Raw genomic sequence first — 143,722 nt, forward strand, 5'->3', positions numbered from 1 at the left:
CCCAATCTTGAGCCACCTGAGCCCGAGCCCCCCAACAACTCCCCCCCCCATCTGGACATTTCCTTTAAAATGTAAAAAATTGCCGATAGGCATGTTGGTCCCCAAAAAGAGGACATGTCCAGGTTTTCCCAGACGTATGGCAACCCTAAATTGTGGTGAAAGATGATCCTAAAAATACTGGCAAAGCCTTGTATGGTACAGCATGGAAAGGGGAAGTAGAATAAAGGACTGAAGGGGCTGCATTAGTGAGGTTGTTAGAGCTGTTTGCATAAGCACTTTTAGACATTAAGAGTTAGGGGTCCTCCAAGATGGGTGTTTTATTGTGTGTGTATCCTACATGTTCCTGCTGCAATTTCAGCAACAGTGGATTTATTCTGCTTTATTTGGTGCTGTGATGCTGCCCCAGTGCTATCCTATTGTTGCATGCCAACACAATCTCTGAGCAGGGCTGAGAGCCCTGAGATACCAGGGTCCAAGGCACTTACCCAGGATTCAGTTTCCTTGGAATGAGGCTCAGCGGAGACTGTGGTGTCTTTATGATATATGGTTTATTCACACACATATATATAACCTGAGCCTAAGATGGAGAGGATCACAGCATTAACGCCCCAGAAGGTCTTGCTTCTTCCAGTTACAGCTTTCGAATCAAGAAGAAATCAGGAAGAAGTCTCTCTCTGACTCCTGCCTACTTCTAGCCCAGCTCTCTCACACCTCCATTTGCCCTCTGGCACAGAGCAACCTAAAGGTACATAGGTGGCAACTTTGACCCTTGCTTGGTTAATTCAATAATGGAATCCTCTATTAGATTTTAACCCTTGCAGACTAACTCCCAAACTCACAAGGCTGAGGCAAGACACACTTACCTGCCAGAGCACGGCTAACCTGTGAGCAGCACCTCTGTCTAACTGGGACACAGTTGTTTGTATTCAGGATACTTTAGAATTCACAGGAGAGGAAATGTGCTGAAATATGATCCTGGAGAAACTGACAATGCCTTATATGGTATTGCTTTGAAAGTGAAAGTAGAACCAGGACTGAAGATACTGTAGTTTGCTAGGGCTGCTGTAGAGCCACTTCTAGACAATTTGTTGAGTGCAACCAGGGCCGGCCCTACGGCAACGCTGGGTGGCACAGGCCGCCAGGGGGGGCGCTGTGCTGCTGTGCCCGCCAGACAGCCGTGCTGGGAAATGGGGCGGGGGGGGGGCGCTGGAGGGATCTTTGCGCCAGGGCGCCAGATATGCTTAAAACAGCCCTGAGTGCAACCTAATCTCTCCGTGGTCTGTGCTTCCCTAGGTTCAGTTTCCTTGGAGTGAAGTTCATTGGAGACTGTGAGGTCTTTCAGATAGATGGTTTTATTTATACATTTTTATGCACCTGAGCATAGGCTGAAGGGGCATGCAGCATTTATACTTCAACAGATCTTTTTAGGTTGCCATGCTATGAGTTATGTCCAGCATAGAGCAAGACAAGTCCCTGTGTCTCCAGTCTCCAGCATCAGCCAATCCACTCCCACCCCCATCTGTTGTTCTTCATCCTAGAATGATGCGGCATCCCAACCAGGTTAAGTGGGAAAAGCAACCTCTTCGGTCATGTAAATGGAAGTACTTAACTATGGCCAGCTAAGGCCATTAACTTACAAAGAAGCTTGTAAGAATGGGACGTAGAGCATTGCTGTAGCAGGTGGAAAAGTGAAGATGAGTGATGGATGAGGGAATAGGGACAAGGCAGCTGTTCAGCATTCAGTCTCAGGCTGGTCCTTGGTACCAACATCTCGTTCATCCAGCACTCCCTCCACCCCAGAACAGGATGCTAATGCAACATGGCTGACTTTGTAACAACCTGACCTCACGGAAAGGGAGGAAATGAGAAATGTTGTGGTTAAGGACAGGAAAGGATTTCTCCACCAAGGCTATTTCAAAACCAATTTTTATGTGCATTTAGCTTTGTGTTCTATAGCTTTTAGCCCAATATTGATCAATGGGGGATGGAGGCTTATTTTGGGATGATTTGTGGTGCACAGCCCTGTCTTGTCTTGTCCTCTTCTGAACAAGCAAGAGCTTTTTGCTTGATCATCGGGATCCTTCAAAAGGAAGAGACAAAAGAGTAGTGGCATTTTAGGACCACAAAAATAATAATAATGCAGGCATAGCCTATTCCTTCAGAAGCAGTTGAAGGTGTGGCTTCTGGGGTGTGGCTGCTGCTGCCGCAGGCTGACAGTTTCTAAGAGCCACAGGTGAGAGCTGTAGTGACCAAAAGCGGACAAAAAACCCCAGAAGGAGCATGACGTGCCCCCCACCAGAGGTACTACCCCTCCCCTTGCACCCTTGAGTCATCCATGAAGAACAGAGAGTGGAGAGGTGAATGTGTGTAGAAATCAGTCTCCCTTAGGAAAACAAAGTTTACATTCATCACTCCACCCACCTTCACTTGTGGCCCCTCCCACCACTGGTACATGGTCCCTGGAAGGCTTCCCAGAGGAGAATGTGGCACTTAAGACTGAAAAAGATTTTCCAACTCCAAACTAGTGACTGCCATTGATTGCTCCAGCTGGATGTTGAAATCTCTCTCCAAGCTCCTTCTCAGATCCATGTTCTCTTTCAACAACCGGCTTCCTCCTGCAGGCCAAACAGTTTCTCCATTTGCATTTTCAGCAGCCTCCCATGTGACTGGCAGTGATGTCATTTTCCCCATCCTCAGATTTTGCCCCACCCCCGGCAGCCTAAAATTCTCATCAGATTATATCTTCAAAGGAAATAAGACATCTCCAGCTGAGCAAGACCTGGTATTTTCCCCTCTTAAGAATAGCTCTGAATATTCAGCTGAAGAGGAAAAATATCCACAGCCCTTTCAAAATTTCCAATGTATTCGTAGGAACATCACCTGTCTTGGAAAAAAGGAAGGAACAAATGTCTCAAAAATGTCTCTTTTATCTGGAATTGCTGATCTTAACTCCATGTAATATCATTCATTACCCAGTGTTGTTGCACTGTATTCCTGTGTTTCTCCATGCCATTTGTGGCGTTTTTTCATTTTAGCAACAAAACCCAACTGCCATGTCATCATGCCCAGTGTGGACTGGTAAAATGTGGTTGGGGTGTTCTGGGGCTTCCGTACCTTAAACTACGGTAATAATTTCTTGTTTGCATGTTCTACCCCTGCTGCTGCTCCCTCTTCAGTTCAGCTGGGGGATTACAGTAATTATGGTTTGTCATTTGATTCATCAGGGTCTGTTCCATACTGTACATGCAGGGTGGAGAAAGAAGTGTCAATTACTGTTTTCTTTTGTGAACTGTTGAGGGGGAGGGGGAGGGGGAGGGGAGATAATGAAAAGAAACATATTAAAGCAGCTCTGTGTGCATAGAGAACAGAAACCAAGTAGTTAAGGGGCAGTTCATCAAATAATCCCCCTAGTTGTGCAGAATGAGAAGAACTGGGGCAGCTGCAAGGATAAAATTAATTAATGTTATGTCTAACTGATTTGAGTGAAAGGCTTCTCAGAAGCTAGGGCATGCCATAAAATACATCAATGTACAAAAGCAGGTGGACAGTGGACATTAAAATCAGTAAAAATAAAATGTCTGGGTGCTCGAGAAATGTTTAAATGATAGCACAGAGCTGTTGGCATTAAAAAGGTACTCAAGATGCCTGAAAGTCAGTATTTAATTATAGATCAGCCTTCTCATTGATCTAGATTCTAGATTATTGCTATCACCTCAGACTGCTTGGATCACTATCTCCTAGGCCATCTGTGGAGGGGAGGCGCAGCCAGCGGCAAGAGCTGCCCCACAGCTAGAGAAACCACAGGAATGCATTGCTGAAACTGAGCCAGGAGCATAGCTGCCAAGTCTCCCGTATTCCCCGGGAAACCCCCGTTTTTCCGGCTGTTCCCAGCCAGAAAAAACAGATTTTTTTGTTTCCCCCCGGTTTATTCTGGTGCGGTGGCCATTTTGGAACTGGGCAGAGCATGCTCAGAAGCGACTTTTGATGCTGCTCTGTCCAGTTCCAAAATGGCTGCAGCGCGACTTCTGGTGCGGCGCCATTTTGGAACTGGGCAGAGCAGCATCAAAAGTCACTTCTGAGCATACTCCACCCAGTTCTAAAATGGCAGCAGCGCTACTTCCGGTCTGCTACTTCTGGTCTGATCCCTTCTTTTTCAGGCAGGAACTTGGCAGGTATGGCCGGGAGGTGCAAGACTTGGTGGGTTGGGTAGTAATTCTGGTCACTGAAGTGAGGTGTATGTCTCTCTTTGTGTGTATGTCCTTTAGTACTGCCTGTGTAACCTTCTGCTTCACATGGGTACTGGAATTGAAGAAGCATGCTCCCCCCTCCCCACAAGACCTCTATGAGCAGAGCATCACTGCACAATCTCCTCCTGAGCATGCATCCAGACAACCTGTTTAATGAGCATTAATCTTGATTTGTTTGCAGACAGATCAGATGATGGCTGCACACCACACACCATACATTTAAAGCGCACTCACCCCTCCCCCACCTAAAAAAAGAACCATGGGAACTGTAGCTTGTTAAGGGTGCTGGGATTTCTAGCATTCTTTTGAGGGCAGATGCTTGAAATATATGGTGTGCAAGCAGCTAACAGCATGCATTCTGACTACAGTGATACCTCGGTTTACAACCACAATTGGTTCAGGAAGTCTGTTCATAAACTGAAGCGTTCATAAACTGAAGCAAACTTTCCCATTGAAAGTAATGGAAAATGGATTAATCCGTTCCAGACGATGAAAAACACCCCGTAAAGCAGCAATTTAGCACACATTTCACTGTCTACCAAGACCATTGATACATAAAATGAAGGCAATAATCAATGTACTGTACTATAAAATAATTATGACAAAATTAAAATGTTATTTTTTTCTTAACTGGACTGGTGATAGTCATTGTTTGGATGGAGGCTCAGGGTCCTTTTCGCTCCGATGCCTCTCAGAGGCGGGGCCTTCACTCCAGGAGGGCGCCAGGGAAGAGGTCCGGGGACCACGGGAGAGTTTCTCATTTGGGGCATCTGCCCCAAGGAGGGCATGGAGGGGGATCCAAGGCCGGACCAAAAAACCAAGAGGGAGAGAGATGCCCCCCGAGGAGCCCGGCAGAAGGACCCTCTGCCCCTGCCCAGGGGATGCCTCCCTTACTCGGCAGGGCGTCGGAGGCGCAGGGCTTCATGGCGTCACCAGGGCGAGCGAGGGGCGGTGGGCAAAGGCATCGCCGGGGACTCAGGGAGGCGAGGGCGTGCATAGGTGCGTTGCTAGGGGTGCCCAACGGCCAGCGGCACTCCGTGGCTTCCGGGATGCCTAGACTCGCTCAGGGCACCTAAGCGGAGCATGCGGAAGCCGGGCCTTCGCTCCGGGCCTCCATGAAGGCATCGGAGCACTTCCGTGACTGGGATGCAGCCATGGAAGTGCTCTGATGCCTTCGCTGAAGCCCGGAGCGAAGGCCCGGCCTCCGCAGCTGCAGCCCAGGCCTTGAACACTTCAGTTTACACTTCCGGTTTACGATTGTTCGTAAACCGAAAATTTGTAAACCGAGGTGTTCGTAAACTGAGGTTCCACTGTACTTTGCAAAGAGATTCAGTGACAGCTGCATGCCCACCATACATTTAAAGCCTTTAACCCCCCCCCCAAATCCTGGGAACTGTAGTTTGTTAAGGATGCTGGGATTTGTAGCTCGGGGGGGGGGCAAATTACAGTTCCCACAATTCTTTCATTTTGTAGGGGTTTCTTCAAGTGTGATGGTGTGTACCCAGCTAACAGTGGCTATTTGATGAGCATTCATCTTGATTTGTTTGTGTTATTGCCTTAGAGTGCAATGAAGTCCCCTCCCCCCAACAAACAAATTAGGAACAGCTTAATCGCTCCAACTGGAGCAAAGCTGGTCTGAGAAACATCAAACAGTAGTGTTTTATAAGAATGTTCAGGAGACACATTGTGCATCATGTGAACAAGGATTTACAAAACCCAGCACTGAAAATGAAGTGAGTGCATAACAAGGAGTGTAAACCCCACCTGAGTAGGACTAGCATTAAATGCCACTCCATATCTGAAAGGACTACTGTACTTGCAATATTAAGCCCCTGCCTGGGACCCAAACACATATTTTCATCCATCCCTTTATTTAATGCAGCTGCCAGAGAGCGGCAGACACAGCAGAGGGATGCTGAAAACTGTAAAGGGTTTTTAATTAAAAAAATGACATGGCAGACAGTATTTCCTCCTCCTTAATTTTGTAACTTTGTTTCTCTGAGGGAAGCAGTCTCTCTCTCTCTCTCTCTCTCTCTCTCTCTCTCTCTCTCTCTCTCTCTCTCTCTCTCTCTCACACACACACACACACACACACACACAAACACAAACACACATCAAAACAAGTTCAAATGAACGTGATATTTGACTGCAAGATTTCAGCTGGATTTGATGTAAGAACTTTAGAATATTAGAGTCTTAAAGCGGCTTATGCCAATAAAATATGAAGGTGGGGAAGTTGAATTAAAGTTTAAAATGTCCAAGCCATCATAGATTACTGTTCAAATACCTTCCCTTCAAGTTTTGCAAAATAAAAAATAAAAATGTGACTGTTAACACAACTAAAAGAATGTGGGAGGCAGCATTTACAAGTTTCTCCAGTGGTTTGACTTCACCAGTAGAGGTGCACTCCATTGTCTCTCAAGACAGGCAGATGACAACAACAACAAATTCCATCCAAAATAGATGGAATTTATTTTGTCAATTTATCAGTCCATAGGGCATGAGACTCTTAATCTGAGTGTTGTGAGTTCAAGCCCCACATTGGGCAAAACATTCCTGCATTGCAGGAGGTTGGACTGGATGATCCTTGTGGTCTCTTCCAACTCTAGGATTCTAAGTTCAGGTCAGGCTTTTAACTCTGTATATAGATGAATATGTTTTTGTTCCCCAGCTAGCCGTGTCTGGATATGTCAGTAGCAGATTTCTGGGTTTTAAACTCTGAATTGGTAGGTGAATTCAAATACACAAAATCACATACAGTACATTTTGCTGCAATTCCTGTGCAGCCTTCCTTCCATGCAATGCTGTTTTGTTTCCTTGGCTGGGTGGTAAAGGTGTTGTATTTTTGTGTTTCCATAAATGTGAATGACTATTCGGTTTTTGGCTTGGTATTCTGCAGCATTAAGACTACAAAATTCCTGGAGCAGTGCAACTGCAAAGAAACACAACATTTGTATTGGTGGGCAACCAGCATTTAAAATATGGAAGAGCAAACGGATCCATCAGAAGTAGGGTAAGCATGTGGCTGCTTTACAGAGGAACAGTAATTTATTTGAAAGGCTAACAAAGAATAGACCTCTGTTTGAAGATGTCCTCTGTTTGGCAACAGGAGTCATTACAGTAGGGGCTCCCCTTCCCTCCTGTGTCTTCCAGCAATAGGTCCTCAGAAGCAACTACTGCCTCCAAATGTGGAGCCACAGCATAACCGCCATCGCTGGTAGACAATGGTAGCCCTCTCCTTCATTTTGTCTAATCTTCTTCTAAAGCCATCCACGTTGGTAGTCATCATGGCCTCCTGTGGGAGCGAGTTCCACAGTTCATCAGTGCACTATGTGAAGAAGTCCTTTCTTTTAGCAGTGAGAACTTTATATGCACAGAAGAGGAAAGAGAAAGGATTATCAACTCAGGAGGACTGGTTTATGAAACTGATTGACTATGCTGAAATGGCAAAATTAACTGCCAGATTAAGAGGACATAATGACAAAGTGTTGAAGGATGGAGACCACTGATGGATTATCTATCAAATGAAGTCAGGGGAAGGATTTGAAATATAAGCAGTGGATTACTAAAGATTTAACGGTAGTGGGATTTAGATAATAAAAATATGTGTGTTATAAAACAGCTAGTAAAAAGGAGTAAAAAACAAGCATCAGGAAAGAAGGGGTGAGAAGTCAATAAGAAACTTTGTATGCTTTTTTTTTAAAAAAAGTATATGATGATAAATGCTTTGAAATATTTTTGATCACAAACCCACTTTACTTCAACTCTCCTGAATCTTCCAACATTCACCTCCATATGCTTTTCAGTGTGGTCAGATGTCAGGAGCGGGTCAGGAACAGGTCAGCAATAAATCACACACCATCAGTGAAGTTAACTCTTTATTCAAGAAAACATGGTTGATTCAGGAGGCCAGGCCTAGTGAGCACAGCAGGGGAGACACCTTGATCATGAAGGAGGTTTTCCTAGGGTGGGATAATAGGAGATGCCCTCCTACAGGAAACCCAAATTTCCAGTATGCATGGGCTTAGCTAAGAGGGAGGGGCAGCTGCCCCCCAATCAATAAAAAATCAATACAAATCAAGTTTATGTCCCCCCAACAAAAGCCTCCCCCCCCAACAAAAATCCTGGCTACTCTCATGCCAATATGTGCTTTAATCCCTCTTGCAAAATACTGACAGTCAGAGACACAGATTGCAGCCGGGGCTGCTGGGAATGTTTTTCCAAGACTCCTTGGTCTCATTACAATACAGTACTTGCATCTGTCCCTCCCTGAAACTTACAACTTTTTTTTAAGCAAGAGAACATAAGAACAACTTTGTTGTGTTAAACCAGGGATCCAACTAGTTCAACTTTTTGTTTCTCAGTGAACACAGTGTTCCCTCTCTCTCACTCTCTTCTTGTTAGCCCTACAACTGCAGAGATATGTAAGAGAATATTAAACCAAGAATATCAAGGATAAGAAATAAGGAAGCAGGTCTGAAATATGGAACTAAAACATAGAACTAAGATACTGAGTTCCAATTTTGGTTTTCCACCTCATAGCCAGTTCCTGCCTTGGCCCCCAGCCAAGTCTAAAAATAAGTCTTCCTAGCTTGGCAAAGGCCGCAGACTTCAATGCACAGGGAGAATGGATTTCCGCTTGTGCAGCAGGGCTTCACTTTCCTCTCCCACCCACCCCACCCTGCATGCACAGCCTCTACATCTGCTGGTGTAGGGTGGGCAGCAGGAGAGGAAAGTGAAATTCCATTGCATAAGCAGAAGCCCAGTTGGGCAGCCCTGGATTCTGCCCACTGACTGGGGGACTAAATCAAAACCACCAAATAAACATGCATAGGATCTTCTAAGCTAAGGCACTGCTAGGGCAGAATGCAGCAGCACAGCTGCAACCCTGTGAGGTGTGGTAGGCCGGGGTAAGAGGTTGTAGTTGGCTCAAGGTGACAGGTGTATATATGATGTCTATGTGTTGGAGGATATTATTTTGGACCCAATGCACAGCCCTAGTTTTTATATTTTAAAAGGGGGAAGCAGGCATGTTTCTCAGTTGCTGCCCCCCAGATATTTTGGAGTACAATTCCCATTAGCTAGTACTGGCTGGAGCTAATTGAACTTGCAGTCCAAAATGACATCAAGTGTCGGGACTGATGGAAGTGTTGATCCAAAATGGCTGTGGTATCTGGGGCTGATGGGAGTTGTAGTTCAAAACATCTGGAGGACACAAGGTTGTTCGAGAGGTTTCCAAACTGCGTGTCGCGACACGTTAGCATGTCGGCTGCTGTGTGTAGGTGTGTCGAGCGAATGCTCCCCACGCTTCTCCAGAAGCTTGAAAGGGGTTAGTTTAACCTCCGGTTTGCTAGTAAAACTGAATTACCGTGTCACAAAATGATGCATGTCCAAAAAGTGTGTCACCAAAATGAAAAATATGGAAAGCTCTGATTTTAGAGCTTCTATTTCCCTGTGACTTCCTTTAATCCATGGAGTTACCTGCCAACATCATGCATTAAAGCAAACATTTCCAAGTTTGTCCACAATTGGGCACATCAGTATTCATGGGATTTATTATACATCTCTTGAGAGAAGCAATAAAATGGAGAAGCTTACAGTCTACCCCCAACCCCAGCTGCCTGGGTTAGTTCTCTCTACGCTTGAGGGACTTCCCTGTGAGCTAATATGACTCAACCAACTTCCTTATCATGCCAGGGAAGCTGTGGGTGAGGAGGGGGGACTGTCGAGAAGAATCCTCATTGACAGCTGTTTGGTTATGAATCCAGGGCAGAAAACAGTGTGGTCCCAGTGTAGACATCATTGACAAGAGGTAAAGGAACCATAACATTTCCTGGTTTAGCCTTGGCAAGGTTTGCAAAAAGTCAAGGCAATCCTGAAGATTAATGGCAAGAAGGATGGCTGGAACCCAGCCAGATGGGTGGGGTACTAATAACAGAATTATTTATTATTATTATTATTATTATTATTATTATTATTATTATACAATGAGTAGCTAATTATGTACAATCTCTCTCGTGTGTGCGTGTCCCCCCCTAAAATTACTTCATTTAGATTACGTAAAATAAACACAATGTGGGGTGCAGCATAAAGAAATACTCACAATGTTATAGCAGATTGAAAGCAGCATAAGGTTGAATGCAAACCCTCCAGGTGTCCCTGTTTTCCAGGGACAGCCTTGGATTTACAGAAGTTGTTCCCATTTCTGATTTGATCCTAGAATGTCCTGCTTTTCCTTATGATGTCCCTATTTTCACTGGAGAAATGTTAGAGCAGGGGGAGGCAACCTAAGGCCTGCAGGCGGATGTGGCCCAATCGCCTTCTAAATCCGGCCCACAGACAGTCCGGGAATCAGCATGTTTTTACATTAATAGAATGTGTCCTTTTATTTAAAATGCACCTCTGGTGTATTTGTGGGGCCTGCCTGGTGTTTTTACATGAGTAGAATGTGTGCTTTTATTCAAAATGCACCTCTGGGTTATTTGTGGGGCATAGGAATACATTCTCCCCCCCCCTCCAAAATATAGTCCGGCTCACCACATGGTCTGAGGGACGGTGGACTGGCCCACGGCTGAAAAAGGTTGCTGGCCCTTGTGTTAGAGGGTATGGAGTTATCTGACCCCCCAAACCATCTGAAGGCAGCCCCGTATAGGGAAAAATTAATATTTAATGTTTTATTATCTTTTTATATATGTTGGAAGGTTCCCAGAGTGACTGGGGCAACCCAGTAAAATGGCCGGGGTATAAATAATAACATTAGTAGTAGTAGTAGTATTAATGTCACTATTTTCATCAGAGAAAGGTTGGAGGGTATATTGAATGTGATCATTAAACTTATTGTTCCAAAACATCACTAACCCCCTACCCTGCTCCACATTTTACATTAATCTGTAAAATTATATGTATCCTGGTTTATATGTATTCTTTTGTAATAAGTTAACTTAATCATCGTTAGTATAGACCAGGTTTCCTTAATCCATTTGTCTACAGTAAGAAATATGCTCCACCCCCTCCAAAAGAATTAAAAATGTAAAATATCTCTCTTTTTATTGCTCAGTTACATAGGCTGTGTACACACCAGGGCCGGCCCACCCATAAGGCAAAGTGAGACAACTGGCTCAGGTGGCAGGATCCACAGGGGCGGCAGATCCCAATGTATATCTTTATTCCCTACCCTATTCTCTCTTTTTGGAATAAATTTTATTGGATTTTATAAAGAGAGATACAAAGATGATTATCTTTTTTGTTAAAAGAATTTAAGGAATTATCAGGAAAATTAATAACACCGATACAATATCATCATTTTAATGAAATATTTAAGAAAGAGGATACAAGGGTTTGGGGAACAAATATCACAACAGGAGAGAGACCTGTTGGAATGTAATGTAAAAGTGCTGTCTAAAATGTATAAGATATTATTTGAATGGGAGACAAAGGATGAGCAAGTAAAATCCTCAATGACACACTGGGCTATATATTGGTCATAATATACCGTAGATATGGAGGCATAGGAACAATTGTGGAATATGGATATAAAATTTACAGCATGTTATGGTTTAACAAAAAATTATATGAAAATGATATATCATTGGTATCTAACACCGAGTAAACTGGCAAAAATGTATAAATCTAAATCAAGAAGTGCTGGAAATGCAAAGAGAACGAAGGTTCTTTTTATTGTATGTGGTGGTCTTGCAGTAAGGTTAAAGCTTACTGGGAAATTATAATGAATTGAAAAGGATATTGAAAATAATGTTTGTAAAAAAAAAAAAACAGAAGCTTTTCTGTACCCAGTCTGCACCCAGACTGTACAGAAATTTGTTTATTGAGTATTTACAAACAAACTGCAAAGTGATAGGAACTGTGGGAAGTAAAACAGGAGCAGTCAAGTCACAACATTCTCTAGAGTGACCACATGGAGGGACACCTGACCAGGTCAGCAGCGGACTTCCTGCCACTGATATGGGACGGACTTCCTCTGCATGTAATTGAGATGGGCATAACCTGTCCAGGTAAAATATAAGGACAGGGCAGCGGCCATGTTCTCTATCTTTTTTGACTACACACTCAAACCACATCTTAGTTTGAAGCTTGTTAACACAAGCTAGGATAGGATTTATTAGACAATATCTCCTCATCTGCATTCCTGAACATTCCCACAGGAAGTTTGGCAGGATTATTGTAATAACCTGCAGTTTCACTCCTCACAGGCACTGTTACAAGCTGTGAGGGACAAGGGATACAGGGAAGTCCCTCCCATCTTAAGTTCCAGCCCATCCCCAAGCGCTGGGGAGAGCAGGGAGAGCTCTGCCTCCAGCGGAGAATCAGGAAGTGGTGTCCGAGGCTCAGGCAAGGTTGCGGAGCCCATGACCCAGGTGGGACAGGAAAGGGGGAGCCCGGGGGGAAGGCCAATTCCCCCAACTCCGGAATTGCGCCGAAAACGTAGGGGGAAGAGGCTAGGTCTCCCAAAGCTTCTTTGCTGGAAGAAAACGCGCCAATCTCCATTTGGAGGTTCTGACACCTCACCGTAAGCATGTATATAGATCGCTCTGAGCACTGTAAATAATCAGCACTTAATAAAAGTCTAAAAGGACTATGCTGCGAGGAGTCGTTACTCTAGAGTAGCCACATCAGCACCTCTGACACAAGCAACCCTTAACAAACTGCAGTGCCCAGAATTCTTTGAGGGGAAGAATGTGCTTTAAATATATAGTGTGTGTACAGAGCCATAAATTAGCCATATCTGAAATCTTACAGCCTAGGTCAGCCTTTGCCAACCCAGTTCCTGCATCAACGCTTTCATACACTCCAACATTTCTCCAATGAAAATAGGGACATCCCATTCCGTAATGATAATTTTACTATTTATACCCCACACATCTTACTGGGTTGCCCCAGCCACTCTAGGCGGCTTCCAACATAACTCTGTACCCTCCAACATTTCTTTGATGAAAATCAGGACATCTTAAGGAAAAGTGGGACATTCTGGGAACAAATCAGAAACCGGGACAGCTTCTCTAAATCAGGGACACCCCTGGAAAATAGGGGCACTTGGAGGGTCTGCAGTTTCCTGATATTGAGGTCAAGCTGACCAATTGGAAATTGTCTGGGTCCTATTTCCCCCCTCCTTTTTGGGGACTAAGCTTGACTAATTATCATAAGCCAATGATATGGCAAGGTCCAGCTCATTCCCAGAACAGGTTTCTCCTTCTCCTTTGTTTATCTAGCAAGACCCTTGTGGCTGGAAGTGTGTGTGTGTGTGTGTGTGTGTGTGTGTGTGTGTGTGTGTGTGTGTTTGCTGAAAAGTGCCGTTAATCTTTGTTTTCTTCACAACTCCTTTTCAAGCATCTAAAACTCAGCTTAAGCAATGCTGTCTGAGAGCAGTGCAACCTCAGCTGCAAAAGCCACATCCTGCAGTTTCCTTTCCTCATCTCTAATCACCTTTTAAGTACATTTCTTGAGGCCCTGCAGGAAGGAGGGAGGGAGGGAGAGGCAAGCCGGTGTGTAAGAGTGTGGTCCGACAGTCACCACAGCCTTATCAGCATCTCTTAATCACAAGTCACTCTTATCCAGTGGGAGGGATCAAATGGGTTCAAGGATCACCCATCCACCCTCAGTTCTGGATACAGTGGACGGTCGGGTTGCGAACATGATCCATGTGGGAGGCACGGTCGCAACCCACAGAGTTTGCAACCTGCAGTGCTGCATCTGTGCACGAGCAGGTTGCGATTTGGTGCTTCTGCGCATGCGCAGAGCGTGATTTAGTGTGTCTGCGCATGTGCGAGCGCCGAAACCCAGAAGTATTCCGTTTGGGTACTTCCAGGTTCACGCGGTGCACAACCCGAAAAGATGCAACCTGAAGTGTCTGTAACCTGAGGTATGACTGTACAGCTGCAACAGTCCTATCAACCTCTGCATAGGAAGCATGGCTTTCCCAGGAACAAAAGATGGGGAAAGTGCTCAGCTGAGGACAACCATTAACTGTGATTTCTGAGCAATGCAGCCCGTGCTGTCTTTTCTTTTCTTTTTAAAGTTCAAAACCTGGATGACATGTTTCCTGAGCAGCCAGAGTTTGTTCATTCCCCCCAAAATGCTGAAAAACATTATTACCTGTGCAGTGCTTTCAAGTACTGAAATCACTAATGCAGAAGCAGGGAACCCTTTTCAACTTGAGAGCCATATTCTGTTCCTGGCAACACTCAAGTTTCTACATACATTCTTTCACCTGCTCTCTTATCGTCCCTCCAGGTGAAGCAAGAGGCAACCTCTGAGTTTAAGGACCCAGTCCAGCCAGGCCAAAACACTCAATGAGAGTTCAAAGCAGGGCCAATGAGTAGTGAGGCCTGAGAAGAGTCCTAGGACCAGATGATAAATAAAAATGAGTGTGTATTCAGCCCCTGGATGTGAAGTTCCACAACCCTGCACAAAAGGCACACGCACCATTATTATTATTTATTAAATCTGCATACAGCCCTTCATCCATAGATCCCAGGGCGCTTCACAACACAATAATGCAAGATTACCCCCCCCCCAACACACAGAGAATACATAATAGAAACAGAAACAAACTAAGAACCCCACCTCCCACAACACATTTAAAAGGGTATCAGATGTTAATCAGCCAAAGGCCTGGTTGAAAAGGAACGCTTTGGTCTGGCACCTAAAGGTGTATAATGAAGGCACCAGGTGAGAATCCCTGGGGAGATTCCACAAATGGGAAGTCACTGCAGAAAAGGCCCCTTTCTCCTGTTGCCACCCTTTGGGCCTCTCATGGAAGAAGCACACAAAGAAAGGCCTCAGATGACTATCACAGTGTCCACGTTGGTTCAAAATAAGAGAGGTTGTTGTTGTTTAGTCGTTTAGTCGTGTCACTTTGTGACCCCATGGACCAGAGCACGCCAGGCACTCCTGTCTTCTACTGCCTCCCGCAGTTTGGTCAAACTCATGTTCGTAGCTTCGAGAACACTGTCCAACCATCTCGTCCTCTGTCGTCCCCTTCTCCTTGTGCCCTCAATCTTTCCCAACATCAGGGTCTTTTCCAGGGAGTCTTCTCTTCTCATGAGGTGGCCAAAGTACTGGAGCCTCAGCTTCAGGATCTGTCCTTCCAGTGAGCACTCGGGGCTGATTTCCTTCAGAATGGATAGGTTCGATCTTCTTGCAGTCCATAGGACTCTCAAGAGTCTCCTCCAGCACCATAATTCAAAAGCATCAATTCTTCGGCAATCAGCGTTCTTGATGGTCCAGCTCTCACTTCCATACATCACTACTGGGAAAACCATAGCTTTAACTATTCGGACCTTTGTCGGCAAGGTGATGTCTCTGCTTTTTAAGATGCTCTCTAGGTTTGCCATTGCTTTTCTCCCAAGAAGCAGACATCTTTTAATTTCGTGACTGCTGTCACCATCTGCAGTGATCATGGAACCCAAGAAAGTAAAATCTGTCAGTAGTTAAGTAGTTAACAAGTTTTGTCTTGTTAAGTAGTTAACAAGTTTAATTAATTAGTTCATCAATTAGTTTAATTAATTGGTTCATCATGGTACCATTTGTGGTGGCTGCCCATCAATTGCAGGACTCTTTTCCATTGCAGACATACCAACACACAGTGCTTTTTTTTCTGGGGGGAGGCAGGGATACGCATATACCCCTAAACATTTTGTGAATCTAAGTTTGGCCTCATTGAGGGACAGTATTTCAATATGTATGAGTAGGAAAATGAGAGTACCCCTAAACATTTTTAAGGAAGAAAAGCACTGCCAGCAGATCTTATTTTGCAATGCTTATTTCAGAAAGCCGGGTTCAGAGTTTTTTTTTGAGGGCTCAGTTTTAATATTGTAAGGGTTCCAGCTATTTTACTTTAATTAATTGGTTGCATTTAATTTTATGTGTTTACATATCAGGTTCATTCCAACCCCAAGCAAGCAGTTTCATACATCCTCAGTTTCAGTGGGGAGCTAAGTGCAGGCTTAACTCTTTCCCGTTGAAACCAGTGTGACTTCACAGTGTCACATACAGTGCCTAGATTGTGACCATTTTTACCTGCATCAAAACTTTGGAATGGCAGGTGTACATCAAAGGTACCCATGACTCACTAGCTGAGGACTGAAAATGTTATTTTCTCAGCTTCAGAAACTCTGATGCTTCAATGCAAGGAAATTCAAGACTCTGCTCTGGGCTCATGCAGAGTTTTCAACATCTTACAACTTCCTCCATTTGTTAAATATTTCATTGTTGTTTTGCAAATTGTTCCTTTCACATCCTGTTTCTTAACCAAACACATACTATATATCCTCTCAAAGCAATTGTTACTGGTGTTACTGGTCTGGTAGGGTGGAAGGCAGGGAGGCGGCCTGACATGGCATGCACATGCCCTGCAGTGTGCCCAAGCACCCTCTGCCACAGTTTGTGGGTGCTTAGCCCCTTAATGGGAAAATTTGTGGGTGCTTGAGCACCCAGGGCCCCAGGGAGATGGCACCTATGTATGCTGGCAATATCCTGCACTTGTGAGCAGTTGAGCTGCCAAATTTTGCACCAGCTGCAGCTCTCAGACCAACCTCAAGGGCAGGCCCCTGTAAAGCACATTATAGTAATCCAGCCAGTGGTTACCAGTGCATGCACAACAGTGGTCAGGCTATCCTGATCGAGAAACAGCTGTAGCTGAAGCTGGTAGAAGTTAGTCCCAGCCCCTATGGGCACCTGGGCCTCTGGCGACAAAGATAAAATCCCGACGCACCCCCAGACCAGTTTACCTCTCACAGAGCTAAAATTCCCAGCACACTCAACAAACTAGAGTTCCCAGTATTCTTTTGAGGAATCCATGTGCTCTAAATGCAAGGTGTGTATACAGCCCCATTTATCAACTTGCTATTGCTCTCTGTGTGGGACATCTTCAGGAGAAGAGAAGACCAAGGGGTGAACCCTAAGGCAGTTGGGTGGCGTCTTGTACGCCTCCTTTCTGAAACTCCTGCAGCCAAGCTGGTGCCAAATGTCTTGCTCTGCTTTCCTTTGGACCACACTAGAGAGGCTGAAAGGGAGCTGAAAGGGGGGCGGGTCTTGTCCTCTGGGCAGTCCAGGACCTCCAGACACACTTCCCAAACTTGTTCCCCAGAAAGGTCACTTCGGTGCTGCTAACACAGCAAAGACAATGCAGGAGGCAGAAGTTAGCGGTTCCTGGTCTCTGCAGGCTCAGCAGGCACTGATTTTCCAGCAGTTTGACTTTGCCCCCAGAGGCGCACTCCATTGTTTTGCAAGACAGACGGAGGCCAACAATGGCAGTCCTGTGTGTGTACAAATGTTGCAATGCCATGATAAGATACCTCCCACCCCCCACAAGCTGCAATTGTGTGCTTTTCTGCTACACAGGAATTGAGGACCAATCAAATCCCATCCCACCCAGTTGAGCTGAGTTGTAGACAAGACTCTGCTTTTAGCTCCTTTTTCAAAAATAAAATATTCAGAGGAATTTATGGCAAAACAAGCTTGATCTGCAAAGCAAAGAGAGTTCAGAGGCTGTCACAGGCAGGTTGGGGCTGGGTGATTCATATCATCCCTTTCATAAATACAAAACCTCAGATGCAAATATTCATTCCAGCTCAAGTGTGACTTGTTTCCTTCCTGCCTAACAGTCAATGGCTGCAACATGATTTTTAAGAATTTTGACAGGCAGGCACAATTTTTCTCTGCTGTGACATAAAATAATTGTAACAAATGTATCGGGAGTGGGGGAACATCTTTTATAAAAATTACCCAAATAAAGATCTCTATATAACAGCAGCTAGATTTATGTTAGATCAGAAAAGAAAAGGACCAGTAGCCCCGAACTCTGCTGGCATCCAGCTCCCTCCCTACTTGCTTTCTCCCACCCCATAGCACAGACTTTCCCCTTTCTATTCACCCTTATTTCAGCAAAAACGAAGAAGTGTGCATGCACACGAAAGCTCATACCAATTACAAACTTAGTTGGTCTGTAAGATGCTACTGGAAGGAATTTTTTTATTTTGTTTCAACTACGGCAGATCAACATGGCTACCTACCTGTAACTGGAAAAATTAAAATGCACCTCCATTCAACAATTAGATTGAAGATACATACATGCTCGCTACATGTGAACAAGTTGCATACAAATGTAGACTTGCTAAGGACAAATTCAATGATAGCTGGAATTCATTTTTATAAATACTACTGTATATTAGGATAAGATCTGGTTGACTACAATAACATTTTTTGGTAATGTGTGCCTCCTCCTTGAGAGGTCCAGAGGGTGGCAACACAAAAACAGGACCTTCTCTGCAGTGGCTCCCCGTCTGTGGAATGCTCTTCCCAGGGAAGTTCGCCTGGCACCTTCATTACATACCTTTAGGCGCCAGGCAAAAACTTTCCTTTTTAACCAGGCCTTTGGTTGACCTGATCAACATCCTGTACCCTTTTAAAATGCGGCTCTTTGGGGGAGGTTGTTAATGGATTATTGTTTTTATTTTATATATTGTGATATTTTCTGTTAACTTCCCTGAGATCTCTGGTTATAGAGCGGTATATAAATTCAATTAAATAATAATAACATCTACAATTTTTTGTTGTTCTGACTCCCCCCCCCACATTTTTGTGTTTTCTTTTTGTGTTTTCTTGCTCTGTGCACTTGTAATTAGGTATTTTCAATCTATCATCTATCTATCCACCACCTATCTATATCAGGGTCAGCAAACATTTTCAGCAGGGGGCTGGTCCACTGTCCCACAGACCTTGTGGGGGGCCAGACTATATTTTTTTGGGGGGGGAATGAACGAATTCCTATGCCCTACAAATAACGCAGAGATGCATTTTAAATTAAAGCATACATTCTCCTCATGTAAAAACACCAGGCAGGCCCCACAAATAACCCAGAGATGCATTTTAAATCAAAGGGCATATTCTACTCATGTAAAAAAAGCTGATTCCCGGACCGTCCGCGGGCCAGATTTAGAAGGCAATTGGGCCAGATCCGGCCCCCGGGCCTTAGTTTGCCTACCCATGAATAAACATGGGAAGTTGCTTATACAGTCAGACATTTGGCCCATCTACCTCATAAGAACATAAGAAGAGCTGTTGGATCAGGTCAATGGCCCAACTAGTTCAGTTCTGTGTGAATAAGCACTACCCCCCCCCCCCAATCTGTCCTGAATCTTCCAACATTCAGCTTCATTGGGTGTTCACTAGGTCTAATGTTATGAGAGGAGGAGACAAACCTTTCATGTTCTCCATGCCATGCATAGTTCCATAAACTTCTATCATGTCACCTCAACCTGGTCCAAACTTGGTTCTCCAGCTGTTTTTGGAGTACAACTCCCATCACCCCTAGCTAGCAGGTTCAGTGGTCAGGGATGTTGTGAACTGTAGTCCAAAAACAAGAAGTTTGGAAAGCACTGGTCTACCCTGACTGGCAGCAGATCTACAAGGTTTCAGGCAAGGTTCTCTTCCAGCCCTACCTGGAGATGCCATTGGTGATGGAACCTGGGACCTTCTGCATGCAAGGCAGACCCTCTGCCACTGAGCTGCAGCCCTTCCCCAGCTTCAGCTTATGTGGTGTATAGTTGCAGCCAATCACAATTTTCAGAGGCAGCTTTTCCTTCTCTATGCATCCAGTCCATGTTCCTGCAGAGCCAATGTGCTCACATGAGTGTTTGGACAAAAGTTGCAGAGACTACTTTTGTCAAGATTCAAGAAAGTGCTTAGCAGTGTGTGCTGCTGGGGCAAGTGCTGATGCATTGCGAGAAACATTGCTCCCAGCTGTTGGGGGAGCAAAGTGTTAGAGCGATCTAACTGAAACAGATACAGAACTCCTATGTGACAAAGGTTTGTGGAGGTGGGGGAGGCAGTTGCAGCAGTTATGCTATGTAGCATTGCCCCCCCCCCTGCTTATCTATGCAGTTGGCTCTGTCCCCTACAGTTGCTGCAATGGAGTGGATGTTGCTTTTGGGTGTTTGGAGTGTGTCTGGTGTTCAGTAGTGTGGCAAGGCACCTGTTCAGATTTGAGGTAGAGAAATATTCAGCCATGTGCTAAAGTCCTTCCTGAGTGTTCTGGGAACAAACAGCTTTGTGCAAAGTTTCACTTGTGCCGCAGATATTAGCAGCTGATGATTTTACACAGACCCTCCCAGATGCTGAGAGGAATGAGCTGCCTTGTCAGCAGCTGCTTTGAGAACATAAAACCTTAGCACAGAAATGGCAGAAGGGGAAGGATGCAATTAAGAGGAACAAGTGGCCGCAGCTGATCCCCCCCCAAGTTCCTCCCAGCCTAGGTGCAGAGCAGCAGCTGTCATAGGAACACAGGGAAAGCCCTGTTGGGTCAAGCCAAACTGCCCATCTAGGCCAGCATGCTGCTCTCATGGTGGCCAACTATGCCTTAATCGGGGAAGCCAGCAAGCAGGACCTGAGCCCTGTGGAGGGAAAACGTGGCCATTGTGGCCAGTAACCATCGATCACCTAGTTCTCCTTGAATTTGTCTAAACCTCTTTTAAATTCCTCACACTCCAGCAGCAGCATCTAGCTGTCAAGGAAATATCTGGCAATGCCTCAGAGCCACCAGTCTAGGGCTGGCACTTGGAAAATAAAGCTAGAGATCAAATCTGGCCTTGATCTTTCTCTGCGTGTGTTTTAAAGTCCTGGGGGTGTGGGGAGCTGTATACTGAAGACAGTTGCTGAAGACAGTTTTGGTACTAGTTTTAGTATTTGTTGTGTATTGAGTCAAAGGATTTTATATCTGTATTATTATTGTCTGTATTTGCATTAGGATAAAGTAACTGCCTTTTGGTTCCAGAGGGTACAGCTACTATTGGTTCATTTAAGCTGCTGTATTTGGATCCTCTGTCTTATTGGTTTCCTCCAAAAGGCAGCACTGTGATTGCTTGATATTGTTCCCTCCAAAATGTATCCCTTCCTAGCTAGTCCCCTGTCCCTATAAATGTAGCTTTCCTCTCCTCAGTCTTCAGTCTTGTTCACTTTAATAAAGAGCTGTTACTAGAGAACTGTCTCCAGCATGTTTTGTCAAGAGAGCTGAAATCACAAACCCCACGTCACAACAACTGGCGACGAGGATGGGATCCGGAATGCTGAGGAGCGGTTAAACACAACCCTGCCTCAGAGTCCGGATTGCAGCTGAGAACAAGACTCACTGGCCAGCTGAGAAGACGACCCTGCCCGCTAGGACAATGGAGAGTCCAAGGGTATTGGAGCCCTTCCAGCCATCAGAGCCCCACACCTGGGAAGACTACGTCGAACGCTTCGAGTTCTTTGCAGTGGCTCAAGGGATCACCGATGCCAGCAAAAGAAGGGCCACATTCCTGAGCTACTGTGGGCCCGAGACCTTCAAGCTGGCCAAGGCATTACTTGCTCCAGCGAAGCTGAGTGAGACATCTCTCAAAGATATTCTTGCCTGCCTAACAAGCCACTTGGCGCCTACTGAGACCAAGATGGCCCGGCGGATGGAGTTCCATAAGAGGCAGCAGCATGCTGGGGAGTCTGTATCCACATTTCTGGCTGAACTCCGGAAGCTCGCTCAGCACTGCGGCTTCCAAAATCTGGAAGAGACTCTCCTGGATCGGTTTATTGGTGGTCTGAGCAGCAAGAAAGCCAGAAGACGCATCGTGGCTAAAGAAGAGGTTACCCTTGCTTCAGCCTTGAAAGAGGCCACCGCCACGGAGAATTATGAAAGAGAGGAGCTTGATGCCAGTCACAAGGCCACTAAGCCACAGATAGAAGTTGTGCATGCCATGGACGAGCTAGAGGCTACTCCGAGCCAGAGCCTAGTCCGTGGGGTTGAGTCGGTGCGTCAGGCCTGCACAGTGCACAGAGATCGCCGAGGCAGTTGCCCAGGTTGTGGCGGAAACCATGAAAGGAAGAGTTGTCGTTTCAGGGATGCTATCTGCCGGACGTGCGGAAAGACGGGTCACATCGCCAGGGTCTGTAGATCGGCGGCGTCGGGAGCGACAGGAGCACCTAGACTGGAGCATCGCAGACCGCCCACAGCAACTCGTTTTCTAAAGGACTGCCACTACGTAACGGAGATCAACGGGAGGGCCGTGCAGTTTCCAGCGCAAGGCAAGGCACACGTCAAGGTGAAGATTGAGGGTCAGCAGTGCGACATGGAGGTGGACTCCGGATCCGCATTCACCATCGTGTCGGACCAGACCGCGAAGACATTCTTCCCCAGGGGTAAGTTGCCCCCTCTGGAGCCCTTTCCGGCAACCTTGCAGTCGTACTCAGCAGGCCGCATCCATGTTATGGGAATGTGTGCCGTGAGAGTACAGTTCCGGGACAAACAGGCTGTACTCAAACTGGTGATTGCGAAGGGCAGTCGCCCCAGTCTCCTGGGCACTGACTGGTTCCCTGCCCTGGGACTGAGTATCTCAGGGCTTAATTCAATCCAAACCTGCCCTGAGATGAGCGAGGTATTATGCAAGGAATTTGCTGGTCTCTTTAATGGAAAACTGGGTTGTTATAAAGGGCCCCCAGTTGACTTCGAGTTGGACCCCGGGGTGGCTCCAATCCGACTCAAACCAAGGCGAGTGCCATTTGCACTGCAACCCAAGATCGAGGCAGAGCTGGATAAATTGGTCAAGCAGGGAGTTCTCTCACCCGTGGACTCTGCTAAGTGGGAGACTCCAATCGTCACGCCCCTTAAAGCAAATGGGGAAGTCAGGATATGTGCAGATTACAAATGTACTATCAATAAGGCACTCAGGGGAAACTCATACCCCATTCCAGTCGTATCACATCTGTTGGCTAAACTGGCTGGGGGCAAGGTGTTCGCCAAAATTGACCTGGCACAAGCTTACCAACAGCTGCCAGTAACCCCACAATCAGCGGAAGCACAGACTATTGTCACACATAAAGGGGCGTTCAGAGTTAACAGATTACAGTTCGGAGTTTGTGTGGCCCCAGGGATTTTTCAAGGGCTCATGGAACGCCTGTTAAGAGGTCTTCCGGGGGTCTTGCCATTTTTTGATGACGTTTTGATTGCTGGAAAAGACCCACAGGAACTGGTTGCGCGTGTCCGTGCAGTGTTGCTCAAGTTCAAGGAGGTGGGGTTGCAACTGAAAAAAGAAAAATGCAGTTTTGGGGTGCCAACTGTGGATTTCTTGGGGTTTAAAATTGATGCATCAGGCATCCACCCCACAGATGCTAAGATTAAGGCCATCATCGAGGCACCACGACCACAGAACAAGACGGAGTTGCAGTCATTCCTGGGACTTATTAACTTTTATCATTCGTTCTTACCCCAGAAAGCTTCGGTAGCTGAACCATTACATAGACTATTGCAGAAAAAGAATGTGTGGCGATGGGGGCGGGAGCAGCAGAAGGCTTTTGACTCCTTGCGAGGAATGCTGAGTAGCAGGAGCGTCCTTGCTCATTATGATGAGTCAAAGCCGCTGGTCCTGGCATGTGATGCCTCTCAATACGGTCTGGGGGCTGTGCTGAGTCATAGGGAACCGGATGGGTCGGAAAAGCCCATCTCTTTCTATTCCCGTACGTTGTCGCCCACAGAGCGCAACTATGCTCAAATTGATAAAGAGGCACTGGCTATTGTGTCCGGAATCAAAAGGTTCTATGATTATTTGTACGGTCGCCATTTCTCCATTGAAACGGACCACAAACCACTGTTAGGGTTGTTCAACCCAAACAAACAAACGCCACAAATTCTCTCCCCCAGAATGTTGCGTTGGTCAATATTCCTGAATGGGTTCCAGTACACCTTGACCCATGTGCCGGGGAAACAGTTGTGCCATGCTGATGCGCTGAGTCGATTGCCCCTTCCTGGCGGGAGCAATGAGGATCCTGCTCCGGCGGAGCACATTATGATGCTAGAAACACTTCCGGGGGCTCCTGTAACAGCTACGGATATAGCTGAGAAAACTAGGAAAGATGCTGTTCTCTCCCGTGTGCTCACTTGGGTGGGGAGGGGGTGGCCAGGTGGTCCGCATGAAGAAAAATTCAGGCCTTATGCGACAAGGCAGCACGAATTGTCCATGCATAAGGGTTGTCTCCTATGGGGAGATAGGGTGATCATCCCAGCACCACTGAGAAACAGGGTTCTTGAGACGCTTCACATGGGACACCCGGGAATGGTCAGGATGAAGTCGCTAGCCCGATGTTATGTGTGGTGGCCTGGAATGGACCAGAACATAGAACAATGGGTACGAACATGCAAGGCATGCCAAGAGGTGCGGCCAGAAGTGGCCAGAGCACCAGTCCACTGGTGGGAGCAGTCCAGGACTCCCTGGAGCCGGCTGCACATAGATTTTGCTGGGCCATTCCAAGGGAAGGTCTTTTTGGTTATCGTTGATGCATATTCCAAATGGTTAGAAGTGGCGATGGTCCCTAGCATGGCATCAGCTGCCGTAATCAAGGTGTTGAGGCAGCTGTTTGCTACCCACGGGTTACCTGAGACCATTGTATCAGATAATGGGGCAGCTTTTGTATCCCAAGAATTCAGGGCATTCTTGGCTGATAACTTTATAAGAGGGGTCACATCCGCGCCCTTTCACCCATCCTCCAATGGGCAGGCTGAGCGCATGGTAAGAACAGCCAAAGAATCCATTGCGCGCTTAATGGAGGGTAACTGGTCGGCTCGCATTGCGCGAATGTTATTTTTGCAGCATGCGACGCCGTGTACTGCGACGGGCAAGTCGCCAGCCGAGCTGCTCTTAGGTAGAAGACTGGTAACGGTGCTGGATTATGTCCACCCAGATAAAATGCCAAACCGTAATTCAAGAGCAACCCCCCAGGCTGAGACTGACACAACAAGGTATCTCGCCCCTGAAGATCTGGTCTGGGTGAGGAACTATTCACGAGGTCCGCGGTGGGTGGCCGGTGTGATCACCCGGGCTAGTGGACCTGTGTCCTATTATGTGACCTTGGAAAATGGGCAAGTTTGGAAGAGACATATAGATCAGCTGAGGCGCCGGGCGCTCAGCAGGGAGGAGTCAGATAATTCATCCCTGGCTAATGACCCACAGCTGCGAGACCAGAGTGAAAATGGTCCAGAGGTGCAGTCACCAGGGACTTCAGCAAATGAACCAGGGTCTGCTAGTCCTCATGATGACGAGGTACAGGTCGGGGACCCTGAGATGTCTGGGACTCCATCTGTTCCGGATGAAACCCCTATAGCAGCCCCTCCACCACAGGTAACACCCAATCCAGAACCTGCAACACCTGTTGTCAGGAGATCAGGTAGAAGTTGTAGGACCCCACAGTACCTGAGGGATTACGTCTGCTGTGCTCACTAGGGGGGGAGGGGTGTTGTGTATTGAGTCAAAGGATTTTATATCTGTATTATTATTGTCTGTATTTGCATTAGGATAAAGTAACTGCCTTTTGGTTCCAGAGGGTACAGCTACTATTGGTTCATTTAAGCTGCTGTATTTGGATCCCCTGTCTTATTGGTTTCCTCCAAAAGGCAGCACTGTGATTGCCTGATATTGTTCCCTCTAAAATGTATCCCTTCCTAGCTAGTTCCCTGTCCCTATAAATGTAGCCTTCCTGCCCTCACAGTCAGTCTTGTTCACTTTAATAAAGAGCTGTTACTAGAGAACTGTCTCCAGCATGTTTTGTCAAGAGAGCTGAAATCACAAACCCCACGTCACAACAGTATTGATTTTAAGCAGCCTTGCATGCAGAATATAAAGATGAATTAGATATAAAGAACCCTATCAAAAGTAGCGGCCCAACCACCTTAACCCCCCTCTCCTTGTAGGACTGTCCTTGGAAATTAGGGGCACCTGCACTAGTTCAGCTACCCTTAGACCTGTTTGCAGAGATGTGGGGGCATTCATGCAGATCCAGGGGTATCTGGTTATCTACTATGGGAAACAGGAAGCTGAACTAAGTAGGCCTGGTTAACTAGGTGTAAACAAATCTGAGGAAATTTGGCTTTGACCCCCATGGTGCTGTTTTCAGTCATACAGAGAGCAAGTGGAAAGAGGAATTACCAGAGTTCAAGAACACATTCCAGACAGGCAAAATATACTCGCAGGGGTGTGTGGGAAGACCTCCGTCATGCTCACTTGTGGGTGTGGTGTTCCTGGCTCATATTATCAAATCAATAAACCTTTAATGCATAGAGTTGGTGCATATTTTCCCATTGCAAACAAGCCAGCAACATTTGCTGCAAAATATAAATGCAGAAAGGAAGTGATTCTGAGAGGAGCTTGCAAAGCAAGTACAGTGGTACCTTGGGTTACAGACGCTTCAAGTTACAGACTCTGCTAACCCAGAAATAGTACCTCAGGTTAAGAACTTTGCTTCAGGAGGAGAACAGAAATCGCGTGGCGGCTGCGTGGCAGCAGCAGGAGGCCCCATTAGGTAAAGTGGTACTTCAGGTTAAGAACAGTTTCAGGTTAAGAACAGACCTCCAGAACGAATTAAGTTCTTAACCCGAGGTACCACTGTACTAGAGGGGAGGTGGGAATGTGCAGAAGTTGCTTGTTATTGCGCTTCACTGAGAGGCAAGGAGAAATGAGCCCACAACAGTGGGAAGAGTTTGTATTTGTGTGTGGAGTCCCTATAACTCAGGCCTAGAAATAAATTCAGACATGACTCATATTTTTGGTTTCGTTTTTGGCAGAATTTAGGCCACAACGTTATTGATTACAAATCAAGTGAGTGGTTGCATAGGCTCTGGTTCCAAAGCTACCTAGAGTAGCGCTGACTCAGGACTCACCTTGAGTCAGCAGCCAGGTTCACACCTGGGACAGGGTACCTGACTGGCACCTGCCAGCCAGGCCCTGATTCCCCCATGTGTGCCCAGAACTATGGCAAGGGCACACCCCGCTTGGGGGAATACCAACCAGTGGTCCAATGGATTCCTTTAGGAGGAATACCTGGGGATAGGGTGGTAAGGGCTCATTCCTCCCCTATCAGCGTGAACCAGAGCCTATCCGCCACAAAGCGCGTGCGCCACACACACTCCCGCCACCCACTCACTCCTGTGGTCCAACATTCCAGAAATAAACTGGTGACTCGAACTTGCTATCCCCAAAAAACAATTAGGCTGCAAAAGGGGGACGAGGAAACAGCTAGCCTCAGTGTCACACGTAGCTGTTCTATTGGTGGGAAAAAACGCACGAATGGCACACCACCAGACTCAATAATCAGGCCGTTAGCTCACATGGGCCTTGCAGGCTCCTCACTGAATTAATCAAAGGGGAAAGAGCAGGAGGCCTTAAGGACACAAGGCTGCTCAGGAGAGCAAAACGGAGCAATTATGTGGGATATCTGAGCTGTAAACCATTCTATTAGCTAGCTGATGCTGGAGGTAGACCTGAACGTGGAGGAATAATGCTACGCACCCCACCCAATTGGGGAAGAACTGGGACAGCTACGGGACGCTCCCACACCTCCAAGCCAAGCGATTCAAAGAAAGTCGCAGAATTCCTCCCCCCACATTTCCTCCCCCAGATTTCCTCCCCCCACATGGCTTCCCCCAAAGAATCCCCACAGAAATACAATTCCCAGTACCATAGCATGTGATTGTTCCCAGGGTTCTTTTGAGGCCGTTAGGCACTTTAATAGTGCATTGGATTCCCTTCCACACATGCAAACGAATCTCAACCTTCTCTCATTGCCCATGTAAACCAAAAAATGTATAGAAAGAGAACCTACCCAAGTGATGCTTACCTAAAAATGTCACACATATGCCAAGTTAGAAAAAGGGGAAAAAATATGGATACCATATTGTCTGACATTGAACGTAACCAAATTTTTGGATTTTTGAGTAAGTGCCATGGATACCATTTCTGATAACTTCCCTTCCCAGAAAAAGAGACAGAAAAAGAAAAAGGAATCTCGATAAAAGGAGAAAGAGAAAAAGGGAAGGATTGTCATTTCCAACTTCCTTCTCCAGTTCTGTGTATGTTTCATGATTAGACAGTGATCACCTCATTAGGCAGCTGCCCAGAAGGACTGATGCATGGGGCTTTCCCCCAAAATATTGACAGGAACTTCAGGCCTGCCTCTCTCCTCTGTAGTGCTCTTCAGCTGATAGTTTTGCTGACTCATCTCCCTGCAATGTGACAAAGCACATTTGTGATGTGCCTGGGTATGCCATTAAAGAAAGACCTCCTACTTGCTAAGAACAAATAAATGGTTCATGCAGATACGTAGGTCAAAAAATTCGTGAGTCGAAAAGCGCCATTGGAAACTTGATTTCCCATAGGAATGCATTGGAAACGGAAAAATTCATAAGTCGAAGCAACCCTATCTAAAAATTCTTAAGTTGAAAAATCCCTATCTAAAACCGCCGCAGTTTCCTTTCGGATGTCGAGACATTCGTAAGCGCGCGACCATTTGCCCCATTCGTAAGTCGAAAAATTTGGTTGTCGAGTCGTTCGTAAGTCGAGGTACCACTGTATTACATTGATCCTGGCCCAACTGCACTGGCTGCCAGTTACCGGTAGTTTCCGGGCCAGATTCACTGTGCTGGTTTTGACCTTTAAAGCTTTAAATGGCTCATGGACCACAATACCTCAAGGACTACCTCTCTTTCGATGGGCAACATCGAAATCAGATTGAATATATTCTGATTCAAAACGGTGAACCAAGATGAGACCTTGGCATGACTTCAACCAGCTTTCAGCATGATGGGTCCAAACTCACAGATTGCACTGGCCATTTGAAAATCGCAGTACCGTATTTTTTGGTTTCTACAAATTCCCCAGGCAACACCAGGCACTCCCCACTCATCTACTCTAATTGCATAAACCTAAAGCTTGAACCCAACCCACAAACTACTGATAGTTCTGCAAGGCAGGGGAGACCAACAAACAATGCTGTTCCACTCTGTGGTGGGGCAGGCAGGGCACCTGTGGCGGAATTGCCTGAGGTGGCTGCTTTACCTTGCCTCATGGGTGGGCCAGCTCTGCTGCTCCAATGTCATACCAAAGCATTTTTTTTGCCTCCGGTTTAGTTTCTGAACCCTATGTGTATGGGCACTGGCAGAGAAAGAGGAGTGCGGGGGGGGGGAGCGCATCGCCCCTGGCAGTGCGATCCCAGAGGGGTGCCATCGTCACTGCCCTCCTGCCCGTGCTGGGTGCCACGGCCCTACGGGCAGCACGCCACGCCCCTGGGACATGCACCAGTCGCACCCCAGCCTGCTCTCTGCCCCCCACTGTGCCGGAGCATGAAGCTCCACCACTGTGTATGGGTAGGTCTATGACATATGAAACCTGCCTGCTGTAATAGAATTGTCTCAGTTCAAGACGTCATGATTCTACCTTGCTTTGGTACCAACATTTTGTTGGTGTTATAATATTGAAATGGCAGCGTGGGAGAGGTTAGAGAGGTTATGGAATGAAGTTTCCAGGGTACAAGTGGTTGTCCTGATCCGAGCACCTTGTCCACATCCTTGAGCCTTACTAACTGAAACTCATCCAACATAACTAGTCCTGTGCTCTGTGCTCTGGACACCCCTTGAGATTCACCTGCTGTAACAGCAAAGTCAAGTTCTCAGGGTATGCAAATGACTTTGTCCTCAAAATGCTTTGCAAACAAGTCACAGCGAGCTGCCTTTGGTCCTGTTCTTTCAGGCCAGACCGTAAAAGGCCCTGCACTACCCAGAAAAGTCCATAGTGTTCACATCCCATGTGCAGTGGTCATTTTTAAAATAAAAAAATCCAGTTTAGCAGTCATGTGCATCTCATGCACACATCTCATGTTTGTTTCACACGCCACACAGTCCCCTATAAACAGCTGCAAACAGCAAAAATGCACATTCACATCACCTCCATATGCATGAGAACATAGATGCAGGAGACCTATAGAAAAACTTCCTTGTGGCAGAAATACTTAAGGCGTGTTTAATTTTAAAATCATGTCTCATTTTAACATGCAATTGCATTTAGCATATAAAGGTGAAACTCGGAAAATTAGAATATTGTCGAAAAGTGCATTAATTTCAGTAATGCAACTTTAAAGGTGAAACCAATATATGAGATAGATGCATGACATGCAAAGCAAGATATGTCAAGCCTATATTTGTTATAATTGTAATTATTTGTCGTTAGGTGGGTCAATTATAAATGGAATGTAATTAATGAAATGTAATAGCAATGTTTATTTTTGTATTATTGTAACTATTTTTTTTATTACTGTGGAATTTTAAAAAAAAAGCTTTTGTAAAAATTAAAAGAAAAAGGAAAATAATAATAAGTCGCATTACTGAAATAAATGCACTTTTCCACGATATTCTAATTTTCCGAGTTTCACCTGTATTGTTTGCAGCGCCTGATGATTCCCAAGGTGTCAGCCCATGAAACTAACTCATTCAGGCTCGGCTCCTACAGTTTCGGAGTCACCTCTTAAGAGTTGAGCAACCACTAATTCTACCTGGGCGGGCAGGCCTCCTTCCAATCCCCGCCTCTAGAGAGTAACAGGCATTCCTTGCCACCGAATCGCCTCCCGGATCGGCCTTGATGTGCGGGCGCACGGCCCAATCTTTCCTCGGCTGAGGGGCGGACCTCGGCGCTTGAAGAGCGGGTGGGGGAGCGGGAGGGCCGAGCGATGCTCCTGGGTTGGGGAGGCGTCTAGGGAGCTGGGAAGCGCGCGCGGTGCCAGTTGGAGAGCAGAGCGCGAGCCAAAGAGGCACCCGGAGAGCGCAACGCACAACTGTGAGTGTCCCCGCGAGCGAGCGAGGCCGGGGTGGGGGTGGGGTCGCCCTCGGGGGCTCCTTTGGCGCTGCAACTTTCCCGCCGGCCGCTTTTGGCTGAACTTGGGGGAGGTTTTCCGCCCCAGCTCCCGCAAGCAAAACGCACGTGCCTTTATCAGTGGCGCCTGCCTCAGCTCGTGGGGGCTGCGCCCGCCCTGCCTCCTTCGGGCCACTGGCCAAGAGGCCGGGCTGGGCAGCAAGAGCGAGGCCAGCCGGGAGGATGGCCTGCTGTAGGCGCGGGTGGGGTGCTCTCCGGACTCTTCCAGGGGGCTGCTGCAGGGCAGGGGGCTAGGGGCGCCAAGCGCTCTTGCTCCAAAGAGAAATTCTCCCAAGCACTCTTGAGCCTTGGGTGGGTTGGGGCGGCGGTCATGCTTTCCCCAGAAGGGAAAAATGCTCCTCAGTGAGAGGGAGAGACGGACTAGGACTGCTGCAAAATGCAACGGGGGCCGCTAAGCTCGATGGCTTTGAAAGGGCGCGTGGGGTTAAGAGAAATTAGTGCCGGAAGCGGGTGATAGGTCAGTCGCCGGCAATTATTTGTGGTGGCTGTGTGGGGCTTCCATGTTCAGGGGCAGTCTACCTCTGAATACTTTGACCAGATGGGCCCATAGACCAAGTCAGCGCTTCCTGTGTCCTAACGCTTTTTCTCTGCAAGACTACCGTTTGCAAGGGCTCTGGGAACATGCAGGGAGTGTCAGCACGTCCCTTTCCAAAAGGGCCTTTCAGACGTTACCAAACTTGTCGCACGTGCTTGAGAAAAAAAGGGGGGGCGTTGTTTCCTAGTTCCCACCTATGCAGTGGAAAACTAGTGTGGGTCCTGACCACTTCCATGTGGGTTGCATGTTCAGTACTAAATGCGTGCATAGCTGCCAAGTTATCCCTTTTTTCAGGGATTTTCCATTATGCTGAATAGGCTTCCTCGCGAGAAAAGGGAAAACTTGGCAGCTATGAATGCGTGTGAAGCAGCATGAAGTGTGTTGGGAGAAGTGCTCACTTGCCCCCACCCCTCATTCCCCCCTCCCAGGTTATCTGATGTCCTTTATGGGCACTCCTACAGCACACATTTCCACTAGCAGTGACAGGCCACCAGGCAGAGCTCTTAGCATTGCAGGTTCTTGGGGGGAGGTGGAAGAACGTGCTTTAAAGAACTGGCACAGATGTGAGCCTGCCTGCTCTTGCCCTCCCCCTTCCTTCTGCAACTGGCTCCTTGGCCCCACCCTTTGCAAGACCTCATCTCACTCTTGCAGCAGCTCTGTGGAGGCTACACTTGACCAAGAGAGAGTGGGAGAGAGCCTCTTGTAGCATCACATAGCTTAACACACTGGAATGGACTCTTGCTTCTGCTTCACTTGCTGCTGATTCTCAGGTGAGTGGAAAGTTACGAGCTGCCCTGCTTCCAGCCATAGGCAGGTGGTGCCTCTGGCTTTCCAACCTGCTTGGTTCCACCACTGAGAAATGTAGTGCATAAGGGCAAATGCTGGCTGTAAGGTTAATTTTGGGGCCCTCTGTTCAATGGACATAAAAGCAGCTGACAACAGTTTGTATGTGGGCATGCAAAACTGCATGGCTGGCTGGCTGCATGTGACCTTCTGCCTGCTGCCATTCAAGGGGGTGGGGGTGAGCCGCAGACCTTTTTGAGTGAATTGCAGACCTTTTGCATGTCCCAGTGACTGACTGGACTGAGCTGCATGACTCATTGACTTTTCCTGTGTTCACCAATCTTTGTGTGTGAGACACATTCCAAAACTTGCCTTTCTTCTGCTTCTTCCCCCATCTCAACTTGCAAGTGGCTCCATATTCCCTGGGGGAAGTGTTGAATTGGGAAGAGTATTGCAATGCGCTTCACAGCTGCTCCATTTCCAAGCTGTGCAGGGAGAGGCAGAGTGTCTGACTGGTGGTCTTGGCACAGACAGGAGCCTCCTCACCTTCCTCTTCCCTTCTTCAGCTTCAGCCAGAGCACCCTTTGAGTTTCAAATGCCAGGTTTGATTCTTGGGATCTCCCCTTCGCTCCCCTTCATGTGCCACACTTGATCAAAGGCTCCCACTCCCAAATAGGCAGGTATGTCCCCCAGAGAAATGGATGTACAGTAATTCCTCTGGATGTACTGGAGAGCCAGTGTGGTGTAGTGGTTAAGAGCGGTAGACTCGTAATCTGGGGAACTGGGTTCGCGTCTCCGCTCCTCCACATGCAGCTGCTGGGTGACCTTGGGCTAGTCACACTTCTTTGAAGTCTTTCAGCCCCACCCACCTCACAGAGTGTTTGTTGTGGGGGAGGAAGGGAAAGGAGATTGTTAGCCGCTTTGAGACTCCTTCGGGTAGTGATAAAGTGGGATATCAAATCCAAACTCTTCTTCTTCTTGACTTGACTTACCTATAATTTCTAATGGGAAAGCCCCACCTTCGTGTATGCCTTGGCATCAAAACACATGTTGCTGTAATCCTCAAGCGCAACGGATTCTGTAATTCCCAACGAAAACACCATTTATTCCACTAACAGTCATGGCTGCTCCTGAAAGAATCCTGAGAACTGTAGTACGTTGAGGGGCACCAAGAGATGTTAGGAGACCCCTCATGGAGCTACCTACACTTAGTACCATTAACACACTACAGTTCCCAAAAGTCTTGGGGGAAGCCTTGTGACTGTTAAAAGTGGTGTAACAATACCTTGAATGTGTGGGTCACAACAGATGTGACCAATGCTGATTGAGACATTTAATCTGGATTTCCAAGTTTGGTTTGCTGGTCATCTTCTTTTCGAAAGGCTGTTTGGATTATTGGGAGCAAGTCATTGACAAAATAACTTGGCAGCGTTTGCAAAAACTCTTGACACATTGGCACACGTCTTCCTTGCACCCTGTTTGGATTACTGTAATGCCCTCTGCATGGGGCTGCCTTTGGAAAAGAGCTCGGAAACTCCAGCTGGCTCAAACAGCTGCTGTCAAATTGGTGACCGGGGCAGCTTATATGACTCGCTTGTTACAGCAGCTCCACTGGCTTTCAGCCTGTTTCCAAGTGCAATTCTAACTGCTGGTTAATACCTATACATATATACATATATAGCTTAGGTGCAGGCTGTCTGAAGGACCATATTCTCCCATACAAACCTACCCAGGCTCTGAGATCTTCAGGGAAGAATCATCTCTCAGTCCCACCACCCTCAGAGACCCACTTGTTAAGGACATGGGAGAGGGCCTTCTTGGTGGCTAGTCCCAGATTTTGCAGCTCCCTTCCTGGAGAAGCTAGACTGGCTCCCTCCTTGTTGTCTTTCTGCTGACAGGTAAAGCCTGTTTCATTCTGTCAGGCTCTTGGGAACTGAATGCGTTTGTGGGGTTTTTTTTTTTTAAAAAAAGGGCTTTTAACAGTGCTGTGCTGTTTTTATTATCAGGATTTTAATAGATTAGTTTTTTTTTAACTAGTACGGTAAGTTTTAATTAATTAATTAATTGGTGTAAACCAATCCCCAGTCAGGGGAAAGGGTGGCATGCAAATAACACAAACAACTCTGGTAATTGTGGTGCAATGTGACTTAGTGGTTGCTGTGCCATAAACCTGAAATACCCTCTGTCTACCTTCTTGTCCCCCCCCCCTTCCTTGCCTCCCCTGCAACTCCAAAAGTGCTGCCTCCGCCCCTGCAAGAGTGTGGACACGAACCTACAGCTATCATTCTTTTAACATCATGCCTTTCCTTTTCCTGTAGGGATGCATCAAACTTTTTGTGTTAATACTTGTGACTATAACAGTTTTTTGTAAAGTCAAATCTTAAATCTATTGCTCTTTTTTTTGTATACTGTATAGCAAATCCATTAGACATAAATGTCTTGCTGGATCCATCCAAACTACCGTATATTCCGGCGTATAAGACGACTGGGTGTATAAGACGACTCCCAACTTTTCCAGTTAAAATATAGTGTTTGGGATATACTCACTGTATAAGAAATACGACTCGGTGTATAAGATGACCCCCGACTTTTGAGAAGATTTTCTTGGGTTAAAAAGTAGTCTTATACACAGGAATATACAGTAATCCAGCTTCCTATTCTCATAGTGGCCAGCCAGATCCCTATGGAATGCAAACATGGAGGACCTCTGCACAACTGCAGTTCAGACAACAGCGGAGGGAGAACAAAGCCACTAAAGCGAGTAGCCATTAATAGCCTTCTCCTCCATGAATTTATTTAAATCCCCTTTTAAAGCCATCCAAGTTGGTGGCCCTCACTGCTTCCTGTGGGAGGGAGTTCCACAGTTCTGCTACACACTGCATGGAGAAGGATTTCCTTTTCTCTGTCCTGAATCTTCCAACATTCAGCTTCATGGGATGTCCACAAGTTCTGATGCTATGAGTGGGGGAGGAAAACTTCTTCTTTTTCACAAATCTCAACTTTATTTTCTTTGTTGCTCTTTCCCCCTCCTTTCCCCCCCTACATTCCTTCACAGGGTCCTATTTTACTATCACGTCTTTGTCCCGATACCCACATTCCTTGCTGGAAGGCGCCACACACCTATCAACCTTTTTGGGGTTGCTGGGGGACAGTTTGTGGCTGGGGGACAGTTTGTGCCCCCCCCACAAAGCCAGCCATGCCTTCGCCACCAATAATTGGCGGAGGGGGGGGTGTATATTCACTCTGATAAATAACCTCCCACTGAACTGGCACAGCAGGAGAGGAAAGGAAGATTTAGCCTCCAGGCTGAAGCCTGGCTGCAAAGAAGATGCACATCCCAGGAATCCTCCTTGCATCCCTTTCCTCTCAAAGCACATGTGGCTCTTATTAAACTAAAGCACTCATTTAAAAAATATATATAATAAAATTTAGAAGCCCTCACCCCAGCATGCTATGCCTCAACTTCTTCCTCAAACTGGAGGGATGCAAGGGAGGGATCTCCTTTGGAGATAACTGCACTTCTGCCAGATAAAGTCTTCTCTGAATGCGCTGATTCATTAAGTTGAATTGGCTTGGGATGGGCCTGGCTGCTCAAGGCTCCCTGGGGCAGTGACTCCAATAGATACTTGCTTTGTTGAGCCTTTACTGCTGCTCCTGGGCATCCATGTGGTGGTGACCCTTCTGATTTTCACTTAGCAGCTCAGAAGCATCAATGATTCATTAATATTTTTTGAGAACGGTAGTAGTGCTTTTTTATTGGAGAGAACACACAGCCACACCCTAGCTCCAAGATGACTGTTCTATTAGCAAAGACCGATCTGTACGCTAGACCATTTCTCAGGCTGGCGCCTCTGTCCTTCCCCACCTCGCCCCCCAGTTTTAAGAAGGCATTGAAAGCACCTCTGGCTTTCCTGTCAAATGCCAAAACTGGCACCGTTTCAGAGACATTTGATGCTTAAGGTTAGATGCCGAGCTTGTGGTGAAGAGAAAAACTAGTTCGTTTCTCACACTGAGCTGACGGGGTTGTATATCAAAACGTTGAAATATAAAATTAAGCATTCTTTACAGCAGGTTGAAAAGTCCTCTGGGAAATTTGCTACCTGTGTTTTAGAACTTTCATTATTTACTCTCCCCCGCCCCAGAGTATTATTTATATACCCCCAAGCAAACACCACTGAATCACAAGAGCAAGCTGCTGTTACATCTTGCATAATCCCAGTGGAATGTGGGTGTACAACCCAAACTCAGCTTCCTGTTTTTTTGTGGGCTTTTCTTCCTCTTTTCTGCAGATAAAGGCTATTAAGTGCAACAGATGTCTAAGGTTTTTAACATTTTGGAGGCAAGAATCTGATCTGTTTTCTCACATTTGAAATAACACACCGAGAGAATTGTCAGTATAAAAGCAGAGGTCACCATAGATATTAGGGCTGCAGAGAATTCAGTGCAGAGAAAAGATTCAGCACAGAGGCTTTGCCTCAAGGAAAACATCAGAGAAACTCAAGCCTATAATCATGGGCAAGGATGTGGAACCTGTGGTTCTTCAGATGTTGGGATTACAGTTCCAATCCTTGAGTCCATTGGACATACTATCTGAGGCAGTTGGGTGTTGGAGTCCAGTAATGTCTGGAGGGCCAAAATTCCCCTATCCCTGATCTTGGGGCTTCTATAGCTCTCTGTATGTCAAGACATAACAGGTTTACTCTGTGTTCAGGGGAATTACTCCATTCACTCAGTGGAGAGGACTTTTGGATCTCAGATGAACCTTTTAGAAGGAAGCCAGGGATGCTGCTACTTGTAACAAAGCTTTTAGATTAAGTCTGGAGGCAGAAATCTTGGGCTCCAATCTCATGTACAGTATAAATTAAACTTGCAAATGAACGCTGACAGGATTCCATTCCACCCAATACTGCTTTGCTATTAACAGATGGAGGAGCCATTACTGCATTGAAGCATTGGTTTAGGAATGATTGTGCATAGCAAATGATGTGCATAATTCCAAGGATGCTTGTAAGATTCCTACAGCAGTTCTATAGCCCCCTCTGCACTATACAGTGGTACCTCTACTTACGAATTTAATGCGTTACGAACACACATTTGTAAGTTGAATAAATTTGTAAGTCGAATCCCATAGGAATGCATTGGGAGAAAAAATTCGTAAGTAGAAGCAACCCTATCTAAAAATTCGTAAGTAGAAAAAATCCTATCTAAACCGCATCCAAGATGGCGGACGGAGCTCCGTTCGTAAGTAGAAACATTCGTAAGTAGAGGTACCACTGTACTTTAAAGCAGTATCATGGCTTCCCACAAAGAATTCTGGGAGCTATAGTTCAATGAGCGTGCTGAGAGTTATTAGGAGGCCCCTATTCCTCTCGCAGAGCTACAGTTTCCAAATAATTTTGATGATAATCCTTTTTCCCAGGGAGCTCAAGGAATTGTAGCTTTGTGAAGGGAATAGGAGTCTCCTAAGAACTCTCAGCACACTTAATAAACTACAACTCCCAGGATTCTTTGGGTGGGGGAAAGCCATGGCTGTTTAAAGTGGGATGCTGTTGCTTTAAAGTTCAGCTAACCTGTGATTCGTAACTGAGGTATGGGTTGGAGGGTGGGCCGGCTGCATGGGAGCCCCATGTATGAAGACTGGGAGCTCAACATAGCATTTGAAATATGCCATCTCAGGTAGTTTTTATTTATATATTAGATTTATATACCACCCTTTGTCATAAGATCTCATGGTGATTGACAGAATAAAGCAGAGAATAAAAGCAAGTAAATAATTAAAAGCAAAACAGCAAAACATTAACCTCCCCCTCCCACAGACATATTTGAAATGCTGTAGAATATTAATAAGCCCAAGCTATGGTTGAAGAGGAATGTTTTTGCCTGGCACCTAACCCTTTCGCACTGTTTGCGTTATGTACTTTTTGGGGAGCCATCACAGAGAAGGCCCGTTCTCATGTTGCTGCCCTCTGAAGCTCACGAGGAGGCACATGAGGAAGGCCCTCAGATGATGAACAGAGCCTGGGACGGTTAATATTAAGAGAGATGATCCTTCTGTCCATAGTATAATGACATTGAGAAATGCCTGGGCTTGGGGGCATATTTTCTATGAGGAAAGGTTGAAGTGTTTGGGACTAGTTTAAAACGGAGGTGCTGGTAGGGATGTGACGCAGCAGGCATAGCCAACACAGTGGCCTCTAGGTGTTGCTGGACTACAACTCTCATCACCCCTCACCATTGTCCATCAGACCATTGAAGTCCCAACAGCAACTGGAGGGTACCATATTGGTGACGGGGCTGAAGAGCGCCGATGCGGGGGTGTTTTGCCGGCTGCCTTCCCCTTGGCTTGGGGAAGGCAGCCAGTGAAAACGTCCCCACATTGGTGTGCTTCGTCTCCGGGTGACGGGGCCGAAGCGTGCCGGTGTGGGGGTGTTTCGCCGCCCCCCCGCAAAAGCAGGCTTGCTAGCCGCTGTTCCAACGACGCCTAGCAAGCCCGCCCAGGTGATGGGGTGGGTGGCGGGAGCCGCCCCCCCCTAGCAACAGCAGGCTTGCTAGCCGTCGTTCCAATGGCGCGTAGCAAGCCCGTGTCGGGCGGTGGGGGGGGAATGCACAGGATCCTCCGCTTCCCCCCCCCCTGCCCGGGGATGGGACGAGGCTGGGCTGGAGAAGCCTCGTCCCATCCCCGCAGTGTCGGGCGGTGGGGGGGAGCGGAGGATCCTGTGCATTCCCCCCCCCACTGCCCGGGAACGGACAAGGCTGGAGAAGCCTCGTCCCATCCCCGCCTTGTTGGGTGGTGGTGGTGGGGAGCGGAGGATCCGAAAAGCCCCCGCCGCGGAATGGCTTGGCGGCGGCGGGAAGAATCCACTTCTTCCCCCCCTTCTTCCCGCGCTACAGCCTTTGTGTTCCGCTGGTCTCTGCCGGTTGCCCCTCACCTGCAGAGACCAGCGGAACACAAAGGGGAACGAGCTGCAGCGCAGGAAGAAGGCAAAGGAAGATCAGCTGAGAGGCGGTGACAGCTGTCAGCGCCTCTCAGCTGATCTTCCTTTGCCTTCTTCCTGTGCTGCAGCTCATTCCCCTTTCGCTAGAGGAATGCCCTGTAGGTTTTGTGATTTGAGGTTTTTATGGCCACCCTTCGCAAGACGAAGCAGCGGCCATAGAAAACCTCGTCTTGCGAGGCAACCTCCGATCGCAAAACCTATTCGAATAGCGGAAAATTCGTCTAGCAGGGCATTCGTCTAGCGAATTAGTAACCACTGTACACCGAAACCAGAGATGTGGCACTTTTGTACCAGCAGGGTGACTGCTATACCTAATGCATGCTCAGCCCAGGAGGAGAGGAGGGGAAATCCCCACATTGTGCAAAATGGCAGAAGAATGACAAGCCCACCCTTGGCATCCCTGGAAGCGCCAGAAGAGCACTCCCTCCCACACACATCTGGGTCTGTGATCAAACCCAAGGATGGTAGAAAGAAAGACAGAATGAACTCACCACAGGGAACCATTTGCTACTGCATATTGCTATATATGGTGGTTGTCTTTTCTGTTTTTACTTCCAAAAGTGAGAGAGCAAATGATAGGAAATGATCCTTTCCCAGAATTACTCATGACTACTTGGTTAGGACTTCCTGTGCTTAGTTGAGTAAGTGTCATTGCAAAAAATAGTTGTCCTATGCAGTTCCTCATTCCTTATTGACAAAAATTAGATGTGGAATATCAGAGGATACTAAGGCTGAAAACATTTTCCTGTCGTCTTGGTGCTTTTAAGAGAGGCTATGGAAAACTTGCAATTATAAAGAAGAGTCAAACTGTCCCATTAGTTTAAAAGGGCCGCTGACTTCACTTTGTAGGGCACAACCACCTGACTTCAACATGAAATACCCCCTTGCAAATTTTTTGTGTTCTCTGCTCAGACCCACACCATAACTTTTAGAGCATATGCCTGGGACCTGGAGTTTACCCCCACAGGGCCACAGTTTCCAACAAATTACAGGTCCCAGGATTCTTTGGGGAAAGCCATGTGTTTTAAATGTTTGGTGTGGATATGACCTCATTTGCACCTGGGGTAAGTTGGGCGCTAGAGTTGCAGAACTGTAGAACCTCCCAGCCCCCCTCCCCCTCCCCCCTTCTCTCTCTCTCTCTCTCCCCCCCCTTCTCTCTCTCTCCCTCTCCCTCTCCCTCTCTCTGGAATTGTGAACGTTGCTGTCAGCCAAGGTGCAGGAAGTGCATATGGGCAGAGTATTCATTTTGCTGCATTCTGGCTGTCGATTCAACTGAGCATTTAATTTCCTTTACAAGAGCTGAGGTGCTCAAATGAAAGGGGGTTCTGCTACATTTCTTTCAACCTCCCTTCCTGTCGCCTCTGCTACCGTGGCAGCTTCCAGAAACTCTGTGTCTGCAGTTGCCCATGTGTGTTTGTGTGAATGTTCACATTGCAAACGGCTGTATAAAGAATCTGGAACTTCAGGCCACACAAGAATGACTATAATGTTAACAGGAATGTTGGTTCAAATCCTACCACCACCACCGCCGCTGCCCTGAGCTTTAAAGCTCACGTGCTTTGGGGAAAGGGAGTAACTTGGCCTGACCAGCTTCTAAGGGTTGTTGTGAGGCTACAATGTCACCACGAGGTTGTAGTGCAAATTCAGCCAATTAATTGGCACCAAAGCCTTTTACTTATTTATTTGGAGCATTTTTTAACCCTGCTCATCTGCCAAAACAGTTCATACAGCAGCTTCAATGCAGCAAATTAAAATAAGACAGCCCTTTTTCGTAGAACAGTCCCTTTGGGCACATGGACACATTTACAAAGCTGTAGTGAGCACTTCACACAACTCAGCCAGTTTTGTTGAGTATGATATAATGCTTCTTTCAAGCCTAATTTCACAGAGGGGAGGTGGCCCTTTGAATGTCAGGGAGGGCCTCTTAAGGGTGCATGTTATCAACCCATGCCAAAAGACATGGCACAAAAGGAAAAGGGGATGGGGAGAGAAAGGGGGGCAAGCAACCCCAAGCTCCAGTTCTTAAAGGAAAATAAGCAATTCTCACAATGTTGCAGCTTACAGTTTTCTGCTGCCTTTCCAATGTAAGTTCTTTTCATGTAGACCAGGCACCCCCAAACTTCAGCCCTCCAGATGTTTTGGACTACAATTCCCATCATCCCTGACCAATGGTCCTGTCCTGTTAGTTAGGGATCATGGGAGTTGTAGGCCAAAACATATGGAGGGCCGCAGTTTGGGGATGCCTGATGTAGACCAATCTATCTCCCTAGAGAGTTCACAGCTGTTATGTTAACTGGTGTGTACGTTCTACCAGATGCCAATGCCTTTCAAATCAAATCTTTATTGCGTTAGCATACAGCCATAGCAAAATAAAACAATACAAAAATGCCAGAGACAAGCAACAAAACATAATTCAAGGCGGTATTGTTGGTGTAATATCATTTAAATTACCCTAAGACAGTGATGCAAAGGTTTAGGTGCCAGCGCCAAAAATCTAATATGCGGGTATATGTGAAGCATAAAATAGCCCAAAATAGGCTCGACACATTGAGTTAAAAAATATAAAAGAGCATTAAAACAGGTCCAGGCATAGGACACACTACCCTGTCAGGGTAGCCCTGAGTTTCAGAGCCTGCACTATGAAGATTGAATGCCAATGCCAACTTAGCTATGAGGTCTCTGCAGAGCTTTATCAGCAGCCAGCAAGACAAGTATCCAGAAGCTGTGCACATCATTGCTGGGGATTTCAACCATGCTAAACCTAAGACTGTGCTCCCAATGTTCTATCAGCATGTTAAATGTGGCATGTTGAAGATCTTAGTAAAGACCTTCACCAATTGATCTGCACAGCCCCTCAACACCCTTCCTGTGATACCATCAGGTCCAACAGCCTTCCTCAGATTCACCATCCTCAATACCTGTCTCACCTCATGCTCCTTTACAGTGAATGTGTGGCTGAAAATGTGTTTTTTTGTTTTGTTTCTGGTTTTTGTTTTTATGGGATAGCATCCAATTTCATTGTCATTATACAATGACAATAAAGAAATCTTATCTGCAGGGCAGTGTTAGAAAATAGCCATTTTGCAACTGGCGCGGTCCAATTGCAGCCACATGGAGCTCTCTGGATGCCAGGTTGGCGACTGAGGAAAGCCAAATGCCACTTAGAGAAGGATCTGGAATATTTCCCTTGGAGCTTGAGTTTGTTTTATACTGGATTGTTTTATTTGATGTTTAAATGTGTTGCAAACCACTTTGAGATTTGTTCTTCAAAATATAAAGTGGAATGGAAGTGAAATGAGCAATAATAATAATAATACCCCACTGCAAAAAAGTACCTGCACATTCCATTGTTGCAACCGTACTATTTGGCGATTAGATTATATACCAGATTATCTAACACTGATGCAGGGTGAACAGATGTAATAAATGAATCTTCTAAGAACTGCTTTGCTCAGTGGGTCTTGAAAGGTGAGGGGCACCTGTTCAAATGTAACTTTTGCCCAGCTCTGAATTCCTTAGCACACATTGCAGGATGATGCTCAGTATGCGCAGCAGTTGTCTGCCCATATGTTTCATAAATCCTCAGCTCTGCAGGGTGAGTTAGCTCCCTGGCTTAACACTACACGAGGAGTTCTCTTCCCACCTGTCCCTTTCAAGCAAATGGCCCCAGAAGTTATCCTCTTTCCCCTCCCCTTAGCAAATGTTGCAGACAGCTGCCTTGTGATATACATGTGTCAAGAACCCGCAATACATGCTACCCAGCAACATATGCTAACTTGCATTCTTTCTACACCATCTCTGCAATAGTGTTCACAAATGATTAATCTGGAAGACGTGAGGCTCTGAATTGGTAACTCAGAATGCTGCAGAACTCCAGGAACATTGGAGATGGCAGACTTAAAAAGATGTAAAGGCCCCTATCTACTGAGCCTGCAAATGAGTATTTTATACAGGTAGAGTAGTCTTGTTTCACTTTACCTTTAGCCTTCACATCCTTGAGAGGTAAAAGCTAAATCAGTGGCTACTGGCCATGATGGCTATGCTCTGTCTCCGTGATTCAAGGTAGCATGATTCCCAGTACCAGTTTCTGGAAACCATAGGAGGGGAGAGGGCTCTTGTGCTCTGGTCCTGCTTGCAGGCTTCCCTGAAAGGGCATTTGCTTGGCCACTGTGAGAACAGGGTGCTGCAGTCGAGGGGCCTTTGGTCTGATTCAGCCGGGCTGCTCTTACGGTCCAACTAGGGATGGGCGATATTAGGTTCTCAACATTGTGATGTATCCCCAGCTAAGCATCATGATGATGTTGAAAAGGAAGAAGCACTGGTCCTGGTCCTGCTACCACCCCTGCTGCTGCCAGCATGCGGAGGGAGGAAGAAGGGGCATTGGCCCCACGAGGCATTGGGCAAAGCCCCTGCTTCTCCCGCCAGAGCAGGGAGGAAGGAGGCAGACTGCCCGCTTGGCTGGAGAAGGAAGACAAGGTGCCTGCTAACTGGCAAGCGATATACGTACCTGCAGTATACCTCTGGGTCAAAACGCCATCACCATCTGGCCCTCAGTCCAATCCTGGACGATGTATTGAGACATCGCCCAGGCCTAGTGCTTACTTGCCTTTGTGGAGTCAGGCTTTGTTTGAATACAGGAGTAATTCAGCTGTCAGAACAGGAATCATTCCACGTAACGTGCTTAAGACGGAAAATGTTCAGGAATGGAGAACTCTGAGACAACTTGCTGTGGGTTCCTGTCTTGTTGAAGGTTTGCACACTGTTCAGGTGCTGCTGAATACTTTTAAAAAATGAGTTGGTCTGGGATGTACCGGTAGCTGGTGAGAATTCTGGAGCTTACTTATAGCTGCTGGGCACAGTCCGCCAGGCACTTCCCCTGCACAAGGCACATTTGCATGACCAGGAATTGCTTTAAATGGATTAAATCCCATGTGTCACTTGCTGTGACTCAGTCATGAGAATTGTTGTCTGGTGACTGGCTTCCTGATAGCATTCCTCGCTTTGTTATGTGTGGATAGTGAGGTCATTGGAGCAGAGGAAGCTGCTGTTTACCATGTTCAGACCATTGGCTTGTCTAGCTGGCAGTGGCTTTCCAGGGTTTCAGGCTTGGGCTCTTCCCATTCTCTGCCCTTCCTGGGTTGAATCCATGACCTTTACCACTTGAAGATTGCTGATGGTCATGGTGGACCACTTTTCTCCATGTTCTGCCAATTGCAATGTGTTTTGCTAGATGCCAAATGATCCCACAGAATTCAGATGGTAATGCAATAAAACACAATAAAGTAGAAGAAATAAAAGATTTTTTGGGGTGTGTGTGTGTGAGGTTGGGAGAGAAATGTCTTGTTTTGGGGGCTTTGGCACCCTGCGTAGTAAACCCATTGCTGTCCTTTGCCCCCAGCCTTCCTTTCCTCCTGCCCTCTTCCAGCAGCACTACTGCCATGTGGGGAAGTTTGGCATGTTCCATGGGACATACTTAGAATCCTAGAACCACAAGGGCCATCCAGTCCATCCCCCTGCCAAGCAGGAAACACCATCAAAGCATTCCTGACAGATGGCTGTCAAGCCTCTGCTTAAAGACCTCCAAAGAAGGAGGCTCCACCACACTCCTTGGCAGCAAATTCCACTGTTGAACAGCTCTTACTGTCAGGAAGTTCTTCCTAATGTTTAGATGGAATCGTCTTTCTTGTAGTTTGAATCCATTGCTCCGTGTCCGCTTATCTGGAGCAGCAGAAAACAACCTTTCCCCTCTCTATATGACATCCTTTGATATATTTGAACATGGCTATCATATCACCCCTTAACCTTCTCTTCTCCAGGCTAAACATACTCAGCTCCCTAAGGCATTGTTTCCAGGCCTTTGACCATTTTGGTTGCCCTCTTCTGGACACGTTCCAGCTTGTCAGTATCCTTCTTGAACTGTGGAGCCCAGAACTGGACACAGTACTCCAGGTGAGGTCTGACCAGAGCAGAATACAGTGGTACTATTACTTCCCTTGATCTAGACGCTATACTCCTATTGATGCAGCCCAGAATTGCATTGGCTTTTTTAGCTGCTACACCACACTGTTGACTCATGTCAAGTTTGTGGTTTACCAAGATTCCTAGATCCTTTTCACTGCTCTCAAGCCGGGTGTCACCCATCCTGTATTTGTGCCTTTCATTCCCCCCCCCCCCCCAAGTGTAGTACTTTATATTTCTCCCTGTTAAAATTCATATTGTTTGCTTTGGCCCAGTTGTCATTTTGAAGTGTGATCCTGTCCTCTGGGGTAATAGCCACCAGTGAGCTCCTGCTGCTTGTGAATTGGGTGGGGCTGATCGACCCCACCAACAGGTAAGGGGGTGGGGCAGTATTTTGGCTCACAAGCTAAGTATTCACCACTGGATTACAACTCCTGCATTGGTTACCTGCAATTCCTGCATTGTAGGGGGTTAGAGTAGATGGCTATTTGGGTTGCTTCCAACCCTACTTTTCTATGATTCAAAATACAATTAAAAATCAGTATGAATGTTTAATGCAGACATGTAGTGGACTGCCTGAGTGAAACTCACAGACCATAGTTTGGGAGCCCCTGGTATATCACTTAACATTAGTGTACTGGTTATAAAGATGTCTTAAGAACAGAACTGCAGGTCATAATTTTATAAATGGCAGTAAATAAAAATGCAAAATAAAACAAAACCACAGAGTTAGCAATCCAGTACTGAAGAAACTCAGGAGGAGTGGGGGGAGGATAGGTTTTCAAAATTAATTCATATATTGTGCACATGAATTGTGCTAAGCCTTTTGGGATCAAGCAAGAAATACATTTTAAAATAACAATGAAAAGGGGTGGTGATTTCTCACGGCTATGTAGGAGTGACAGTTTAAGCTTTCCACATGTCAGGATTGCTTTTCTTAAGCGGATGTAGTTTTCCCTTCTCCTGTCCATTTAGCACCAGCTTTTGGGTGTCCCTGTGTTTCATTTCCCCAGGATGGAGAAACATCAGACTCTTGAGTAAACAAGCATAATTCCATTTGCATTTATGACTGCTGCCTCTGAGAGAAACCTTATGTACAGATGTCTCCTGTCAATAAATGGAAAATGTGACTCTGCAGGTGCACCTGTCATATTTGGTTAATTTGCGACATGCAGCTTTGATATGTTGCACGGTGGGCAGAATACTGAACTCCTAAGCCATGTATTCAGTTAAGCACAAACCCTAAATTGAACCTGCTTGTTTGTCTGACTTGTTTGCATGCAAGTTCCTTCCTTAATTATGCTAGGTGGTTAATGCACCCAGGTATTGTATGCACAGAACTATGTACTATTGGTTTTAGAGGATTATGGATGAAACTAAGTTTGCTTTCAATTCTGTTTCTGTTTGGAGCTCGGTAGAGGAAATATCATCATCCCAGAGATGCAGTATATAAAATCTGTGGCAGGGCTTTAGACAAGTGTGAGGAAGCTGTGCTCTTTTCTGCTGTCAGAATATATGAATTAGCTGGGTATTTCAGTAGCTTGGAAGGGAGGGCAAAAAGAGTGAGAAAAGAATCAAACAATTTACAGAAGCTGTTTTGTTTAGGCTCACTCTGATGTCCACAGGAGACCAGAGGAGTTGCTATTTGCAAGCCTCCTGTATAAATGCATGGGAACATTACATTTGCCCTGGTTTTAAATAAAATTAAATGCAGATTTTTCTTTTTGTTTCTCTTCTAGAGGAGGAGTGGTATGTGTCTATATGTGTGGGTGGGTGTTTGAAAAGCAACTACAGGATCCCAAGAAGAAACAACAACCCCCCCCCCATGCTCATTCTGAACTGCCTACACTGCCCACCTTCCTTTAGCCAACAAATATAGAGGGCGAATGGATTTTCCTCCCAGTTGATTATCCTGCAGATGTTACTGTATTTTTAAAAACCTCAAAGAAGTGAGGTCAGTTTCCCTAAATAACAGAAGATGTAGATCTATAAATAAAGGTCACCAGACATTGGTCTTCTGAGAACATAATACTGGTAGTTATTTTGGCCTCTGCTAGAGTCTGAGGCACACCCAGATTGGGTTATTGCAAAAAAAAAACAAAAACCAAAAAACCCTTTCCCCATAAAGTAAGTAGCCATTTACACTGTGCTCTCATATCTGCAGAGGATTCTGAGCAGCATGGATTTTAACTTAAAAAAAAATTTCCTGAAGAACATTTGGAGCTTCTAGAGTGTGGTAACTCAAGGAGCCACGTTAAACATTAGCTGTTTCCAAGCCATTCTGCAAGCTTCCAGGTAATTTTGGCCAGCTAGTTATCAGCAGGTGTTCTTTGCTCTGATGTATTTTTCCTTTTTTATATTTTTGTAAGAGGGTATGTATAAATGGGAAGTTTAACCCCCAACAAAGTGATCCCTGAATTGATAAGGTGGGTCATAAGGACTTTGCATTAGATTCACCAGGAAGCTGAATGGCCAAAACATTCCCAGCTGTGATCAACCAGAGATGACTTTGGAAAGCTGGCAAGCAAGGCATATCCTCCTGTTCTGTCTGTGTCCTCAGCATCTGGCAATCAGAGGCACCCTGATTTTGTTGCCAGAGAATGGGAGGATTAAAAATTGGAACTTGCAGCCAGATCCCAAGCAGAGATAAAATGATGAGTAGAGAGTGAAATCTTCTGTTCTTTTTCTTGGAAAAAATCTGGAATAAAATCCAGCACTGTAGCAGTAATCCTCACTATTCAGACTGATAATTTATGTTTAGTGCTGTCTTCTGGAGGCTGTGTCTCTTAACCATGCTGAGACACTTGGAATTCACTGCTTTCCTTCTGAGAGATACCCAGGAGAAGAAAACCAGGTTCAAAACAAACAGTAGCTTTAAAAGGGGTTGTTGTTGTTGTTTAGTCGTTTAGTCGTGTCCGACTCTTCGTGACCCCATGGACCATAGCACGCCAGGCACTCCTGTCTTGCACTGCCTCCCGCAGTTTCGTCAAACTCATGTTCGTAGCTTCGAGAACATTAAAAGGGGTTAGTGGATCATTTTTATAAATGATTTCAGGAAAAGGAACTGGAAATGTTTCAGACTGTTTCCTCTTAGAATAGGCTACTCTGAATACTTGGTGAGAAAGTTCCATGCATGCATGTAGAGTCATAGAATTGTAGAGCTGGAAGGGTACCCCTAGGGTCATCTAGTGCAACCCCCTAGAACGCAGGAATCCTGCCCATTCAGAAACTGATGCATACATGCTGTGTTATCCTCTGCTTCCAAAGAAGTCAGCTTCTCATTATTAAAGTTGATGCTGCAATAATGGTTAAGGAAATAAGAACTTGTTTATACCATTTGTCCATTGAGTCCAGTGTTGTCTGCCCTGACTGGCAGCTTCTTTCCAGAGTTTTCGGCAGAGGGAACTTTTCACATCTGCCGCCTGATCCTTTTCTAACCTGAAGATGCCAAGGGTTGAACCTGTGCTCAAGCCCTGAGCTACTGTCTCTACCCATGTGCCACACGTTAGGATGTGTCTCAGTGGATAGATTTAGCATCCTAATAGCTCTCATGCAGTATATATATTTGCTCCAGACTGAAGCAATCTAGACCAGACAGAGGTTTTCCACCTCATTATGTTTATGAGAACTGGGCTTTCGTTTTACTGCTTCTGATTTCCTAGTCCCATCAGCTTTCCTTCTCCCTGATCATTCACTTGATTGATGGAACTGTCTAACTTGTCAATTTCACTCTTAAGGTTTTAAAAAATAAAATTACTGGATGTGTTGAAAAGCAGGAAGTGCCCCCTTTCAAACATGTTATGTGGGAACTGCATTTGGTCAACTTTTGCAATATAAACATCTTCCTGCATGAGATGCAGACATCTTTTGTCCTACAAAGATAAGGGAGAAAATGAACAATCTTTTGCCGATATGGTTTCACTGTTGTGACTGGATATAAGTACAGAAGGAAATGGCCTGCAAATCTATACTATAATGCTCCAAAGGTCATTCCTATGCCAGCTCACTCTGGAAGAGTCAACTGTTTATTTTTCTACCTTGTTTTCCTTTGCTTGGGAGATCTTACTTTGAAGAGAGAAAGGCACACACACACTTCTGCAAGCAAGTGGTGGGTACCTGCTCAGGCAGGTAGTCTCTTGTCTGCCTTTAGAAAGGTAAACACTCAAAACAAGAGCACAAAATCTGCCTTGTGCGTAGCCTGTTACAGAAAGAGTCTTTTAATGCATTTCCCAACTCCCTCCTTGGTTGCATAATTGCCCTCCTGTGGCAACTGTCCTGACTCATCCAAAGGCATAGCTTCTGCTCATGGTTTTCTTGCTCAATATGATTATAGTCATTTGCTTTCTGCTTAGCAACTTAATGATTTTTTCTGCCATCAGGTCATTTTCCTTCTTCAAACCCTTATGGAGATGTGTTGACTGTGTGACTCTTCACTTAGATGTTTTTGATTTGGTGCTTTGGTGGGGAGAACCAACATGTTGGGGGGCTTTAATCCCACATGTGATTACAGCTAGAGTGTCCCCTCTTTCAATTACGGCTGGAAGATATTATTTCTGGGTCCTGTTTTGGTGCCATGGTTGGCACTGCTGCTGCCCTGACTCTTGCAATGTAATCTTGAGATGTGTGTGCCAAAAACCAGTGGAAAGGAGGGGCACTACTCAGTGTCTTCCCACTGTGTTGGGAAGCCTTTGCCCACTCTGTGGCCTCCAGACATTTTGGACTACAACCCCCTGCACTGGCTAGGGCGAATGAGAGTTGTAATCCAGTCTTCTGCACAGCATTTCACTCCTTTGTTTATATATATCCTGCCCTTTTTTCCTCCAAGGAGCTCAAGGTGGTGAACAAGGTACTCCCCTTCCCCACAAAAACCCTGTGAGGTAGATTAATGAAGACATAAGATACAAAGAGTGCATGGGAAGAGCATGCCTAGCCCCATGTGATAAAATATTGGCTCTGACAAGTCTGGGTTGAAATCACTGCTCAGGTATTTCATGGGAAGCTGTCTTGTAATGGGTCATCTATTTGCACCTCTAATCCAGCATTGTGTACTCTGATGGCAGTAGCTTCCCAGTAGCCTTCCCATCACCTGCTACCTGGCTTTTCTTTGTTTCAAAGTGGGGATGTGAGAGACTGTGAGGACACCTTCAGACCATGCATGCACTCCACCACTGAGCTAAACCCTTCCTTTGACTATCTGGATCCCCACTATTTCCCCAAACAACATCTGTGGAAAGGGTCAAAGCTCAGCAGTAGAGCATTGGTTTTGCATGTGGAAAGTCCCTGGTTCAATCCCCAGCATCTCCTCTGCCAGTCAGTATAGACCATTTTGGGCTAGGTGGACCAATGGTATGACTTGAACAAGGCAGCTTCCTGTGTTCTTAACTTCCCCAGTTGCTTTTAAAAGAATCTTAGTGGTTGACGTGGAGTCGGTCTCTGAAGACTTCCTGATCAGAATAGTCATGTCCCAAATGGCTTATACTTTAAATGTAGATGATTCCTAAATGAATCACAGAATCATAGAATTGTAGATGCTCTGTCACTTGGTCCCATGTCCTTGCCTTTAGCAGGCCTCTTTAAGAGGCGATTTCAAGCCAATTAAGGATGAGGAATATACATTAGTAAGAGAGCCACCTTTTGCATGCAAATATCCCAATCATGTGAGCTGTCCTTTTGTCTCCTCTCTTGTCACCCTGCTGCTTTGGGGGTCTTCTGTAGCAGTCTCTGAAGCTCCTGGCACCACTTTCTCCCTGCCTTTACTGCCACAGAGAGATGCAGAATTGTAGGCTAAAAGCATAATCTGAGCACAATGCAGACAAATGTCTCTCTTGGAGCCTCTAATAAGCGCCTACCCATTCATTTCCTGATGCTGACAAGCTGAACAAAGAAGGAGGCATGTTTTAAATTTAGCTCTGAGTCACTGGCTTTCCTGTGTCTCAGAACTCTGGGCAGATTCCCTGTAATGAAAGCCAAATATACATCTGTTGCAGGTTTGCTGGACAGTCTCTCCTCAAAAGCATTTTGCTTCTGTGTTACTGTTGGGCAGTTGGGAGAGAAGGGATCTGTCAGGATGAAGGTGGGCATTGGCTTCAGTGGGATTTGTGCAGCCTAAATTGCATGCCAGGTTGGCAGCCAGAATTGCTTCTGTGGCCCACTCTGAGCAGCCTGTCGGGTGCAGATGCCCTCTTTGCATGATCATTGGTTGCTGGGTCACTGCGAGGGAAAGCCTGCTCCATGCAGCTCCCCGACCCATGAGAAAGTGGCTGTGGGAATAAGCATCCTTCTTGTGATGTTCTTTGGCATCTTTGTCCCACTTTTGAGAAATTGTTAAAAACTTCCTTTTTCTTCTTCATGTTTTGTGTGGTTTCTTTGATCTTCTCCCTACTCGAGGTTAATTATTGCACTTCTAATGCACTTTGTTGCTTTCTTTTAGCTTTATCCTCCTTTGAGCCTGCAGTCAAGAGATCGGGTCATTCTGTTTTTGTAAAGCTCGTAGCATATGCTGGGTACTTTACGAAGGCACCAATTGCTGCGTGTAGGATTCAGTTTTCAGCACACTGGTTAGAGCTGGAGTGGTCTGGGTCTCTTGTCTTCCTTAGCAATAGCTGGGATGTTAAGAAGGCAGTGGGTTTTATTATTATTATTCTGCACTCTATTGGTTGCATGCAACACTGTTTCTTTTCTGTAGCTTTTCATCTTCAACCAAATATTACATTATCGGTCTTGCTGTCTGCTGCGGCAAAGTTACATAACTCGCTTAAGTCATTACATGCATTTTGATGTTGTTATGTTATTCCACTTTGTGTGAACTTTTTCACACTTTCATTGCAAAGGAAACACCATGAAAATGGGGTGGGGAGGAATGTAATCAGTTATTTATCATTTGCAGGCTGAAAGGATCCACAACCATGAATACTGCTTGTATTAACTTAATTGATTTCTGTTCTGGTTAAGTACGCTTCAGTTTAAGTACTCCGCGGACCGTCTGGAACAGATTAATCCACTTTCCATTACTTTCAATGGGAAAGTTCACTTCAGGTTAAGTATGCTTCAGGTTAAGTACAGACTTCCAGAACCAATTGTGTACTTAAACCGAGGTACCACTGTACACTGATATTAGTTCGCCTGTCTTCCCAAGTGATGTGTAAAAATTTTCGGAGACACTGTTGATGGAATCTTTCAAGCAGTTGGAGATGGCGTTTATAAGTGGTCCATGTTTCACAAGCATATAGTAAGCATATAGTAAGGTTGGTAGTACAATAGCTTTGTAAACAAGCACTTTGGTTTCCTTGCATATGTCCCGGTCCTCAAACACTCTGCACTTCAATCGGGAGAAAGCCTCACTTGCAGAGCTCAGGCGATGCTGGATTTCGGCATCAATGTTGGCCCTGGAGGTAAATGCCTAGGTAGGAGAAGTGATCAACATTTTCCAACATTACACCACTGAGTTGGATTTGTGGCGCTGCAGAGGGGTTATTTTGTACTTGTTGCTGCAGCACTTTGGTTTTTTGGATGTTGAGTGATAGGCCAAGCTTTTCATAAGCTTCCACAAAGATATTTAGGATGGTTTGGAGGTCAACCTCTGAGCGTGCGCACACTACGTTGTCATCAGCATACTGAAGCTCAATGACGGAAGTTACGGTAACCTTACTTTTTGCTTTCAGCCTGCTCAGATTGAAGAGCTTTCCATCTGTTCGATATATGATTTCTACTCTGGTGGGGAGTTTCCCATTGACAAAGTGTAGGATCATGGCAATGAAAATAATGAAAAGAGTTGGGGCAGTAACACAACCCTGTTTAACACCTGATCCCACTGTGACTGGTTCACTTTGAGAGCCATTGTTATCTGTGATGGTTGCTGTCATATTATCATGGAGGATCCGAATTATGTTTACAAATTTATGTGGGCAGCCAATTTTCAGAAGGACAGTCCACAGGGCATTATGATTTACAGTGTCGAAAGCCTTAGTCAGGTCAATAAACGCCATATACAGGGGTTGGTTTTGCTCTCTGCATTTTTCTTGAAGCTGTCGAGCGGTGAAAATCATGTCCACTGTCCCCCTAGAAGGCCGAAAACCATTTTGGGATTCAGGAAGGATCACCTCGGATATTGTTACCAGACGGTTTGTTAGGATCCTTGCAAGAATTTTGCCGGCTGCAGCTAATAGAGAGATGCCTTGATAGTTTCCACAATCAGTTCTGTCACCTTTTTAAAAGAGATTGTTAATTTTGGTACTGTATTCCTAAAGTCTGCTGGGATTTCTTCTCTTTCCCGGATTTTTTCGATGAGCTTGTGAAGTTGTTGTGTAAGTTCAATTCCGCCCACTTTGAAGATTTCGGCAGGTATCCCACCAGGTCCACTGGCTTTGTTGTTTTTCATTTGGTTAATAGCTGTACACAACTCTCCCAGATTTGGAGATACTGCAAGCTCATCTCTAACTTGCTCTAACTTGTTTTTGCGGAATTTGTGAGAGGGCCTCAGCAGCTACGGAGGAGTTGCGGTTAAGAAGATGTTGGTAATGTTCTTTCCAGCACAGTGCAATAGCTTCTTTATCTTTTAGAAGTGTGTTACCGTCTGCTGAGCGTAGGGGGCATATGCCATGATTTATTGGCCCATAGATGGTCTTTCTTGTCAATCATGCGTTCAGTCTCACTGTCATTCTCATCAAACCAGTCGTGGTAAGCCCCCTACTCGATGCTTGACTCCCAACAATTCTGAATAATTATTTTTATTCTGGAAAAGCCAAACAGGCATTGGGGAGTAAAGTGCATTGCTAAAGGGGGTTCTTGCAACCTAAGAGGCTCCCACATTTCTCCTATGCTTATATTTCATTAAAAAAAGTTTCCTAGTTTAAAGCTGGAATATTCCTAGTTTAAAGCTGGAATGTTCAAGCCTAACATTCACAACCCTGGATTATCTGAAAACTAGTGTTTTTGGTTTTTGGTTTGTTTGTTTTTTGCAAAAGACACCCACTCACACCCAGCTCCTCTCTCAGGGCCAAACAGTGCATAATGCAAAAGAGCCATGGTTTTGATTTCCTTACATGCCTCAATCTTTCTCAAAACAAAAAACAAGAATTATGTCTGGATCCTTATGCTTTAATTCAGCCTCAGAAAAGCAGCACTGGTTTATGAACCGTGGTTTGCTTTGAGTGTAGTTAGGTGTTGGGTGTGTGAACCTGGCATCCTTCCTTGTTTGGCCACCCTGTCCTGAAGCTCCCTAAGCTATAAAAGCACAAAGCAAGAGCTTCTGAAAAGCAAACCGAGCTTTGCAGAAACAAACCATGGCTTGCTAGATCATCTGTGGGGCAACTTGTGGTTAATTTGAGGTTTGGCCTGACCAAAAGCATGACTAAAAGTTATGTGTGAACAAGGCCTTTTCTGTCTATTAAAGGTAAAGGGACCCCTGACCATTAGGTCCAGTCGTGACCGACTCTAGGGTTGCGCGCTCATCTCGCATTATTGGCCGAGGGAGCCGGCGTACTGCTTCCAGGTCATGTGGCCAGCATGACAAAGCCGCTTCTGGCAAACCAGAGCAGCTCACGGAAACGCCGTTTACCTTCCCTCTGTAGCGGTTCCTATTTATCTACTTGCATTTTGACGTGCTTTCGAACTGCTAGGTTGGCAGGAGCTGGTACTGAGCAACGGGAGCTCACCCCGTCGCAGGGATTCGAACTGCCGACCTTCTGATTGGCAAGCCCTAGGCTCTGTGGTTTAACTCTCAACACCACCCACGTCCCTATTTATTATTATTATTGTTGTTGTTGTTGTTGTTGTTGTTGTTGTTGTTGTTATTATTATTATTTATTTGTGTCTATTAGGTGGCCATAAAATGACAATTGCATGAGCACGTTGCACTGTGAGGAGACTGATATGGGCTTTGAATGCTCTCTCTTAGCTTACCTGGTACACATGTTGCTTGTCTCTTTCTTGCGCAAGCAACCTGCGTCCCTGCCTTTCAGCTTGTAAGGGTGGAATTAGTCCCTCAATGCTATTTAACCAGCCTATCATATGTTGTGCTTTTTCACTGAAGGGAGTAGGCCTGATGCAAAGTGGCAAGAAAAATGCAAAAGCCAGCGGTCCAAAACTCCTATCATGGAAGAGCGTGTTTGGTGTTGAGATGACATAGCAATGTTTTAAAGGTACAGTTCCTTGCCACCTCTGCCTTTCTGATGGGGCTGGAGCCAAGTACAGTTGGAGCCAAGTACAGCCAAATTAATAGTGTCCAGGCAGAGAAAAACAGAGAAGCTCAACTGATTTGATTCCCTGTATTGCAGAGGTTGGACCCTTTGGCTCCCTTCCAAGTCTGCAATTCTATGAGTCTGTGATGTGACCAGCAGATTCCTTCTCCTTTGCAGCCAAAGGCCTGATAACAGAATTCCTTCTTGATACTTAGTCCCATGGGGCTCCTTCCACATAGAAGGTCTGGTATGGCTTTAGCCTTCTCCAGTTTCTTCTTTTCCAGCTGTAGCCCCCTTCCATATCACCTGCTGTTCTCAGGATCCCCCCACCCCAATAATGGAATTTGGGGGATGGTGATCTGCAGTAGGAAAGGAGACAGGAACTCCCCATTACAATCTCTGTAATGCAATCTCTGCAAAAATCTTGGATCCAAGCCCTTTTATTTAAAACACACAGACACACTTAGAACCTTGGCAAGTGTTTACCTCTCTGGAGAATTAGCTACTAGTAGCTAAATTTCTAGGTCATGGCTAAGGAAGGCCAGTCAGGAGGGTGACTCACTTTCCTGGCTCAAGGAAGACTCCCTCTTGAGAAAAAAAGCAGCAGGGAAACATTTTGGCTAAATCTCTCCTTGGTCAGGACTACTCTTTTAACAATGTGAAATCTTTCCTTAGTAAAGCTGCATGCCATTAGCACCGGCAGAACAAAGGAACTCCCATCGTTTTCTGGGATGGAGAAAAAACCCACAATTTATATCTATGAAACAGAAGTTCTAACACATTGCTTAGAAGTAGTTTATGCCTGAAGATGTACCTTTTTCTTGTACTGAAGTTTCGGAACAATTTGCAGGAAAGCTGTGAATGATCCTTGGTTCGCTCTCTGCTTGCAGCTGAAAGCTTCTGTTTGATTCACAAATCAAATTTCTGAGAAGTCGCTGCCCCACCCCGCTGGGCTGGATCTCTTGATCTGTCTGCCCTGGAGCTTAGAGGCAGGTAAGGAGAGCTACTTGCTGGGAGTTTTGCTGCGTAATGCAAAGTTTCTAGACAGTGGGGAGGGGGCTTTTAAATGGCTCAGGCTTCTGTCAGCTCTCATTTGCTGGCAGGAAGTGTTGTGACTTGCTGCTTAGAATTACAATTCTAAGAGGAATGCTGGGCTTCCAGATTTAACTTTCTGGGCGTGGAATAATATTCCATATTTTACTGTGGGGCTAAGTGAAGAAACAGATCTGCTATCCTCTGAAATCTAGACAGAGGCGAGGTAAGGAGACTGAAACAATTTTGGGGATCCAAAGTGGGAACTCTTGGCTCAGTTTTGCTGCAGTGTGGCAAAATGAATTCTTGAGGCTAAGCTGACTTGCAAGATTCCCCTCTCTTTTTACATTTAACTTCCTCTTTACCACTGGTGTGTTAAGCAGTCCTTTTGATAGAAGTGTACAGGAGATGGAATTCTGTGGAGACAAACCTTAATATTAGAGTTTTTCTTGTGAAAAAATAAGAGCAGATTTGAGCAGTGTCTACGTTTTTGGACAGGCTACGATGGTGGACTAATAGCTCTGTAGTTCTGGTTTGCTTCTCCAATAAAGCAATGAGTATAGCGAGAGCATCGCTGGTCTGTCATACTCCACCCCAAGTCATTTTTTCTAGGTATAAGCCCAGGAAAAGCAAAGGAACTGTGCCCTTAAAAATGATTCCAAAACTCACAGTACACTATTATAATAGAGCCAATCAAAATAGTGAGGGTTTTTTTCCTTCTCTCGGTGATTCTTCTGCACACGCTTCTGCTTTTAGATCTGACAGTTGATTTTTGTGAAGTAGGAGAAGCGGTGTTTGTTTGTGGTTTTTTTTTGGGGGGGAAGAGGCTTTCAGTGGGGTGGGACACTTCTTTGCAGAGCATGCTAAGTACCGGTAAATATTTTTTGCTGACTTGATATGTGAAGCTACAATTTGGGTAATGGGAGGTATTTGCTAGGTTGCTCTAGACAGGAGTGTGTTGATGTTTTAAGTCGAGAATTAAGTTATCTAGTAATGAGGTGCTGCAAGCTCCAGTGCTGAAAACAAACTTTCTTGTGGTTTTCATTCTGACATTTGTAATGTGATACCTGGACCGTGAAGCAATTGCAAAATGGGCTTTGGATCTTCATGTAAAACGTCATTTGCTCTAGAGTGAGAACTAGGGTTGGGGTGTGTGAGAGAAGCTGAACAGGATTCTGGGAGATTACTGTAATTTTTGCTCCATAAGACGCACCTGACCAAAAGATGCACCTAATTTTTAGAGGAGGAAAAGGGGAAAGCCATGTTTTTTGGGATCAGTTCACAGTTGTGCAGGGTTTTTTTTTTTTGCAAAGGAGGAAAGCTCCATTTTTTTGAGCATCAGCTCAAAGTTGTGCAGCTTCTTTTGCAAAGGGGGAAAGCCCCGGGTTTTTTGGGGATCAGTTCACAGTTCTGCAGCTTCTTTAGGAATGGAAAGGGAGCCATTTCTACAGCTTCCAGACAGATAATCTAATCAACCAGCCACATGTCAGCTGGGGAAACACAACAGTGGAGGCCTGGGCAAGGGGGCGGGCCCGGGAAGGGAGCTAGCTTCTCTTATCTCCCTCCCCATCTCTTGCAATCAGCTGCTGAGCGGGTTCCTTAAACACCCTCCCTCCCTCTTGTTAGTCTTTAGCTCTTTCTTTTTTCTTTTCTTTTTTAAAAAAAAGCATGACCTGCTTTTTGCCCCTGAGCAATTCGGCTCCAGGGACCATGCATTAGCTCCATAAGACGCACAGAATCTCCTCTTACTTTTTAGGAGGAAAAAAGTGTGTCTTATGGAGTGAAAAATACGGTAGTTCCAGCCATCTACAACCTCCTGGCTCTTTGTTGTGGAGGTGTTAAGGCTCCATGGTTGCAACCCTGCACAGAGAAGAGCACCCAAAATCCCTTGACTTCAGAGGTGCCAAGCCCCATATACTGCCGGGTTGACCTCTTCTTCTTTGATTAGAGAGTAAAAAATATTGCAATGATTTCTTAACTTGTCCCATTTAGCCTTAGAACAGGCAGCAGTAGGTTAAACTAAACATAAACTGTCCCATTAGAAATGGAATAAATTGGCTGCCCAACAGCTCTAGGGACCTCCAGTTGTTTTGGATTGCAACTCCAAACCAGCCCCACCCAGCATTGACAAGAGCATCATAAGAGCCTGCTGGATCAGACCGATGGCCCCATCCTGTTCTTCCAGCAGCCAACCAGATGGCTATGGGAAGCCCACAACCAGGATCCAAGCACAAGAGCACTCTCCCCTCTTGCAGTTTCCAGGAACCAGCATTCAGAAGCATCACCGTCTCTGACCATGGGGGCAGAGCCGAGCCATCTTACCTAGTAGCCATTAAAAGCTGCCTTCTCCATGAACCTGTCTAATTCTCTCTTAAAGCTATCTAGGTTGGTAGTCCCACTCCCTGCTGTGGGAGCCAGTTCCACATCTTAACTAGGCATTGTGTAAAGAAGTAGAGATGTACAAAGCCACACGTTTTGGAAATCGGGGTGTAGCCATCTCACCAGTGGAAATTCAGGCACTGGCTGTCCATACTTTTTCTCCAAATTGATTGTGAGAATTCCCCCCCTTGTAGTTCAGCACTTCTTGCAGAGTTTGAAAATCTCCTTCTCAAGGGACTTGGCAAGGGACACCTACTCAGCCATCAAAACATGCATATTGCATTGACCTGCAGCACGCAGACCATCCTTAGTGACCTCCCACATGTTCTAGACTGCAATTCCCATCATCCCTGGTCAGCAGGGCCATAGGATTTCATTGGTGCCTCTAGGCATGTGCCGCAGACTCTGAGCTTTCTTTCTTTTCTTTTCTTTAAAGAAAAAGCAAGTCTCTAGCTCTCATAGAATGTTATGAGACAAAATACGCAGGTACTTCCTGAGTGATTTCTGAGAAATGAGGGTGTGGTGTAGCCACGTATATTTTAATGGTTCTGAGGAATGCGCCCTGTTGCTATCAGACAGAAGTAGCACCTCTCTCTCTCTCTGTGTGAAATCAATACCTTGTGATCTCTACAATCGGGACCAGTAGGACATAATGGAACGGTCTCCCTTGGGAGGTTGTGGGCTCTCCTTCCTTGTAGGTTTCTAAGCAGAGGTTGGGCACCCATCTCTCATGGATGCTTGAGCAGAGATTCTTGCATTGCCGGGGGTTGCACTGGATAACCCTTGGGGTCTCTTCCAACTCTACAATTCTATTGATTCTATGACTTCCCATGGTAAGCTTTGTGGAGGTGACTGTCTCTCTAATTTTGTTACAGGTAGGTAGCCGTGTTGCTCTGATGCAGTCAAAACAAAAATAAAAAAATCCTTCCAGTAGCACTTTAGAGACCAACTAAGTTTGTCATAGGTATGAGCTTTCGTGTGCATGCACACTTAGTGTATCTGAAGAAGTGTGCATGCACACGAAAGCTCATACCTATGACAAACTTAGTTGGTCTCTAAGGTGCTACTGGAAGGATTCCCCCCCCTCTAATTTTGTGTTTTGCTGCACTCCCCACAGCGGCCACTTTGTCCTATGCTCCCACACAACAGTTCTTTTGGGACTGGTGCCCCCTGTGTTCTCTCAGAATTCAAAATGTGCCCACTGGTACAAAAAGTTGGACAACTCCTTACCTATATTGTAAGATAACCTGAAAAAAAGATTCTCTCTCCAAGCCAGCTTGATTGGGGGGGGGGTAGCCAAAATGGGTATAGTATTTCACTGCCTCCCACTTAATCTGTTTTGCAAGGCAGGGTAAAGTGAGAAGGACACCCCCTACTCTAAACCTTGTAAGTCATTCTTGTAAGTCAAGTATAAACCTTGTAAGTCATTTCTTTGTCATATTATTAACAAGGTTCACTAAAACAATATTAGAAAATGTTTTAACAAAATAGGTTAACTGTTACTTGTGTTGTCGTTTTCTTCAAACAACAACACACAAACATCTTGGCAGTGATATCAGCTTAATAATAATGATAATAATAATAATAATAATGATGTGGGATAATGAAATCTCAATTTCCATTTCACTCCCTCCCTCTGAAGACAAAAGAAGATTTCAGAATAGCTTGTGAGGCCTGAATTCCAGCTCAGTTCAGATAATGTTAGGTTTGGCCAGGGAGGGGCCCGGCTCATGGCTCTAGTTCCAAACCATTTCAGAACATAAACCTTCAAGATATGTTTTTTGAATTGTTAATATTTGTCCTTGTGAGCTGTGAATTGTGTTATATTATCTGTGGTTCGTACGAGTCTGCAGTTTTTATTTTATTTTATTTGTTTTGTTGTGTTGTGTTTTATGATGGGCGTACAGCCAAATAAACATCTTTGCTTGCTTGCTTCAGAACATACAGTGGGGGGAAAAAGTATTTGATCCCCTGCTAAATTTGCCCGTTTGCCCTCTGATGAAGAAATGACAAGTCCATAATTTTAATGGTAGGTTTATTGTGGCTGTGAGAGACAGAATAACAACAGGAAAATAGGAATATATATATATATATATATATATATATATATATATATATATATATATATATATATAATGCTAATTAGTTTTAGGAGTTCTACCAAATTTTAGACGACCCAGGTGGCGCTGTGGGTTAAACCACAGAGTCTAGGGCTTGCTGATCAGAAGGTCGGCGGTTCGAATCCCTGCGACGGGGTGAGCTCCTGTTGCTCGGTCCCAGCTCCTGCCCACCTAGCAGTTCGAAAGCACATCAACGTGCAAGTAGATAAATAGGGACCGCTCCGGCAGGAAGGTAAACGGCGTTTCCGTGCGCTGCTCTGGTTTGCCAGAAGCAGCTTTGTCATGCTGGCCACATGACCTGGAAGCTGTCTGTGGACAAACGCTGACTCCCTCGGCCTATAGAGCGAGATGAGCGCCGCAACCCCAGAGTTGGACACGACTGGACTTGATGGTCAGGGGCCCCTTAACCTTTACCAAATTTTAATGGCCCAGAAAGCCCCAGCCCCACTGCTTGCATGCCTGCCTGCCTGCCTCTCTCTTCGAAGACTGCTTGCGTTTGAGCATTTATTCCATCTTTCCACAACCTGGTGCTGTTTTTTGGGACTACAGCTTCTATCAACCAGCATAGCTCATGGGAGTTGTAGTCCAAAACAGCTGATCTATGGGTGGCAGGGGTAGGGAACCTGAGGCCTGGGAGCCAAATGTCATTTTGGGCTGGCCTCCTCAAGCCACTCCCCTCACACGTGCTGCTCTGGGGCTTCCTCAAGATGTTGGGTTTTTTGCCTGGCTGGGGTGCATAAATGATCCTTGATAGCCACTTTTGCTCGCCTGAGTGGAGAGAGGTGTGTGGAGTGTGTGTGTGTGTGTGTGTGTGTGTGTGTGTGTGTGTGTGTGTGCAGGGTTTTTCTTTTGGGTGCCTGGAATCCATCACTTGGCTCACTTTTGCCCTAGATGAAATGAGGCCCCCAGCAGGGGCATAGCCAGTATCAAAACTGGGGGGGGGGAGCCATGGTCGTTCAGGGGCGGGTCCACGAAGTGGGAATGTGGGCGGGGCTCCAGGGCCAGCGGGTCCGGCGACATCGTGGTAGCAGCGGCAGCGGCCACCTTGTGCTTCTGGGGCTGGCAGCGTTGGTGGCTACCCTGCTTGGCTGGAGAGGACGGGAGGGTCGGGCAGGCGAGAGGGGGTGGCAGGGCGGGCGAGGCAAGGCTCCGAGGCATTGCTGCATATCAGCATAATATTTCAACCATGTCGTGGGTTCAAGCCCCACTTTAGGAAAAAATTCCTGCATTGCAGGGGGTTGGACTAGATGACTTTTGTGGTCCCTCCAGACTACAATTCTATGATTCTATTGATATATTACCAAAGCATATGCATCATTCTGCTTTCTTGAATTGTCCTACTCCTAGGCATAGCAGCCAACTCCTAGAGGCCTAGGTGCCCCCCCCCCAATTACTGGTAAATACCGTATTTGAAAGAGTCATCCCCCCATGTTGATGGGCATTCTATGTGGGGCTTATCTGCCCCCTGTATTTTATTAAGGATGGAAGAGGGAGGGAAGGAAGAAATAGAGAGAGGGATAACTCATATTTGTGGGTGCCTCTGGGTGATGCTGTGATGCTGGAACTCTGCAGCAAGAGGAAGGAGCCTTGTAAGCAGCTTTCTCTCTGCTTGATTTACACAGTATACAGATGCAGGAGGAGGGGCAGGCTGGGACACCACTGCTTTTTATAAACATCACTGTGTCTATCAAAGCTACAGCCCCCCCTTTCTTATTCACTTCCTTTTAGCCTTGCAGAGCCACCTTAGTCAAATTGAATCCTCTACACCCTCATTAAATCGCCAATAGAACTCTTAATGCGATCCCTGAATGCTCATTAACAACTCCCGCTGAAAACAATAGGGTGAAGTGGTGAGCTATAAATCTTGCCTGAAAGGGGATATCTGCTCCATTGTCTTAACTGCTTAAGTACCGGTAGCCACTTTGCTTTATTTATTTGATGTGTTTTTGTTAACAGCTGTGTTCCCGCCCCCCACCAGCAAGCGGAGACCGAGGTGCTCTCGCTAAAGCAAAGCCCTTTCCACTTCAGTTTTTTGAGGGGAAAGTGCTGGTTATGGTCTGTAAAATACTGTACATTAATTTTTTGCTTCTGGGGGGGGGGTCAGCTGCCCCCCTGTCTACGCTCATGGCCCCCAGTCTACAGAAGCTTCCTCCCCCTTGCTCTAGTTTAGTGTTTCCCAAACTTGGGTCCCCCCAGCTGTTTTTTTGACTACCAACATCCCTAGCCAGCAGGACCAGTGGTTAGGGACGATGTGAACTGTAGTCCAAAAACAGCTGGAGACCCAAGCTTGGGAAATGCTGCCTGTGGCACTAGATCCTTGATTGCAGAAACACTAATGGCTTGGTGTAGGCTTGTTTCTTTTTTCTTGCTAGGAATGCCTTCACTGGCAGTTTGAAATTTATTTCATTCCTGTTAGAATGTATTGTTTATGATCTGCAGTGTTTGTGCCATCTTGTTCCCAACCTTTGTGGCCTAAGGGCAGCCTCTGCCTGACTGTTTCAGAGCTGTGGTGACCTTGCTGAGTATTATTTGTTTCTTTTCCTTGGGAGGTGGTGGACCCAGTAAAAGAACTGTTGAAAGATGTTTGAAAGCTGCTGGCTTTCAGGTAGAGGAATGTGGAAAGGTTTCACTCCTCATACCTTTAAGGAGATTGAGTAAGTACTCTGCTCAACCAGCTCCAAGAGGCCTTTATTCTATTTTTCTTTTTTCTTTTTGTAATCTCTGCTTGCTGCTGCTAAACAGTTAGATGATATGAGAGCTTAACCTTTTTGAACCTGGATTCTTCTGAGTATAGGTCACTTGGAACAGAAAGTGACTGGATTTCTTTTCTCCAAATTTTTGTTTGTATAACTTCCACAGTATGTGTGGAAAGGGCTTCGGGACAGAAAAATAAAACCCCACCCTGAAAAAGGCTCATCCAAACACAGAGGAAACAAAATCATCCTAAAGCAAAGCTACTATAAGGGAACAACAGCAACGAATAGTAGGCTACTAGTACTACAAGTATAAATCATGGTACAGTGGTACCTCGGGTTACAGATGCTTCTGGTTACAGACGCCGCTAACCCAGAAATAGTACCTCAGGTTCAGAACTTTGCTTCAGGAGAAGAACAGAAATCAAGCAGCGGCAGTGGGAGGCCCCAATTAGCTAAAGTGGTACCTCAGGTTAAGAACGGAGCTCCAGAACAAATTAAGTTCTTAACCCGAGTACCACTGTAGTAGTATTAATAAAGCAACATCTGGAGGGCCAGAGGTCTCTTAAAAGATATATTGGGTAGATGTGAAAGGTATTAGCTTTCACATTTTTAGAAATGTATATTTTAGTGTGGCAGAACTTACTCTTTGGGACTCCTTGTCTGTTAGCATCAGGCAAACACCCTCGCTGTGCTTTTTTCAGTGAAAATACGTTTGTCTTACCAAGCCTATCCAGACATGTAGGAATTTGATGTGCATTTTAATCTGGTTTTTACCTTAGCATTGATTTTAATCATTTTTGAATGTTTTAAATTGTTTTTAACAACAATGACCAATGACTCATCTAGTCCAGCACTGTGTTCTGACAGTGGTCAAGACCATGCCCTAATTCAGGGGTCAGCAAGCTTTTTCAGCAGGGGGCCGGTCCAGTGTCCCTCAGACCTTGTGGGGGGCCGGACTATATTTTGAAAAAAAATATGAACGAATTCCTATGCCCCACAAATAACCCAGAGAGGCATTTAAAATAAAAGGACACATTCTACTCATATAAAAACACCAGGCAGGCCCCACAAATAACCCAGAGATGCATTTCAAAGAAAAGGACACATTCTACTCATGTAAAAACATGCTAATTCCCGGACCATCCGTGGGCCGGTCTGAGAAGGCGATTGGGCCATATCCGGCCCCCGGGCCGTAGTTTGGGGACCCCTGCCCTAATTGGAAGCACCCAAGCAGGATCCGAGTGCAACTCATGATTCCCAGCCAGTGTTAGAAATTCAGATATATATATAAGCCAGGCGCCAAATGACTCCTTAAACCAGGATGGCTCCTTAAGCCCAAACAGAATGCCTAGTTGCCATTTTGGGGCCAGATGGCTCAAAAGTCGTATTTTTCAATAGGACTTTTCAGTTCTGAAATTCATTCTGAATGTGCAGCTAAAATATAACAGATAGAATTCTACAGAATGTCTTGCTAGTGTGTGAAAACAGTCAAGATCCTAGGATCCCCAGGCATTTACCTCCAAATGGTAGAGACGTCAGGTGCCAATCCTGGCGTCCAGGCATCCTCACTTGGTTGCAAGTGGCTACTAGCTAGGTGCAAAATTCACTTGCTGAATTTCAAATGCTGTATCCCAGCAACGGCTATTCAGAGACATACCACCCTTGATGGTGGCTCTTGCAGGAGGCAGCTCCATTGTTTTTAAGTATGGAGTGGCAGTCACCCTTCCTGCACTTGCACTGGGCTTTGAAGGACCTCCAGAGGGAAGTGGAACTGTGGGGGACTCCTAGATTCCATCTACACCTCCAAACTTGGGGTGTGGGGAAGGGGGGCACAGGTGCTCACTGGGAGACATAACCTGGTGTCAGGGACCAGCCCCCCTTCCTGTGCATATCTAGTCATATGCCGATCCTGCAAAGCTCAATGGGGCTTGCCCCCATGTTCATAGGATGGCAGCAAGCATGATTTCGTGGGACCAAAACTGATTGGGACTTACATGTGTTTAAGGGTGAGGGCAGGATATTGGTTATCAACCAAAATTTGTAGAACTCTGATATTTCTATAGGGCCTTATCTGTTCAAAGTGCTTCTCAATAGTCTTCATGAGAAAGTTGTTGACCATTAATATCCCCATATTACAGATGTGTGTATCAGAAGTGGAGAGATAAGATCTCAGACAGAACACCTATAGCTGCCTAGTGAGCATCCAGACTGAAGTGTAGGAAGAGGTCACAGCACATACTTGGCATGCAGAAGGAAATGAAAACTTCCTGAGATCTTTGAGAGTTGCTGTCAACGAAGACTTGCATCCAGTTCAGTGCTAATTAAGCATCCCATCAGCATAAGGATTTCTTCATGTGCAGTGGGACTTGCCCCCATGGTATAGATAGCACAGTTGGTAGAGTGTGGTACTAATGATGCCAAGGTTGCAGGCTTCATCCTCGTTTGCAGGGGGTTGGACTAAATAATCCTCAGGGTCCCTTCCAACTCTACGATTCATCCTGCTTGCCTCTCTTCCCTCCCCCCACAAACTGTTCTGGGGTTTTCCCCAACCTTCTAGATCATATTTGGGGAGAGTACAGGGTGCATGTTTGAGCATAGAGGGGGGAAATCTCATTGTGCATGTGGGAATCCATTGTTAGGTGAAGGGCAAGCCACCACTGAGCTGCCCGCCCTGTTAGGTGAAGGGCAAGCCACCACTGAGCTGCCCGCCCAATTGCTGCGCTAAACCGGTGCAGCAACTCACTTCTGCAGCACCGAAAATCACATCTGCGCAGACTCGGAAAATCACAGGCGTGCAAGCTCATGTGTGTACGCAATCTGGCCCATGGAGGGATCTTCATGGGACCAATCCGGCCCAGGCTAGATAAACCTTGTTGACTCCTGGGCTAGAGTGTCTGGAATCTGGAAGACCAGGGTTCAAATCCTCACTCGGCCTTGAAGCTCATTGGGTGATCTTTGGCCAGTCACTGCCTCCCAGCCTAGCCTGCCACATAGGATTGTTGTGGAGATTGAACAAGGAGGAGGAGAACCACATAGGCCACCATGCTCTCCTGGGGTGGATGGGGGAAGTGGGATAGAAATGCAATAATTAAATACAGGTAGTCTTACAGTTGTTGCTCCACCTGGTTCTGCCTTTGGCCCACTGGATGAAAATGTCTCCACGTACCGTGTTTCCCCTTTTTTAAGACACCGTCTTATAACTTTTTTTCCTCAAAAAAAAACACGGTGTCTTATTTTCAGGGGATGTCTTATTGTTATTATGTTTTTATGGTATCTATGGTTCTGGGCGGTGGGACGGCAGGCCTCCTCGGCCGGGCCATGAAGAGGCCAGGCCGCTGGCTAGGCGCTCCGCCCGGCGATGCCTTTGTCTCGGTTTTTTAATTCTTCTATTTCCCCCCTGCCAACCGCTCCAAGGTTCCTGCTACTTTATTTTGGGGTGTGTGTGTTTTGCATGAGGATGAGCAGGGCTGAGGGATCCCGCCCGGCCTTAGACAGGTCACCCGCGCGCCTGCCGAGCTTGGCTAGCCGAGCTTGGCGAGGCGGAAGGCCTCCAGGGAATGTGGGGCCCGGGCAAGGCGGCACTGAGAGCCCCCACGGTCGTGCAGCCATTGCCCTTGTTGCTGTGTTCCTTTCAAGCCTCTCGCTCAAAACGAGGCGCTCACTGCACTTGGAAGGAGCCGCGCGCCCACGGCTCATGCAGCAAGGGCCCTCCCGACTCCTTCCCAGGCGCCCCTTTCCCCTCTTTCTTGCGTTAAGGGCGGCGGGCGGCAGGCAGGAAGAGGCCAGGTCGCTGGCTCGGCGTTCCGCCCGATCGGCGCTGCGGAGCGCTCTGAGTGATCGGAGCTGTGGAGTGCTCCGCCCGATCGGCGCTGCGGAGCGCTCTGAGTGATCGGAGCTGTGGAGTGCTCCGCCCGATCGGCGCTGCGGAGCGCTCCGAGCGATCGGCGCTGCGGAGCGCTCCGCTCTGCCGCCACTGATTCTGGGCGCCGGGGCGGCAGGCCTCCTCGCCGGGCGCTCTGGCGGCGCAGAAGGGGCCAGCAGCGCTCCCGCCGTGTGTCACCCCGGTGGTGCGGAAGGCCTGCGGGCCTCCCGTCACTACTCTGCCTTGGGCCATGCAGCCCATAACACTCCGGCGTCGCGGAAGGGGCCAGCAGCGCTCCCACCGCCGTCCATCACTCCAGCGGTGCGGAAGCGCCCGCGGGCCTCCCGCCGCAGCTCAGCCTCGGGCCATGCAGCCCACAGGGGCGAGCAGCAGCCTCGCCTCCTCCTGGCCCGGCAGCAGCAACAGCAACAGCAGCGGGAGGACAAGGACGGCGCTGCTGCTGGGTCCCGCTGCCTCGAGGCGAGCGGCGCTGCTGCGCGGAGGTATGGCTTATTTTCAGGGGGTGTTTAATCTGCACAAATGCTTAAAAAGCCTGCTATGGCTTACTTTCTGACTATGTATTAAAAAGGGGGAAACACGGTAGCTGCCGCAGGATGTGAACAGAAGTGGCTTTAAGAGGGTCGGCCACAGCATGTGAAGGAGCAAAGTGAAATGTGGGCATGCACATAGGGCACCACCCACTGGGAGCATGCCTGTGAACATTAGTAGCTAGTTCTTGTGGAAATGAAAGTGTGCCAGGACTCTTAACTATGACCTGCAAATGGCAGACACACACAGGCATTTGACAGTAGCTGAAACACTGGTGGCAGCCCATTCATCAGGTGAAGCGGATCATGCTCTAGACCAGGCAGCTGTTGCCTTTTCCCTGCTCCCTTGTCTCCTAGGCAGGCCTGCAAGTCTGGCCTTAGTCAGCATGATCTAATTGTGCTGGCTTCTCCCACAAGATTGCCCTGCCAGCTGGGCGTTCCCTGGCTTCTCCCTGGCCTCGTGGTTTACTCCCTTGTCATGGCATCTGATTGCATTCAGAAAGCAAAAGCCAACACTTAACTAATTTGTGATTAATGCCTCCCTTGAGTAAACAAATAGCAACATTGTCATCAAGACACTGTGGCCACATTGGCCTGTCAGCAGTCTTTTGGGTGGGTTCCCTGTAAGCATGCTTGGAAACAAGTTCCGAGTCTGTATAATCGTGTGGCTTTTAAAAAATCAGATAGTTGCAGGTTATGCCACAGCTGCTAGGATGCTGATTTTGTAGTTTCTCAGACTGCACCAGATTTAATGGTTGTTGGAAAGGTGTTTTGTTAGCAGCAGCTAAACTTCTAGGCAACTCAGAGTAAAGTAGCCCATGATGGAGGTTCCTATGCTAAGGCAGCAGGATCTGGTATGTTTTCTAGTCTGTTCTAATATACCATATATACTCAAGTATAAGCCGACCCGAATATAAGCCGAGGCACCTAATTTTACCTCAAAAAAACTGGGAAAACTTATTGACTCGAGTATAAGCCGAGGGTGGGAAATGCTGCACAATATCTTTGTCATCAACAGGACAGGAAAATGGCAATACAGCACAGGTGCTACTAAGATCATGAGAAGACTCACTAGAATTAAATGTTTTGGTTCTTACTAAGAGAAGCAGGGGAACTCTATCCTAGACAACATGGAGTATCATTTTATGTTTTAAGGTTTGTTTTATGGTTCAATTTACACAATTTCCTGTATTGTTGTAAATACATTCCATGATTATGGAGCTTTCTCACTCTCTAGGCTTTTGCCTAGGCTGGAACTCCACGCTGGCCAAGGTGGTCCTGATTATTTGTGTTGGGTGACCAACAGCAAGCCAAGCCACAAGAATGTGCCACATCTGTCATTGAATTGTCCTAATCATTAATGAACTGAGCCAAAGAAATGGACTCGATACCGTTAAATTGGATGGTTCTGTATAGCATCTGGTTCATGTTGACTGCAGAAATTGGATAGCCAATTTGTTTTTTGTAACAGAGAAAAATACATTGAAATGCCACTAGTATAGATAGGTACCTCCCTTCCCTTTGGTTTGTTGCTGCTAGACCACCTCATGATGGAATGTCATTGTGAGCTTGCTGATAGGTAAAAGAAGAATCTGGTCCCTAAACACTAAATATTGTGAATCATCTGGGCTGTTTACAAGATGTCTAGAATTTGGCATTCAATTTTAGCTGTGTGCTACCTTGTGAATGCAGACGAGCAGTGTTCCAGGTTATATTTGTGCCTAGTGGGCTAGGGTGAATTTCAGCTTGCACATTTAAAAGTACAATGCAAACAAAATCTTACATTTAAATTACTTAAATAAAAAGAGAAATAGGCTCATGTAACTAAAAATGGGCTAATGATACTATATTCATGTATGGTGGGAGCCAATTTAAATGTTGAATGACAATACACAAAGAGGAATGAAAGCAATGTCCTATCATAAATTGCACCCCAAGTATGTGGGGTTTCCTATAATCAAGCAGCATACTGTATAAACTTTATGAAATAAATAAGCATGAGCCTGTGTAGAAGGTAGTTTTTTTAACTTGGGCAGAGGAGACACTTGGCCATGAAATTCATTGAGTGACCATGGCAGTTCACTCCATCTCAGCACAACGTATTTCATGGGATTGTTGAGACAAGACATTGTCTTGTACACTACCCTGAGCTCATTGGAAGGAACATATGAGGATAACGTAATGTGAATATGCAGTCCATCATTTTATTCAGGCCTCATCATGCGACTGAAACTGCCTTGGTCGCACTGGTTGATGATCTCCGGCTGGCTAGGGACAAAGGTGAGAGCTGTTTCCTAGTTCTGCTGGATCTCTCAGCGGCTTTTGACACCATCGACCATAACATCCTTCTGGACCATCTAGAGGGGTTGGGAGCTGGGGACACTGTCATACAGTGGTTCCACTCCTTCCTCCTGGGCCGTGTTCAGAAAGTGGAGGTGGGGGATGAGTGTTCGAACCCCTGGGCTCTCACTTGTGGGGTGCCTCAGGCTCTATCCTCTCCCCTATGCTTTTAAACATCTATATGAAGCTGCTGGGAGAGATCATCAGGGGGTTTGGACTGGGTGTTCATCAGTATGCGGATGATACCCAGCTCTACCTCTCTTTCAAATCAGAACCAGTGAAGGCGGTGAAGGTCCTGTGTGAGTGCCTGGAGGCGGTTGGAGGATGGATGGCGGCTAACAGATTGAGGTTGAATCCTGACAAGACAGAAGTACTGTTTGTGGGGGACAGGAAGCGGGCAGGTGTGGAGGACTCCCTGGTCCTGAATGGGGTAACTGTGCCCCTGAAGGACCAGGTGCGCAGCCTGGGAGTCATTCTGGACTCACAGCTGTCCATGGATGTGCAGGTCAATTCTGTGTCCAGGGCAGCTGTCTATCAGCTCCATCTGGTATGCAGGCTGAGACCCTACCTGCCTGCAGACTGTCTCACCAGAGTGGTGCATCCTCTAGTTATCTCCCGCTTGGACTACTGCAATGCGCTCTATGTGGGGCTACCTCTGAAGGTGACCCGGAAACTACAACTAATCCAGAATGCGGCAGCTAGACTAGTGACTGGGAGTGGCCGCTGAGACCACATAACACCGGTCCTGAAAGATCTTCATTAGCTCCCAGTACGCTTCCGAGCAGAATTCAAAGTGTTGGTGCTGACCTTTAAAGCCCTAAATGGCCTCGGTCCAGTATACCTGAAGGAGCGTCTCCACCCCCATCGTTCTGCCCATACACTGAGGTCCAGTACCGAGGGCCTTCTGGCGGTTCCCTCGTTGCGAGAAGCCAAGTTGCAGGGAACCAGGCAGAGGGCCTTCTTGGTAGTGGCGCCCGCCCTGTGGAATGCCCTCCCATCAGATGTCAAAGAGAAAAACAGCTACCAGATTTTTAGAAGACATCTGAAGGCAGCCCTGTTTAGGGAGGCTTTTAATGTTTATTTTTATAAAATAGATTATTTTATTTCATTTTTCTGTTGGAAGCCGCCCAGAGTGGCTGGGGAAACCCAGCCAGATGGGCGGGGTATAAATAAATTATTATTATTATTATTATTATTATTATTTATTTGAGAACAGTTTTCAACTACTTCAGTCTTCCAGGGCAATCTTATGCATGCCTACTTTGAAGTAAATCCCACCGAGGGCTGGATCCCTTTCTCTCCACTTCTCCCCCCCCCCTCGCGCCGCCTCGCATAGAGCAGACATCGGACGGGGGAGAGGAGAAGCACAGCACAGCGCTTCTCCGAACCCCCAGTCCTGTGCTTTTCTCCACCTGCCTCACCCGAGTATAAGCCAAGAGCGGCTTTTTCAGTACATTTTTTGTGCTGAATAACTCTGCTTATACTCGAGTATATACGGTAAGTATTGGGGAGGAATTGCAGCTGGCCGGTTGGAGCATTTACTCTGCATGCAGAAAGTTCAAAGCCTCCATTGTTAGGTGATGGGCAAGAGCCTTCTCCAGGGTTTCGGGCAGAACATAAGAAGTGTGCTGTATAATCAGGCCACAGGCCCATCTAGTCCAGCATCATGTTATCATAGTGACCAGCCAGAGAACAACTCCTGGTCAAAGGAATCCTAGAACTGTAGAGTTGGAAGGGACCACGAGGGTCATCTAGTCCCAACTCCCTGCAGTGCAGGAATCTTTTTGCCCAATGTGGAGCTCAAACCCACGTCCTGAGATTAAGAGTTTCATGCTTTACCCACTGAGCTATCCCAGGGGTGGGGGATCTCTGGCTCTGAGAACCACTCCTGAGTTTTTGTGTACCACTTTGAGCACAGACCTATTTGTAGAAAATGCAGTATTTTAATTAATTGACTATGGCTCTGACTGTGCTGCTGAGTCTGCATGCTGTTCGTTTGCCCTAATCTAACAAGTGTTAGAAAGCAAGGAGAATGTAAGCGTCTATTCATTTAAGGGAGTTTGGCTAGAGCAGAGAATGGAAGTGTTGAACAGGGAAAAGGAAGTGCAAAGATGATGGAATAAAAAACAGAGGGTGTGAATGAAAAAATGCAGAAGGAGAGATGCCCTTGAGCTCTGGAAAAGAGCAGAGGGCCATAGCTCAGTTGCAGAGCACATTTCTTGCATGCAGAAGGTCCCAGGTTCAATGCTCAGCATCTCTGGGTGAGGCTGGAGGAGACCCCTCTCTAAATCCTTGGAGAACTCTGAATCCTTGGAGACACTACTGAGCTACATGGATCATTGACAGCTTCCAGAGTGCCTGTCCATCACCATCCAAAATGATGGGAATCACAGAATTGCAAGTTGGAAGGGACCCAGAGGGCCATATTGTAGTCTATTTTCCTGCGGTCCAGTAATCCTTCCCACAGCTATCCCTGGGAGGGCTTGAACCACAAATCTTCTCGTTAACACTGACCCATTGTACCACCTGGGGGTAATAGTGCTGCAGCACTTGGGAAATGTTTTGAACTGAAGGGAACTGAAGGGAGAAGCGGAATCCAAACCTGCATATGTGTCTCTTGCAGGACCAGGTGTGCACAAAGAGCCCCCTAAAATAGCAACTCAACCAGTTAACACAGTGGTTCCCAAACCTTTTCCTATGAACTTTGTTCCATAAACTCATCCCCAGTGCTCCCTACCCTACCTTGTAAAAAGCATTACAGTGGTGCCTCGACTTACAAATTTAATCTGTTCCAAAGGCACCTTCGTAGGTCAAAAAATTCGTAAGCCGAAAAGCGCCATTGGAAACGCGATTTCCCATAGGAATGCATTGGAAACGGAAAAATTCCTAAGTCGAAGCAACCCCATCTAAAAATTCGTAAGTCGAAAAAACCCTATCTAAAACTGCCACGGTTTCCGTTCGGATGTCAAGAAATTCATAAGCGTGCGGCCATTTGCCCCATTCGTAAGTTGAAAAATTCAGTTGTCGAGTCGTTCGTAAGTCGAGGTACCACTGTATTCAAAATAACAGTTTGCACAACCCGCTAAGTGCGATAGGAAAACAGTAAAAGCCAAAACAGTAACAATTAATTGCCCATTGATTCAGAATCCAATTAAAACTATTTCATTTAATTAATTCAGCAGATCCAGTGATACCAGCTTTTCAAAGTCTGCTAGTCATTGACACCTCCAGCCCCCCTCGGCTGCCCACTTGCCTCTTAGCACTCCCCTAGGTAATCCCCCTTCCTGCCCCCCCCCAGGGGCATTGCTTTGGGAACCACCAAGTTAGAAGGATGAAGGACCCTTTCATCTGGTCCCCACCCCTGCAGTCTGGTCCTGCAATATCTCTTCTCTCTTTAAATAAGTTTTAAGGGACACTAGCCAGTTAACTTCAGAATTATCTTTCAGCAACAAACAGAGCCTCTGGCACGGAAGGAATTTGAAGGAATTTGATAAACAAGGAAGTAAATTAATCCTTCAGGCTTTGGAGGGAGGATGGCAAAAAAAAGAGAGGAGATATTTAATCTGAAAACACCCTCCTCTCCTCTTTCTGAGCTTCTTGGGATGGGTGGTAGGAGCCAGCCCCATGAATAGAGGATCTTTCCCATCTGATGACTCCTTCACACATTAACTTTTGCTTCCCGAGAGGAAATATTCAGCTGCATTCCCACCAAACATTTAAAGCAACACCCTGTCACTCTAGTTGAAATGATTATGGCTTCCCCCAGAGAATCCTGGGAAGTCCAGTTTGTGAAGGGTATTGAGAATTGTTAGGAGACTTCTATTCCTCTTCCAGAGCTACAGTTTCCAAAGTTTCCTGTGAAGAACGATTGGTTGTTAAACCACTCTGAGAATTGTTTAGGTGAGCCCATCAAGGCATGCAGAAATCTGACATTTGCTTTAAGATGGTTTTTAGCTTTTAATTATTTTTGAATGTTGTAAAATGTTGTTTTAAAATGTTTCCTTAATGGATATATATATACTTTCACAAAACATATTGAGGTTTAGTTACAACTGAGAAGTATATGTAAATTTTGTATATGTATATGTAAATTTTGAGAAATAAGCCAATAAAGTACCAGAAAGGGAAGTTGAAATGATTCTATCACAGCCAGAAATGTTTGGGGACTTTCCTGTGCTCATATGCAATTGAAGAGCCCCTGCCTCAACTAAGAGCTTCCCCGTGACTCAAGATTTGTGGGGCTTGCAACTGAGAGGAGCCTATGCTTTGCTGCACCAATGATACTCTCTGTGGTCTGCATGTGATGGGTGAATGCAGGGTGCTAGGGGCTTTCGCCTATCGACTTCGCTGCTGCTTCCTGCATAGTAATCCTCTACCAGGTGGAAGTTGAGTTTCTCTCTCAAACAGGCTTCAGAAAAGGGCTCTGTGGCTCATAAAACTCTATTCTGCTCTGCTCTGACCCTTGAACCTGCATCCCAATTGCTGCATCCTCTAAGCAGGTCTCTGTGGCGGGGTGGGGGTTGACTCCTCCAGAGTCTCTTTTCTTCCATATTAAAACAGCAGAAGTGGTTTTATTAGTGCTCTCTGCTTTCAGAAACAGGAGCTGACCTCACTCTCTCCTTGTTTAATAGAGTCAACGAGGCATTACTAACCATTGCATGCATCTTTCTCTCCACCCTGCCCCTCTTTCTGTCCCCCAACAGGACCTGAAAAGCCAACAGCAGTGGTTTCCACTTGGTGTCTGCTGTGATTTTACTGCGTTCTTGGCTCAGAGGGCAACCGCCCCCCACGCAAGACAATATATAGGTAAGACGAACCATGTGTATATTTATCCCAGTGGTTCTCCAAGAAGGAGGAAGAGGCTATGGCAATGCCTGCTTTTCTTCCTCCCGCCTCACATTCTGCATCCTCATAACAAACCCTGTTTAGAGAAACTCAGAAACTATATGGCTGGGTTCAAATTGATGGAAAATGGGGCTATGAATTAGGCATGTGGACTGATGCTCTGCCTTCACTGTTGGAGGCAGCCATGCTTCTGAACACCAGTTGCCAGAAAACACAGGTGAGGAGAGGGCTCTTGTGTGCCAATCCTGCTTGTGGGCGTTTGCCCATTGGGGCATCTGGTTGGCCCCTGAGAGAACAGGATACTGGACTAGATGGGCCATTGACTTGAATCCACCAGGGCCCTTTTTTCAAACTTAGTCTTGACATTCTAACTGTACCATGTGCTTTTCCAGTTTTTGCCTTTCCAGTTTTCCCCCTCTTGCTTTTCCTGATAGAAGTTGCTTTCATTTCCCAACATGGGTGCAAACAAGGGTGCACCAGACCCTTGTCTAACTCACACTAGTAGCATTGTGTGGTTGGCCTGTTGAGACACGAGAGCTGCATCAGCCAGTGAGGCTCGCTCACAACAATTTCTTCACACCAGCAAATGGGAACGCCGGTTCCAGTTGCAGCTGAAGTCTTCCTGTGCTCTGCTCACCTGCCGTTTCACCCCACCTTCTCCAGTCCCTCCCCCTGGGTGCTGCTTAACCTGTGTTTAAACTGTGGGCGTGTTCCTCAGGTTTTTAGCAGCTGGTGAAATAAAACCTCAGCCATTGACTCATTCACTTCCATTGGTCAGTTTAAATGGTGTGTGGACTTAAAGCAGCCAGTCCCCGAGGTGAATTGATACATCCAGACCAGCAGACACTTGGTCAGGACTCTTATGCATCCAGATTAGAGCCAGCCAAGGTTGGCTGGTGTGCAGGTCTTGTTGTTGTTGCATGGCTAGTCTGTTGCATGTAGGCAGGTGCTCTCAGCTGCTGGAGAGTGAGAGAGTGAGAGAGTGAGAGAGAGAGCTGCTGGAGAGTGAGGCGTGGCAGAATATGGAAAACTCTTTCTCCTTCCCTTTTTATTTTCCTCTTGCAACTAATATGTAGTGATTTGCCTTCACTACAGCACTGTGTGTGTATGTGTCTATCTATCTATATAAAAATGGTGAAGGTGCATGTGTGTTATTCCCCACTTTTCTCCCACAAACACTTACCCGATCGTCCTGAAATTTGGCCACAACCTTACCTCACCTCAAACTCACATGTGAGCAGGTCATCATGTACTTACACTGACTAGCTAACATACCTAAGACAGGTATAAACCTGGATTTGTGGTCCAAAACATTGCGCCCACCAGTGGACACTCAATGAACAACGGACAAACATACTCCCACAATCCCTCACTCCCCGGAGACCACACCTCCAACAGAGCAAACAGCTCGGAGATCAAGCCACTCCTCAGGGAACCAAGCCCGCCTCGGAGATCGCACATCCAAGACCAGGCTGCTCCCCAGGGACCCTTGCCTGCCCAGAAGATCACGTACCAGCAACCCCCTCCCCCCCCGACCAAGCCCACTCCACCCACCCCCACCCCACGGATCGCGCCCCCCCGGATTCCGCCACCTCCCACTACCTCCTCCCACCCCGAACAAACCCACTCCGGACCCCCTACCCCACGGATTCCACCCCCACCGATCCCGACGTCTCCCGGGGACCACCCCTCTGATCCCGATGCCCCAGGCCTACCCCACCCACCACCTCAGGCCTAAGCCGCTTTTAGGCCCCGAGCAACTCCAGACACCCCCCCACCCCATGGATCGTGCCCCCGGTGATTCAGCTGCCTCCCACGACGTCCTCCCACCCTGAACAAACCCAAACCCCACCCCCTCCATATTACCTTCAGTCGGTGGGGGGGGGGCGCAAATAGGGGTCAGGGATAGGTAAACCCTTCCCTGGTTGGGGTGGGTTTTGGGGTTCAAAATGGAGGACACGGCAGGCCCGGCTCTAGGTGCAGTCCTGGTGGCGCGGGGCCGGCAGGGGGGGGGCGCTGTGCGATGAAGCCGTGCCACGCACTGTGAGGGCGGGGGCGCCGGAGCGATCTCCGCACCAGGGCACCCGACCTGCTAGAGACGGCCCTGGGACACGGATAGGTAAGTCCTTCCCTGATTGGGATGGGGGGGGGTCTGTCAATAGCTGACAGGGATAACTAAGACCTTCCCTGGGATGGGTTGCTACAGAGTGTGGGGAGACACAGGTATCCCCCTATCTAAACATAACACAGGGGGGACTCTGATGGTCTGGGGAATCTGAAGGGGGACTCTGACCCGCCATTTAACAAACAATGCCACAGCAACGCGTGGCATGGCCAGCTAGTATATATATGAATGTAAATTGGGCATGTGGGTTAGTCTCCACTTTTCTCTGAAACCACTTGACCGATTGCGTTCAAATTTGGACACAGCGTCTCAAGTGAATATGTGAGTGTCCATATACAGGTTGCGTAGATAGATGTCACACCTATGCCAGGTAAAGCAGGTAAAACCCACTGTTCCGGAACACAAAACTCAGACAGCTGGGGATGCTGGGAGCACAGGAGAGATTGCAAAACAGTGCCCTCTAGGGACGGCTACACTGGTACTACACCTAGGAAAGCTTCCCTCTCCACAGCATCTTGGCTTGGCTTTGCAGACTGGCCCGAGGGGCCGGGATAGGTCATGGGTCAGGACAGGGTGGGACCAATCACAGGAATGAGCTGGTGGTGGGGGGAGTAGGGGGAAGAATAGGTCATGGGTCGGAACAGGGTGGGGGCAGTCACAGTGATGAGCCACAGCAACACGTGGCCAGGCCAGCTAGTTCTATATATCAGGGGTGGTCAACTCCCAAGAGACTCACACAGTTAAAAACTGGCAGTGATCTACCCCCTTTTGCGGGGTTCAGGTCAAAGTTCTTGAGCTTTTTTTTGGAAGGAAAGCCCTGTTTTTTAGGGGTTTAGGTCAAAGTTGTTGAGATTGTTTTACGGAGCAGGAAAACCCTGTTTTTTAGGAGTAATGGGGAGAGTTGTTGAGCTTTTTGTGGGGGGTGCCAAAGTTGATGAGCTTCTTTGGGGGAAGCCAGTGATCTATTGGTGATCTACCACATACGTCCAGTGATCTACCGGTAGATGACAATCTACCTGTTGGACATGCCTGATATATATGTATATTTTGAGGCACTTCTCCATTCCTGCCAGGAAATCCCCAAAGATCCTGTATGCATGGGGAAAATCCCTTTCTGACTGGGTTTTGGCTTGAGCTGGAAGAACTGAGACAACTTTTGTGTGTGTGATTGCACAGAAGCAGCTGTCTTTTCTAGTCATCATTGGAGGGGAAAGGAGCTGAAGAAGAAACTGCTGGATCAGGCCAATGGCCCGCCTTGTCCAGCACTCTGTTCTCACAGTGGGCAACCAGCTGCCTCTGGACTCTCACAAGAAGGACATGAGCGCCACAGTGCTCTCCTCACTTGCGATTCCCAGCAACTGGTATTCAGAAGCATAAAGGTGAAACGTATATGTCAGGGTTATTAGCCATTTAGAACTTTATCCTCTTTTAGAGCTATCCAAGGCCATAGCAGCCTCTTGTGGGTGTGAGTTCCACAGTCTAACTTTGAACAGCATGAAAAAGTACCTTTTTCACATCTGTCCTGAACCTTCAAACATGCAGCTTCCTTGGATGTCAACAAATCCTAGTGTATGGGAGAGGGAGAACAACTCTATCCACTATCTCCATTCCATGTGTAATTTTTATGCGCTGCTATCACGTCCCCTCTTAAACTTGCCTTTTTTCTTAAGTAAAAAGCCCCAAATGCCTTTCCTCATAAACCTCATAAACTGAAGCTGGGGAAGGGCTGCAGCTCAGTGGCAGAGGGTCTGGCTTGCATGCAGAAGGCCCCGCGTTCAGTCTCCAATGGCATCTCCAGGTAGGGCTGGAAGAGAACCTTGCCTGAAAGCTTGTAGATCTGCTGCCAGTCAGGGTAGACCAGTGCTTTCCAAACTTCTTGTTTTTGGACTACAGTTCACAACATCCCTGACCACTGAACCTGCTAGCTAGGGGTGATGGGAGTTGTAGTCCAACAAAGACCCAAGTTTGGGAAACCCTGCCCAAGATCATTCTGGAAGCCCATTGCCTGCTTGGTGGGAGGTGAGAACTTAAGAAGAGTCTACCCAGTCTGGCACCCTTTTCTGACAGTGGCCACCCAGGTGTCTGTGAGAAGCAGGACCCCAGTGCACCAGCCCCCTCCCCAACTCCTGTTTCTGAGCAGCTGGAACTCAGAGGCAAACTGCCTTCAGCAGCAGGAGGGGAACACAGCCATTGTGGCTAGTGGTCACTAGTAGCCTTATGCTCCCTCCCCTTTGATTTTATGGAATTACAGTGATGGACGGGCAAGCAGGCTGGTCTTGCTCTATTCAGCTGACCTCTGTGTGTTCCCTGTGCAGAGCTCAGTGTGTCCTGATTGCAAAAGGTGAAAACTGCAAAGCTTAGCAGAATAAAAGCTTTTGTTAAGCAAACGGGGAAGAGGGAATGTTTTGTTCCACTCCTTTCTTGACAGATCCTAAACTGAGCGTCAGGCTTTAAAGTGTATATATATAGGGACAGTAAGGGCTGGAATGAGGATTGCTAGCATGGTACCCAGAGGTGCACCTGCACCAACAGAGACCTTGCCTAGCACCCACAGGGGGCCCTCCTGCACTGAAATTAAGCCTAAAAGGTGTAGGTTGGGTCCTGTGTTTTTGTGCCCTTCAGAGTTTTTTTGATTTGCAGATGTGCCACCTGGCCATAAAAGATGGGCAAGCCCTGGGTCAGAAGGTTAATAAATTCAAGGCTGCTTCCACCACCTCAGCACCAAGGCAGGTGTCCCTATCACTGGTTCATCCATGCCATGTGTTTGGCACAAACTGAGAGCAGGGGAGATCACAGTCTGCATTCTGGCCACGGTGCCTCACAGTGAAGGATCCCTGAAGCACATGAGCCAAGCTTCATGCCATGCCCCCCATGTTCTACCTATCCTGGTCACCTGCTGCAGTGATCTGGGGCTGGATGGAGTAGAGAATTGTTTCCTGGTGCTCAATGGCAGCAGCCAGACTCTGGGCAGGAAGTAAAGAAAGGTCACCCCAAATATCAGAGGTGGGGAAGCTGCATCTGACCAGTGGACCAGGACATTCCCACCCCCCACCACTTGTGGGCCAAGTCTGGCAGGTGGTTGGAGCCACCCACCTGCCAGTAACCCAGTGTCACAATGACGACATGGTGCGGGGTGTTTTTGTAAAGTGCTGCTCAAAATGCTGCTTCTCCAGATCCCACAATTAGCCAGTATTTTGGGTCTTAAGAAGCTACTTTCAAGCTCACAGAGTGTTTTTCTTGGGGGTTTGAAGGCATTGCTGATCAGCAGATTGGCGGTGGCAGGCAACCGCCTCTGCCACACCTGGTGACATGTATGGCACAGGGCATGGCATATATAATTATTGGGCTGGAAAGGGGCACTGAACGTGCCATGTTTATTTAACCTTTTCTTGTTTTTTGCCTTCTCCCCCACAACCCTTGTGAAAATGGATTCTTAAGCACACAGAATAAAAACAACAACAACAAAGCACCAAACCTCAGCAAATGTTTGCAACCCCAGACAAACAGGGCCTCCAGACATCTCCATCGCCTGGGAGCACATGCTGAAGCCTCTAGCTTGGAATAGCAAGTGGGGCCTATTGAGTTGCTCTGCAAACAGAGGCAGGGGGAATGTTCATTGGTGCCAGTTCAAACAAAGAATCCTGGCAGGTGGCCACCTTTAGCCACACAACAAAACACTCTGCTTTGATTTCCTCTCCTGAGTGGTACCCGGCAGCCCATATTCACCTGAAAACACACAACCCTTTTTATTTATTAAATTCAGGAGTGGGGAGCCTCAGGGCCAGGGCACAAATGTGCCCCTCTCTTTGGCCCTTGGGATTCTTCCCCAGGCAACAGCCTTTCATTGCCCTTTGCTATGTACTCTCCTTGAGCGCTTTTGCCTGGTTGGAAATATGGCCTTGAACTCTGATCATGCCTCTTGCTCACCTGGATGTGTAGAAAGTACCCTCCTGTGCATAGGTAAAATTTCCCAATTTTTTCCTCTAGCCCCTCCCACCATTGTCCTGTGACCTTTGGGAAGTTGCCCCAAAGGAAATGCAGCCCTTTGGCTGAAGAGGGTTCCTCACCCCAATTTACTTACTTATTTGTTACATTTCCAAGAATATGCACACTGTGTAAAGCGGTAACTTGTTCTGCACCATAAGCAAAGAATTATAACCCCAGCATTTATACTGCCTTCCTATATTCTCACAACATAAGGTTTATATTCATGCAAGGTAATATAAAATAGTCTATGAATGGCACTTCTCTTACAAAGCTGACCAGGCACCACAAAATCTCTCTAAAAGGTCTTGCTTGTTCCTGAGGGCAAATAGTGGATGTTGCTTCATTACCATTGGCTGGTCATGACATTTTAATTATGCCGCGTCCTGGAGTGAGTTCCAGTTTAACTATGTGCTGTGTGAAGGACTTTCTTTTGTGGGTCCTGAATCTTCCAACATTCAGCTGCATTGAGTGTCCCAGAATTCCACAGTGGAAAGCAAAGGGACATACACAGGTGTGCACAATGGAGCAGTGATAACTAGTAGTTTGAATTGTGTTTTGGAGCACTGCACAGTTAATTGCCACCACTTGGAATTTTACAGTGTTATTATTACGGCCTTAGTGGGTTGTGGAAAACGCTGTTTTGAATAATGCTTTTTATTAGATAGGGCAGTGAGCACTTGGAGAGGAGTTTATGGAACCAAGGATGTGGTGGCGTGAAAAAGTTTGGGAACCATTGATTTGCAAGTTTTGTTTTAAACATTTCCATCCCTGGGTGAACAGAAGCCATGACACCTAAACCAGTTAAGAGTAGAGAAGAAGCTGCCCGGCATGCAGTCAGTGATAATAAGCCAAAACTTTGGTTCTATGTGAGCCTTGAGGAAACACTCTCCCCCAAACCAGACTGTGAATAAATCACACATGGAAGCATCCTGGCTGGCAGTATTAATGGAGGTACCTAAAGAGCTTCCTCCTTGATACTATTCAGGGTACAGCGTCGTTCCTTTGCAAAACCCTTGAGCTGGTGAGATCTCCAAGCCAAATAGGAGATTTCAGCTCTGCTTGTTGATTGACTTGGATAATAAGAATCTGGGATGGGATATATACATCAGCCTTCCCCAACCTGTTCCCCTCCAGATGTTTCAGGATGGTGGGAATTGTAGTCCAAAATGTCTGGAGAATGCCATGTTGTGGGGAGTGGTTGTAGACAGAAAACATGGCAGGGTTTAATTAAGGCAGATAACAGGATAGCATGTTAATTGAGAATCCTTTTTATTTTGCAATAAGAACAAGAGACCATAAATCTAAACACTTTGTTGAGTAAAATTTAATTATTGGGAACAGAAGCAATATCTTCAGTGTCCTTTATCAGAATCTATAATAATCTTGCCTTTTTATTTTTCCACCTCTCCATGTTCTCTTTCTTCTTCTGTTGTGTTTGATTTACACTTTCTCTCTTACTAGCCTTGTTGAGATACTCATAGAATTATAGAATCACAGAACTGTAGAGTTCTAGCCCAACCCCCTGCAATGCAGGAATCTTAGCTAAAGCATCAATGACAAGTGGCCATCCAACCTCTGCTTTAAAAAACCTCCAAAGAAGGAGAGGGAGTGTCTTCCATGGTCTTAACAGCTCTTACTGTCAGAAAGTTCTTCCTGATGTTTGGCTGGAATCTCCTTTCTTGTAACTTGAAGCCATTGGTTCGAGTCCTGCCTTACAGAGCAGGAGAATTTGTCTATAAGTCTTTTGGAGCCATCCAAGTTGATGGCCTTTGGCGCTTCTTCTGACGGGAGCGAATTCTTTGGCTTAACAGGCAGCCACAGTGTGCCCTGTTCTCAAAAGTAAACAGGGGGATGGTTAGATATTGACAACATTAATGGCTTAGCTAGCACACTGCTCTCTCATGACTGGAGAAATCCCACTGTAGGAATACCAGACACAGCAGCCCACTTTCTGTTGCAATCTGTTGGGAAAGGAGGGATTTCAAAACTGGACTGGTGCTCCTGATTTATTCAGTATTCCTGCTTCTCTTCCACCTCCCCTCTCCCTTTCCCCTGCAGGTGCCTGTTTTAATGCATGAAAATGGCCAGCATTACACAGATATCCAAAGATGAGCTAGAGGAACTCAGGGAGGCCTTTGCCAAAGTCGGTGAGTGTCTGTTATGGCTTACAGCACCATGAATTATGCATCCGGGTGTCAGGAGTGGGCGCCTCTGCTCTGGGAGCAGCAAACTGGACCCCAAACTCTCTCCAGCATAGTGTCTCTCTGTGCCAGGTTGTTAGTGCTGCCCCCTAGTGGGTGATCTTAGCCAAGCAGCCAGATAATACAGGACTGAGCCAAAAGTCTGAACTGAAAGGAACCAATGCTATTTAAATAACCATGGAAAGATGGATATATTTATTGAAAATATTTAATAACTAGTGGTTTTCAGCCCGTTCAATAACGGGCGCTAGAATCCTGGGGTTCGGAGAAGCGCTTGCGCAGCGCTTCTCCGAACCCTGGGACCTGTCCTTGCTGTCGGTGGCAGGGGGACAGGAACGGAGGAGGAGAAAGCGCTGCTTTCTCCTCCTCCGTTCCTCTCCCGCAGCCGCCGACAGGAAGCAGACATCCCAGGGTTCAGAGAAGCGCTTGCGCAGCGCTTCTCCAAACCCTGGGACCTGTCCTTGCTGTCGACGGCAGGGGGACAGGAACGGAGGAGGAGAAAGCGCTGCTTTCTCCTTCTCCGTTCCTCTCCCGCAGCCGCCGACAGGAAGCAGACATCCCAAGGTTCGGAGAAGCGCTTGCGCAGCGCTTCTCCGAACCCTGGGACCCGTCCTTGCTGTCGACGGCAGGGGGACAGGGAAGCAGACATCCCAGGGTTCGGAGAAGCGCTTGCGCAGCGCTTCTCCGAACCCTGGGACCCGTCCTTGCTGTCGGCGGCAGGGGGACAGGAACGGAGGAGGAGAAAGCGCTGCTTTCTCCTCCTTCCTTCCTCTCCCCCAGCCGCCGACAGGAAGGACGCGCGCACTCTCCCCCCCCCCGCCTCCTCCAACCGCCGGAGGGTTGTGAGGAGGCCTTCGCCGGCCTCCACCCTCGCTTCCCTGACGTGCCCTGCAGTGAGGCGGTGTCCGGCGGGAGCGGCGGTTGGAGGAGGCAGAGTGGGGGGAGAGTGCGCGTGCGCAGTCTCTGCTGTCCAATCCCTGTATCCCTGGGGCACATGCGCAGTGACCCAGGGACACACGGGACAACTGGACGCAGGGACAACATGGACTTTATATATATAGATAATAATAATAATAAATATTGTTATTTATACCCCACCGATCTGGCTGGGTTTCCCCAGCCACTCTGGGTGGCTCCCAACAGAATTAAAAGCACCTGAGGTTGTGACCCAGCATCATCTTGTATTTTCCCCGCAACATTGACCCAACATAGCAAAAGCAGTGTTTCCTTCCAAGTATACTTGGGTTGGTCTTGATCTGCAATGGAAGCCTTGCTACTGCTTTAATGCCGCCCTTGTGAGATTCATGGGGCATGAGAGGGGCTTCTCTGCGGCACTCCCCAAGCTGCAAATTGCCTTCCTTTTCTAAGGAGCCTGTGGCCTCAGCATGGGATGTGCTTTGGAAGTCAAGTCAAGAAGCACCTTTTGGAGAGATGGAAGATAAGATCAGGCTGTCCCTCCCATTACAATGTTGCTTTGGTTTCTGTTTGCTGTTTATTTGGTTGAATAGTGTTTATACTGTATATTACTTTTTTCCCTTGCTGCGTTGAGCTGTATGTAGCCTCACCCTGGGACCGCAAGATGAAGTGCAGGCTACAAATGCATGCTTGTATATGAGAATGTACACTTGCTTTTTCCATTTTATGGGATGCACTCCTTAATGGGGTGCACCTGTCTCCATCATTATGAACTCCCAGGAGTCATTTGAAAACTTTCCTGTTTACCCAGGGATTTGCTGGCTAAGAAATACAGTTCCTGGCAACCCTAAGATCACTGGATGAAATAATGTTTTTAAAATTTTTTAACTGTTTTAAGAATGTTTTTAAATAAATAACCGAATAAATAAATGTGGGTGTTGTGGACTCGTTTGAGTAAGTAAGTAAGTAAGTAAGTAAGTAAGTAAGTAAGCAAGCGAATGAATGAATGAATGAATGAATGAATCTATATTTTGTGAGTTAGAAGCAGCTTAGAACAACCTAATATCAAACAATAAAACTCCACTCCACAAAATGCATTCAACATTTTTCTCAAGTGCCTCGTGTTTTTTTTCTTTTGCATTAAAGATCTCAACAGCAATGGATTCATCTGTGATTATGAGTTGCACGAACTCTTCAGAGAAGCCAACCTTCCCCTTCCTGGATACAAAGTGAGGGAGATCATCCAGAAACTGATGGTAGACGGGGACAAGAACAAAGATGGGAAGATCAGCTTTGAAGAGTTTGTTTACGTAAGCATTTAAAAAAACTCCCTGCTGTTAGTCCTCCATGTCTCTTCCAGTCATAGAACTTTGGTGCCTGTTTCGGTTGCAAGGCACCCAGCCTTTTATCTGTGATGGTAAGGAGGCATTGTGCCACACACAGTAGAGCTGAATGGCTGATCTGAAATTTGGCAAGGTTTAAAATTTTTATTCCACTTCTTAAAGGCCTTAAACCTCTGGGCTTCTCTTTCCCAAACAACAATGTCATCCACATCCACCTCCAATACCACTTGGGAAAACTTGAGGGAGTCTCAAAAGCAGTTTGTGGTATGGTATTTTGGCAGTCGGGGGCTCTGCTATCCAAAGACAAAAATCTCCCCAGACGTCCTCTAGCCCTTTGACTTGTTTAGGTGTTCTATTTGATTCTGATCTAATAGCATGCAGGATGCCTACCTGCTGTGCTTTGGAGCCTGCGCCAACAAGCGCAGAAGACTATTCAGTGCTTGTATCATCATATCTTTCAGGAGAGGTGAATTTGCAGCCCACCACATGTTGCTGAATTACTGTTCCCACCCCCCACCCCTGATGTTTGTCTGTGCTGGCCCTGGCTTATGGGAGCTAGACTCTAACAACATCTGGAGGGCTGCTGGTTCTCCAGTCCTGATCTCAGTCCTCCAAGTGCCAAAACAGCACCACCCAGGGATAAGAGAGTACTATCAGCAAGTTGTGTAGAATCATAGAATTGTTGTTGGAAGGGGCCGTGTGGGTCATGTAGTCTATCCCCCTGCAATGTAGGAATACTTTGCCTGTTGATCCCAGATTAAGAGTCTCATGCTCTACCAACTGCGCTAGTTTGTAGAAGCTCCAAAGTTTGTAGAAGTACCATGAAATATTTAGGGGTGGGACTCTTGTGGGTGGGGGTGGGGAGACTCGAAAATACCTGCCCAATGCAGACTATGTTCAGTGGTCATGAAATGCTTACTGTTTGTTTTATGGGTGGGGTATCATAAAACATGTGCCAAGTGCACTAGAATGGAGTAGCTGGAATCCTGAACAGAAAAGACACTGCAGTGTTTTGTCTTGTGAGCTGGTTCTTACTGAGGAGGCAAACCCAGATTGAGGTTGCAGTATTTGAGACATCTATTAAGGGTTTTCCAGGATTGGGTGCTCCTTCATGCTGAGCATTCTGCTCCACATAAACACCTGGATCCCCATTTTCTACCTGCTGAAACTCCTTATTATTGAGGTAGGCAAAGCGTACAACCACAATCAGCTCCAAGCTTCAAGTCTGACATGGTGCACTTCAGGTATAGATTTAATATGTCTCTAAGAGCCAGGCCTATCATTGGCTGCATGTGTTTTTATTTGTGCAGATCTTCCAAGAGGTGAAAAGCAGTGACATCGCCAAGACTTTCAGAAAAGCCATCAACAGAAAAGAAGGCATTTGTGCTATCGGTGGGACATCTGAGCTCTCCAGTGAAGGCACCCAGCACTCCTACTCAGGTAACCCCTGAAATAATCTTTTGGACTAAGTTGAAATGCATTCTTGCATCCTATGCTACTGAGGTTTATTTTCTCTGCTTTTTTGTGCCCTTGAGGTGTAAATTGGGTGCAGAGACGGCACTCCTAGGAAGACCCCATCAGTTACTTTCAGGCACCACCTGAATTATCTCCACGCCAGTGATGCAGATCCCTAGCTCCAGCTGCATCCTGGGATCCATGTGCCCTGGCTGAAATGATGCACAGAGTCGCACACCACAGCAGTGTGGTGTAGCGGTTAGCTTGCTGGGACTAGTACCTGGGAGACCAGGGTTCAAATCCCCATTCAGCCATGGAGCTCACTGGGTGACCCTGGGGGCCGGGCCCTGCCTCTCAGCCTGACCTACCTCACAGGGTGGTTGTGGCGATTAAATAAGGAGGGGGAGAACCATGTATCCCACCCTGAGCTCCTTGGAGGGGAAAAACTAGGATCTAAGTTTCAAGCAGCGTTAATTAATGACGCAGAGTTCTTCACTGAAGCAATGAAATCTTTACTAAATTTAAAATAAACATCTTCATAACATAGTTCCAAAAACGTTTAAGAGATCACGTGCTGAGTACAGACTCTGTTCCATACTAACACGACTCTGACTGAAACTTAACTGAAAACACAGAGAGAGAAATGGCTGCTCCTTATAAGGAGAAGGAGTCACATGTCGGAGTGACTCAGCAGTTAGGCCTGAATAACTTTAGTAGGCCCGAATGATAGTGGAGCCCCAGCACTTCCCAGCCTGCTTTGCTGCTTCTGCTCTCATGTGTCTTTGTCACGTGACACTAAGTGCCACAATTAAACAATTGCCCGGCAACAGATATTTTAAGAGCGCTATTGCCACCTACTGTGGAGGCAGATCATTGCTGTCATGGTTGGTGGTCCTCTTTTAAAGCTACCTAGATTGGTGGCCATCATTGCCTCCTGTGGGAGGGAGTTCCATAGTTTAACAATGCGCTGTGTGAAGAAGGACTTCCTTTTGTCTGTCGTGAATCTTCCAGCATTCAGCTGTGTTGGGTGCCCATGATGGAACAGGGTGATGAATGTTGTGCCCTGTAGCTCCTTTCCTTCCTGACCCTTGGCCAAGCTGGCTGGGACTGATGGGAGTTGGAGTCCAACAATACCTGGGGGCCACCAGGTTCCCCAGCTTTGCCATAAGCCATTACTGGAATGCACTCCCCCTTGGGTGTGAGATTCTAAGGGGGGCCTCGTGGAGCCAGGGATCTCACTGGGCCTTCTTCACCCAGTCATGCTCTCTTGGCCTAACCCAGCTTGCCTCCCTGTGTTTTTGTGAGGGTGAAAGAGAGAGCCATCCCATCAGTTATCTGTGGTAGACACGTGAAGGCTAAATAAGTCACAGAGGGTGGAACGGATAAAAACTCAAGAATTCAGTTTGCAGTAGTAGTTCCCAAAGTGATTGGTAGCGCTCCCTGGTGGGCAGTAAGATCAGCTGGCTGTGTACTATGGGGGATTTAACCCCAGATACCATTGGATCAAAGTTCAGTTTCGTGGAATTAATTAAACTAAATCAATTTAATTGTATTCCAAGTCAATGTGCAATTAAGCGTTACTGTTTTGAATTTATTACAACTGCCTTAGTGGGTCATGGAAGCTGCTATTGTGAATAATTCTCTATCAAAGATGGGGTGCACTGGGGAGGAGTTTTATCTGAAAAGTCATCTCTGCGTATGTGACACTGTTAAAAGTTTTGCAGATTTGTGGGAAGCCCATAGTTGATCGCTTGAGCCCGTTTGGTGTTTCATTGTGGAACACACAAACTCCAAGGCCTTGAACCTCCCCATGGGCCTGCCCCCACCTTCTGCTGTATTGAAAGTGATTAGATGTGGATGGGGGGAGCCTGTCCCAGGGTTTTCTGGTGCCTGATGAGGCACTGAGTCCTCTTGTTTTGCTTGCCACCTGTGTGAGCACTAAACATACAATGAACTTAACAGTCTCCTTCTTCTTCAGAGGAAGAAAAATATGCCTTTGTGAACTGGATAAACAAGGCTTTGGAGAACGATCCGGACTGTAAGCATGTCATTCCAATGAATCCAAATACAGACGATCTCTTCAAAGCTGTTGCGGATGGGATTGTGCTGTGGTGAGTTTTTTCTTTAGAGGGCTTTTGTTCTCTGGAGTTATGGATGCAATTAGAAAGGTGCAGAAAGGGGCTCACCACAGGAAGAAAAAAAAACTGTAGCAGAGATTGCTTTTACTTGGCATACACAGACACATGCACAAAATATGCACACACTATTTAAAGTTGCTACAGTAAATTTTCTCTCTCTGAGCCCAGAGGGGTTCTTTGCTTGCCAATTCCTTGCAGAGTCCACAAGGCAAATGCAAAATCTAGTTGCTAACAAAGTCCTGCAACTTCCAGAGTTCTCAGAGTCAGAAGTTCTGAGTCTAGAGGTCTTGCAAGTTGTCCGACTTCTGTCAGACAAACCCTTTAGAACGTCTTCCACATTTTCACAGGATTGTTCCAACAATCTCCACATCTCCCACAGATTCTCCTGCAAACCCCAGCACTGCAGCTTGAGCCCTTATCTACCCTGTGCCTAGTGGTAGTTGGCCCAGCAACAGAGACATGACAGTCACAAGATGCCTGCAGCTGCACATGGGCAAAATAACATTTCTGCCAACTCATGGAGAGCAAACCCCATGGTTGTTTCCCCCAGTTTCCTTAACACTTTCCTTATTCCCTGGCTAAAAGTACATGATTTAAGCCTTAAGTATATGGCTTGGATCCAGTTTACCCAAAAGTCGTTTCTCCATATACGAACCTACATGGGTGCCAAGATCCTTTGTTCATCGCCCTCTCTTCGTCCCATCAACTTCAGAGTAGCAGTTTATTCATCATTTCTTCATTACATTTGTACCTTACTTTCCTCCAAAGAGCCCAAGGTGGCGTACCTAGTTCTCCCTGCTCTTCTTTTCATCTACACAACAGCCCTGTGAGGTAAGTTAGGCTGAGAGGCAGGGGCTGGCCTAAGGTCACCCGGGGGGGCTTCATGTCTGAATAGGGTCTCCCATGACTTGGTCCAGCTGGTGGTGATGCAAAAGAGCCATTTCTGTGGTCGCTGCCAAGAGAGGCTGGACTGACTCCCTCCTTGGTATTCTTCCTCCGGCAGCCTATGACCTTCCTATTCAAACAGACCTTTTGAAATGGAAGTGCAGACTGTTCTGATCTCTGGGATGCTGTTAGGGCAAACTGCATTTTAATCGCTGGTTCTGAATTCATCCTGTTGAGGTTTTTTAAATGTTGTTTTTAACTGGTTTGTTTTATAACTTAGTATTTATAAAGTCGTTTAACAATTGTTGGAAGCTGTCTTGAATCCCAGCTTAGGAAAAAGGCAGGATATAAATACTAATTCTAATTCTAATGCTACTAATAATACTGTATCCCCCTCTCTCCAGCCTCTACCTGCAGCCATCAATGGGAAGCACAGGAAAGAGGCCAGCATTTTAAATTCCAGGCTTCTCTCTCACACATTTCACAGGCCTCATACAAGCGATTTTGATAAGCCACCTGTCAATCATGTGGCATCATAAGGATGTGTGGTTGCTGGTTGTGTGGCCCCATCTACCTGCCCAGTTTGGTTTGCAAGGCCAGTCCTGGTAAGAATCCAGGACACGGAGCAAAAAAGGCTCTGCACCCCTGCTTTTAAGGGTAACTTTGCTAAAAATAATTTAGATCACAGGAGGGGAAAACTTTTTTTAAGGAAATAAATCCTCCACACACTGATCTGCTTATAAGAAAAACAGCTGCTTATAAGTTCACATATATTAATGAAGAATTCATTTTTTAAAATTCCTTGCTTCTTTGACCAACATTGCAGTAATATAGCACTAAAATTATTTAAAGGAGGGGAGTTATTCTGCAAACGTCGTTAAACATGCTCTGCACTTCCTCTCACATGAGTGCATAGATCCTGACTAATCACAGTTTGAATCTTGTTCTCCCCTGCTTCTTTCCACCAGTAAAATGATCAACCTTTCTGTTCCTGACACAATTGATGAAAGAGCGATCAACAAGAAAAAACTAACACCATTCATAATTCAGGTAGGGAATCCTCTTCCAACTGGCTTTCTCTCCCCCCCCCCTCCCCAGTGTGTTAAAATAATACAGGAGTTGTTCATTGACCCAAGGGGATGAAGGGTATTTTTGCTTTTAGTTATTGAAGGGGCCTCTTGTTCTGTGCTTTTGTTTTATATCTAAAAGTATAAAGGTAAAGGACTCCTGACGGTTAAGTGCAGTCACAGACGACTCTGGGGTTGTGGCTCTCATCTCGCTCGCTCTATAGGCCGAGGGAGCCGGCGTTTGTCCGCAGACAGTTTTTCCAGGTCATGTGGCCATCATGACTAAGCCGCTTCTGGCGAAACCAGAGCAGTGCATGGAAACGCCGTTTACCTTCCCACCGGAGTGGTACCTATTTATCTACTCGCACTTTGACGTGCTTTCAAACTGCTAGGTTCGAAGTAAAGGTAAAGGGACCCCTGACCATTAGGTCCAGTTGTGACCGACTCTGGGGTTGCGCGCTCATCTCGCATTATTGGCCGAGGGAGCCGGCGTATAGCTTCCAGGTCATGTGGCCAGCATGACAAAGCCGCTTCTGGCAAACCAGAGCAGCACATGGAAACACCGTTTACCTTCCCGCTGTAGCGGTTCCTATTTATCTACTTGCATTTTGACGTGCTTTCGAAAATATTAATAATATTAATAAAGGTTAAATAACAGGTGAAAAAACCACCACTGAGTTTGAAGCTTATTAAATGGAAATGCATTGTAGCAACACCTTTTGGGGAGGGTCTTTTTGAGCCCTACCCCACCCCACCCCCAAAACCTGTTGGATTCGTTTCTGTTTTTCCCCCATCAGGGCCCCAAAACCCAATTCAACAGGCAGAAAAAGCTTTAACTACCGTATTTAATGTTGCTTTCAGTGAAACAGCATTAAATGTTAAGGAAGGCTAAATAGCTCAGTGCTGGAACATCTGTTTTGCACACAGAAGTTCCCAGGTTTGGTCCCCACCATCTTCAAGGTAAAACTCAGAAAGACTCCTCGGAGAGCTGCTGCCAGTCACGACACTGAGCTAAATGGACCCAATGGCCTGACTCTGTGTAAGGCAGCTTCCTGTGCTCCTGCAGTTTGCCAGCATAGGGTTCAAGATCCACAAGACAGGATTTTTTTAAAACAACAACAACAATGGTCTAGCATTTTCATTTGAACCACTGCACAAATAGCCCCTTCGTGGAGAGAGGCAGTGGGTGAAGGAACAGTCAAGCAATTTTAGGCTTCAGTAATTTAGCTACAGTGCACCTGACCACCCATAGAGGGGACAGCTCTTAGGCAAGAGAGAACGGTATGAAAGGGATCCCTTCTGACTTGAGCCCCTTCTGTCTTCAGGAAAACCTGAACTTGGCCTTGAACTCGGCCTCTGCCATTGGGTGTCATGTGGTCAACATTGGAGCAGAAGATTTGAGGGAAGGGAAGCCACATCTGGTCCTAGGGCTTCTGTGGCAGATCATCAAGATTGGCTTGTTTGCAGACATAGAACTCAGCAGAAATGAAGGTAAGCCAAAGGCTGCCCTAACAACTACTCAGCAAATGTCACTGCTGGACCCAGCAACACGCTTTCCTTTCCTTTGAGCAGGCCAAGTTTTGCATTTCATTGTCATCACTGCTGCTGCTGTTTTGGAAAGAGGTTGGCCCCTGCTTGTGGGAGTGAGCAAGCCAGTAGGATGCCATGGTTAGAACGCTGGTTTTTTGCCATGGTTAGGGTATCCCAAAGATGTTTTAAGATATCCAGGTGCAGTCCCCAGAACTTCACAGGTGGGACTGAGAAATCCTCCTGCTTGAAACCCTGGAGGTCCTCTGTCAGTCAGTGTAGACTAGGTGTGGAGACCCTTTCACCTGCTAGATGTTGCTGAAGGACAGCTCTCATCATCCTGGGCCATTGGCTGTGCTTGTTGAGGCTGATGGAACAGAATCATAGCATTGTAGAATTGGTAGGGACTCCAAGGGTCCTCTAGTCCAACTCCCTGCAACACAAAGATCACCACTAAAGCATCTATGGCTGATGGCCATTCAACCTCTTCTTTAAAATCTCCAAGAAGCAAAGTCCACAACCTCTTGAGGGAGACTGAGCTAATACATATAGCCCAACAGTCTGATTTTATATAAGGCAGTTCCCTACAATAAGTGGAGGGTCAAAGTTGTGTTTCCTGCAGAAAGTCCCAGATTCAGTCCATCACATATCTAGGTGGAGAACTCTGGATTCTGTAGTTGGGGACAGAAAGCATAGCTCAACAGTGCCAGGGAAGGGCCATAGCTCAGTGGCACAGCACCTGATTGGCATGCAGCAGATCCCAGATTCCATCTCCAATGGCATCTCCAGGTAGGGCTGGCAACAACTCCCTGCTTGAAACTCTGGAGAGCCTCTGACAGTCAGTGTAGCAGTACTGAGCTAGATGGACCAAGGGCCTCATTCAGTATTAAGACAACTTCCTTCCTCCCTTTGCCAAATGTGATTGTGCCTCTTTTAAATTAAGATAGCTTCATTTGGGAGGAATGAAATGCAAACCTAGCCTCTCCCAATGGTGCTGTTCAACATCCCTGACCCCATCCTTCGGTTTCAGCCTTGGCTGCCTTGCTCCGAGATGGGGAGACTTTGGAAGACCTGATGAAGTTGTCTCCAGAGGAGCTGCTATTGAGATGGGCCAACTTCCACCTGGAAAATGCTGGGTGGCACAAGATCAACAACTTCAGCTCAGAGATCAAGGTATCTGTGGGGCTGGAGACAGTGGGGTGCCTTGTCTAAGCAATAAAGAAATGGGCTACTCCAGGCATCGCCAAACTGCGGCCCTCCAGATGTTTTGGCCTACAACTCCCATGATCCCTAGCTAACAGGACCAGTGGTCAGGGATGATGGGAATTGTAGTCCAAAACATCTGGAGGGCCAAAGTTTGGGGATGCCTGGGCTACTCCAACTGATGTTCTGACTGCCTTGCAATGATCCCACCTTAAACATCTGGCTACAGGCATAGTTCTCTCTTTCTACAGAGAATGCAAACGGGGGAGAATTTCACGCACATCTCTTCTGGGTTGAGGGGTTTTGCTGAGGCTGCCTGGTTTGGATTATCTACTAGGGAATATTCCCTAGTTTTTTGAATTGAAACTATTTTCCACTTGTTTCATTCTAACCACCTCTCTTCTCTCTCTCTCTTTCTCTCATGCTTCCTGGATTTCTGCTGTCCTTCCTTCGCTCTCTTGCCTTCCTTTCCCTCCCTCTCCACTTGCTTTTATTTTTGCAAGCTCACTGACTTCAATAACTCTGTTAAGGTATCAAAGCAATGTATACCTCCTCAGTGTTTTAACTAATTTAATGGTGCCTGGTCTTGTATGTGTGTTCTGCCTTGCAGTAGGCAAATCACTTGCTGACTCTCTTCTTCCTCGTTTTTGGTCTGCTCCAGGACTCCAGAGCATACTACCATCTGCTCAACCAAATTGCACCCAAAGGACAGAAGGAAGGGGAGCTGCAAATTGACATCAACATGTCTGGCTTCAGTGTAAGTCATCCCCATTCTTAGGCTGCTACAAATATCTTTAGCATCAGGACATTATAGTTGCCTGGCTTTCGTTAATTTAAAACACCAGATGCTGTTGAAAAGAAATTAAAGAAGTGGCACCCTCCCACTGAATTTTGCATGGGACAGCCCTATGTAGAGCCTGGGTCTTCTGCATGCAGAGCAGTTGCTTCCCCTACCATACGAAGCTGCCTTATACTGATTCAGACTGTTGGTCCATCTAGCTCACCATTGCCTACACTGACTTGCAGTCTCCAGGGTTTTAGGCTTTGCAGCGCTACTTGAAGATGCTGGGGAATGAACCTTCTGCATGCAAGGCAGGTGTCCTAGCACTGAGCTGTGGACCTCCCCCACCCCAGCTTTTTTGTGGGTGGTGGGTGGTGAGGACGACGAGCCCTGAAGGTGTGGGATTGGGCGATCAGTCTACCAATCATCACTGCCCTGTGATGAGGTTGAAGGAGGTCCTCGTGGTAGTTCATGGTGCTATCCCTGCTTTTCCAGGAGAAAGACGACTTGAAGAGGGCTGAGTGCATGCTTCAGCAGGCAGACAGACTGGGCTGCCGTCAGTTTGTCACCCCAGCAGACGTTGTGAGTGGCAACCCCAAACTGAACTTAGCTTTTGTGGCCAACTTGTTCAACAAGTACCCGGCACTCACCAAGCCTGAAAACCAGGACATTGATTGGACACTGCTGGAAGGTAAGAAAGGGCTGGATTTCCTCTCCAGGGTTATTGGTGGAGGGAAGAGGGTAGTGTGTGTGTGTGTGTGTGTGTGTGTGTGTGTTACAGAGATGGACAGCTGCAGGTGTTTTTCTCTCTCCTGCACTCAAAGAATTAGCCATGCACATTTTCTTATGTTCAGAAGTTATGCAGGGGGCCACTGGGAAGAAGGCATTTCCTGGAGACTCACCTGGTGTGTTCACCATTCTCTCTCAGAAACCATGCTGCCCCATTCTGCCCAAGCTTTGCAGATTTTTAGGATTAAATGCATTTTTTCTCGTATACTAGGATAACTTTAATTTTCACTGTGGTTGCATTAAAAGTTTTCTGATATTTAACTTTGTAAGCTGCCTTCAGTGTTGTTGTTGTTTTGTAAAGGGGGCATCTAATTTCCTGTCCTCCCCCCCCCCCCCCGTTAACTTAGGTGAGACCCGAGAAGAAAGAACATTTCGCAACTGGATGAACTCTCTTGGCGTGAACCCCCATGTGAACCATCTCTACGGGTAAGTAGCAGGCTCACTCTCCCTGCCTTGTTTGGAGCAATCGGGTTCTGATACATAGAAGGGGAGCTCCCATTGTCCCTGACCATTGGCCTTGCTGTCATGAAGTCCAGGTGCATCTGGGGAGCCACAGAGGTTCCTCATCCCTGCTGGAACACACAGGTGACTCTGTACTTATGTGGGGGTTATGTTCTGGGGCCCTGTGCATGCAATTGTGTAAAATTGGAAGCACCCTCTAAATGTCCTTTCAACACCCTCTCTGCCACTTCCTCTTCAATCCATACCAAAAATACTGTATCCAAAAATATCGACAACTAGAATTGAAGCTCTGGGGAGAAAGCCGCTGCTGCTGCTGCTGCTGCTGCTGCTGCGCTACCCCACACATCAGCTGTTAGGCGGGGAGGTTGAGCAGTATAAACAAAGCTTCAGTGCCCCCAGTCTCTTTGGGACTTCCTCCCTCCTCACTTGTCCTTTTTGGGCTCTGGGGAGGGTCTCTTCATGAGCCACGAAGACTCCAGCTCTCTCCCACCTTTTCTGGGTTTGAATTGAACTATTTAATTATTTCTTGGCACTGTGTGTATGTCCAGTTGTGTGTGAGTCAAATGCATGTAACTGCGGGGTGGTGGGGGTAGTGTCTGTATTTTAAAAACCGAGCTGGTTTTGCTTTAAAAAGAAAATGTCTCATGTGGCAAAAACACATCAACCATTAATTGATGCTCTCTGTTTCCAGTGATCTGCAGGATGCATTGGTTATCTTGCAGCTCTATGAAAAGATAAAAGTTCCTGTTGACTGGAGTAAGGTCAACAAACCCCCGTACCCAAAACTTGGAGCAAACATGAAAAAGGTAATGATGCCTGCTGGAGGCACTGCTGCCTTAGAAACTGTTTTGTACAAATTCAGGGTTCAGATTCAGTTCACATCACAGACTGACAGAGCATGCCGCCTCCCCCGCCTCCCCAGCTTGCACAAGCCAATAGTGTTCTACAGCACACACAACACCTGACAGCTGTGCATGGTAGGAGTAGAGCAGGCATCACAACAAAGATTCTTCCCAGGAAGGTTTGCCCATAATTGCTGTTTTCATGGAGGAAGGAAAGGGAAGGGCTGTAACTCAGTGGCAGAACATTTGCTTTTTCAGTGGTGGTTCCCCAATTTGTGGAATGCCTTCCCTAGTGAGGTGCACCTGTCTCCATTATTATTAACATTCAGGAGCAATTCAAAAACTTTTCCTTCTTACCCAGGCATTTGGCAGCTGGGGAATATCATTCCAGGTAACTCCCAAGATTTTTTTATTTATTCATTGAATCTGTATCCCTCCTTTTTCTCCAAGGAGCTCAAAGTGTCATACATAGTTCTCCTCCTCCCTGTTCTAATCCCCACAACAACCCTGTGAGGTAGATTAGGCTGAGAGGCCCCCAAAATCACCATGTGAGAGCTTCATGGCTGAGTGGGGATTAGAACCCTGGTCTCCTAGGTCCTAGCCTGACACACTAAACTGCAATTCAACTCCATGTGTCTGCCCAGGTGGGACTGCACCATAGTAGGCTAGCTGGATTGCATCAGTATAAGGCACATCACACAATCTAACCTCTCTCTCTCTCTCCCTCTCCCTCTCCCCACAATTGCCCCCTTTCCCCACGAGCAGCTGGAAAATTGCAATTATGCCATCGACCTAGGGAAGCATCCGGCAAAGTTCTCCCTGGTTGGCATTGGCGGACAAGACCTCAATGACTGCAACCCAACTCTCACTCTGGCTTTAGTGTGGCAGCTGATGAGAAGGTATCGTAGAGCTTTAGTTTTTGACATGTGCAAATGCTTGCTTGCAGGACTAAGGCCTTGGCGTGGGCTAGCCACAGTGCTTCCACTGTTTGCAAACATTTCAGAAAGGGCTTGGGGCCTTTTGTGTCTGGTGTTGTTGCTTTTGCTGTTGTTAACCCAGCTTCTGCTCTCACACAGAAAAACAGAAGCTCTAGTGGTGCAGCTTCTTTCTTTTCCTTTTTTTTAAAAAAGGGAAATAAAAAATTGTTTGCTTATTCATGTGGAAGATTAGGGTCTGGAAAGAATTTCAAGCTCCAGCTGTATGGGAACGACTATGGAAATGTCTTGAATGAGCAGAAATTGACAAATCAAGAGCTGACAACCCCACAGCGTATTGAGGGCGCCCCCTCCTGATTTAGCCCAAGGCCTGCAACTCTTGTCCCTGGTTATCCTTGGGAGACAGAGGGTTTTTTCTTGCTCATTTCACTGCTTTTCACTGCTAAGCCCCAAGCAGGTTATTTTATTTGAAAGCTCTCATCTGCCTTTCTGTGATGAACAATGATATCTCCCTTTTCTTGCCCCTAGATATACTCTGAACGTCCTAGAGGATCTTGGAGACGGTCAGAAGGCAAATGATGACATTATCGTAAGTTGGGTAAACAGGACCTTGGCAGAAGCTGGAAAATCAAGTTCTATCCAGAGCTTTAAGGTGCAAAGCATTTCTCTCTTTCTTTTAAAATGGGTGTTGCATTTCTTGCCTTTATGCTTGCATAAATATTCCTGGAATGGTGTGGCCTGCTATTTTTAGGTGGGTGTGTCTGAAGTCACATTCTGCGGCTTGAGGCCCTGCATAAGTAGCCATCCTGACAGGGAAAAACAGGAGGCTACTCTTGTGGAATAATTTTCCCCATGCAGACACATCTCTGACTGAGCAGTTTGCTAGCTTCTTCTAAATCTGACATCATCCACAAATAACTTAGGCCTTGTTCTAACGGAAGTCTGTGAGACTTCAGGCTGTTAGCAGTATCTGGGTGTGAGTGGCTGCCATGAGTTCTTGTTCCTCCATTTAAACATCTCCCTGCTTGTAGATAAGGAGGCTACACTCAAACTATCCTCTGTGACATGCTACTGCTCTTTATTTATGGAGGTGCAACCCACCAATTGAGTGGCCCCCATCTGCAGTCTGGTTCACCCAACACATAGTTCCACACGGTTCTCAATGCTATAGGGCTTCACTAGTCCTGATCCTAACTCAGAGTAAACTGATTAAAAATGGGCATGGCTAACCAAGATGCTTTAATTTCACTGGAACTGCACTTGAGTGAGTAGCTGGACTTGGCTGGATACAACCTGTAGATATTGAATATCAGCAGGGCTTCCTTTCAGCCAGAACTCGCCAGATCTCAGCTCCAGTTCCTTTCTGGTGGGTGCCATTGACATTATAAGAGAACAAGGGAGATGTTCATGGGGAGTTCCGGCACCTCTTTTTCTAGAAAAACAGCACTGAATATCAGGTTCTATGCCAGATTCTTAGAGATGAGAGATTTTTGTATACCTCAAGAAAGAAATAATGATTCTTCCCAAGTGTAAGAGCTTCTGTTTGTTCCATTTTATTGGTTTTCCCCTTGTGTGAAGGACTCCCTGGTCCTGAATGGGGTAACTGTGCCCCTGAAGGACCAGGTGCGCAGCCTGGGAGTCATTTTGGACTCACAGCTGTCCATGGAGGCACAGGTTAATTCTGTGTCCAGGGCAGCTGTCTACCAGCTCCATCTGGTATGCAGGCCGAGACCCTACCTGCCCGCAGACTGTCTCACCAGAGTGGTGCATGCTCTGGTTATCTCCCACTTGGACTACTGTAATGCGCTCTGCGTGGGACTACCTTTGAAAGTGATCCGGAAACTACAACTAATCCGGAATGTGGCAGCTAGGCTGGTGACTGGGAGCGGCTGCCGAGACCGCATAACACTGGTCTTGAAAGACCTACATTGGGTCCCAGTATGTTTCCGAGCACATTTCAAAGTGTTGGTGCTGACCTTTAAAGCCCTAAACGGCCTCGGTCCAGTATACCTGAAGGAGCGTCTCCACTCCCATCATTCTGCCCGAACACTGAGGTCCAGTGTCGAGGGCCTTCTGGCGGTTGCCTCGCTGTGAGAAGCCAAGTTACAGGGAACCAGGCAGAGGGCCTTCTCGGTAGTGGCGCCCGCCCTGTGGAACGCCCTCCCACCAGATGTCAAAGAGAACAACAGCTACCAGACTTTTAGAAGACATCTGAAGGCAGCCCTGTTTAGGGAAGCTTTTAATATTTAACAGATTATTGTATTTTAATATTTTGTTGGAAGCCGCCCAGAGTGGCTGGGGAAACCCAGCCAGATGGGTGGGGTATAAATAATAATAATAATATTAATAATATTAATAGTTATTAATTAATTATTAGTTATTAGTTAATTATTATTAATTATTAATTATTATTATTATTATTATTATTATTAAATTCAACTATGTGTGTTCTGTGTATGAATTGTCTGTCACCCGCTTCCTCAAATTTTAAATTACGTTAACATACTGCCCCTCTTCTCTCATCTAGGACAAGAGTATTAGTAGCAGCTTAGCCGTTGTGGACTTAATTGATGCCATTCAACCTGGTTGTATAAATTATGATCTTGTGAAGACAGGAGATCTGTCAGAGGAAGATAAACACAATAATGCCAAGTAAGCCTCTTTCCTTCTTCTTTAATGTCCTTTTTTTTTTTTTAGCATTGTACCAAATGCATCCTCATTTGAAACTCTGGCTCCAGGTCTAGTGTGCAGACTTCATAGTCCAAAAATATTTTCCGATCCCAGAATTTTTGCTTTCAGGATTCCACATTTACATTTAAAGCACATGACTCCCTGAAAAGAATCCTAGTTGAACTGCGGAACTCCCACAGATGGCAGTGAGGGTCGCCAAGTAGGTGGAAAAAGGGGATTGGGCAAATTCACAGAGAAATTTGGAGCTATCCGTGGCTACTAGCCGTGGTGCTCAGCCTCCCCACTTGGGAGCAGCAATGCTTCTGAAGGCCAGTTGCTGGAAGCAGCAGGAGGGGAAAGGGCTCTTGTTTGTGTTCTTCCTCCCAGTGGGGTACCTGGTTTGGCCACTGTAAGAACAGGACACACGACTAAATGGGCCTTTTGCCATTCCAAGGATTCCTAGGAGGGTGAAATCATGTGCTTTAAATGTGAGCTGGATGTGCTTTCATGTATGTTGTGGATCTGCCCATAGTTGATAAAATGGGGGAAGCTATTCTTTGACAGTTCTAGACCCCCAGGGCCGGGTTGAGGTTTGATGAGGCCCTAAGCTACTGAAGGTAATGGGGCCCTTTATATGTCCAGCTGTCCTTTGTCAACAACAAATTGTCGCTGTTTTTTGTGTTGAATATATGCTATATGGTAATTTATGGAACTAATAGGTATCCAAAGTCATTTGCACATAACAAATAGTAGCCTACATAACACAAAACACTGTTGCTGTATGTAGGTTTTATTTTATTTGTTTTGGAAATGTACAGCCAGGGGTTTTTTTCTTTCATTTTTTTGGGGGGCCCCAAGAGAGTGGGCCCCTAAGCTATTGTTTGTTTAGCTGGTTGATGATCTCCGGCAGGCTAGGGACAAAGGTGAGAGCTGTTTCCTAGTTCTGCTGGATCTCACAGCAGCCTTTGATACAATCGACTATAACATCCTTCTGGACCGTCTAGAGGGGCTGGGAGCTGGGGGGACTGTCATAAGTGGTTCTGCTCCTTCCTCCTGGGCCGTGTTCAGAAAGCGGTGGTGGGGGATGAGTGTTCAGACCCCTGGGCTCTCACTTGTGGGGTGCCTCAGGGTTCTGTCCTCTCCCCTATGCTTTTAAACATCTATATGAAGCTGCTGGGAGAGATCATCAGGGGGTTTGGACTGGGTGTTCATCAGTATGCGGATGATACCCAGCTCTACCTCTCTTTCAAATCAGAACCAGTGAAGGCAGTGAATGTCCTGTGTGAGTGCATGGAGGCGTTTGGAGGATGGATGGCGGCTAACAGATTGAGGTTGAATCCTGTCAAGACAGAAGTACTGTTTTTGGGGGATAGGGGGCTGGCGGATGTGGGGGACTCCCTGGTCCTGAATGGGATAACTGCCCTTGAAAGGACCAGGTGCGCAGCCTGGGAGTCATTTGGACTCACAGCTGTCCATGGAGGCACAAGTTAATTCTGTGTCCAGGGCGGCTGTCTACCAGCTCCATCTGGTACGCAGGCTGAGACCCTCCCGCGGACTGTCTCACCAGAGTGGTGCATGCTCTAGTTATCTCCCGCTTGGACTACTGCAATGTGCTCTACGTGGGGCTACCTTTGAAGGTGACCCCGAAACTGCAATTAATCCAGAATGCGGCAGCTAGACTGGTGACTGGGAGTGGCCGCCGAGACCACATAACACTGGTCCTAAGAGACCTACATTGGCTCCCAGTACGTTTCCGAGCACAATTCAAAGTGTTGGTGCTGACCTTTAAAGCCCTAAATGGCCTCGGTCCTGTATACCTGAAGGACCGAGGGTCCTATATACCCCCATTGTTCAGCCCGGACGCTGAGATCCAGCGCCGAGGGCCTTCTGGCGGTTCCCTCACTGTGAGAAGCAAAGCTACAGGGAACCAGGCAGAGGGCCTTCTCGGTAGTGGCGCCCGCCCTGTGGAACGCCCTCCCATTGGAGGTCAAGGAGATGAACAACTACCTGACACTTAGAAAACACCTAAAGGCAGCCCTGTTTAGGGAAGTTTTTAATCTGTGATATTTTAATGTATTTTGGTATTTGTTGGAAGCCGCCCAGAGTGGTGGGGGAAAACCCAGCCAGTTGGGCGGGGTATAAATAAATATATTATTATTATTATTATTATTATTATTATTATTATTATTATTATTATTATTATTATTATTAAATCCGGCACTGCAGGCCCCAGATGTTTGGGTGTAGATCTCCTCCTCCTCCTCCTCCTCCATCATTGTTGTGAAGTGGCAAAAGGGTTCAAGACACCTGACATCCCCTCATTTTCTCCTAGGTATGCTGTGTCGATGGCTAGGAGAATCGGGGCCCGTGTGTATGCTCTCCCCGAGGACCTGGTGGAGGTGAAACCCAAGATGGTAATGACGGTGTTTGCCTGCTTGATGGGCCGAGGAATGAAGAGAGTTTAAGAGCCCAAGCACCAAAACCAAAGCACCCAGACCAACCCACCCCCACCCCCACCCCAGTTTGTGTCTTGCAAGAGCAGCTGATTCCAGAGGGAAAGGCTGCCAGCTTCTACAGTAGCAGCAGCAGCAGCAACAACAACAACAGAACTCTTGGTGTGGTTTTTGTTTTGTTTTGTTTTGTTTTTAAAGGTGAACTCTGTATTTTGTCCTGCAAAAGGCAGAAATGCGATGAGAATTCTCAGAGAAAGAGATGATGGGAGCGTTAACCAGCCACAAGAGCTTTCTTCCCCCAGATTTTTTTTAGAAAGGTTTGTTTTCTCAAGTGCCTGAAAGAAAGCATTTGGATATCTTTGTGGAGCAGACTGCTGGGCTGGCAGCTGAGGCTTCCTTCCTTAGATGCTCAGTTCTTTAGTGGGCTGTCGGAGGTGGCTGACATCAGTCCTTAATAGTGATGCATCTCACTCTTCTGTCTTAACAAAAGGGGGTGGGGAATCTAGTGTTTATTTTCTTTAAGGTGGTCTTAGAAAGTGTGACAGAATGTGTGACAGCACTGAGTTTCCATTGAATTTTTGCTGCAGTTCCATTGAGGCAAAGGCAGTAACCAGAACTGTGGGTTACCCCAGGCACAAAAAGGAAGGAAGGAAGGATGGATCTTGGCTAATAAAAGGCTGCATTTTGCAGCTAGTTATAAATTATAGAACTGGGTGAGGTTGTATACGTTCTGTAATTCTGCATCATTTTCTCAGCAATTATAAGCTGGTAGGTTTAATTTGTCCTGTATGATTTGGGCCACAACCCTAACCCCACTTGCGAGGGGTAAGCCCCATTGAAGTAAATAATACTTTTGGGTGGGCACGGTTAGGATTGCAGTGACAGTCACGGGGAGAGGCTATGCCAGGTGCTTATTCCCTACCACTTTCACACTGGTAATCTTGATGTAAAATGCCAGTGGTTTCTAAAATTTCAGCTAGCATGGCCTACACTTCCTCAAACATGAATCATAGAATCATAGAGTTGGAAGAGACCACAAGGGCCATCCAGTCCAACCCCCTCTGTAAAGCTAGAAACTTGTTTTTTGAAAACAAAAGCCCAATTAACCTCACCCAGTTCTTTTCCCAGTGGTCCTGTGGGATGGAAACCTGCACACAGCTTGTCTCAAGGACACAGACAGGAAGGAACAGGGTGGAAATGGTACTTCCAAAGATGAGTCTTCCAGCAGTATTCTCAAAACATGGTGCTGCTCTTACCTTTATTTTTCTTCTGTACAGCCTAACGATGCTTTTTATTCCTTCGCAGGCACAAGCATATCAGGGTTCCCCCCTTTTTTGGCTAAGTTTTCTCTTCATATATAAAACAAATTCTTTTGTTTTGAGAACTACCACCTTCAAAGGCTACTGCCAACTGCTTCAGTAAACCAAAAGAACCAAATGAATGCATTTTTTTGGGTAATATTATCTTGGTTCAGTTTGTATTTTGCTAGAGATCTTTGTTGTTTAACCCCAGAATATGCATGCGAAACACACACACACACACACACACACACACACACACACACACACACACACCTATCTATCTATCTACAGGGCTTTCCCAAACCCAGCTCACTGGAACTCAGTTCTGGCCCTCTCAGGTGGGCACCATTGCCATTATAAGAGAGCAAGGGAGGTGTTCATGGTGAGTTCCAGCACCTCTTTTTGTAGAAAAACAACATGTGTGAGTGTGTGTGTGTGTGTGTGTGTGTGTGTGTGTGTGTGTGTGGAGAAAAGCATGGTGGATGGGACCAGGCCTATTCCACAAACAGCAGGGACCAGTAATTGCGGAATGTGCTGAGATTTCAAAAACTATTTTTTTATATAAATAAAAAAGGGATATGTTGTCAGCAATGAGAAGGCATTCTATCCATAGGAGCAAGTGTATTCTGGCTTTGGCGAGCTGTTAGCTACCCTTCAGGTCATATTGTTATTCTGAGCTATTCAAAACGATGTAATATGGAGACAAAGCAAAAGTTGTTTAAAGTTGAAATAAAGTTGTTTAAAATACAGACCAAATCTGATTTCTGTCAGCGTACCAGTTTCTCGCACCTCCTGGTTCAAGCCCAGTATAAGGATGTCAGAAGAGCCTGCTGCTGGATCTAGGCCAGTGGCCCAGCCAATCCAGCATCCTGTTCTCACAGTGGCCAACCAGAGATTGTGGGAAGCCCACAATCAGGATCCAAGCACAAGAGCAGCTCCCCCCTGCTCCCTTTCCCAGCAGCTGGTATTCAGAAGCATGGCTGCCTCTCACCGTGGAGGCAGAGAATAGCCATCATGACCGGTGGCTGTTTGCAGCCTTCTCCTCCATGAATTTGTCCAATCCCATTTTACAGCCCTCTCTGCCTAAGTTGATGGCCATCATTGCTTCCTAGGGGAGTAAATTCCTTAATTTAACTCTGTAACACTGTGTGAAGGAGGTACTGCCTTTTGTCTGCCCTAAATTCAGATTCATTGAATGCCCAGTGAAATTCAGCTCCACGCATGTAATAGCCCTTTCCTGCATCATCAAACACGTGGCTCGTAAGAGGTGTGTTGGCACAGGGAGGGAGGCATGCAGCTGCAACCCTGCTTCTCAATTCAAAGTCTGAACACTCCTTTTCACTCACATGACGGGATAGGAGACCCTAAATTAGGATGTGGGCTCCTTCATTGGAGGTGTTCACCATTCCTGTAGGAACAGCTTGCTGAACCAACTCACCCAGGAATGCACACAGGACTGAGCAACATTCTATGTAAGAGATTCTGGGGACAAAATTTTTTGCAACAAACAGTTTGGGATTTTGATTGTGAAATGGCACAAAACAATGACCCCAGTGCTCCTGTTGCAAACAAACTGGCAGCTCTCCTTATGGCTGTATTTTGGGTGCGGAATTCAGAAGCTCAATAACGTTTCACTTGGTGTAATGTGTAGTTTGGCCCTGTGTCTCTGGTTGCAATGAAGCCCAAATGGTGCTGCTTTGTACATTTCTTCATCCCTCTGGCATACCTATCACAGATTATTCTGTACCAGTTGCATTTCTTTACTACTAGCTGGAGAAGCATGCATCTTTCAAAACATACCTTGTAAATAATATGTATCCATACCTTGCAAACTTGCTGGAAATCTTAGGAAGGCTCCTAGTATCCTAAAAAGTGAAATTATTCTCTGCAATGAAAGAGGACATTTTGCACTTTGGAGGGTTATCAAAGATTCTAGTCGTTATTAGATGGAACAAAATGAAAACCTTTTGGGGGTATCTGTTGACAAACTCAGAACTTAGAAGGGGCCACTGTTACGTTTGCCCTGCCTGTTCTTAGGTTTTCCTTCCCCTTTCCCCAAGGATGGGAGACTGGTGGCCCTACATATGTTATCAGACTACAACTCCCTTGCCAATGTTCAGGGGGTGGTGGGAATTGTAGTCCCAGCAACATCTTCAGGACCACAGGTTCTCCATCCCTGACCAAACCCACCTGCTTCCAAGATGTTGCAAGTTAGGGAATGGTCCTCAGAGAGTTTGTGGAGCATGTGAAGGCATCAGGACCAGAATATTCTGCAAGAAGAAAGGATAGATCTGAAAGGATCTGGTGAGATGGCTTCCTGTACTGTAATTTGGGGGCAAAGAACATACTCTAGTGGCCAGAATTGTGGAAACCTTTAGGGAAAGTTGTATTTCTAAGGTTTGGTGGCTCATAATTTAAATCTTGTTTTAGAAATAATACGAGAAAATGATGCCATAAAAACATATAGCAATAGAAAGATGATTTAATGTGGAATATAATGCAACAAATTTTGCTGAATCATCTTTATTGTATCAAAAGGTATAGCCAAATGACCAGAAAAAGAAAGCACAACTGCCTTGTGTGGCAAGAAGTAGATTTCCTTAACTCAAAACTGACCATGGCAAAAGGAGTGCAAAGACTTGACTAGTCACCTACAAAGTGGTGTCATAGACCACTAAATCCAATAGAAAATCTGTGGAGCCAATGAAAGAAACTTTTTTTAGTCAGAGGCAATCAAGGAATAAAGCACAATTGATAGAAGCAATAATGCAATCTTGGTTTCACATTATAACACCTGATGACCTAAACTGCTTGTTTCACTCCATGGGATGGTGATGTAGGGCTGTGATTGTGGCAAAATGTTTCCATACAAAGTATTAAAACAGAAATGGCGAGAAGTTATAAAATACCCTTTATCATGTTGTTTTGTGTTTAACTTACAGTACAGTGGTACCTCTACTTACGAATGTTTCTACTTACGAACGGAGCTCCGTCCGCCATCTTGGATGCAGTTTAGATAGGATTTTTTCTACTTACAAATTTTTAGATAGGGTTGCTTCGATTTGTGTTTTTTTCTCCCAATGCATTCCTATGGGATTCGACTTACAATTTTTTGTGACTTACAAATGTGCGTTCGGAACGCATTAAATTCGTAAGCAGAGGTACCACTGTATTTTATTTGGCTATACAGTAGTTTTTTTTATAGAATAAACATAATTCAACCCAGATTATTGCATTATATTCTGCATTATAATCTTATTCCAAAAGAGACTGATGTTATAAGCCATCAAGCCTCAGAAAAACAACTTTTCCTAAACATTCCCATAATTTTGGCCACTGGTGTAGCTCAACAGCACCGCACTTTCTGGGGAACGGTCATAAGCTCAGCGGCAAAGCTGATGGTCCTTGCTTGCTGATGGTCCCAGATTCAACCCCTGGCATCTCCAGGTAGGACAGGGAAGCCTGGAGAGCTGCTGCCAGTCAATGCAGACACTGCTGGGCTAGATCTGACTCAGCATAAGGCAGCTTCCTCTGTTTGTTTGTTTGTCATATTCATCATTATTTTAATAACTTAAATATCCACTTAATATAACAACATCTTCAAATAGTTTGACAGATTGCAATCATGATACCACAAGGAAAAAAAGAGAAAGGTATAGAGTATCAAAATACAGTAAGAACTGAGTAGAATTTTACCAAAACAGAAGAACTGAAATTATGCCTGCAGGCTGTTACAATGCTTCAAAGAAAAGACAGTGCCCCATGCTCAAACCCTAAACTGTGGTTAATCTTAACTACTGCCTGTTGAAACAAGCCAACTTTACAACCCATGATCCCCATGCTGTGCACACAAAGACTCAACTCTAATTCCTGACATCATCACACAGAAAGCTCAGATAGGAGGTCCTGGGAAGGACCCTTCTCTGCATAAGACCTGTATGGGGAAGCTGAGCTGCAGCTCACAGGTCCCACACCAAAGCATCCTTTCGCAGTTGTTTTGGAACAGGCAACAGCATTCCAGATTAAAAGCCCAGAACCCTGGCGGCTAACTTGACCTACTGAACTTTTGGCTCTCTTAAGTATCCATATGCCCAGCCAAACCACCATGAAATTAGCAACTCACAAGCATGTCTGCAGGCAGTGGCATAGGTTGCCAGTGCCCAGGGCCACAAGGAGCGGTGGGGAGGGGAAGGAAACAGACAAAGTACACATGCACATTCAACTGCCCAACACCGCCTGCATCACCCAGGAGATTGCAGCCACAGAGATCTGAAAAGAAGAGTTGTTTGTTCCCTGGAGAGGCCACTTCCTGGTTTGCATGGAGAAGCCCAGCGACAGAAGCACACAGGTGTATTGAGGCAGCACTGGGTGTTGAAATTTTGCGCCCCTAACAATTTTGCGCCCTGGGCAGCTGTCCCTGTGCCCCTCCCCCACACTATGCCACTGCCTGCAGCATTAATCACACTTTTGCTAGTTGGTCGCTTGGCGGGGGCTAACCCAGTATGTAAAACAGGGAACAACCCCCCCCCCAAAAGGATTAGAAAAATGATCTGTCCCTTTATAGCAGGCAGCTTGAAGAAATTGAGGTGGGTTACAAAGCCTTGGCAAGGAGATTGTGGATACCTAGTTGGTTAGGTATGGAGAACACAGCTGAGTATGAGGCCCAACAGGCAAGGAGGAGGCAACACAATTTCTCAGCAGCAGCAACAACCAGGTGAGATGCCCCACTTGGGTAGGGCCCATCGCAGCCTTCTTCCTTCATGACCCCAGACTGCGGCGGGCAGCTGGGTAAGACCACCTGAGCATGCTGGCCAAGCAGAGATGTGTTGTAAATGGTGGGAAAGGCACAGTGCAAGCCCTCGATGACCCCTTGGTAGGTGAGGATCCAAGTGGCGAACCACAACATTCCACAGTCACACTGCCAAGGGTTGTGTGACAGGAAGACGTATCTCAGCTTGGGGAGCTCTACCAGGAGGTGGCTGGAGAGGTAGCTCAGGTTGTTCCTGTTCAAGTGGAGGAAGTCCAGTTCCTTCAAGGGAGCGAAAGCAGGGCCTGGAATCAGGGAGGGGAGAGAAACTGGATTTCATTTACATTTCGATGGCAAGCAGACAAATTCATGCTTCTCAAACCAATAGGCAGACTGAAATGCAGCTGGTCTTTTGACACCTGCCCTTCTCAGAACTTTGTGATGTGGTTCTACAGGCAACGAAAGCACAGATTAGGCAGAAATGTGCATAAATATACACAGTACAATCACAATTTACAAGCATTTAACTGGCGTGATTCCAACCGTGTGCAGTTGTAGGTTGGCTGGTTGAAACTCTGCAAGCAAGATGGAGAACTTGGAAGAATTTTTTGCACTGCATTTTCCAGGTGTGGAAAGAGCTTTTAAGCTCTCTGCCTCACTGGGGGGGGGGGGCAAGGCCCACTTAGCATTCTGGCTCCAGAAGGCTGTGGGTGCTTGTGCAGCGGCAGTTCCAAGGGCACAGTTTGAGCATACACATTTTCGAGTATACATAGAAGCCTTTGAACTTAACCCACACATAAGCTGTGACCATATTGTATACAGTGGAACCTTGTGTTATGTACCGTCCTCCTTGGAAACACTAGGGGGTTACAAGCTCCGCTAACCCGGAAGTAGATGCACCTTGTGAACTTTGCCCCAGGATGCAAGCAGAAGTTACATTGGCGGCAGCAGGAGGCACCATTAGCAAAAGCATACCTGGGGTTATGAACAGTTTCGGCTTAAGAACAGACCTCTAGAACAGGCATGTCAAACCTGCGGCCCTCCAGATGTTTTGGACTACAATTCCCATCTTCCCCAACCACTGGTCCTGCTAGCTAGGGATCATGGGAGTTGTAGGCCAAAACATCTGGAGGGCCGCAGGTTTGACATGCCTGCTCTAGAATTAATTAAGTTTGTAACAGGAGGTACCACTGTATATACACAAGGTTCAAGGTCTTTGCATGAATTTACAAAGCCCTGAACAACTTGGGCTAGGGCAGCTCAGGGACCACCTAAACCCTTATCTCCTTGCTTGATCAGTGAGATCAACAGTAGGAGGGTTATTGATCAGGGGCGTAGCCAGGATCAAAACTAGGGGGGGGGGCAAACCATGGTCGTTCAGGAGCAGGGCCACAAAGTGGGAACGTGGGCAGGGCTACAGAGCCAGCTGGCCTAATGACATCGTGGTGGCGGCAGCGGCCACCTTGTACTTCTGGGGCTGGCAGCGGCGGCTACCCTGCTTGGCTGGAGAGGACGGGAGGGTCGGGCAGGCGAGAGGGGGCGACAGGGTGGGCGAGGGTGAGGCAAGGCACGGCCGCAGCCACGACGGCTCCGAGGCCGCAGCCACGACGGCTTATCTGCCCCCCCGTATTTTATTAAGAATGGAAGAGGGAGGGAAGGAAGGAAGAAATAGAGAGAGGGATAACTCATATTTGTGGGTGCCTCTGGGTGACGCTGTGATGCTGGAACTCTGCAGCAAGAGGACGGGAGGGTCGGGCAGGCGAGAGGGGGTGGCAGGGCGGGCAAGGGTGAGGGTGAGGGAAGGCATGGCCGCAGTCACGACAGCTTCGAGGCGTTGCTGCATATCAGGATAATATTTCAACCATGCCGTGGGTTCAAGCCCCACCTTGGGAAAAAGGGGGTTGGACTAGATGACCCTTGTGGTCCCTTCCGACTACAATTCTATGATTCTATTGATATATTGCCATATCATATGCATCATTCTGCTTTCTTGAATTGTCCTACTCCTAGGCATAGCAGCCAACTCCTAGAGGCCTAGGTGCCTCCCCCACCCCAATTACTGGTAAATACTGTATTTAAAAGAGTCATTACCCCCCCCATGTTGATGGGCTTTCTATGTGGGGCTTATCTTCCCCCCCACCAGTATTTTATTGAGGATGGAAGAGGGAGGGAAGGAAGGAAGAAATAGAGAGAGGGATAACTCACATTTGTGGGTGCCTCTGGGTGACGCTGTGATGCTGGAACTTTGCAGCAAGAGGAAGATACCGGTACACCTGTACAGGAGCCTTGTAAGCAGCTTTCTCTCTGCTTGATTTACAGCAGGCACTTCCAACAGGTAGATTGTGATCTACCAGTAGATCACTGGATGTCTGTGGTAGATCACTGCTAGATCACTGGCACCCCTAAAAAAAACTCACCCAAATTTTTCCTCCTCCCTAAAAAAAGCTGAACTATGACCTGAAGTCCTAAACAAAAATGGGCCTCCCTCCCTCCTAAAAGAAGCTCAACAAGTTTGACCTAAACCCCCCAAAACAAGGCTTCCCTTCCTTAAAAAAACAGCTTTGACCTGAACCCCCCCAAAAGGGGGTAGATCACTCCCAGTTTTTAACTCTGTGAGTAGATCAGAGTCTCTTGGGAGGTGGCCACCCCTGATTTAAAGTATACAGATGCAGGAGGAGGGGCAGGCTGGGACACCACTGCTTTTTATAAACATCACTGTGTCTATCAAAGCTACAGCCCCCCCTTTCTTATTCACTTCCTTTTAGCCTTGCAGGGCCACCTTAGTCAAATTGAATCCTCTGCACCCTCATTAAATCGCCAATAGAACTGTTAATGCGATCCCTGAATGCTCATTAACAACTCCCATTGAAGAACAATAGGGTGAATAGGGTGAACCTTGCCTGAAGGGATATTCTGCTCCATTGTCTTAACTGCTTAAGTACCGGTAGCCACTTTGCTTTATTTATTTGATGTTTTTGTTACAGCTGTGTTTCCGCCCCCCCCCGCCCCCAGCAAGTGGAGAGCTGCTCTTGCTAAAGCAAAGCCCTTTCCACTTCAGTTTTTGGAGGGGGAAAGAGCTGGTTATGGTCTGTAAAATACAATAATTTTCTGCTTCTAGGGGGGGGCAGCTGCCCCCTCCTGCCCCCCTTGTCTACGCCCATGTTATTGATCATTCTTTGAGTTGGTGAGGCTCATTTGATAACAGCAAGAAAAGAGACTTTAGTGTTATCAGCACAGTGCTGTAGAATGCTCTGTCAATAGAGATTCAGCAGATCAAATAATAAATTAATAAATATTGATGAAAATTCCGTGTGCAAAATTCACATTAGTAAAAGTCACATGTGCCGACAATACATTAGCCATATGTATATTAGTCCCCCTTCAAGGATCAATGCCTTGTCGTGGCGAAGGGGCTTGAATAACTCAGAGAAGCTATGAGCTATGCCATGCAGGGCCACCCAAGATGGACAGGTCATAGTGGAGAGTTTTGACTAAACGTGATCCACCTGGAGAAGGAACTGGCAAGCCACTCCAGTATTCCTGCCAAGAAAACTCCATGGACAAAGACAACAGGCATATAAAAGTTATGACGCTGGAAGATGAGCCCCTCAGGTCGGAAGGCGTCCAACATGCTACTGAGGAAGAGCGGAGGACAAGTACAAGTAGATTCAGAGCTGATGAAGCGGCTGGGCCAAAGCCGAAAGGACGCTCAGTTGCGGATATGCCTGGAAGCGAAAGGAAAGTCCGATGCTGTAAAGAAAAATATTGCATAGGAACCTGGAATGTAAGAACCATGAATAGAGGTAAGCTGGATGTGGTCAAAAATGAGATGACAAGAATAAATATCGACATCCTGGGCATCAGTGAACTAAAATGGAAGGGAATGGGTGAATTCAGTTCGGGTGACTATCATATCTACTACTGTGGGCAAGAATCCTGTAGAAGAAATGGAGTGGCCCTCATAGTCAACAAAAGAGTGGCAAAAGCTGTAATGGGATGCAATCTCAAAAATGACAGAATGATCTCGATACGAATCCAAGGCAGACCTTTTAACATCACAGTAATCCAAGTTTATGCACCAACTACCGGTGCTGAAGAAAGTGAAATTGACCAATTCTATGAAGACCTACAACACCTTCTAGAAATGACACCAAAGAAGGATGTTCTTCTCATTACAGGGGATTGGAATGCTAAAGTAGGGAATCAAGAGATAAAAGGAACAACTGGCAAGTTTGGCCTTGGAGTTCAAAATGAAGCAGGGCAAAGGCTAATAGAGTTCTGTCAAGAGAACAAGCTGGTCATCACAAACACTCTCTTCCAACAACACAAGAGACGACTCTACACATGGATATCACCAAATGGGCAGCATCGAAATCAGATTGATTATATTCTCTGCAGCCAAAGATGGAGAAGCTCTATACAGTCAGCAAAAACAAGACCTGGAGCTGACTGTAACTCAGATCATCAGCTTCTTATAGCAAAATTCCAGCTTAAACTGAAGAAAGTAGGAAAAACCACTGGGCCAGTAAGATACAATCTGAATCAAATCCCTTATGAATACACAGTGGAAGTGAGGAACAGGTTTAAGGATTTAGATTTGGTGGACAGAGTCCCTGAAGAACTATGGATGGAGGCTCGTAAAATTATACAGGAGGCAGCAACGAAAACCATCCCAAGGAAAAGGAAATGCAAGAAGGCAAAATGGCTGTCCAACGAGGCCTTACGAATAGCGGAGGAGAGGAGGCAAGCAAAATGCAAGGGAGATAGGGAAAGATACAGGAAACTGAATGCAGATTTCCAAAAAACAGCAAGGAGAGATAAGAGGGTCTTCTTAAATGAGCAATGCAAAGAAATAGAGGAAAACAATAGAATGGGGAAAACCAGAGATCTGTTCAAGAAAATTGGAGATATGAAAGGAACATTTCGTACAAAGATTACCATAATCAAGGACAAAAGTGGTAAGGACCTAACAGAAGCAGAAGACATCAAGAAGAGGTGGCAAGAATACACAGAGGAATTATACCAGAAAGATATGGAGGTCTCGTACACCCCAGGTAGTGTGGTTGCTGACCTTGAGCCAGACATCTTGGAGAGTGAAGTCAAATGGGCCTTAGAAAGCACTGCTAATAACAAAGCCAGTGGAAGTGATGATATTCCAGCTGAACTATTTAAAATTTTAAAAGATGATGCTGTTAAGGTGCTACACCCAATATGCCAGCAAGTTTGGAAAACTCAGCAATGGCCAGAGGATTGGAGAAGATCAGTCTACATCCCAATTCCAAAGAAGGGCAGTGCCAAAGAATGCTCCAACTACCGCACAATTGCGCTCATTTCACACGCTAGCAAGGTTATGCTTAAAATTCTACAAGGCAGGCTTAGGCAGTATGTGGACCGAGAACTCCCAGAAGTACAAGCTGGATTTCGAAAGGGCAGAGGAACCAGAGACCAAATAGCAAACATGCGCTGGATTATGGAGAAAGCTAGAGAGTTCCAGAAAAACGTCTACTTCTGCTTCATTGACTATGCAAAAGCCTTTGACTGTGTCGACCACAGCAAACTATGGCAAGTTCTTAAAGAAATGGGAGTGCCTGATCACCTCATCTATCTCCTGAGAAATCTCTATGTGGGACAAGAAGCTACAGTTAGAACTGGATATGGAACAACTGATTGGTTCAAAATTGGGAAAGGAGTACGACAAGGTTGTATATTGTCTCCCTGCTTATTTAACTTATATGCAGAATTCATCATGCGAAAGGCTGGACTAGATGAATCCCAAGCAGGAATTAAGATTGCCGGAAGAAATATCAACAACCTCAGATATGCAGATGACACAACCTTGATGGCAGAAAGCGAGGAGGAATTAAAGAACCTTTTAATGAGGGTGAAAGAGGAGAGCGCAAAATATGGTCTGAAGCTCAACATCAAAAAAACCAAGATCATGGCCACTGGTCCCATCACCTCCTGGCAAATAGAAGGGGAAGAAATGGAGGCAGTGAGAGATTTTACTTTCTTGGGCTCCTTGATCACTGCAGATGGTGACAGCAGTCACGAAATTAAAAGACGCCTGCTTCTTGGGAGAAAAGCAATGACAAACCTAGACAGCATCTTAAAAAGCAGAGACATTACCTTGCCGACAAAGGTCCGTATAGTTAAAGCTATGGTTTTCCCAGTAGTGATGTATGGAAGTGAGAGCTGGACCATAAAGAAGGCTGATCGCCGAAGAATTGATGCTTTTGAATTATGGTGCTGGAGGAGACTCTTGAGAGTCCCATGGACTGCTAGAAGATCAAACCTATCAATTCTTAAGGAAATCAGCCCTGAGTGCTCCCTGGAAGGACAGATCGTGAAGCTGAGGCTCCAATACTTTGGCCACCTCATGAGAAGAGAAGAATCCTTGGAAAAGACCCTGATGTTGGGAAAGATTGAGGGCACTAGGAGAAGGGGACGACAGAGGACAAGATGGTTGGACAGTGTTCTCGAAGCTACGAACATGAGTTTGACCAAACTACGGGAGGCAGTGCAAGACAGGAGTGCCTGGCGTGCTATGGTCCATGGGGTCACGAAGAGTCGGACACGACTAAACGACTAAACAACAACAACAAACAACAACAACATATTAGTCCATTGTTTCTTAGCATAATGTATACAAAAAATGTGTTTATTAGGTACAATTATCATGGAAATGCTGATGAACTTTCATAAGGCTGTTGTTGCTTTTAAAACCACAAATTCCTACAGAAATGTGGGAGATTTTAGAATTTAAGATGGGAGGAGGGAGGCATGATGAACTAAGATGAACTGAAATGGACAAGACCTGTCCATTCTTACCTGCAATGGACAAAATGCGGTTGTTGTTGAGGTAGAGCCTCCTCAAGTTCTGGAGACTGTCGAAAGGGCAGCTGATCCTGGTGAGCCGATTGGCCTCTAGGTGGATGCTTTTGAGCTGTGTCAATCCACTGAAGAGCTGGTTAGGCAAATCGGAGAGACGGTTGTGTCCTAAATTTAACGTGCCAAGCCTGTCCAGTTGGAGGAAGGCATCCTTCTGGATCGTCCAGATGCGATTCTTCCGGAGGTTCAGCTCTCTCAGGGCCCCCATGTCCTTCAGAGAGTCTCTACCGATGGCTTCAATGTGGTTCCTCTCCATTGACAGCTGTGTGAGGCTCGTCAGGCTCCGAAAAGCTTGTGGGATGTAACGCATGTTGTTGGAGGTTAGGTCGAGGGCTTCTAAAGAGGGGAGGTGGGAGAAGACAAAAGGGTGGATTTCAAATAGGTTGCAGTGGGATAAATCCAAACTGATGAGGTTATGAAGGCCTTGGAAGGTGTTGGCATGGAGGTAGGTCAGCCTGGGATTCCTGCTGAGATATAAGACCCGCAGGTTGCAGAGTGACTTAAAAGCTCCTGGGTACAGGAAAGTGAGGTTGTTGCGATCCAGCCAGAGGCTGTTCAGGTAGGTGAGGTTGCTGAAGGCGTCAGTGGTCAGCAAGCGCAGAAAGTTATTGGACAGGTTCAGCGAGATGGTGGAAGCAGCAATTTCCCTAGGGAGGCTACGGAGTCCAGCGCTGTTGCAGTAAATGGTGGCACCAGGAGAGCAGTTGCACGAGGAGGGGCAGGTCGAGGGGCCCAAGCCAGGCCTCAACGAACTGGTAAAGATCAAAAGAAGAAGCGGGAGGTGCATGTCCCAGCATAGGATAAAAAATGTGGACTGCCTTGCAGAGAGAAATAGCAGAGGGGACTGAGATGAATGAGGTGGCTTTTGACAAGTGAAATGAAGCCAAGGGAGATTAAGCTTCCTATGAACAAGGAGGGATAAAGTTCTTAGTCAAATGAGAGCTTACAAGAAAGACTGGCCAAAGAGTGAACGGATCTGTCTTAAGTTCAGTTCTCTGCATTTCCACATCAGCTTATGGCTCCATTTTCAAAACCAACCCTTATGAAATGTAATCTGCATTTTAGTGAGAATTCCTCCTGACCCATAATTTTTGTATGCGGTTTTGCTCAATGCAGTTTTGCAAAGCTGTCTCCCCAATATAGATGCTGTTTTCATTTTAAGCACACTTTCACCTAGCATTTGCAGTTTTAGAAACATTTACCAGGATGGAGAACCACATTGCAAACATTAGGAAAAGTATGTGTTTCCAATATAGGTGTTTAAGTTTGCATGGAAAGGCCAAATTAGGCAGGTTTGCCTTTCTGTATACAGTCATACCTCGGGTTACAGCCATTTCAGGTTGCGTCTTTTTGGAGCCAAACCCGGAAGTACTGGAACAGGTTACTTCCAGGTTTCGGCACGCGCGCATGTGCAGATGCACTAAATAACGCTTTGCGCATGCGCAGAAGCGCCGGATCATGACCCGCACGTGCGCAGACGTGGGTTACGAACGCTGCAGGTTGCGAACATGCCTCCCGCACGGATCAAGTTCGCAACCCGAGTGTCCACTGTTTATTTATAAAAATATTTGAATACTACGATTTTGTAATAAAAATCAAAGTGGTTTGCAACAACAATTATACACTAAAATAAAAACCACACATAAATTAAAACAGTTTAGGAACTACAGTATTCCTAAAAAAGCAAGTGTGAACTGAATACAATTACTGCTCCAGACTGGAACAGCATATAATTGACCACAACAAGGATGCCTGCAGTCTACTTATTTTGACTGATGAAGAAAGCATTTAATAGCTTGCTTGTCTGCAGGCCCCCAACATCCTTAGATGCTCTTCACCTATGACCTGCTTTTTCAATAATTTTGTTGTGGCTGTTGCTCTGTCTAACTTTCTAGTTTAGTATGTGTCAGGGCTGGTGTGTGGCTTCTCACGACCAAAGACCACCAAGACTCAGGGATGGCTTTTCAGAATTTAATACTATGGCATATACATATGTACAGTTCAGAGTTCAGAAAGACATGACTCCCGAGTCAGAATCCAGAACTGGCGCACGTCTCGATCTACGCCAGCAAAGCAACCTCGGCCTGCCTCGTTTCCTTCCTTGCTCTGGACGCTTTCCCCACCTACAGACCTCAGGGGAGGGAGCAGGACCAGACCCCTCCCCCGAACTGCTAAACAGCCTCCTCGATTCCCCTACTTCTGATACCTCCCCTGCTACAGTACCTTCAGCCACCTCTTCTCCTGCACGTGCATCAGTAGCATCCCTGATCTCCTCCGCCTCGCTCAGAGTCCTTGCACTGCCTTCCGGCTTGCGCTCCAGCCAGCCCTCCTCTTGCTTGGCTGGTCCCCTTAGTTCCTGTTCCTGGGCGAACTCGCTCCCCTCCCAGGTTCCCCTGACAGTATGTGAATTTGTTCTGTTGCCTTCTGTGACTTGAGGATTCTGCCTCAATCAGGGCATCCCTTGTCTTTCTCTCCACACATGCACAACAGCTGTGGGTCTGTGTGGTTAAGCCCGGATCTACTGCAATCCCATAGAAAGTGGGGTCGGGGCTCCCACACAACACTTTTCTCCCCAACCAAACTCCATTACCTGAAGGTAAAAGGTAAAGGGACCCCTGACCATTAGGTCCAGTCGTGACCGACTCTGTGGTTGCAGCGGTCATCTCGCGCTATTGGCCAAGGGAATTACCTGAAGAGAGCCTGGCTAAACAAGGACAGCATGGTCTCTTCTTCTTCTTCTTCTTCTTCTTGAATGGATGTGGATTTATTTTTATTCTTTAGATTTCTTACTTGCCATTTATCATAAGGAATGTGGTAGGCTTCTGAATTATGCAGCACTCTTCATTGGGCATGAAAGGTAAGATGCCCAACCACCACCCGCTCTGTGCAACATATTGTGTGATGAATACTTCTAATAAACAAACCGTGTTTGTTATTTGATTTATTCAACTTTTATCATGTATTTCCATCCAAAGGGGCCCAGGGCAGCAAACATCAAAACTATCAAAGCAACGTATAGTTTTTGAAAATGTTTTAAAACACTCAAATATCCTCAAAATTTCAAAGTTGCAAGAAACAGTCTATTTCTACAAAAAAAAAACCATTATGCTGAAATGTTAATAAAATACAGAGCTCACCACAGAGGGTATTCCAGAACTGAGGAGCCACCAGTGAGAAGACCCTTTCATGGCAACATCCAGCAGCAGTACCACCCAAGGACCCAGCTAAGGACTTCAGGGTGTTGTTTTTTTCTTACAGTCTAGGCTAATATGATACCCTTGTTTTGTTTTTTATATGGCTGGGGTGGGGGCTGGAGGATGAAAACCATGGGCGTGGAGAGGGCCCCTTTTGCTCATTAAATTCCATGCACACATGATTCTAACAGGAGCAGGTGGGTGAGGGATAGCTCAGTCAGTAGAGCAGGAGACTCTTAATCTCAGGATCGTGGGTTTGAGCTCCTCTCAGAGCAAAATGTTCCTGCACTGCAGGGAGTTGGACTACATGATCCTCATTGTGGTCCCTTACAAATCTATGATTCTATGTTTTGAACACAATGGATACCCAGCTTTGGTTGAAATCTTCTCCACAAAGCAGCTTCCATGGTGTCTCTATAAGTGTGTTACAAGCGCGAGTGGGGAGGGGTGTGTGTTGTTTGTTCATTTTAGATCGAAGTAAAATTCATAGTGTAAGATGTGTATATCAGAGATGTATACTTTTAGGACTAACACAATTTAAGAATCACACAATCACAGGCTTGAGGGCATCCTGATCAAGTTTGTAGATGGCACCAAACGATGCCTTATGAGGAATGGCTTAGGGAGCTGGGTATGTTTAGCCTGGAGAAGAGAAGGTTAAGGGGTGATATGATAGCCATGTTAAAATATATAAAAGGATGTTATATAGAGGAGGGTGAAAGGTTGTTTTCTGCTGCTCCAGAGAAGCGGACACGGAGCAATGGATTCAAACTACACGAAAGAAGATTCCACCTAAACATTAGGAAGAACTTCCTGATAGTAAGAGCTGTTCGGCAGTGGAACTTGCTGCCAAGGAGTGTGGTGGAGTCTCCTTCTTTGGAGGTCTTCAAGCAGAGGCTTGACAGCCATCTGTCAGGAACGCTTTGATGGTGTTTCCTGCTTGGCAGAGGGTTGGATGGATGGCCCTTGTGGTCTCTTCCAACTCTATGATTCTATGTTTCTGAAAGTTGTTTTAAGCTGTTTTCAACATCATGTTTTTACATTGGGACATTAGGGTCAGGAAGGCGTAAATGATAAATAATTAAATAAGTTAAATGAGCTTGGAGTGCAGCGACTGAGGAAGGAGCAGAAGGGCTGCTGCCTCTTGGATTTGGGTGACTGTCCAGGCTTGTGTGGGTGTTTGTTTCTGGCTGTGACCTTGTTTGTTTCTGGCTGTGACCTTTCACCTAGAAGTGTGAGTCAGGAGGGTCAGGTGATTAGCTGTGGGCGGAGCTAGTCAGAGGTTGGAGTGCAGCGACTGAGGAAGGAGCAGAAGGTGAGCTGAGCTTGGGAGACACTCTGTAGGTTTTGTGGCTTTGTCTTTTGGGGCTGTGTGTTAGTAAGTTTGTGTGCTTATTTGTTTTCTTACTTGTTTGTGTGCTTGTGCTGGTTTTCTAGGGCTGCTGCCTCTTGGATTTGGGTGACTGTCCAGGCTTGTGTGGGTGTTTGTTTCTGGCTGTGACCTTGTTTGTTTCTGGCTGTGACCTTTCACCTAGAAGTGTGAGTCAGGAGGGTCAGGTGATTAGCTGTGGGCGGAGCTAGTCAGAGGTTGGAGTGCAGCGACTGAGGAAGGAGCAGAAGGTGAGCTGAGCTTGGGAGACACTCTGTAGGTTTTGTGGCTTTGTCTTTTGGGGCTGTGTGTTAGTAAGTTTGTGTGCTTATTTGTTTTCTTACTTGTTTGTGTGCTTGTGCTGGTTTTCTAGGGCTGCTGCCTCTTGGATTTGGGTGACTGTCCAGGCTTGTGTGGGTGTTTGTTTCTGGCTGTGACCTTGTTTGTTTCTGGCTGTGACCTTTCACCTAGAAGTGTGAGTCAGGAGGGTCAGGTGATTAGCTGTGGGCGGAGCTAGTCAGAGGTTGGAGTGCAGCGACTGAGGAAGGAGCAGAAGGTGAGCTGAGCTTGGGAGACACTCTGTAGGTTTTGTGGCTTTGTCTTTTGGGGCTGTGTGTTAGTAAGTTTGTGTGCTTATTTGTTTTCTTACTTGTTTGTGTGCTTGTGCTGGTTTTCTAGGGCTGCTGCCTCTTGGATTTGGGTGACTGTCCAGGCTTGTGTGGGTGTTTGTTTCTGGCTGTGACCTTGTTTGTTTCTGGCTGTGACCTTTCACCTAGAAGTGTGAGTCAGGAGGGTCAGGTGATTAGCTGTGGGCGGAGCTAGTCAGAGGTTGGAGTGCAGCGGCGCGCGCCTAGCGGCGCGCGCAGTTTAACCCATCTTTTTAATCTAGGGCAGCAAGTCCCACACGTTTGTTAGGGGGGACCTAGGCCTCTTCCTCTTTCCCCCTTGACTTCAAGGTTCTCAAGATGGAGGTGGAGGGAACAACCGTTGTCACCTGCAATTCCTGTGCAATGTTTGTTTTCTTGCCAAAGGATGTGGGTAGCTACACGTGCAACAATTGCAAGTTGGTTGCCCTACTAGAAAACAAGTTTGCCCTTCTGGAAGAGAAGGTGCAGCAGCTTCAGGGGCGTGTATCTACGCTCCAGAGAATTAAAGAGCTGGAGCTTTTCTTGGATGCAGCAGAGCACACTGTCTGCACCAAGGAGGAGACAGGGGATCTCCCTGAGGAGGAGGTCAGTTCCCCAACACAGCAGCCAGATGTATGGAGGAACGTGACTCATAGAAGTAGAAGGCCCAGGGATCGCTCTGAGTGCTTAGAATTACACAACCGTTTTGAAGTGCTCATGGAAGACGAGGAACAGACTCCACCTGAGGATCTCTCCCTCATCACAGTTGATGAGGAATATGAAGACGAGCAGCAAAGTCAGTCCTCCGGGAATATGCAGGTAACCTTGGAAGGGACAGCACATGGAAGAATCCCAACCACGCCTATGAAGAGGCGTGTAGTGGTGATAGGGGATTCCCTACTGAGGGGTACAGAAGCAGTGATCTGTGGGCCTGACAAGATGTCTCGAGAGGTGTGCTGTCTACCTGGGGCCAAGATCAAAGATGTAACAGAACGGCTGCAAGGAATCATAAAACCCACCAACAAATACCCCTTCCTTTTGGTGCATGTGGGAACCAATGACACTGCAAGCCATAGCTTACAGAAGATAAAAAATGATTATGAGGCTCTGGGCAGGAAGTTGAAGCAATTAGATGCACAAATTGTCATCTCTTCTGTCCTCCCAGTTGAACGACATGGCCCAGGGAGAGAGGGAAAAATAGGGGAAGTGAACAACTGGCTTCGCAAATGGTGCAAACAGGAACGGTTTGGATTCCTAGATCACGGTCTGCAGTTTCTTGAAGATGGACTTCTGGCAAGTGATGGACTGCACCTCACAAAAGTTGGGAGGAATGTTTTTGCCACAAAACTCAAAAACCTCATCAGGAGGGCTTTAAACTGACTTATGTGGGGGGGGGGGGGGAGACAGTGGTCCTGAAGGTAGGAGTCTATCAAATGCTGAAGATGATCATCCAAATGTCAAGGACCTAATGGAGCAAGCAGCATGCAGACCTAGTGGTGGGACGAAAATATCCTTAAATAAGAGACATGGGGGAATGATCAACGGTCTTCAATGTCTGTATACTAATGCACAGAGCATGGGAAATAAACAAGATGAACTTGAGCTCTTGGTACAGCAAACTAAATATGACATAATAGGCATCACTGAAACCTGGTGGGATGAGTCTCATGACTGGAATGTAGTAATAGAGGGATACAATCTATTTAAGAGAAATAGACCAAACAGGAAAGGAGGAGGAGTAGCTTTATATGTTAGGGATATGTATACCTGTGAAGAGATCCAGGATTTAAAACTTCAAAGCCAAATTGAGAGTATCTGGGTCAAAATTAAGGGAGAGAAAAACAACAGTGATCTCATTGTGGGAGTTTACTATAGATCCCCAAGCCAAACTGAGGACACAGATGATGCCTTCCTGGAACAGATGGCCAAGCATTCCAAAGGAAGTGAGATAGTAGTAATGGGGGATTTCAACTATCCTGATATTTGTTGGATGTCAAACTCAGCCAAGAGCAAAAGGTCGAACAGATTCCTCACTGGCCTTGCAGACAAATTCATTGTTCAGAAAGTGGGAGAAGCAACAAGAGGATCAGCCATTTTAGATCTGGTCCTAACCAATAGTGATGACTTGGTTAGTGGGGTAGAAGTGGCAGGATCATTAGGTGGGAGTGACCATGCTCTTCTGGAGTTTATTATCCAGCGGAAAGGAGCAACCAAGCATACTAAGGTCCAAATTCTAGACTTTAAGAAAGCCAACTTCAGAAAACTTGGGAAACGCTGGGTGAAATCCCATGGACAGTAATACTAAAAGGGAAGGGAGTTCATGATGGTTGGGAGTTTGTTAAAAGGGAGATATTAAAAGCACAACTTCAGGCAATACCAATGAGACGGAAACATGGAAGGTGCCTAAAGAAGCCAGGCTGGCTATCTAAAGAACTTTTGACTGAGTTAAGATTTAAAAGGGATATGTACAAAAAATGGAAAAGAGGGGAAATCTCCAGAGAGGAATTCAAACATATAGCCAGCACGTGTAGAGACAAAGTCAGAAAAGCTAAAGCACAGAATGAACTCAGGCTCGCTAGAGAGGTTAAAAGCAACAAAAAGGGCTTTTATGGGTATGTCCGTAGCAAAAGGAAAAACAAGGAAACAGTGGGGTCACTCAGAGGAGAAGATGGTGAAATGCAAACAGGGGACAGAGAAAGGGCAGAACTCCTCAATGCCTTCTTTGCCTCAGTCTTCTCCAAGAAAGAAAACAACGCCCGACCTGAAGAATATGGAGCAGATGATTCAGCAGGGGAAACACAGCCCAGAATAAGTAAGGAGGTAGTACAAGAATACTTGGCTAGTTTAGATGTATTCAAGTCTCCAGGGCCAGATGAACTACATCCAAGAGTATTAAAAGAACTGGCAGAGGTGATTTCAGAACCACTGGCAATAATCTTTGAAAATTCCTGGAGAACAGGCGAAGTTCCAGCAGACTGGAGGAGGGCAAATGTTGTCCCTATTTTCAAAAAGGGGAAAAGAGAGGACCCAAACAATTACCGCCCAGTCAGCCTGACATCAATACCAGGAAAGATTCTAGAGCAGATCATTAAGCAAACAGTCTGTGAGCACCTAGAAAGGAATGCTGTGATCACTAAAAGTCAGCATGGGTTCCTGAAAAATAAGTCATGTCAGACTAATCTGATCTCATTTTTTGACAGGATTACAAGCCTGGTAGATGAAGGGAACGCTGTGGATGTAGCCTATCTTGATTTCAGCAAGGCCTTTGACAAGGTGCCCCATGATATTCTTGTAAAGAAGCTGGTAAAATGTGGGCTAGACAATGCTACCATTCAGTGGATTTGTAACTGGCTTACTGACCGAACCCAAAGGGTGCTCATCAATGGCTCCTCCTCATCCTGGAGAGTAGTGACTAGTGGGGTGCCACAGGGTTCTGTCTTGGGCCCAGTCTTGTTCAACATCTTTATCAATGACTTGGATGATGGGCTTGAGGGCATCCTGAGCAAGTTTGCAGATGACACCAAATTGGGAGGGGTGGCTAACACCCCAGAGGACAGGATCACACTTCAGAATGACCTTAACAGATTAGACAACTGGGCCAAAGCAAACAAGATGAATTTTAACAAGGAGAAATGTAAAGTACTACACTTGGGCAAAAAAAATGAAAGGCACAAATACAGGATGGGAGACACCTGGCTTGAGAGCAGTACATGTGAAAAGGATCTAGGAGTCTTGGTAGACCACAAACTTGACACGAGTCAGCAGTGTGATGCAGCAGCTAAAAAAGCCAATGCAATTCTGGGCTGCATCAATAGGATTATAGCATCTAGATCAAGGGAAGTAATAGTACCACTGTATTCTGCTCTGGTCAGACCTCACCTGGAGTACTGTGTCCAGTTCTGGGCACCACAGTTCAAGAAGGATACTGATAAGCTGGAACGTGTCCAGAAGAGGGCAACCAAAATGGTCAAAGGCCTGGAAACGATGCCTTATGAGGAACGGCTTAGGGAGCTGGGTATGTTTAGCCTGGAGAAGAGAAGGTTAAGGGGTGATATGATAACCATGTTCAAATATATAAAAGGATGTCATATAGAGGAGGGAGAAAGGTTGTTTTCTGCTGCTCCAGAGAAGCGGACAAGGAGCAACGGATTCAAACTACAAGAAAGAAAATTCCACCTAAACATTAGGAAGAACTTCCTGACAGCAAGAGCTGTTCGGCAGTGGAATTTGCTGCCAAGGAGTGTGGTGGAGTCTCCTTCTTTGGGTGTCTTTAAGCAGAGGCTTGACAGGCATATGTCAAGAATGCTTTGATGGTGTTTCCTGCTTGGCAGGGGGTTGGACTGGATGGCCCTTGTGGTCTCTTCCAACTCTATGATTCTATGATTCTAAGTTGGAAAAGCCTTGATAACCAAGAATCCACCACAGCGTAATATCCCAAGTCTGCATTAGTCCCTAGAAAGCATTGTAAAGACTCAAAGTGTCACACGCACACAGGTCGCCAAAGGGACAGGATTCCCCAACTGGGCATTTTGAACACCCAGCAGCAGCCGGTATGAGCTTCCAAATGGCAGTTCCTGCCACAGCTTTAAGACCTTAACGATCAGGCACCTAATCGCTTCCATTCCACTCAAGAGAAATCAGCTTTTCTGGTGCTCTAATCTGATGCTAATTCTGTAAGGCTCAGCTCAGATTTGCATATTTACACATCATTAACGTTTGTGTGTGGGCACAGGCACACACTCTCTGACCAGAACACGGAGAAGCCATTAGTCAACCTCTGACAGATCAAACATTGTGTTTCCCACAAAGTATCAAACAAATGAATCCCAGAAAAGGCCCTAAACCAAGAGCCCTCCTGATTGTCCTTCAACGTCAGGTATCCAGAGGTATACTGCAGCTGAATCTGGAGGTTCCATTGATCGAACACAGCTAATAGCTATTGGTCAGCAGCCCATCCTCACAAGTTGCCACTCCTCACGGGGCACCTTTCACCTAATCTGCTATCTGCCCTCTCCTTCTGAATCCCCAGGATCTGCAAATAAGCAGAGAACTTTGCAATGGCTGATGTTTGCTGGTGGGCAGCACAGAGAGTAGCTCTTTGGATACCCTCCTGCAGATAGACCACATAGCATCCTCTGTTCACTGTGTGACTATGGGCCTTGGTCTGACAGCAGAACATTTGTTTTGCAGGCAGAAGGTCTGAGATTTAATCGCTGGAGTTTCCAAGTAGGGCTGGTGACGTTCCCAGTCTGAAACCCTGGAGACCTGAGCCAGATGGACCAAGGATTTGGTTCCGTATAAGGCAGCTTGCTATGTTTGTGTGCAGATGTATGGCTGTAGCCAAGGAGGGGCAGGGTGGCAACTGCCCCCCCCCAAGTAAATAAAAAAGAAATAGTTAACTGAGTTTCTGCCCTGCTCCTCTATAAATTTTGGCTACGCCCACGTGCAGATGGACCCAGTGCTATGATTCCATTTCATTCTGTTTCACCTTGAGTTTGTACACAACCTTCCTGGATTGCTATACACAAGGCAGTATACAAGCCAAAGAAGCGTCAAAATATACTGCAAAGATCACACATCTAGTAACAAGACAATCCAATACAAATAAGTCATAATAAAAATATGACTGTAAAATAAATAATGCATAAAAGAAAGTAATATTCAATAATCCATTTAAAATATAATAGTACACAGTAAAATTAACTCTCAGGATATCAGCAAATTGCAATTCCATCTCTATGATTCTATGAATTGTGCAAATCACCTTTGGGTGACAGATTTATTTCTATTTATTTGTTTCCTGAAATGTATATACATTCCTCAGAGTGGTTGACAAAAAGAATTTTTTAAATGAATTTATCAGTTAAAAAAATAAAATCGGAAAACCATAATTAAAATCCATGCTAAGCTAAAAATCAGTTTAAAATACATGTTAACATGCTGGGAAGGCTAGTCTAACCCCAAAGGTTTTAAGCAGCACCAGAAAGGGTGAGGGCGCCTGCCTGATGTCAATAGGCAGGGAGTTCCGAAGTGTGGCTGCTAACACACTAAGTTTGATTTCCTATGAATGTAGGGCAAGTGCTATGTGGCATCTGCCATGGTACCAGCCCTGCAGACTGGAGCAGCTGAATGTGTGTTTGAGCACATGCATGGATGGGTAATATGACGTCACAGGTAAACTGGCCCCAAGTGTTGAATTCAGCCCTTGAGAATTTGGAAAACTATGGAATTTGGAGGACAAATTTTCATCTAAATGGACATGGGGGCTAATTGGGAGAGAAGGAAAACTGCTGCCTAATTATTCCATGGTTTATCTCCTTCTGGGTCCCTTCTGACTGCAACCTCATAGGAGCCAACTTCTAAAGGCCAAGGTCCCTTTGCCCTCTCAATAAAATATTTAAGGGAACTGCCCCTCCCAAAGCTGATGGGCATTTGCCATTCAAATGGTGTGTGTGTGTGTGTGTGTGCGTACACACACACACACACACACACACAACGTCATGTGATTGATTATGTGGGGTGGGACTTACCTGGGCCTCCCCAGTATTTTATTAAAGTTGGCACCCCTGGCAGCCACTATGTTGCATGATGTGAGAGCCCTTTTGCTTCTGACCCAAGTAGGAGGTTCAAGCACTGCAGTACTGCTCTGTGGTTGGACTCCAGACAACTTGTAATTTTGCTGAGCCCTGGCAAAAACACAACAAGCCCCAAGGGCTGGATTACTAGATATCTGGCAAACTAAGGATTAGCACAAATGCCTACCCTCATTTGGCTTAAGATGCTGAGCTAGACGGGCATAACCTTTGCACAGATTTTAATGGGCCTCTGCAGTGGAATTTCTCTAGTGTATTTTTCAATCTCTTCTACCAAGAGCACCTTAACTAAGATTCTGTTCATTCCCTGGCCAAGGAGCCTCTCTCCTGGCTGATTCAATCTCTCTGGCTGCCTGCTTTCCCTCTCCATCTTCTCTCAGGTTCACTCCCACATCCCACTCTCTGAACCTAGAGTGGGAGGCAATATTTCTTCCACAACAATAATGTTAGGAGCTAAATTTTGCTTGGGTGAACTGCTAGATGAAGAAATCAGCAGTCTTAATTTTGACTGAGTTCCCTCTCTTCCTGATTTTCAAGCTGCGAGTGCCAATCATTAAGTACCTGCCTCTGAAAGAACAGATGCATAGGGGTTTTGTTGGGGGGGGGGTTTCTTGGACTATTCCTTATCACTTGAGGCTCAGGTAGCCTCAGTGGCTATGGGTGTCTTTGACCATCAATAGCTAATATGCAAACTACAGTCAATATTGGACAGGATTGATCTGGCTGCAGTAATTCTTACACTGATAACTTCCAAAACTTGATCATTGCAATGTGCTCTAAGTGGGTATGCCCTAGTGCCTGGTGTAGAAGCTCCAGCTGTTTCAAAGCACTGTGGTGGCACTGTGGATGGGGAAAGACTACTGCCAGCGCATAGATAGATGATAGATAGATAGATAGATAGATGATAGATAGATAGATAGATAGATAATCTTTATTGTCATTGTCCCATACAGAACAATGAAATCGAAAAAAACCTCTACATCAGACATTCAAAACCAACAAGCCTGCTATCCCATCCTGATTAGCCCCCCACAGACTCTGGTACCCCATAATTATATGCAATATACTCCCATAAAGACTACCTTACACTGCATTTAAAACGAAAATTGCATTTGGATAGAAACTGTTTCTAACGCGGCTAGTCCTAGTCTTCATAACTCTGTACCTTCTAAAAGAAGCTAAAAGAGATAATTTCCGGGGTGCTCTTGGCTGAGTTTGACATCCAACAAATATCAGGATAGTTGAAATCCCCCATTACTACTATCTCACTTCCTTTTGAATGCTTGGTCATCTGCTCCAGGAAGGCATTATCTGTATCCTCAGTTTGGCTTGGGGATCTATAGTAAACTCCCACAATGAGATCACTGTTATTTTTCTCTCTCTTAATTTTGACCCAGATACTCTCAGAACCACCTTCGTCATGAGGGCCTGGTAAGGACCTCAAGATCTCCCGCAATGCTTTTGCAAAGTTTTTTTGCAGATAAAGTTGCTCAGATTCAGAAAGAGGTAGACTCCACCGTGGGAGCAGGGCCGGGGCGGGAGAGTGCTAGAGCCCTGTCTAGTCATGTTTTATGGGATCAATTCCAATCTGTTACCTCCGAGGATGTGGACAGGCTGCTTGGATGAGTGAAACCAACCACCTGTTTCCTTGACCCTTGCCCATCCTGGTTAATAAAAGTGAGCCGGGAAGGGCGGGGCGATGGGCTCCGCAGGGTGGTGAATGCTTCCCTCTGTGAGGGTGTCTTCCCAGACCCACTGAAAGAGGCGGTGATTAAACAGCTTCTTAAAAAGACATCTTTAGACCCGGCAAATATGGCTAATTATCGCCCAGTCTCAAATCTTCCATTCTTGGGTAAGGTGATTGAGTGAGTGGTGGCTGAACAACTCCAGGCACGCCTGGAAGAAGTGGACCACTTGGATCCCTTCCAGTCAGGATTCAGGCCTCATCATGGGACTGAAACTGTCTTGGTCGCACTGGTTGATGATCTCCGGCGGGCTAGGGACAAAGGTGAGAGCTGTTTCCTAGTCCTAGAATCATAGAATCATAGAGCTGGAATAGACCACAAGGGCCATCCAGTCCAACCCCCTGCCGAGCAGGAAACACCATCAAAGCATTCTTGACAGGTGGCTGTCAAGCCTCTGCTTAAAGACCTCCAAAGAAGGAGACTCCAGCACACTCCTTGGCAGCAAATTCCACTGCCGAACAGCTCTTACTGTCAGGAAGTTTTTGGCTGCATTTTTCTTCCTGACCGTCTCTATTGTTGGTGGGATCTAATCACACATTGGCATATTCATGTTGCACAATTAAGCCTGATTCAAAACTTTTGCACGAGAAACCTGCTTCCCCAGAATTGTACTTTTCAGGATAAGTAAAGTGATGGGCAGATGCATTGGAAAGTGGGATAACATTTGCTTGACACCTTGTTGCCTGATGTTGAAGCCATGGATTCTGCATCCGGCCCCAGTCTCAAGATGAATGTCAGGAGAGTTAACGGACATTCCCACAAGGTCCTTTTAGGGTGTGGGAATGTTCAGGGAGAGGATATATTGTTTGATTATATCCTATTCCCACTTGTGTTAGCAAGTTTCACAATTTAGCAGAGTAACATTCCTCTTTTAAACTCACGCAGTGGATGCATTGCTCAGGTTCGCTATATCCTCTATAATAATACTGTCCTGGTATCCTCCTAAAAGATAAGACACAACACAGTCTTCTATAAGAGTATAAAAAGAGTTTACTCACACATCATCCTGTTCACAGTAAGATCCCAGAAGGTAGGCTTTGCTTAGAAAAGTAATATACCTGGAATCTATCCCATAGGGAGATGATTCCTTTGTTCTCTCTCAGCTGGAAGCCAAAATAGCATCTTTGGCTAAGATGGTGTTGCTTGCTTGAAGAGCAAAGTCAAAAAGAGAAATATGGCGGCCAGCCCAAGTGCTTTTGTTACCTGCCCAGGTCACACACGCCTTGTCACATGCAGAGGAAGTCTGTCCCAGCTCAGGAGAAACAGGAAGTTTCGACTGGCTGGTGCAGACATCCCCTTTCTGTGTCCACTCTAGGGATGTTGTACTTGACTGCTCTTGTGTTTCACATCCCGCATAGGGGCTATGCAGGACTCAGGTGGCACCAACATGCTAGGAACCAGGTGAATGACAGTGGTGGATCTCCTGTCTCTGGAAGCCAAAAACTTTTCTCTTACTCAGGTCTCTTGCATTATTAGGGAAAGCAGACAGGTTCCTGGTACTGTAGGTGGAAAACTGGAATAAAGAGAAACAAGGTTATTTTCTATGAACAAATGGCGCATTAGGATGCGGGGAATATTGTGCTACTTTTCCTGATTCTAATGTGAGTACTTCTGTCCCATTTTCTAATGTTCCTTTCACACTTCAGTACCTCTTGCATTTTGGAATTGTGCCTTTTTTGATCAACATACCAGCATTAGACCTCCAGGTATAGGGCGGTATATAAATTCTAATACAGTCATACCTCAGTTTAAGTATACCTCGGTTTGAGTATTTCCAGTTTAAGTATTCCGTGGACCTGTCTGGAACGGATTAATCCTCTTTCCATTACTTTCAATGGGAAAGTTCGCTTTAGGTTAAGTACGCTTCAGGTTAAGTACGGACTTCCGGAACCAATTACACTCATACCTTGGGTTAAGTACGCTTCAGGTTGAGTACTCCACGGACCAGTCTGGAACAGATTAATCCACTTTCCATTACTTTCAATGGGAAAGTTTGCTTCAGGTTAAGTACGCTTCAGTTTAAGTACTCCACGGACCGTCTGGAATAGATTAATCCACTTTCCATTACTTTCAATGGGAAAGTTTGCTTCAGGTTAAGTATGCTTCAGGTTAAGTACAGACTTCTGGAACCAATTGTGTTTGTAAACCGAGGTACCACTGTAGTAGTAATAATAATAATGATAATAATAATGCAATGAATCTCATTCAGCCCAGTGGGTGTGGCACATCAAATAATGTTATTGGACAGTGAAAACAGTAGGAAAGAGCTATATGCTAGTATACTGCCCCATTGTTGTTGTTGTTGTTGTTTTTAAAAAAACTTTACTCACATGCTTTTCTGAGATAATGGGGCTGCAAACAGAGATTTTTGGGAATCAAAAAACAGCAAATGAAGGGAAGCCGGCGCCCACCAGGGAAAGGGCCTTTTCCCTAGGGACAATCCAGTTGTGCAATATCCTGCAAGGGAAGCTCCCAGCACCATCCTTGAGGTTCTTTCTGGCCAGCTGGACCATTCTGTTTCCCAAGGCCTTATTGAGTCATAGAAAACATTTACGTACTGCTATATCATAAAAAATATCCAAGCCGTTTACGATAATTGCATGCTGCTTACTAGAACAGAAATGGTTTACAATAAGTCTAGTTTTGTGTGTGTGTGTGTGTGTGTGTGTGTGTTAACTTTGGGGTGGTAAGTCTCACCTGCTGGAAGGAGAAAGTGGAAACCTCTCAGAAAGATCTGCATGGCTTGGCTGGGTCACGACAGAAGGCCATGAGAAAGAGAGACAGACACATTTGTTTGAATGTTTAAGGAAGAAGCTGTGATCTTCACCTAAGGAAAAACTAAGCCCATGCTTGGATAAGCATGTGAATGTAAATACCTTGCACATATCCTTCTTTAGCTATATGTTCTGCATGTAAAAGCTTTTGAATTTTTTATCACTTTAATTTCAAGAAAAGTCAGAATTGCACATGATTTGGCTTCCTAGCTGCTGTTTAGCTACTCTGCCAGCACAGTATGCTGATACAATAAATACGAAGAAAGAGAGGGAGAGAAAGAAAGAGAAAGTTCAAACCACACTTCAAAGACTGGTTGCTTCAACTCTTTTGCAGGAGAAGTGACTTATTGCAGGTGGGGGTACAAGAAAGAGAGAGAGAGAGAGAGAGAGAGAGAGAGAGAGAAAGAAAGAAAGAAAGAGAGAAAGAGAGAGAGAGTTGGCTAAGCGAAGCACTTCATATGGTGAGGTAAGTTGCAAACTTGCTTATTAAACTTAACTTTCCATTTTGCTCAGGTCTTGATCAGTTTGCTATCAAGAAATTTGCTGAGGAGTTTGAAGGAGGCACAGTGAGTGGGAGTCTGAGAAATTAATCAGCAAAACTCTGAAACTTTTTGCTCTTTCATGTGAAAAAAGAAGAAGATAGACGATAAGAAGCTGGTATCTTTGAAAACCCAAAACAATGCAATGCCTTGGAAAAAGGGAATGTAAGCTAATTTATTGCTTGTCTGATTTATATGCCACACTTTGAGCTGCATTTGGCCCAAAAGAGCATGAGAAGAACCTGCCAGTGGCCCATCTAGTCCAGCTTCCTGCTCTCACAGTGGTCCCTCAGATGCCTGTGGGAAGCCAGAAAGCAGCGCCCATGAGCAAGAGCATTCTCCTTTCCTCTGGTTTCCATCATCTTCTGTTTAGAAGCATTGCTGCCTCCAGTCATGGAAGCAGAGCATAACCATCCCGGCTAGTAGCCACTGATAGTCTTAGCCTTCATGAAATTGCCCAGTCCATTTTTAAAGCCATATTCACAAAATGCAATAATGATGCTGATGATAATGATCGAATTGAAACCACACTATGCCCTCTCAAAACTGAATGTTAGCAGTTAAAACATTAGCAGTCACTTGTAAAAGCAATCACCATTAATAATAATAATAATAATAATAATAATAATAATAATAAGTTTTCTGAAAGTTCCATGGAACTTTAAAATATATTCCGATGTCTGCTTATGTGAGCTTTCTTTTCTTTTGTAAAAGCAAACAAATATAAAGGATTCTTCTTACATCAAATCTGGGTCAAAAAACAAAGGTAAAATAGACATAGCAATATTAAGCCACTGAAAAAAGAGCTTCCCATTTGTAGGTATACTTTTAACGTAAAGATGAGCCTTATCCAACCTGGTGTGCTCCAAGAGGTTTTGAACTGAAACGTTGTACTCAGTTATCTCAGGCTGATAGGAATTGTAGTCCAAAACCAGACTGTGATAACCATGTTGCTACTGAAAAACAATCAGTGGGGCAATATCAGAAGGTTTGCGTATGGTTTGCAGAGGATGCTTTAAAAAATTATTATTAAGAAAAAACTGAAAGGGAGCATCACACCCACCCACCCACCCACACACCCACACACCCAATGAACACTGCCAGTCTGGGATGCTCCTGTCGTAACAACCTGAGTAAGCAGCCAAGGCTAATGTCCTGGTTTTGGTTGTGTATACCAGTTGAGACCAGGACACCTAAAATAGCATCTCACCCCTTCTATACCCAATTGACCACTGCACTCTGCAAGTGAGGGCCATTTGCAGGTACCAGCCTTGAGGAGGTCACCAATAGAGGACCCCATACGAGTTATGCTTATGGCAAAGACAAGGAAACAATGGCTTGTGATAACCACTCATACAGTAGTTCAGATGCACATTTTTTTTTAAGTTAGCTATGGCTTATACCTGTTGTAATCAGGCTCCCAGAGTTAAACTGATAAGGACTTGGTTGCCCTCTATAGGCAAAAGAAAATTTCAAACTAAAAATGCAGAACATGCAGTTTCAGTGAGTAGAAAAGGCTCTTACACACTGTTCAATAAAACACACCCTTCACCCCCCCCTAAAATATTTAAGGGGGGTCCTCCTTCAAACAGTGCGAGTGCATTGGATCTTGTGATCAATTATTTGGGGTCGAGCTTACCAGCCCCCCAATATTTTATTCAAGTTGGTACTCCAACTTTGTGTCCATACCTATGGGGGGTTGTTCACTGTTCTCACTTCCATTGTACCAAGAGCACAGCTTCTTCCCATTTGTATTTCATACAATACATATCACACACACACACACACACACACACACACACACACACACATGCATACATGCATATATGGTTTTTCAAATTAAAATTTTGCAATCACATATCCAACATACATAATAAAAACAAGATTCCAAAGAATCTCCTGAACTTCCCTCCTCCCCTTTGTGGGGTCTATTGTTAGTCATTTCCTCCTGCATCTTTTATAATAATCCAAATCTTTTGCATCTCCGTTATATTCAAAATTAAACTACAAGTGTTATTCCAATCCTACTAACGATTTTAATTGTTTACAATGATTTTTAAGATAAATTATAAATTTTCCCCATTCCTTATCAAATTTTTGGTTTCCTGATTTCTGATTGCCTGTTTGTATTTCAGATCTAGAGTCATGTTGCACATTTTAAAAACCCTACCATGGACCCTTCATAAGCAGACCATAAAACCGCTGCCACTCCCTTCTATTACAGTTTCTCTCTGTTTTTTCATGTACTTTCGGCAGCATCGTTAGATCGCCACTGCACTCCGACTAAACTTTGTATCCACACCTGGCCAACAACGCGTTTCCGTGATCAGCATCAATGTCTCGCTTTGCTATCCGCTCTATCAGCCCCGCTGCCCCTTCTTTGCTCTGAGCCCCCTGCAGCTTTGCAGGAGGAAGAGGGGGCACGTCTGCCCTTAGGGGTGCTCCGGAGTTGCAGAAGCAGGAGTCTGCGCCTTCCAGTTGGCAAAGCCTTTGCCCATAGAAGGGGGAATAGCACATGGGCAGGGTCCGTCATTCTCACACAAAAGCCCTCTCCCCTTGGCAAAGGAAGGGAAATCCAGCTTGCGGTCCTCACTGACTAGCACAGCTAACGACTCAGGCTCAGGCACTTCTACCCAGAAGTAAGCCCCACTGACTGCAAAGGGACTTCCTCCCAGGTAAATGTATTCCTCCCGGCCCCTCACTCATCCCTGCCTTCCGCCGAATTAACCCTCTGAATCAACTCCGTTCAGCCTAAGAGCAGAAAAGGGGTTGGCAAATTAGGGCGCGGGAGCGATCTGGCCCTTTAGTTTAGAAAGGCAAAACAGTAAAAAGGTGGGTAAGCGTGCATTTTAAAATGTGCACTGTCTGCAGTCCTAGATCCATTTTCTGACAGTTAAGTCCCACTGGACACAGTGGCGATTACTTCTGGATAGCCTTGCACCGCAACACGGCTGGGATGGCTCATTTCGTAGAACATGAGATTCAGGGTAGCGGGTTCGGGTCTCATGTAGGTTGAAAGATTCCTGCATTGCAGGGGGTTGGACTTGATGACCCTCGAGGTCTCTGATTCTTTCTAACTCTACGATTCTTTGATTCTAACACACAGAGACACACAACCAAGAATTTGGCAATGACGTGCTGCAGTGTGCAAGTAAAGTAAATGACGTATTGGGGGGGTTTAAGGGGGAAAGAGGGGAGGGAAGGATAGCATGGGGGTGGAAACTTTCCCTTGCTAACTTTTCCCTCCCCTCTTTTCACTCCTAAGCAGTCAGTCCACCAATTTGTATGGGAATAATAAACATAGGGACACGGGTGGCGCTGTGGGTTAAACCACTGAGCCTAGGGCTTGCCCACCAGAATGTCGGCGGTTCGAATCCCTGAGACTGGGTGAGCTCCCGTTGCTCGGTCCCAGCTCCTGCCAACCTAGCAGTTCGAACTTCGAAAGCATGTCAAAGTGCAAGTAGATAAATAGGTACCGCTACAGCGGGAAGGTAAACGGCGTTTCCGTGTGCTGCTCTGGTTCGCCAGAAGCAGCTTTGTCATGCTGGCCACATGACCTGGAAGCTGTACTCCGGCTCCCTCGGCCAGTAAAGCGAGATGAGCGCCGCAACCCCAGAGTCGGTCACGACTGGACCTAATGGTCAGGGGTCCCTTTACCCTTACCTTAATAAACACCTACCAACCTATGTACGACTGCTACCAGAATTTCTAAACTAATGTATGTTAAAGCTCTATGAATGTACGTTATTTAACCAGGTCTTTGGTTGATTGATATCCCTTGCCATTTTAAAATGTGTTGTCTTTGTAGGTTTTTAATTTTTATTACTCATTTTGTGCTTTTTAAATCGTAATTTTATATTGTGAACTGCCCTGAGACCTGCGGGATAAAGATTCAAAGTAACATGTAACATGTAAACATGTCAGTGCGTCATGGCATGGCATAACCCCCCCCCCAATTATGCATAACCAAAAACAGTATCCACGCCTCTCTTCAAAAGCATAGGCTATTCTACTGTTGTCCATTACATATTGTTGTCAACAGGGATTGTGTTGTTGGGGAGATGAGAGTTTGTCTCAGATTTTGTCTTATAAATGACATTACTTGACAAAAGCAACCTCACACCTCCCATTCATTTTGTATATATACTTAAGGTACATATGTAAGAGGCTTGTTTTTAATTATATTTTGGGAATAATTCATGTTGTTATGTAGCTTCATTGTTTCATACTTTCTGGATGTCCCATGATCATATTATATAGCAGCTGTGTTCTGTGTTATAAATTAAGCACAGCTAAGAGTTGTTTCTTTTTGTTTTCCAGTGTATTTTTTAATCAATTAAAAATTGGTATGGCATGAGCAAATTTTTATTCTGAAAGTGTGGCCCGGGGAAAACAGTTTGAGAACCACTGGTTTAGGTAGTTGGGAGAGGGGAGGCTTCTCACGCTCTTAGAATGCTAGAAATGTAGAGTTGGAAAGGGTCTCGAGGATTATCCAGCCCAACCCCCTGCAATGCAGGAATCTAAACTAAAGCATCCGTGACAGATGACCATCCAACCTCTGGGTAATAACCTCCAAAGAAGGAGAATCCACTTCATGGGAAGTTTTTCAGCAGAGGTTGGGTGGTCATTTGTCATGGATTCTTGTTGGACTTGATGACCCTTGGGGTACCGCCCACCTTTATGATTCTAAGAACGTTGCAATAAGAAAACCCCTGTCCTGGGAAGATGTATCCTTAATTGCGGGCAGAAGCTAGTGGCATGCAAAAAAGTTTCCCCGCAAGATTTTCTTTAAGGTGAGCGCCGAAAGTGTTTGCTGAGTGTCTATTGGTGGAGCCTTTCACAGGATTGGACCAATGACAAGACGGGGTTTGTTTCAGGTGGTTTGAGGAGCCTCGCCCAGGACAGTTCAGCAGCTGAACTGACTCGGTAGCGAGCGAGAGTGCAGCTGAAGCAGTTTCTGAGGACGGAGATTCGGAATCTAAGGAGAGAAAAAGGTACTGTAAGACTGAGAGCATCCAGGCGCCTCCTCGGTTCACCCGGGCTGACTCGCGTTCTAAATCCTCCACAGGGAAAAGGGCCCCTTGGCTACAAACGGAGCCATTTGCCATCGAAGCAGAGCAAACGGTCCGGGGGTGGGGGGTGGAAATACATAGGTTCTTCTCGGAACATGCGGTGGGGATAGCATTTCAGCTGAAGCCCCAATTTTTCAGGTCCTAGAGATGGGCATCCAAAGATGTGTATGCTCCGGGATGCTGTTCAGAAGGGGTGTGCGCGTGCAGCGACTGTGGTGGGAATCGGCACCTGCTCGAACTTACGCAATTGCAAAAGTTTATGCGCCTAAGAACTTGAAAGGATACGCATGCATGGGGGACCGGGAACAAAACGTTGGGGTCGGGCTTCCTTGTGCGCTAATATTCGAGTTACCTGTGTGTCGCCTGCACTGGCCCCCATAGCGTCCGCTCCCTGCGCTTGCATGGCGAGTTTGAAGAGGGCTTCTGTTTTGCAACAAGGAACGGGTGATTTCGGAGTGGTGGTGGTTTGATGTTGGAAGATTTAACTCTCCGCTCCTCAGCTGTCCCCAATTAGGTTTAGAAGAAAATCATCTGTTGAGTCTTCCCCTCTCCTTGCAAGGAGATTTGAACACGGATCATCTCCCCACCCCACAACAAAGCAAATTAAACCAGGAAAAAGCGCTACAAAATATTTATTTTCGTGGGGAGGGGTGAGTGTGCACACATGCAAGTTTGGGGCGTCCTTCGCAGCTTCTTAGTTTCTCGAATGTGCTGCAAATGAGCTGGCAGCAACCGCTGCCCTTGATAGTATTTTTGTTTTGGGGACCAGCCTTTCGCTTATGCGTGGTTTGCCCCGTTGCTGTTTGCCTGTAGTTGAGCCTCCTTATTCCCGTACACATTTGGTCTCTAAATGTTTTGGGTGGGGGCTGGTGAAAGTTGTTCTGCAAAGCCTCTGGAGCGGGCAGCAAGTTGGCAAAAAGTTTCGTTTGTGTGGACCAGTGCAGTTTGGCGACGAGAACAGAGGTAGAGTTTTGCTTATTGTAGCCTAATCTTAGACTGGTCCAGGCAGGATAAAAGTGAATGGTTGTATTTATCATTGAATCTCAGAGCTGGAGGGAACCCCAAGGGTCACTTAGCTCAGGCTTCTATTGATGGAACCTGTCTGTTGAAATTGTGCAAACCATTCGGGAACCAGATGCCAGGAGTGGCGGTATAGAAATATTTCCAGTGAATGCATTAAATACCCTATGGTACTCCACAAGAATTATTTTATTTATTTTATTTTCCTTAAAGTTTAAGCACTGCTTGATTGTATAAAAATAGGCTTTCAAAGCGATTTACAGAAAAAATAAAATAAAACAATGACATTAGATGTGAAAATTGTTAAAAACAAGTATTTAAACATTCAAACATTAATCATTAAAATCAACGATGAGCTAAAAACATTTCAACATTCTACATATCTGGATAGGATTGCCTAAACTGACATGTTTTAATTTTATCTTTTCTTTTTCTTTTTATTGGATCTTCAACATAAAACAGAAAGGAGAAGAAGAAAAGAATCACAGACAATTATTAACATTACCTAAAACATGATGAATGAAAACAGGTTAGTTATGATTCACACATTGTTTTGAAAATAGCTGTTATTTATTTATTTCAAAAACATGTTATTTTTCTTTCTTTGTTATAGAGTTTGGATGGTGTGTATGCCAGCCTGAAAATAAGTATTTAATTATGAAAGCCCAACTATACTATAAACTTATTTGTTATGTACCCCATTACCTGAACCTCACTAACTTTCTGTATGTTTTACACTATGGTTGTAAAATGTTTAATTATATTTTATGGGTTTATGGTTCTTTTTTTGTAAATTGCTTTGAGTCCACCCACCCCGCCCTTTAGTAGTATATACATTTTATGAAGAAATTAAATAACTAAATAATCAAAAAGAAATAAAGTCATATCAAATTGCATAGAAATTGCCATGATTACCTCTTGCAACTTACAGTTTGTGGGATAATTGTTCTAATAGCACTGTTTGCCAAACTACAATGTACCATTGATCCAGATTTAAGAAATCCAAAGTTTTTCAAGATCTGGCTATGGCAGTGTGAGCTTCAGTTAACAGATGTAATATAAGTCCTTCCTTTCTAAATGCATTGTTTCTCCTGTAAATACATCAGGTAGAGTCAAATAAGAACAGAGAGACTACTTTCTGCTGTGATTAGTGAAATACTATTCCAAAAAGCTGCCATGTTGGGGCAGTCCCACCACTTGTTTTTGGACATACCAAGGCTTGCACAGCTTTTCTAGCATGCAGGAGAGTGAGTTGGTTGGTTTTGTGAAGGACAGCGGCCTGAGGGTCAAGCACCAACCATGGCTGATGAAGCCAATGAAGACTTGTATGGTCTCTTTGACCATAGCTTCTGCCAGCTTTCCTCCTCTATTTGCCAGTTTGATTCCCACCATCCACAGGGGTTTGCTTAAAAGAAGTGAATAAAATATTGATTAATGTTTTATAACATACAGAAAATAGTCATTTTAGTAGATTGGATTCTCCTATAATTAGCTTCTCAGCACTTCTCAATTTTCAGCTAGCCCCCCCCTTTTTTAGTTTGTGCAATTAAAATGAAATACTTTAACCTGCACCCACAATATTCTGTATTTTCTCAATGTTTTTCTCAATGTTTAATTGCTTTTTAATTACCCCTTCCCTATGCTTATAGCAGTTCCTTCCTTTCTTTTATAGGCCCTTCTATTTTACATATATATCTTAATTATCATTATTGCTATTACTTTTATTTCACAGTAAAGAAGAGGAAGGAAGCGGAGAGCTTGGCCCACAGCCTTCGGATGGGGGAGCAGCTGGCCCCAGTGTTGACTCTCTTGTTGAGGGGGTGCAAGGGAGCTTATCTTTGGAAGAAGAAGCCCTGGCAATGTTTGACGTGCTTGAAGAAATGGAAGAATTGTATGAAGATGAAGATGATCAGTTTGTAGACCCATCCCTGGCAAGGGAGGATGATATGGATGCTCGGTTCCCAATGTTGGCATCAAGTGACCAAGAGGACCAGTTGCACTCAGAGACGACCGAATTTGACACAGATGAATATGTTGAAGCTTTATTATCATTTATGGGCTTAAATCAACTGGAAGACGAAGAACATGATTGTGAAGAGGGTGCAGCTGCTGGTGGATGTTCAACTAGGAATGCTTGGATTAAACTTGGCCAGGAAGCAATGAAGTACTTCAAAAGAGCTCCAGTTTTCCACTTCATGTTGGGAACCTTTGCCACTGATCCTCCTGTTGAGAGGCAACAAGAGGAAGGAAGAGGAAGAGGAGAGGCTGCCCCACAGCCTTCGGATTTGGGAGCAGCTGGTCCAAGTGCTGAGCCTCCTGTTGAGGGGGCGCAAGATATAGAAGAGAGTTCATCTCTGGAAGAAAAAGTCATGGCAATGTTTGCAGAGCCTGAAGAAATGGAAGAATCTCATGATGCAGATGAACAGCTTGCAGGCATGTCCCAAGCATTGGAGGCTGACATGGAAACTTTGCCCCCAACATTGGCATCAAGTCCAGGAAAGGAGAAAGTGAGCCAGTTGCCCTCAGAGTGCACCAAATTCGATGCAGATGAATTTGCAGAAGCTTCATCACCATTTATAGGCTTAAATCAACCAGAAGGAGATGAACGTGATCATGAAGAAAATGCTGGTGGCGACGCTTTACCTAGCGATCCTTGGAATCAACTTCGCCAGGAAGCAGTCAAGTACTTCAAAAGAGCTCCAGTTTTCCACTACATGCTGGGAACCTTTGCGGCTGATCCTCCTGCTGAGAGGCCACAAATGAAGAGGCAAGAAGAAGAGGAAGGGAGAGGAAGAGAGGAGACTGGCCTGGAACCTACGGATGGGGGAGCAGCTGGCACCAGTGCTGGTCCTCCTGTTGAGAAGCCACAAATGAAGAGGCAACAAGAAGAGGAAGGGAGAGGAAGAGGGGAGACTGGCCCACAGCCTTCAGATGGGCGAGAGGCCGGCCCCAGTGCTGGTCCTCCTGCTGAGGGGGTGTAAGCTAAGAGAAAGTATTCAGAATAATGATGGCAATGCCTGCAGAGTTTTTTTGGTAGAATCTTATGCAGAAGTTTTTTTAAAAAAAAGTAGAGAGGATCTTGCAACTCTTAAATGCCCATTATAGAATTCCAATATGCTTCTTCCTTTTTTTAAAAAAAGTTTTTTTATTAAACCTTGAAATGAGCAAAGAAAAAGCAATATACCAACAGTTAACATCAAATATCAAACCTTTTAAAACATGAAAACCAAAAGAAAGAAGAAATGCTTCTGCTTCTCTATCAGCTTTATAGATTTATGCAAAACCCTTGCTCTGTAGTAATATCCTACTTTCTATAAACCAACCTTCAAACCCAAATATCACAAGCTTATTTTTCTTTTTGTGCAAATAGTCCATAAGTAACTTTAAATCCCTAATAAATGTCAGCAATATTTTTTCTCTAATTAAACATGCAAATCTAATAATTTCAATAACCATTCTTCCATAGTAATGATAAGTTCTTCTGTCTTTGTGCATATAACAATCTTGCTGCTGTAAGCATATATTGAAATAATCTTCTATACTCTTTTTTCTAATTCTACATCCATTAGTCCCAGCAAGAAGTTCTGCTTTCAGTTGGATATTAACATTAAAAAACCTCTATCAATGTGTTTAATTCTATCCATTATTTTTTACCTTTTTTTTAAAAAAAATTCAATAAAGATTTCCTTATTTTACAAAAGTACGTGCATATTATCTTCTTTCAGGTCCCTTTCTACAGATCAGTTACATTCAATGTGAGACATTAGTGTTGTATACAATATAAGGTTGAGGGAGAAGAGTGGGGAGAGGGGGTGGGGTGTACTTGTGGTGTACATGAGTGCACATGCATGTACATGTGGGTTATGTGGGAGCACCTAGGGGTGTACATTGGTGTAAGGTAAAGGTAAAGCGACCCGTGACCATTAGGTCCAGTCGTGACCGACTCTGGGGTTGCGGCGCTCATCTCATGTTATTAGCCGAGGGAGCCGGCGTACAGCATGACAAAGCTGCTTCTGGCAAACCAGAGCAGCACACGGAAACACCGTTTACCTTCCCGCTGGAGCGGTACCTATTTATCTACTTGCACTTTGAGGTGCTTTTGAACTGCTAGGTTGGCAGGAGCTGGGACCAAGCAATGGGAGCTCACCCCGTCGCGGGAATTCAAACTGCCAACCTTCTGATCGGCAAGCCCTAGGCTCAGTGGTTTAACCCACAGCGCCACCCGCGTCCCGTACATTGGTGTACATGAGTGCATATGAGTACACAGGGTGTACATGGGCGTGTGTATATGGGTATACATGAGTGCACGTGAGTGTACATGTTTGTATGGGCATATGTACATGGGTTATGTGGGGGTGTACATGGGAACATATGGGTGCAGAGTGGAGTGCTGTGGGGCTTCATGTGGCTAAAGAGAAAGCACCAGGAGATAAGAGCTTGAGTAAAGACTGGCAGACATGCTTAGCAACATGGCCTAAGGGGAGCCAGGACTCAAATGTTATTATTTATTTTATTTATTGCAATTCTATCCCATGATTTTCCCCAAGGAGCTTTATTGACTTCTGCGCTGAAGAAGCCAAGCCCATAATGGCAGTATCAAGAATAGTACATGTAGGGGGAGACATTTGAACCCAGGTCCCTGGATCTTAGTCACAATGCTGCATACCTTCTTCAACATTTCTCCAATGAAAATAGGGACGTCCTATTTAATAATAATAATAATAATAATAATAATAATAATAATTATAGCTTCCAACATGTATATGTCTTCTAAAGACTATCTCTTTGGATTATCTCTTTGGATTGGGGGCCACATAACTCCATGCCCT

General features: G+C 46.0%; 3 protein-coding genes across 9 annotated transcripts; 2 read left to right on the forward strand and 1 right to left on the reverse strand.

The window, feature by feature from the left end:
• Positions 1-30,730: 30,730 nt before the first annotated feature.
• PLS3 (plastin 3) lies at positions 30,731-105,075 on the forward strand. Of its 7 annotated transcripts, XM_088664417.1 has the most exons (19): positions 30,793-30,880; positions 55,278-55,386; positions 56,316-56,418; positions 75,106-75,208; positions 83,418-83,506; positions 85,622-85,785; positions 87,129-87,258; positions 89,252-89,384; positions 91,265-91,346; positions 92,689-92,854; positions 93,921-94,063; positions 94,755-94,850; positions 95,370-95,565; positions 96,011-96,089; positions 96,817-96,931; positions 97,733-97,866; positions 98,431-98,554; positions 100,430-100,554; positions 102,905-105,075. In XM_088664417.1, exons 5-19 carry the CDS (start codon positions 83,434-83,436, stop codon positions 103,035-103,037), a joined length of 1,893 nt encoding a protein of 630 aa, XP_088520543.1. In that variant the 5' UTR covers positions 30,793-30,880; positions 55,278-55,386; positions 56,316-56,418; positions 75,106-75,208; positions 83,418-83,433; the 3' UTR covers positions 103,038-105,075. The 7 variants fall into 7 exon arrangements, with proteins under 7 accessions (XP_034968442.1, XP_088520546.1, XP_060126312.1 ...); XM_088664420.1 differs by lacking the exons at positions 55,278-55,386; positions 56,316-56,418 and adding an exon at positions 32,163-32,281 and having other exon boundaries at positions 30,774-30,880; XM_060270329.2 differs by lacking the exon at positions 55,278-55,386 and having other exon boundaries at positions 30,781-30,880.
• A 3,842-nt stretch (positions 105,076-108,917) lies between these two features.
• LOC148686528 (uncharacterized) lies at positions 108,918-116,748 on the reverse strand. The gene is made up of 2 exons (XM_088665398.1): positions 115,902-116,748; positions 108,918-109,378 (listed from the first exon to the last, which is right to left on the reverse strand). Exons 1-2 carry the CDS (start codon positions 116,746-116,748, stop codon positions 108,918-108,920), a joined length of 1,308 nt encoding a protein of 435 aa, XP_088521524.1.
• Positions 116,749-137,678: 20,930 nt separating this feature from the next.
• LOC148686529 (uncharacterized) lies at positions 137,679-142,589 on the forward strand. The gene is made up of 3 exons (XM_088664421.1): positions 137,679-137,795; positions 139,356-139,422; positions 140,626-142,589. The coding sequence occupies exons 2-3, from the start codon at positions 139,406-139,408 to the stop codon at positions 141,872-141,874; spliced, it is 1,266 nt and encodes a 421-aa protein (XP_088520547.1). The 5' UTR covers positions 137,679-137,795; positions 139,356-139,405; the 3' UTR covers positions 141,875-142,589.
• The last annotated feature ends 1,133 nt before the right edge of the window (positions 142,590-143,722 follow it).

Source organism: Zootoca vivipara, chromosome Z2, assembly GCF_965207765.1.
Source record: "Zootoca vivipara chromosome Z2, rZooViv2.hap1.1, whole genome shotgun sequence".
Taxonomy (NCBI): Eukaryota; Metazoa; Chordata; class Lepidosauria; order Squamata; family Lacertidae; genus Zootoca; species Zootoca vivipara.

Coding starts and splice junctions, on each gene's coding strand:
- PLS3 (XM_035112551.3), top strand. CDS start 83,434: ATGAAAATGGCCAGCATTACACAGATATCCAAAGATGAGCTAGAGGAA. Junction 83,507..85,621: donor GGAGGCCTTTGCCAAAGTCG/GTGAGTGTCTGT, acceptor TTTGCATTAAAG/ATCTCAACAGCAATGGATTC. Junction 94,064..94,754: donor ACTTCAGCTCAGAGATCAAG/GTATCTGTGGGG, acceptor GGTCTGCTCCAG/GACTCCAGAGCATACTACCA.
- LOC148686528 (XM_088665398.1), bottom strand. CDS start 116,748: ATGCACCTCCCGCTTCTTCTTTTGATCTTTACCAGTTCGTTGAGGCCT. Junction 109,379..115,901: donor CCGCATTTTGTCCATTGCAG/GTAAGAATGGAC, acceptor CCCTGATTCCAG/GCCCTGCTTTCGCTCCCTTG.